Source organism: Balaenoptera acutorostrata, chromosome 20, assembly GCF_949987535.1.
Source record: "Balaenoptera acutorostrata chromosome 20, mBalAcu1.1, whole genome shotgun sequence".
NCBI lineage: Eukaryota > Metazoa > Chordata > Mammalia > Artiodactyla > Balaenopteridae > Balaenoptera > Balaenoptera acutorostrata.
The window spans coordinates 44,034,099-44,153,959 of record NC_080083.1 but is presented as its reverse complement, the minus strand read 5'-3'; the positions used below and the strand labels follow the sequence as shown (position 1 = coordinate 44,153,959).

Genomic DNA, 119,861 nt, shown 5'->3' with positions numbered 1-119,861 from the left:
CTGGCACAGGTTACAGATGATGACTTCAGGGAGACAGTCTGCAAAGTCTGCACCGAGGGACCGCGAGGCAGGGGATGCCACAGGACTGAGTTCTCACTTTGTCGTTTGTGGACAATATCAGAAGACTCTCCAACCCCCGCAATGCAAAAGCATTTCTGAGCAGTGACCCCTTGGAGAGGAGGCAGAGGCCTCTGACAGGCCTGGTCTCTATTCATTAGATTTGGGAGTAGTTTCTGCCCGTTCCCCATTCTCGCTGAACCCATCCCAGTCGGCTACAGCTGGGTGGAAAGATTTCCTTGGCCGTGATGTAGACCAACAAGTTCAGATTTCAGCTGATTTATTTCAGGAACATGGAGGGTGAGTAGAGGTAGTCAGATATGCAGAAATTCACTCCCAAGCTTTACTACAGAGAGACGTACTTCCTTAGACCCAAGGGTTCTGAGGAGGATCCAGAAGGAGCCCCGGGGCCAAATGACCATTTACAAAACCCTTACCTTCAGGACCCTGGCAGCTGAACCTCTCCTTCCAGCTACATGCCTTCTGGAACAGGGAAGGCAGGTTCTGTAATAGATTTTTTCCCCCTCTCTCACTATAAACCAGTGTTTAGGATGCCCACCGTCTCCATATTGTGGATGTTTTGCCCTGGCAAGGAAATCCTATTGTGGGGGTAGGAAATTAGGTGATGGTGACAGAGAATGATAGATGAGCCTTTTGCTTGGGGTGCGGGGTGGGGGGTGGAGAGAGAGAGGGAGGGAGAGAGAGACACGGAGAGAGCGCGCGAAAGCAGGCTATGCAGGATTGGGTGGCTCTCCTGTCCAAAGGGCTTCCCCTTGGCCAAGCCCCACCCCAAAGCCCAGGAAGTCCAGAGCTTGGCACCCAGCCAGGGTGAGAGCATTCCTCAGGACTCTGACAGGCTGTGGGGGATGGTGGTGGTGTTCCTACCACAAGGATGGGGGAGGGGAAGGAAACGCGCAGGGGAGGAAATGACCTCGGAGGGTAAGAGGTGGGGAACTAGTCCCAGTCCCACGAGAGAAGGGCTGAGGCTGGATGTCTTCCCAACGGCCATGCGAAGGGTCTGCAGCTTCAGAGCAAATGACCCCTAAGTCACCTCTCTGCTCAGGGTCACCACTGACGTCCCAAACTGTCCTCTGGAGGCTCTCTCTCTCCCCGCCCCCATCCCCCGCCCCCGTCCCCGTCCCCGTCCCCGTCCCCGTCCAACTCTGGGACTGTGGTTGAGCTCGGGAGCCCCCGAGTGGCGAGAATCTAGAACTGCAGCTGGGCTGGGGGAGGAGCCCATCGGGTCTCCCTCTGTCTCTCCACCAAGGCCCCTCCCTTTTCCTCCACTAGACCCAGGACTCTGGAAATAGCACCTGGTAATGGGAGCGCTGACAGACGCTGAGTTATAGGAGAGCAAGTGTCCCTAGTCCTTAACGTTCTAGCTTGATTGCTTTGGAGCTGTTTCCCTTGAAAATAGGTGCCTTAGGACTCCTCCCATTCCCTTTGACACATCTCTCTTTAACATGCCCCTGGGAAGTGTGCTTCTTGGCTACAATGGAAGTCCGCTTGTTTGTGCCCCAAGATTTGTAGTTCTTGGGCTATCTACTATTCATGACCTCTGTGACTTTGGAGGGGCAAATGGCACCCAACTATTCTGATTTTAAATTTACCCTTCCCTACCCTTCCTTCTCTGATGACTACCTGATGTACAACCCTTTCTCCTAGTCAGCCTCCAACTACGTAACTTCTGTCACCCCAATTCCCTACCCAATCTCTCAACACCACATCTCATGTGGGGAAAAGGAGTGGGGCGGAAAATGGACAAAGCCCCGGTCAGAATTTTTCCCAAGGAAAACAGTTCCTCTGTTTAGCTTCACTTAACCTATTTTCTAGCTTTTCCTCTTTAGTTCCCTTGCTCTGCATCAGGCCTTCCCACTGGACTAATTTTTGCTGTCCTGCCCTCTCCCCCTTCCTCCACCATTGATCTCCCAGGGTTCTTCCCATCCAGGACAAATGTTCCCGACGTTGAGAGAAGAGTATTCTCCATTCTAGAAGTAATTTTCAGCTTGAGGAAACTGAGCCCAGAGAGGAAGAACTGTTTCCAGTGTCGTTGGGGAAGGGGAGGTGAGGGAGGAGGCAAGAAGCAGAACGCTCACCCTAGGAGAGGCCACGTTCCCATTATCCCGCCCGTAATTAAAGAACTTGGGGGCTTCCCTGGTGGCGCAGTGGTTGAGAGTCTGCCTGCCAATGCAGGGGACACGGGTTCGAGCCCTGGTCTGGGAAGATCCCACATGCCGCGGAGCAACTGGGCCCGTGAGCCACAACTACTGAGCCTGAGCGTCTGGAGCCTCTGCTCCGCAACAAGAGAGGCCACGATAGTGAGAGGCCCGCGCACCGCGATGAAGAGTGGCCCCCACTCGCTGCAACTGGAGAAAGCCCTCACACAGAAACGAAGACCCAACACGGCCAAAAATAAAAATAATAAATAAATAATAAATTTTTAAAAAATTTAAAGAACTTGGGTGGTATTCGGGGATCTCAGAGAGTTCTGCCAGCATCATGAAGAACTCTAGGGGAAATGGAGTAGAGGGAGCCAACTTTGCAGCTCGGGATTAAAACTCTACCCAACTCCACCTCCAAAGCAGTTTTCTTTTTTTCCTAATTAATTAAATTAAATTAATTTATTTATTTATTTTGGGGTGTGTTGGGTCTTCATTGCTGTGCGGGGGCTTTCTCTAGTTGGGGTGAGCGGGGGCTACTCTTTGTTGCAGTGCACGGGCTTCTCACCGTGGTGGCTTCTCTTTTTGCAGAGCACGGGCTCTAGGCACACGGGCTTCAGTAGTTGTGGCACGCAGGCTCACACAGGCTCAGTGGTTGTGGCGCACGGGCTTAGTTGCTCTGCGGCATGTGGGATCTTCCTGGACCAGGGCTCGAACCCGTGTCCCCTGCATTGGCAGGCGGATTCTTAACCACTGAGCCACCAGGGAAACCCCCAAAGCAGTGTTTTTAATGATATCCTTCCTCTTGAATTTGCCTCATCTTTTTTTTTTTTTTTTTTTTTTTTGCAAAACAGCATGTTTATGAAAACTCATTTGATCCATTTTGTGATGACACTTGAAATAGATTTACTAATTAAGACAACCAACACTCTGCTTTTACTTTTATTTGCATTTATTTTTTGCAGCTTTATTCCCAGGCCATAAGTTTTTGTTTCTTCAGCTTCTTCTGGGATATCTTTTTCTTCTGGGCAACCTCCTCTTCTGGTTTAGGAGCAATCTGTTCTTTTTCAGTAAGGATCATCTCAATGTGGCAGGGAGAGCTCATGTATGGGTTGATCCGACCATGAGCTCTGTAAGTCCTGCGCCGCATCTTGGGGGCTTTGTTCACCTGGATATGCTCAATGACCAGGGAATCTACATCTAAGCCCTTAAGTTCAGCATTACTCTCTGCATTTTTGAGCATGTGCAGTAAAAATTCAGCACTCTTTTTGGGCCACCGACCCCGCGTCCAGCCCCACTGTTTGGCCTGGGCACACCTACCAACTCCACCATTGTAAGGACGGAATGGCACACATTGCTTCTTTAAAGTGACATCCTTCAGATACTTGGTGGCTTTTCGGATATGCATACCCTTAATGGCCTGGGCAGTTTCACGAGTGTTCTTAAAGTGAACACCAAGATTTGAACCTCTTGACTTGCATGATTTTGTGGGGTTTTCTGGGTCAAGTGAATAGCGAACCATTTTTAGAGGTCACCTCAGGCCGCTTACCGCAAAAGCTGCCTCCTCTTTTAATTGTATTATCCTTAAAGTTATTAACCAGGGAGTTACGGTTTTGAAATCATTTTAAGCAGAGGCAGTCACGTTCCCCTATTGTACTCCAGTCCTCAGTCAACTTTCCTCTCCTCCCCAGGCTGCGGCTCCACATTCACCCTGAAGGGGGCACTTTTGTTCAGTCGTTAGTTGGTGCCAGCGAAAAAGGACCCCAAGAAGGAAATATAACAATTGGTCACGTGTTGGGGGTGGGGTCCTCGCAGAGGTTGCTGGGCCAGGGAAGGGAGGTCCACGTGGAGTGGGCGGAACTCGCTGAAAGTTTTGGCGGGGCTGGCAAAACGAGAAAAATAGCCGAATTTGAGTTGTGATTTTATTTAAAAAAAAAAAAAAAAGAAAGGCAGCAGGGAGGGTGTGTCCTGCGGAGAGGCCCCCGCGGAGGGGAGAAGGGGAGCGGCACACGAGCATCCTGCTCGCGGAGGCCTGGAACGCAGAACAGGGTTTTTGCCAGAAAGCTCTGAGCCGGGGCAGGGCTTCAGAGCCGGAAACCTTTGTGGCTCCACGCTGGTTCCCCATCCCCCATCCTCCCAAAAAAGGGAAAGGTGGCCTCTCCACCCGTGGTCTCATTTTGGTGCCATGTGGAGCTGGGTTAATGGCCAGCCACGCAACCCGTCTTTATTTACCTTTCCAAGAGCCTCAGGAAGCCGCCCAGATGAGTACTCTGTCTCCGGGAAGAAGCCAAAACAAGTCTCTTTTTACTATACCTAGTTCGGCCCCACTCTTAGTAGGAAAACACAGCTTCATACGGTCTTAAAGATGATCTATTTCTATTTTCTTTTTGGTCTGGGGAAACCAAGACCCAGACTGTTAAAAGGGCTTGCTACATGCTCTTTCCACACTATAGGCATTCCCTTCAAAGAATGTAGGTCATAGAAACAGAATTCTGTCATTCCAAAAAGTCTTAGAGGAATGGTGAAAGTGTTGGCTTCAACTACATCCATACACTTAGCCAGAGGGCAAATGGGAATGGTCATTATCCCATTAGGGATGAAACAGAGATTTGATTAGGGACTTGATTTATGGGTCCTATGGTTTTCCTAAGGCTCCTTCTCAGCCAGTAGGTCCACTTTCTCCCTCTTGTCCTTTACTCTTTGATATCTCACGTCCTTAGATATGTCCTAGTTCAGGGATTATCACAGTTTAGAACCTAATGGTTTGGAAGCAAAAATTCTCTTCCCTTTTTAGAGAGTTTCTCTTCCCAGGTTTCAGTTTTCTGGTGGTCTATCCACCTCATCCTGTGAATTGAGATCAAGAAGATCAGACCTCAAATCCAAAATTCCAGCCTTTTCGCTTTGGGGGAGAAAAGCATGTTTACTTAGCCTGGAGCAGTGAAATCCTAGACTCTGGATTTCAGAACTGTAAAGTTTTCAGGAAAAAAAATTGTGGGGGACTGATGTAAGCTTTTTATTTTGCCAAGTAAGGACATTAAAAAACTACCCACCACCGATTGCTGGGTACTATCACTATCATTTCACGAAAGTACATTTTAACATACACAAAATAGGAAGTATGTGATCTCTGAGTAAATGACAGTATTAAGCCACCCTGCATTAATTTACATGGGTGCATTTATTTGTAGACTTTTAAATGATGGCCATTCTTGGACTTCCCTGGTGGCGCAGTGGTTGAGAATCCGCCTGCCAATGCAGGGGACACGGGTTTGAGCCCTGGTCCGGGAAGATCCCACATACTGCGGAGCAACTAAGCCCGTGAGCTACAGCTACTGAGCCTGCGTGACACAACTACTGAAGCCCGTGCGCCTAGAGCCCGAGCTCTGCAACAAGAGAAGCCACCACAATGAGAAGCCTGCGCGCCGCAACGAAGAGTAGCCCCCGCTCGCAGCAACTAGAGAAAGCCCGCGTGCAGCAACGAAGACCCAGCAACGAAGACCCAATGCAGCCAAAAAAAAAAAAAGAGAAAAATGATGGCCATTCTGACTGGTGTGAGGTGGTACCTCATTGTAGTTTTGATTTGCATTTCTGTATTAAGCTAAGCTAAGTTTGTGTGTGTGTGTGTGTGTGTGTGTGTGTGTGTGTGTTGTTTTTTTATTTATTTATTTATTTTTGGCCACGCCCAGAGGCATGAGGGATCTCAGTTCCCTGACCAGGGATTGAATCCTTCCCCCCTGCATTGGAAGCGCGGAGTCTTAACCATTGGACCGCCAGGGAAGTCCCACTAAGTATTTTTAAGTAGTTGAAAATCTAAAATAATATTTCATGAAACATGAGAACATATGAAATTTAAACTTCAGTGTTCCTAAATAAAATTTTATAAAATGGTGGGAATGTGATCGCTGGTTGCAGCCTCACCCCAGAGCCTTTGCTTTCAAACAATGAGTCTGCCACCTGTCATTCCCTCTAAATCCCCGTACCACTGGTACCTTAGATTAACCACTCATCATCAGCCACCACTCATTCATTTACACATTGTCTTTTGTGCTACGGTGGCAGAGTTGAATAGTGCAAGAGACTCCACGGCTGTCAAAGCCTAAAATACTTACTATGTGGCTCTTGAAGAATAGGTCCTGGTATAGACTCCAGAGCAGTGTTTTTCAAATTTGAGGTGCATCAGAATCATCTGGAGGGCTTGTTAAAACACAGACTGCTTGAGTCCCACTGCAGAGTTTCTGATTCATTAGGTCTAGAGTGGGGCCTGAGAATGTGCATTTCTAACAAGTTCCCAGCTGATGCCGGTGATGCCAGTCCAGGACCACACTTTGTCTAGTGAGGAAGAAAACATATGCAATTTGTTCATGGAATTGCCATCTGCCTGACCTTAGAACTATCTTGACCACAAAGTCCTCCTTCTCCCTCACTCTCTCCTCACACTTTCTGTCGATCAAGAAATTCTGCAAATTACTAATAATGTGATAACTACACTCTCAAGCCTTAGATTAACCATTCATCATCTCTCACCTGGACTAACAGCCTGCAAGCTGGCCTCCTGCCTTCGGTGCAAAGATATACTGAAGTTAGCTTTCAAAAACACAAATCTGGGGGCTTCCCTGGTGGCGCAGTGGTTGAGAATCTGCCTGCTAATGCAGGGGACACGGGTTCGAGCCCTGGTCTGGGAAGATCCCACATGCCACGGAGCAGCTGGGCCCGTGAGCCACAACTACTGAGCCTGCGCTTCTGGAGCCTGTGCCCCGCAGCGGGAGGGGCCGCGATGGTGAAAGGCCCGCGCACCGCGATGAAGAGCGGTCCCCGCACCGCGATGAAGAGTGGCCCCCACTTGCCGCAACTAGAGAAAGCCCTCGCACGAACCGAAGACCCAACACAGCCAAAAATAAATAAATAAATAAATAAATAAAGTAGCTATACAATTAAAAAAAAAAAAAACACACAAATCTGATCATTCCACACTTTGGTGGAAATCCTTCGATGTTTCACCTTGGCTGATAAATTAGTTGTCCCTCAGTATCCGAGGGGGATTGGTTCCAAGACCCTGCTCAGGATACCAAAATCCTCAAATGCTCAAGTCCCTTATATAAAATGGCGTATATTTGCATATAGCTGACGCACATCCTCTAAATCATCTCTAGTTTACTTATAGTAACTAACACAATGTAAATGCTATGTAAATCATTGTCGGGCTTGCGGCAAATTCAAGTTTTCCTTCTTGGAACTTTCTGGAATTTTTTTTCCTGAATATTTTCTTTTTTTTTTTAATGGTCAGCTTTTTTTTTTTTTTTTTTTTTTAATTTATTTTTGGCTGTGTTGGGTCTTCGTTTCTGTGCGAGGGCTTTCTCTAGTTGCGGCAAGCAGGGGCCACTCTTCATCGCGGTGTGCGGGCCTCTCACTATTGCAGCCTCTCTTGTTGCAGAGCACAGGCTCCAGAACGCAGGCTCAGTAGTTGTGGCTCACGGGTCTAGTTGCTCCGCGGCATGTGGGATCTTCCCGGAACAGGGCTCGAACCCATGTCCCCTGCATTGGCAGGCAGATTCTCAACCACTGCACCACCAGGGAAGCCCCAATGGTCAGCTTTTTAAATTAAATTTATTTATTTATTTATTTATTTTTGGCTGCGTTGGGTCTTCGTTGCTGCGCGCAGGCTTTCTCTAGTTGCGGCGAGCGGGGGCTACTCTTTGTTGCGGTGCGCAGTCTTCTCATTGCGGTGGCTTCTCTTGTGGCAGAGCATGGGCTCTAGGCGCACGGGCTTCAGTAGTTGTGGCACGCGGGCTCAGTAGTTGTGGCTCGTGGGCTTAGTTGCTCCGCGGCGTGTGGGATCTTCCCGGACCAGGGCTCGAACCTGTGTCCCCTGCATTGGCAGGTGGATTCTTAACCACTGCGCCACCAGGGAAGTCCCTTCCTGAATATTTTCAATTTGCAGTTGGTTGAATCTGCAGATGTGGAACCTGCGCATATGGAGGGTCGACTGTATCCATGTCTTAACTGGGCCTTCAGACCTTAACAATCTGGTCTCAACACACCTTGCTTGCTTTATCCCCTGTACTTCCCAGTATCCAAGCTAAAGTCCAGCCAACTTCTCCTATTTACTCCAACACATCCTTTTATCCCATGCCTAGGCAATGTTCTCACCTCTGTCTGAAATGTCCTCCTATGGCCTCAAACTTTAAGACCCACTTCAGTTGTCACTTCCTCAATTCCCTCCAGATAGTATGTTCTATCTTCTCTGTGCTTCTAGACAACTTTATTTTCCCCTAGGTTTCACTAATTTTTACACTCTGTTAATGTTATAAGACTGTCACTCTCAACCAAGCTAAAGGTCAAGGGTACATGCTTTCTCTTAATATAAACAGCTCATTTACTCATTCAATGAATATTTATTAACTGCTACTCTGTGCCAGGTATGGTTCTAGGGGCTAAGGATACAGCAGTGAACAAAACACAAAGCTCACATTCTAGTGTGAGAGGACAATAAACAAGGTCAATTACATCTTAGATGGTAATAAGTATACGAAAAATATAAAGCAGGAAAGGCAAGGGAGGGTATTTGGAAGAGGTTGTGCGTTTACACAGGGTAGCCAGAGAAGAAGGCATGATGAAAAGATGATATTTAGTAAAGAGCTGAAGGAAATGAGAGAGGAAGGTACGTGACTATCTGAAGAGTGACCCAGGTGGAGGGAACAGCAAGTGAAAGGACCTGAGCAGACACATGTTGGGTGTGTTTGAAGGACAGCAAAGAGGCAAGTGTGGCAGGAGGGGAGTGAGTAAGGGGGAGAGTAGTAGGAGCCAAAGTCAGAGAGCAGTCCCGGGGGCCAGATCCTACAAGCCACAATGACGATTTTGCTTTTACTCCAAGTAAGATGGGAAGTCATGAGAGGGTTCTGAGCAGAGAAAGAACATGTTCTGCCTCATATCTTATCAGAATCACTATGGCTGCTGTGTTGAGAACAGACTTAAGTGGGGGAAGGTAAAGCTTGAAACTGAGGGACTAATTACAAGGTTACTGCAATAAAAAAGTGAGATACGATTATGGCACAGATTATGACTCAAGGTGCAAGTTGTGGAGATGCTGCAAAGGTGTGTGATTTTGTATATATATATATTGAAGGGCAATGGGATTGAAGACTGATTGGATGTGGAGTGAGAGAGAAAGAGAGGAAGGCTGTAGAAGAAGCAGGATTTGGGTGAGGGAAATTCAGGAGTGTGATTTTAGAGGTACGCTTGAAATGCCTGTTACACATCCAAGTGGATATGTCTCCTAGGCAGCTGAATATATGATTTTGGAGTGAGGGGATGATCCCAGAAGATATAAATTTAGGAGTTGCCAGTGTAGAGATGGTATTGAAAGTCTCGACACTGAAAAAGATCACCACTATTCTATATGCCTCCTGCCACACACCTCCTTCACTGGTATCCCTAACTCCAGTACTCCCCTTGCAGATCTGAGGCCATACAGTCTGGCAGAAGAGGGTTGGGGCTCCCTTGGTTTCTTAGCATATTCGCACCCATTTATTTAAAATTTCCAGTGCTCTGTGTTTTGGGGAGGTTTTCACATTAGGCCAAAGAATGTTAGTCATCTCCATCTCCACACAGACTAGAAAAAAAAAAAAAATCCCACCTCAACACAAAAGAAAAACAATCAATTAAAACTATTTAAAAGTTTTTCCAGGAGAAATTCTGTGAGGACTTGTTAGCTAAAGTTGCCTGTAAGTTAAGACAGACAGACACACAAGATGAACACTGAAGAGAGAGGACAAAGTGCTCAGCATAGGAGAATACCCTAAAGTATTCCTATTCCCGGTAAAGGTAAAGGTCCCTTCCGAGACTTCCTTTGCCTCAATCCTTCATGAACCCCCAGAAGATGCTAGAAGCGACTTAAGAAGGCTGGGGAGATGGCCGTTGGGAAAGAACTGTCGGTAGTAGGCAATACTTCATTCCAGGGAGGTGGTGGCAACCACTCCCTAGGCAGCAGACATCATGGATTTTCCTCCCTCGGGGAACCAGAGGTCCCCTCCGTTTCTGGCCTGGATCCCTTAGAGACAAAGAACTGCATTCTCTCCCATACCAGTGTGGGGCTGCTGGGGAGTGCTGGGGGTGGAGGGTTAGAATTCTATGCCCAGGAAACACCCATAGGCTCAAACAGGAGCCTGCATCCTGACTGGTCCAGGAGGCGTGCGGGGCCGCTGGGCCCCTCCGGCGAGGGCCAGGCTGGTTGCCAAGGTGCCCGGGGAAGGGGTAGTCCAGCGCAGGCAGGGTACGCGGACCGCTCGGTACACTTCCACGGAGGGCGCCTCTGCCTCCCGAAGACCCCTTCCTTTCTTTCAACTCCATTCTCTCACGCTCCTCTCTCCCGAGGAGCCTCCGCATTCGCCTTCTACCCGTCATGGCCCCAGCCCTTTCTTCACTCCTCCTGACCCTCCCCCGGCTCGCCCCTCCTCCGGCAGCCCACCTTCACCCCGCCGCTCCGCGGGCTCCTCGGTCCTCGCCCCTCATCCCCGGCCTCCCCTCGCCGGCCCCCCGCGCCCGGGGCCCCCGCGGCCCCTTACCCGCCCTCCTAGAGGCGGCGGCGGCCCCTTTCACAATAGCGCGGCCCGCCTCCCTCCTCTCAGCTCCCGGTTCGCTCCCGCTCGCTTCCCTCCCGGCGCATGCGCCCTCCGGTCGGCGGCGGCTGCGGCTGTGGCGGCTCCGAGCGGCTCCGTTTTTTTTAAAGGGAAATGCTGAGGCGCTGGGGGTGACTGTGGGGGAGGGGGACCCCGAGCCCGGAGACCCCCGGGGGAGGCGACAGACCCCCTCCCGGAGTAGGAGGGCTTTGGGCGGACCCATCCCTCCCACCCCCTCCTGAGGAGGAGGGGGGGGAAAATGGAGGCTCGGGGCGGCTGAGGAGAGCTCCGGGGCGGGGGGCCGGGGCGGGGAAGGGGGGGTGTGGGGTGGGGAGACGAGGCGGGCCCGGCCGGGCCAGGGGGGGCCGAAGCGAGCTCCGGGGATGAGCTCGGGGGCGGCTGGGTGCGAACTCCTGCCTCTGAGGCGAAGGCGGCGGCGGCGGCAGCAGAGGCGGCGGCGAGGCCCCCATGGGCCGGCGGCGGGCCTCAGCCGCGGCCTCCACTTCTCCGCACGCCGGCGGGATGGCGCCCGGGCCCCGGAGGAGCCGCGCTAGCCAAGGCCTGCTGCCGCGCTGCTGAGGCGAGCCCGCCAAACTCCCCTCCCCCTCCTCCGTCCTCGACCCCCCGCACCTCACCCCTTCCCCACCCCCTCCTCCGTTTCGGTCCCCGGCGCTGCTCCGGACCACTATGACCATGAGATCCGCAGTGTTCAAGGCGGCCGCGGCCCCTGCCGGCGGCAACCCTGAGCAGCGACTGGACTACGAGCGAGCTGCGGCGCTGGGCGGGCCCGAGGACGAGCCCGGGGCGGCCGAAGCCCACTTCCTCCCCCGGCACCGTAAGCTCAAGGAGCCGGGGCCTCCGCTGGCCTCCTCCCAGGGCGGGAGCCCTGCGCCCTCCCCGGCCGGCTGCGGCGGCAAGGGCCGGGGCTTGTTACTCCCGGCCGGGGCGGCCCCCGGGCAGCAGGAAGAGAGCTGGGGCGGCTCGGTGCCCTTGCCCTGTCCGCCCCCGGCCACCAAACAAGCTGGCATTGGGGGGGAGCCAGCGGCAGCCGGAGCCGGCTGCAGTCCCCGACCCAAGTATCAGGCGGTGCTGCCCATTCAGACGGGCTCTCTCGTGGCGGCGGCCAAAGAGCCTACGCCCTGGGCTGGGGACAAGGGTGGGGCGGCTCCCCCAGGTGCCACCGCCTCGGACCCGGCGGGACCCCCACCACTACCTCTGCCCGGGCCGCCACCCCTCGCGCCCACCGCCGCCGCCGGGACCCTGGCGGCCAGCGAGGGCCGATGGAAGAGTACGAGGAAGAGCCCTCTCGGGGGTGGCGGCGGCTCGGGAGCCTCCAGTCAGGCCGCCTGCCTCAAACAGATCCTTCTGCTGCAATTGGACCTCATCGAACAGCAGCAGCAGCAGCTGCAGGCCAAGGAGAAGGAGATCGAGGAGCTGAAGTCAGAGAGAGACACGGTACGGGAGGGGTTAATCTGCGTTCGGGACGAGGAGCGAGTTGTGCGCATGCTCGGGGGAAGGGGGCTGTAGGAGGTTAAGGTATCCCTGGGTTAGGGGTAAGGAGGTTGGCCACCGGCGAAGGAGTCTTCTCAGTTGCCGGGTCCTTGGGAGCCAGGCCCACAGACACGTTGGGTTGGAGGGAGGGGTTAAAGGGCAACCTCCCAGGGGGAGGGGGAGGGGAGGTTTCAGGTGCCAAAGGGTTAATTTAAAATGACAGCCCCAGACGTGTGGGAAAGACGTTTAGAGTGGGAAAAGACCTGATTTGTGAGGGGTTGAAAAATGAAAAGGTGGGATACATATGTGGTGGCTTTATGGAAGGGGTTAACTTGAAGAGCTTTGCGTTAGAAATGCATTCTGGAGGAGAGGGCCATAGCAGCTGTTGCTCTAAGCACTGCTGTAGCATCTTTAGACAGAGTAGTAGGTCTTTTAATGGGCAGAGGGGTCGAGGTGATTCACAGTGGAACCCTATTACAGCTTTTTAAAATGATATTAAGAGAATCATCACCTTTGATTTCAGACAGTTTTTAATACGAATCTGAGTTATAAAACATGACCTGCTAACCAGCTCCCTTGTATAAGCATGGTGTTTAGAGGCTGGAAGGTTTTTAAGGCATCAGGGGAAATTAAGCTTATTAAATGTATTAAGTAGACCAAAATTTTTTCCCCTGTATTAGAATCTTAAGGTAGTAGGGAAGTCATTTATTATTTCTTTGTACTTCTGAGGAGCACGACTATATAGGGTTGTTTTTACTGCAGCAGTAGCTAAGGGCACCTTATGTGTTAAAACATATTCCTCCAGATATCAGGAAAGCTGTGGTGGTGGGATATTACTGTGCTAGCATACCTTACAGCTGCCTAAAAATAAACATGGTTTCTACAATTGTTGTGTTCAGGCTGCAGCAGTCTCTCTCTCTCTTCCTCTCTCTCTCTTCCTCCCTCTCTCTCTCTCTCTCCCCCTCTCCCTCTCTCTCTCCCCCTCTCCCTCTCCCTCTCCCTCTCTGGCGTTGTGTGCGCCAAGGGCTGAGCAGGAGAGCAGAGGGCTGTTCATTTTGTTTGCTTTCCAAATGAATCTCTCCAGGCAGCGACTGTTTTATTGGAGAATGCATTCTGCAAGGTGGAATGGGAGCTGGGGCCGGTCTCATTAAATTATCTCATGGTGTTGATTTGTGGAAGTTACTCAACATGGAGGTGGCACTGCTCAGCTACTGTACTGCAGTCTAGGGGTGTGATGGTACTGTAATTACAACACATCGTGTCCTTATTTGGGGGCGGGGGGAGGCGGGAAGAGAACGACCAGTGAAGGAGAAGAAGTCAAGGAAATGTCACCCACAAACCGTGTTTAAGTAATGTTAAGGCTGTGAATCAAAACAGGAGATGAAATGAGAATGTGGCTGACAGGGGGGCTCTCTGCTGATTGTGGAGGTTTCTGTTCAGTTCCTGAGGTAATGGCCCCTTTGCAGACTTTCCTAGGCAGGAAAAGCGGGGTGAGTTAAGGATAGAGTGTCAGTCTGAACTTGGCATTCATTGCCTCTGTTGTGTATTGCAGTTTTAGCGATGCTTAAGCTTGTTTCTCTTATTCCAGTTGTTGTTTGGCCTCTCATGAAATCTATGCAGCTAAGTGGATGTAATGAAGTCAACATTAATATCACTGTCTAACCCAAATAAAATTGTTATTATAGGGTATAAGTAGCACATTTGGCATCTTTTCTCAGAACATTTTAAAGTGAACTTTTCAATGATAATAGACTTACATTTTCTGTTTGATTATGTGGTCCTCCCTTTAACTAGAATTAAAAGACTTTGTTTTCAATATTCAGACAAATAGGTATAATTTTTTTGTTATCTCAAATGCAAAGCAATATGTATATTTGATGATTGATGGGATTTATGGGTACTTGTTCTTTTATAATTCTTCCAAATTGAGTGTTCATTGTTTAGGTGGCACCTCCCCACCCCCACCCCACCCGCCTTCAAATAACACTGCAATCCCTAGTGGCACTGTGATTGTGTGAGCTTTTAATTCCTTCTCAATGTACTGTGTGGACTTTGTCCTTGTGTATAGTGTTTTGGAGTGGAAGTAGAGAGGATAGTGTTTGGAGAACCTTAGGGCCTCCTAAAAGAACATTAAGGTTAATTCTGGAAACTCCCAAACTGACTTGGAGCCACATGGTTAGCAGTAGCAGAGACCATGCCATTTAAAAGGCATGTTGTGGCCCCTCCCAGTGAAGAGGATTTTCTTTCAGAAGAATGAACTACAAATTCCCCCATGCCCCTCCCCAACTAGGTTAGCCCCTAAAATTAAGCAGTGTACCTTGTCTTCTCTATTGTGTTTAAGAAAATCTATTCAGATTAATGTCTGCCTGTTAAAAATAAGTTGAATTGCTATGGTTCATGGAAAGAGGCAGAAGACCATACTGATTCGCAAATGGGGCTAAGCACCTGTGTTTAATTTTTTTGTTTTTTAAGTCTGCATTTTGCCACTGTCTCTTTTAGCTCCTTGCTCGGATTGAACGTATGGAAAGGCGGATGCAGCTGGTAAAGAAGGATAACGAGAAGGAAAGGCACAAGCTGTTTCAGGGCTATGAAACTGAAGAGAGAGAGGAAACGGAGCTATCTGAGAAAATTAAACTGGAGTGCCAGCCGGAGCTTTCCGAGACATCCCAGACTCTGCCTCCCAAGCCTTTCTCCTGTGGGCGGAGTGGAAAGGGACACAAAAGGTGTGCTGATAACTTTATTACACTGTCTGGACATGAGGTTACTTGTTTCCGGTGACTGAGAGTAAGGGATTAGGACTTATGAATTTGTTTTGATAGAACTATGTCTTGAATCATGAGGTCTTCTGTGCTGAGAAACTGTCTTGAAACATTCTTGCGCAGACTATGTAAGTCTGTTAGGAACATTTTGGTCACAGTAGTAACTACAGAATGCAGAGTACATCATAAAGAGAGTGGGCAACAAATGTGACAGCTGAGTTTCTTAAAGAAAACTATAGCCCTTCACTTCAAGTTAGGAAGTGTTAAATTCCTTCATTGCATCAGGCACTGGTAGACATTAAAATGTAAGCTCTAAGTGTCCTTGGACTCAAAGAGATTAGTCTAGCTATAAGGATGGCATAAGTTTTGAAAACTCAGAATTCAACTGCAATAAAATATGCAGATAGACAACAGTGATACAAACTATTCAGAGATTAAAGATTATTGTGCGTTAGAATAGTGAAACTTTAAGGAGGAGATGGATCTTGAAAAAGAAGTATAGAATTTAGATTGGTAAAAAGGAGAGGAGTTGGCATTCTAGAATGTGTGTGTGTGTGTGTGTGTGTGTGTGTGTGTGTGTAGACTGGTGGGAGAAAGAGAGTCAGAAGATGGCAAAAAAAAAAGAAATAGAGATTGTAATTAACATGGTATAGGATTGGGGGGGTAGGAATAAGAGACTGGTCTCTGGTTGACAGGAATGAAACAGGCCACAAAGTAGAGGCCTCTAATGTTAGCTAAAGGATCTTGAATAAAATAGGAACCTTTTTAGATTTAGTAGGCAGTAGGATACTAGTAGAGGTTTTAAGCATGGAAACTCACTTGTTCAACAAACATTTACTAAGGGCCTATTATATATACTGTTAAGCGTGAGGCTGTTCCTGCTCATGACAGCCAAATGAACCCAGATATTTAGATACTTGAATACTGATTATTTTGAAGCAAGCTAGTTCTCTTGCCCCAAAATGTAATCAAATCAGATTTTATTCAAGAGTCAATAAATTCTATAATGTTTTCTTCCCTATCTAATAGGAAATCCCCATTTGGAAGTACAGAAAGAAAGATTCCTGTTAAAAAGCTGGCTCCTGAATTTTCAAAAGTCAAAACAAAAACTCCTAAGCACTCTCCTGTTAAAGAGGAACCCTGTGGTTCCTTATCTGAAACTGTTTGTAAACGTGAATTGAGGAGCCAAGAAACTCCAGAAAAGCCCCGGTCTTCAGTGGACACCCCGCCAAGACTCTCGACTCCCCAGAAGGGACCCAGCACCCATCCCAAGGAGAAAGCCTTCTCAAGTGAGATAGAAGATTTGCCGTACCTTTCCACCACAGAAATGTATTTGTGTCGTTGGCACCAGCCTCCCCCATCACCGTTACCATTACGGGAATCCTCTCCAAAGAAGGAGGAGACTGTAGCAAGTAAGGCATAGAGAACACTTGCTCTTATACCCTAGTGGTGGCGGTCAAGCTAACAAGTGTGAAAATGCCTTTGGCATTTTTAAAAAAGTGCAATCAATAAAGCAGAGTTCTGTCAAGAATGAGTAAGTTAACAGCCAGAGACAGACACTGTGCAGGCATTGCAAATAGATGGAATTACAGCAAAATGTGCTCAATGTATTTGCCTGCTTACAACACTGGGAGATGTGTTTGCCAGTAAGTTGCTCATCACAAGAGCACCAGACTTGGGGGTGTAATCTCCGGCAACTTGCATGCCCTCTGAAAGAAGGGTTTTCTGTGCTGTGAAGTGCATAGAACTTATACTTTGCCATGCACGACTGTTCCTGCAATTGATATTGTGTGAAACCTGGGAGGGTGGTCTTTGGGTGTTCTCAGGGGCCAATGGTAATTTTTGGGTTGGGGAGCCAGCTTGGGGTGGGGAATTTCACCTGGGCCTCCGCTCTTTAACTATATAAACATTTATCTGTATCTCTATGTCCCGGTCTGGGGGGCAGGAGGAATCTGCCAAAGACCAACAGTCTTACTTTATCTTACGATACTTCACAAAGGTTCTAAATGTGAAGAGTTTACTTGGATTGCAGTAGCCCATTGGTTGTTCATATATTTAAATAAAATGGTCTACAAACTATTTTTCAAACAATAAGGACTATCTTGGGATATCTGAGCTGCTTGGGATGGGTGTGGGGTATGGGACCTTGGTCTTCATTCCCTTTTTTTTCTTCATGGCTTCCACACAGAGATGCTCCCCTATCTCCTACATCAACCAGTAACTGGAATGTGCCTTCAATCGTGTAATGTTAGTCTGTGACAGTCACAGCGGGTGCTCCGGGGTGATGGTGGGGAAGCCTTGGATAGAGTCACAGCCCTGAGTTTCTAACGCTGTGTCTTGCCCTAGTAGGGATGGGGATGGGAATCCATTCCAGTAAGACAAGAGCATTCTCCAGGCTTTGTTTGGCTGTTCTGGTGACAAAATTAAGTGGGGAAGATAGATTACTCTTCTTAATTATCTAAAATTCATTAGGCCTTACACTTGAGTACATGAGATAGACCAGGACCCTGATCTAGGTTCAGGTTTTTTGTTGGTTCAGTCAGTTGAACAGGTTCATCCTTAATGGTTAACCTTCTTGCTGCCATGGCAATGCTGTGTAACAAGAGAAACCGTGAAGCAATTTCCCATCCGGGATTGGGAAATGGCTTAGTCCGGAGCTGTTCTGTGTGACTGGCTGTTTTTGAAAACCCTTTCTGCCCTAGTACAGAAAATTCCGAACACCTCTAATATTGTGGGCCTAGCAGTACAGAAAGAGTCTGATGGGGGGAATCCCAGTCCTTTGAGGACCCTGAGTTGTGAATAAACGTGTGAATCCTTATTCTTGACGCCCCTATCTCAAGAGGAAGTCTCAATGGCTTGTTTTAAGGAAGCCAAAGTCTTTGTGCATGTTGTTCAGGCTGGACCAGCAAGGTAGTTTGTTTGGAGGGAGGAGGGAGCTGTTTAAGAAGACTACATATGTAAGTTTTGAGAACACTGATCTTTTATTTGAAAACTAGGGTCAACTTTTACTCACCTGCCATGTTCTGAGTTTAAGGTTTGATATCCTTGGCCATCAACTGTTGCAGGGAAACCACCCTAAATAATGAAGAAAAGAAGTCGTCTCAGTGTAAAAAAAAAAGTGGTGGGCTTATTTTCTTTTCTTTTGTCTGTTGTTCCCTCTTCCCCTCCCCCAGAGAGAAATTCTCAAAAGAACAACTCAAAAAACCAAAATGGCTTCCTAGTGAGAACTTCAGTGATGGTCCTTTCCTCCATTTTGGGTATGGGCTTTTTTTCTTTTTACACTGAGGTGATTCTTCTTTCCTGCATTATTTAGGGTGTCTGATGCCATCAAGTGTTGCAGGAGAAACTTCAGTCTTGGCTGGTGAGTAGAATAGGAATTGTGCTGGCTGGGCCTGGGGTGGGGGTTGGTGGGATGGTGGATGGTTGGGAGCTGCATTCCCCATCAGTTGGATGGGGGAGAGTGAGATTCCTTGGTGTATGATTACACTATAGACTTCAAAATGACTACCAATTTCAGTTGTTTTTCAGGAACTGCAATAGCATCCATTATGTGAATTGTCAGGTATTGGTTTAGGGTTTTTTGTGATCCTGTGTTTGGCAGACTGCAATGGCATTTTAGGTTCTTTTAATACCATAGCAAGGACACTGAATATGGCTTCAGGTGAGGCCATAGAATGGATTCCTATCACTTGGTAACTTTGTCTTATCTGGGAGAGATCTCTTGTCCTAGTGAATAGTAGGTTGTGTGACCTTGGATTTAAGGGTGGTTCCACCCCTCCTCCCTTTCTTTTTCTTTTTCTTTTTTCTTTCCAGTTCCTTCTTGGAGGGACCACTCAGTAGAGCCTCTAAGGGACCCAAATCCTTCAGACCTTTTGGAGGTAGGTACCTAAGACCTGTCAGTAGAAGGGAGTGAGAGACAGATAGAAATGGGGCTGTTACTTGAATATGTCATCGTAACTGTATGGATGGGTTAAATAGAACTTTGAAGCAAGAAGGTAACTTGAGAGATTATCTAGTCCAACTCCTTTGTTGTATAGATGAGAAAACTGAGGTCCAGAGTGGCTAAGTGATTTATTAAAAAATAAATAACTAGGGAATGTTCAAAACAAAGCTCGATTTCATGCTAAGTAGAAAAGTTAGCGTGTACCACTCAGCAACAGAATTATATGTTCCAACCTCATTTGACTCTTAAAAGTTTGATACTTACTTTAAACTCAGACTCTTATAAAGTATAGAGGTAGGGAGGGTTTGTGGCAGTCTCAAGGGTTGTTTCAGTTTGATGTGACTTTCACCTTGGAAAATTATAGCAATGATTTTGGAATATGGAGATTCTACAGGGTAGGGGTGGGGAAAGGAGTATGTGTTTTGTTGATTTTGTTACCAGGAGGTTCCTATGATATCCATAGAACTCACAGACTCAGGTGGGACCTGAAGGTGAAAGATTTTACATTCCTGGAAGCTGGAAATGAGTATACACGTGTCACACGGTGATAAGTAGCTTATCAGCTGCTATTCTTTACACAGAACCTGGATGACAGTGTGTTTTCGAAGCGGCATGCAAAACTGGAGCTGGATGAGAAGAGAAGGAAAAGGTGAGGCTAGAGATGTCCATTCTGCGGACAACTGAGCCCTTATAGGACCCTGACCTCTCTTATCTATGCTGATGGGAGCTCTGGAGCTCTTAATACTTTTAAATTACTAGCTTCCCAATTGGTTGAGTATCAGAGTTTGAAGTGGTGGTTGTTATACACGTTTGGCCTCTTTTTCTTCTGGGGAACACCAACGCATGATCTAGACTGCCAGACCTACACAGCTCTTCCCTAACCAAGCAGGCAGTTCTCTTTACCCCCCTACCCCGCCCCAACCCCCACCCCCCCATCTAGAAGACTCAGCAAAGATCTCCCTAGCATCTGGATTGTGTGAGTTGCCTTTATAGAGCTGGTTTTCAGTAATGTTGGGTTTGTTTGTTTTGTTTGTCTGGTTTGTTTTTCCCAGATGGGATATTCAGAGGATCAGGGAACAAAGAATTTTACAGCGACTGCAGCTCAGAATGTATAAAAAGAAAGGAATTCAGGAATCTGAGCCCGAGGTTACCTCATTTTTCCCTGAGCCAGATGATGGTAAGTTTTGTTTATCTAAAAGAGTACAAGGCTCCAGGATACAACTTGCTCTGAATGAATGCAGTATTTTGGAACAGGTATAGTTGCTAGACATTTTCCATCTGTGTCACTAACAAGGTTCCATTTGGCTTTCTTCCGTAGTTGAAAGTTTGATGATTACCCCCTTCTTGCCTGTTGTAGCATTTGGACGACCATTACCAAAACTAACTCCACAGTAAGTATAAAGTTTTTTTCCCCTCATCTCTCAGGTAGTCTGCGCTTCACCTCCCTTCCAGACTTCATGAAAGCCTAGATATAAGGTGGAATAGCTGGCTTAGGGATAGCCATGGCTCTTTGACAGAAGTGAGGCTGCCTGGGCCACTAGTTTTTGCAGTGATAAGATTCCCAAGCCAGGAATTAGGAGGATTGCTTTTTGAATTAGAAATAGATTATTCAATCACTTTAATAGCACACCGTTGCTCTGGCTTTGAGGCAGGAAAGACACTCTAAACTTGGGACTTGGGAGTCAGGGCTAGGAGTGGTAAAGGGCATAGTGTCTTTTTTTGAGTTAGTCTCATGTCCATACTGAGTTTCTTCTAGTCTTGCAGGTTGATTTCCGTATCCTTTTTTGCCAGGAATTTTGAGCTGCCCTGGTTGGATGAGCGTAGCCGATGCAGGTTGGAGATCCAGAAGAAGCAAACACCTCATCGGACATGTAGGAAATAGCTGTGCTGGCAAGAACCTTCTGTCTTCAGATAGTTGTAGCATGCCATTCCCAGAGAGTGGCAGAGACCTGTATATGTGACCGATGTCCTCATGTATGTTATCATTCGCTGGTAATGCCCTTCCATACTCCCCTGATCTTGGTTTTGTTTTCATCACTCTGATTTCACAAATACTCTTTCACTGGGCTAATTGTGAATTATGGAGGGTGATTGGGATTTCTTTTCCCTTTTTGGGGAAATGAACTCTCAAGCTAAATCTATAGGATGGCAGATTTGGAAGCTTCAGGGGTCTGCTTCTCTACATTTGCCTATGTTAAAAGGGTAAAAGGGCTCTCTTCATTAGACTTTTGGAAGATGAAGCAACCCCTGCCTTTCGAGCTGTGCCTGCATGGCACTCGTCTTGCCCTGGTATACCCTTCCTTATAGTGTGAGTATAATGGTTTTTACCCCAAAACAAAACAAAACAAAAAACCTCACCATGAGCTTAAGGACCGGATGAGGAATAACAAGTGACGTGATGAAGCAAGTCATCTTCACAGGGTAGAAAAGAGATTGGAGAGTTGGTAGATAAATATCTGAAAAGACAGTTCTCTTAAAACTATCCTGTGATATAGCCATGTGGGAAGGGATGTTTGGCTGTGATTATTTTCTTAGTTAATGGGTAACTGAATTTCTTCTCCCACCCCTCAAAGAATAAAATCTTCTGAAAAGAGAATGAGGATGGTAAGTTTGGGACCAGTTATGGCTCTAAACAAAAGCCGTTGGTGTTTGGGGATGGCATGCCAGATCCTGTATAGATGTCTTTGTGTCACATCACTTCTCCAGTATTCCTTAGTTGGGTTTTATCCTTTTAGCTGAGCTCTTGGTGGTGGGATAGAGATTTAGGGAGGGTGGGGGTGTGTGTGGAAATATGTGCTTCCTTTGGCTGGCAAATGTCTACATCTTGAAACAAACAGATGTACCTAATGAGCTTCTCCGTTCATTTTGTAAAAATAGATTTGTATGTGTACCATCTTAGTTCCCCCCTCCCCCCAACCCCCCACCCCACCCCCATTTTGTTAAAAGAATTTCAGGACAGCGCTCCAGGCCACTTTGGTCTCAGTGTAAGATCCCTGTAACTATCTGGAAGGAAAATAGAGCCAAGACCTCTGGTCTTAAATATATAGGAATTGCCTTTCTTTAGTCTTCAGGACTATTGTATGAAAACAAGTAGGGGTCTAATCTCCTAGAAGGTAGGGGCTTTTATCCTTGAAGACAATATGTCCCCAGATTATTAGCACTTTTAGAGGAGAAGCCAAGGTATGTAGGGTGTGTGGCCGGCCCATCAGTGGAGCATGAGAGAATGGGATACCACTGTGGGAAGGGAAGAAAAAAGTTCCTCAGGGGCCTCCCACTGCTAAAGCTTTTTGTGAGATGTTGATCTGTGCTCCCCGAGTTTGACTTTTAAAGGAATTACTCCGGCAGCACATGTAGTATTCTTGGATGATCTTGCTGCTCTTATTTCTCCTTTGTGTGTGTGTGTGTGTGTGTGTGTGTGTGTGTGTGTGTGACTATGGGTTTTCATTTGTAACTCCATCTGCTTAGGAGAGTGGGCTCTCCACAAGGGAACCTGCTGTGAACTTCATTGCAGCAAGAATGTAGAGAGAAATAGGACTTATTTCACTAGGGGCTCTCATCTCACACCTTAAGGAGAGGAAGGAGATTTCTAGAAAAACTGGGCCAGATTTTCTTCGTTCTCCATCATTTTAATATGGCAAGCTGTTTGGCTTTCCTACTCTGACCTATGTTATGTTCCTTTATAATGTGCCCAAGAAGAAAAAGACCAGTCAGTGTCTCTTTTATTCCTTGATTCCTCTCAGTTTCTTCTTGATTTTCAGCATTTGTCAGATTCCTAATTTGGATATGCATTAGCAAATTTAGCCTTTATGTTTGTGCCTATCCAGCAGACTCCCCAGATTTTGAACTTGAGTTAGACTAAGAGGAATCCATGGGTGCTATCTGGCCAGACTTAAGTGGATTCTATTTCCTTGGTTCTCCCTCTACCTAGGACCTCTTATTTTATTGTCCCCTCTTCTAGATCAGTTCTCCTTTGATTTGGATATGTTGAAGTTTTGTTGAGAAGGAGGTTGGAGAGTAGATTAGCAAAGTTCCAAGAGCAAAATTACAGTGTGTTGAAGTGTGGGGGGAAAATTAGTCTTATTTTTTCCCTACATGGGATACAACACTGTGAAATTCAATCTTCAACTGAAGGACCTGCAATTCTCCTAAAACACAGTTCTTTGTTTCTTTCCTTAACAAAGTTTAAGCTAGTGTTAATAAATTAAAAAGAGAAATTGCTTGTCTGTCCACTTCAGCTTTGTTTTATGCCCATTTCATATTGTTGTCTGTGTTGTAATTCATACTTTTGATACCATTTCTGATGTGTAAAATTGGTTGTCTTGTAAATATCTTATAAAGCGTTCAATTGTAAATAAACTATTGTGGCTGTTAATTTTGAACTTCTGCTTCAATTTATTAGATTTATTGGGAAGCATTAAACAATTCTGCTTGTATATTTTAAAAGACTAGGAAAAGATATCCATTTTCACAAAATAGAAAAACACCATTTTCCCTTTTATATGAGATATCAACTTCCATTTGTGTATGAACACAATGTATGTTTCATCCCTCTTTGTCCTGTGTTCTTCCTTACACATAATTGGCAACTTTAAAAACAAGAGATGATAGGATACTTGGTGCCTGGTGTCTAAATTAGTAAAACCTCAGTTGGAAAGACCTTAGAGGTCTTCTAGTCTGACTCCAATACATGATTTCCCTTTGACAACATTCCAGACAAATGAAGTCCAGCTTCTCCTTTTTTTTTTTTTTTTAAATTTTATTTATTTATTTATTTATTTATTTATTTATGGCTGTGTTGGGTCTTCGTTTCTGTGTGAGGGCTTTCTCTAGTTGCGGCAAGTGGGGGCCACTCTTCATCGTGGTGCGCGGGCCTCTCACTATCGTGGCCTCTCCCGTTGCGGAGCACAGGCTCCAGACGCGCAGGCTCAGTAGTTGTGGCTCATGGGTCTAGTTGCTCCGCGGCATGTGGGATCTTCCCAGAACAGGGCTCGAACCCGTGTCCCCTGCATTGGCAGGCAGATTCTCAACCACTGCGCCACCAGGGAAGCCCCAGCTTCTCCTTTAACACTTTGTTTTCTCCTATACATTTTTTTCTAAATGTTAGAAAATTCTTCCTCGTTGACAAAATCTAACTTCTTGTAACTCGAGCCCACTGGTTCTTACTTTGCCTTCCAGGGTTATGAAAAAATATCAATTCCTCCTTTCCTCATAGTCCCTCAAATAGTTAAAGTTTGCTGTGGCAATCCCAATCTTCATGGTTAACATTCAGAGATTTTACAATTGTTCCTCAAAAGAAAGGATCTTGAATGTTTCAGTTCTCTGGATGAGTGAACAATTTGCTCATGTCCATTTAAAAATTGAATCCAGGGCTTCCCTGGTGGCGCAGCGGTTGAGAATCTGCCTGCCAATGCAGGGGACACGGGTTCGAGCCCTGGTCTGGGAAGATCCCACATGCCGCGGAGCAAGTGGGCCCGTGAGCCACAACCACTGAGCCTGCGCGTCTGGAGCTTGTGCTCCGCAACAAAGAGAGGCCGCGACAGTGAGAGGCCCGCGCACCGCGATGAGGAGTGGCCCCCGCTTGCCGCAACTATAGAAAGCCCTCACACAGAAACGAAGACCCAACACAGCCAAAAATATATATATAAATTAAAAAAAAAAAAAAATTGAATCCAGGGGCTTCCCTGGTGGTGCAGTGGTTAAGAATCTGCCTGCCAACGCAGGGGACGCGGGTTCGAGCCCTGGTCCGGGAAGATCCCACATGCCACGGAGCAACTAAGCCCGTGCGCCACAAATACTGAGCCCGCGCACCTAGAGCCCATGCTCCACAACAAGAGAAGCCACCGCAATGAGAAGCCCGCAAACCGCAATGAAGAGTAGACCCCGCTCGCCGCAACTAGAGAAAGCCCACGCACAGCAACAAAGACCCAACGCAGCCAAAAATAAATAAATTTATAAAAAAAAAAAAAAAATTGAATCCAGATCAAACAACTGAAAGGCAAAGTGGCAGACTATCACTTTCCTTATTTAGACACTACACTTGGCAGCTTTACTATATCAATTTACTTTGAGATAGGATCCTCTGGGTCTTTTTTTTCTTTCTGTTAACTTATTAAATCACACGTCCTCCATTTTGAACTCGGGCAGTTGGTTTCTGGAGCTGTATTTACAAGTTGTCACATTTGACCACTTTTTTAACCAGCTGAGATCTGTTTGGATCCTGATTATATCTCTGAAGGCATTCAGAATACCTTCTAGTTTCATATTGTCTATAAATTTGATAAACATCAGTATCAAACAGAGCATTTGTAAAAGCATTACACAGGACAGAATCCTGTGCTATGATAGTGACCTTTCTCTGGTGTGTATTATTAAAATGTGTACTCCCGTAGGTGCACTAATAGCTTACGCTTCTTATATGTTTTTATTATGGTACAAAACAAACATACCGATTTTTTTCATTGCTGAAAAATGTGTTGCCAAAATCTCAGCATTCCCTCATTTACCCGTCTGGCATGCCCTTAACAAGAAGGAAATCATGTCAGGTTATTGAACCAAATGCCCGTTCCTATGATTATCTTTTTTTAAATCGGTTCTAAATCTTGGTAAGATTACCATCATACCAGCCTGCACTTTGGGAGAGGTGATGGCTGGGGTGGGAAGACACGTGAAGGGGGAAGAGGAAATGAGAATACAGGGAAAACACTGTAGTGCTGCAACACTAAATCCTCGGGCTTCACTACGAACAACTGGTTCCTCCTCCGCCCTTTAGCTTAAAATGGGCAGGTGTTAACAAATCTGATACAGCACAACGGCTTCAGAGGTTTCCCTTGATTCGTGATTTTACCAAGCAAACGAATTCAGTCAAACGATCTGCTTCAAACATAGGTAGAAACAAAAATCATGAAACAACTCCAATGCCGCAGTGAAGCTGCGACAGGTCAACGGTATCCACTCGGAAAGCCCAAGATGGCCGAGCGTGGAGCCGAAGGAGGCTGCCCGAATGCAACTCCCCTCGCCCGGTGCCCTACCGGGGGAAGTCAGGGGCCGCGCCACGCCCCCTACGTCACCGCTTTACGCAATCCCGCTCGCCCGCAAACTTGCCGCAGCGCGCCAGCCCCGCCCCCAGCGCCTCCCCCTGAAGAGCAGGGCAACCAGCGCCGCAAGTGAAGCATGCTGGGACCAGGTCTCGAGCCTCCCGGCAGCCCCTGCGACGGGCGGGGTACGTCAGGAGGCGGCCGGCGGCGGCCGTTCTCCGTAAGATGGCGGATCGGCGGCGGCAGCGCGCTTCGCAGGACACCGAGGACGAAGAATCTGGTGCTTCCGGCTCAGACAGCGGCGGTTCCCCGGCGCGGGGCGGCGGGAGCTGCAGCGGTAGCGCTGGAGGCGGCGGCAGTGGCTCTGTGCTTTCCCAGCGCGGAGGCCGAGCCGGGGCCCTTCATCTGCGGCGGGTGGAGAGCGGGGGCGCCAAGAGCGCTGAGGAGTCGGAGTGTGTGAGTGCGCGCGGGTGGGGCGGGCCGGGGGGCGGGCGGGGTGTAGGTGAAGATGGGAGGCTGGGAGTTATCGGTAGATGCTGAGGCGTAACGTGTTCGAGGAGAGAGCTATCCCAGTGCGGTTTGCCTCCGGAGCCCCAAGCGAGGAGGAGCGGTTTGTGGGGGGAGGGCAGAGCTGCTGCGGATGGGAAGTGGATGTTTATTCAGAAATTGGGACTGGAGGTGAATAGACGGGACCTCCCTCGGATGCTACTTGTTAAAGATGTACCTTTCCTCGACTCCCTTTCCAACCATTTTGTGTTCAGTTTTCAGCTCTCACCCTCTGGAAGTCACAGAACTAACCCATGTCTTTTCCTTTCCTTCAGGAGAGTGAAGATGGCATCGAGGGCGATGGTGAGTAGCATCCTGACAGAGTTGTTTGCCCATAAACTCAGGTCAGCCGTTTCCAGCAATTGACATCCTCTCAGACTGTTAAGGATTTGGGGGAGGGTGCCGCAAAGTGGCTCTTTGTAGCATAGAGCTTAAAAGCATACGTTTTAGCAGTATGATCTTGGGAAAGTCAAAGTCACTCTTTGAACCTGTTTTCAATCTGTATATGGGGACTGTAATTTTATCTTCCTCATAGGTTGAAGTCAGAATTAAATGAGAGCTTTTGCTTGATCCGCAACAGGCAGTCAGGAGATGTAATTATAATAATTTGTGTTGAATTTTTTTTCTTTACATGTTTCTGTTTTCTTTCAGCTGTTCTCTCGGATTATGAAAGTGCAGAAGACTCAGAAGTGAGTGTGATAGTTTCTTTTTCCTATGGTGTAGGTTGGAAAATGTATTTTAAAAACTGTACACACCTGTGGTTCAAAAGTACCATCACCTACTTGTTACTCCTCTTGTGCATTCTTCATTTGTGCTTCTGAAAAACTATTATAAAGGGTCTTGTTCAGTTATAGGGAGGGAAGCTTGGTGTAAGCCTCTTCAGGCCACATGTGTGAATGTGTTAATAGCTGGCTTTTCACCCTGTCTAAAGGAAATAAGGTTCTAAATAAGAGAATGAGAACATTCTGAAGCCCTTTACAGGTTGTTTGACACTCCATGATGCCTAGGTAGTGAAGCCAGCCAGTTGGATATTTTTTCTGAGTATATCTGAAGACCTTAAAAGGGTAGGATTCTGAGTGGTTTGTGTCAGAAACATTTCTCAGTTTATGGATAAGGTTTTCTGTCTTTAGCAGAAAGTTTCCCTAAGCCAAACGTTTGTGAACTTACTTGTTTTGATTGAATAAACTACTAGAGACGCTATCAGAATGGCTATTTGTTTCCTGGAGTTGTTGAGCAGAGCCCTGAGATATAAGGAGGAATTGGATTGTGGATCAAAGGTTCATTCTAGGGCTTCCCTGGTGGCGCAGTGGTTGAGAATCTGCCTGCTAATGCAGGGGACACGGGTTCGAGCCCTGTTCTGGGAAGATCCCACATGCCACGGAGCAGCTGGGCCCGTGAGCCACAACTACTGAGCCTGCGCGTCTGGAGCCTGTGCCCCGCAACGGGAGGGGCCGCGATAGTGAAAGGCCCGCGCACCGCGATGAAGAGCGGTCCCCACTTGCCGCAACTAGAGAAAGCCCTCGCACAAACCGAAGACCCAACACAGCCAAAAATAAATAAATAAATAAATAAAGTAGCTATAAAATTAAAAAAAAAAAAAAAAGAGCCTAAAGCCTACAACATTAGGAATTTGAGGCTATCAATATAAGGGCAGGAAATCTCTGGTTCATGACCCTTAGGCTAATTTCAAAAAAAAAAAAAAAGGTTCATTCTATAAATTTTATAGAACTGTTGCTACATATTAGACTTTCCATTAAGCCCTGGAGATGCAACAGTGAACACTGTAACAAAGTTCCTATCTTTAGGAATCTTACAACTTAGTAAGGAAGTCAGACAAACATTGAGGCAATCATAGGACTTGGTGACAACTGCTAGGGGATAGGGTTAAGTAGGGTGTTAATGGCCCGGTACTGAGTCCATCTTAGGCAGTCAGAGGAGAATGAATTGGAGTTAGCCAGGCAAACCATGTTCTAGGCAGAGGGAACAACCGCTACAAAAGCCCAGAGACAGGAGAGAAGGTTAAATATTTGGAAACTTGAAAGTAGTTTGGTGTGGCTGGAACATTGTTGGGACAGGATGGATACAAGAAATAAGGGCATATTAGTGAGTAGGGGCCAGATCATGCGGGGATTACTTGTTCCTTCTCTTTATTAAGTGCCTGCTCAGTGCCAGGAGCTGTACTAGGCACTGGAATAAAAGACAGGCATGGTTCTGCCCTCATGGAATTTAGCAGTACATTCCAGGTCAGAGGGGGAAAATATAGACAGTTAACTAAGTAATTACAATAATGTTTGGTAAATGCCATGGTATTGGAAGCATAGGGTGCTTTGGGAGCACATAGCAGGGGCAACTAACTGGGTTTAGGGTGTTTGGAAATGTTTACAGGAGCGAATGTTCAAATAGAGACCTGAAGGGTGAATAGGAGTTAGCCAGGTAGAATTTTCTAAGCAGAGGGAACAGTGTGGAAAGAAGGTCTAGAAGGGATGGACTGCATGGTGAGTTGGAGGATATGAAGAGTTTAGTACGACTGGTGGTAAGGATGAATCTCAGTCCAAATTTTAAAGTACTTTATAAGCCAGGCTGAAAACTATTTGGATTTTATTCTAAGGAAGTAAAAAAGTGTACCAGGGTTTTAAACAAGAGTGTGATACAGGTTATGAATAAGACTTAAATTTTAAAGCAGTGTTTGTCAGATCCAGGGAACACCTACATGAAAAAATCCTACTGAAACAATCTTGCAGAGGGAGTGAAGATTCAGACATATCTATGTTAACAAGATCCCAGGTTGAGTCACAGTAATATTTTAGAATTATTATTTTTATAACCATCATTTTGTGTGCAGTGGGGAGAGTTGATCTGAAGGGAGCAAGATTAGAGACAGAAAAGCTAGTTAAGAAAGCTACTGTGGAAGTCTAGGAAAGTAGTAAGTGTGGCATGGAGTGGAGTGGTGGCAGTGAAAATAGAAGTGGACAGCACTGACAGTTATTTAGGCTATGGAATTGACAGAATGTGGTGATTGATGAGATGATTTATTTTCTTTGAAGTCAATGGTAAAGTTATCTGCAAAGAGTAAAAAGGAGATAAGAGGTTTTGGAGTGAGGAATGTTTGCTGTAGTCACTAGAGAACAGAAACATCAGAAAGACTGCCAGGCAGTATGGAGTGTTCAGTGAGGTTTGGTGATTGTGACTTTATAGGAGTGTACCATTCTGTGTATAAATGAGTTTGGATGTTACTCTAACAGCAAAGAAAGAAAGGCTGTTGGAGGCTTAAGTGTGGAGGATGAATTGTGGATGAGGCAAGACTGGAGACAGAGCTGTTAAAAGGTTATTAGAAAAAAAAAAAAGGCCATGAAGAACCTAGTGGCAAGACGGAATAAAGACACAGACCTACTAGAGAATGGACTTGAGGATATGGGGAGGGGGTGGGGTGAGATGAGACAGGGTAAGAGAGTGTCATGGACATATATACACTACCAAATGTAAAATAGATAGCTAGTGGGAAGCAGCCACATAGCACAGGGAGATCAGCTCGGTGCTTTGTGACCACCTAGAGGGGTGGGATGGGGAGGGTGGGAGGGAGGGAGATGCAAGAGGGAAGAGATATGGGAACATATTGTATGTGTATAACTGATTCACTTTGTTATAAAGCAGAAGCTAACACACCATTGTAAGGCAATTATACTTCAATAAAGATGTTTAAAAAAAAAAAAAAAAAAGGTTATTAGGCTAGTCCAAGGAGCGTGATGGTGCCCTAAAGAAAGGACATGGCAGTGGCACTGGCAAGACATAGATTTGAGAGATATTTCGGTGATACTAATAGAACTTCTTGATTGATTGAATGTGGAGCCTGAATTAAGGAGGCGTCAAAGGGATGCCCAGGTTGATGAATGGTGTTATTCACTAAGAAACGGACCACAGGGGGAGGAGATTTTAGGAAGGACAGTGTTTGGGTTAAGTTTTGGATGTTTTGAGATTGAGGAACATGTGGGACTTTGATGTGGCAATATCTAGTATATATTGTCTGAAATTTAAGAGAGAGGTGTAGTTCTGTTCTGTCAGATAGGGTAGTCACCAGCCAAATGTGGCTATTTAAATTAATTAAACTTAAAGTTTCAGCTCCTCAGTTGCAGTAACTACATTTTAAGTACTCAGTAGCCACATGTGCATAGATAAAAACATTTCCATCATCCCAGAAAGATCTGTTGGACAGCACTTGTCTAGATTAGAGAAGTAGACTTGACATCTTGCCTTTCATTGTAATCTGTTACTTGCTTGAATTTCTTGTTGATTACTAACTGTATGTACCTAGATGCTACACTTTAGTCTTGCCTATTTCTTAAATTTTGATCTGTCTCTTAGTCTACAGTTTAGTTTTTCATCCCTTTGTTTTCTTTACAGTGTATCCATTGAAAAGATTTTGATGGTCACTCATTCATAGTACAATTTAGCATGCTCTCTCTGTCCTTTGTATTTCTTGCAAATTGTCTTTCCATGATATCCTTGGAAAAATACCAGTGTGACCCAAAGCTTTTATCTTGCACGGAACTGACTAATGAACACCTGATTTTCTTTCCCTTATAAGTCACTTGCTATTTTTGTCTAGGTATTCCCAGTATATTTTCTTTAGGGTCCAGTAAATTTATTAGAATTTGTCCTGGAGTTGGTCATTCTGGATCAGTGTTCATAGGTATGAGATGTGCTCTACAGTATGTCATGGAACTTCTATCCCAATATTCTTTTCCTGTCTTCAGTGTTTGACCCTTTCTCTGTAATCCTTTATATCTGTTTCTTCATTTTCTGTTGATTTTTAAATATTTTCTTCCTTTTCACTTCTAATTTCTCATAAGGCATTATTGTTGTGTTTATCCACGCTTGTTTGTGTTCCTTCTAGTTTTAGACTTTGTATTTGAAATGAATTTTTTTTTTTAATTTCTGATATCTTCCTTTGAATGAATGAGTTCTTTCATTTCATTTTTGGATTTTTCTAATTCTGACTGATGTTCTTTCATGCCTTATATAATATTAATGTCTTTTTTGCTCATTTTGAAATAGAAGTTACAATTTTGATATGATATGCATGTCTTTTTGGCATGCTTTCATTGTAGGAATGCTATTCTACTTATTTTTTTTTCTCATAGCAAGTTTATGTGGGATTTGATCTCTGTATTTTTCCTTTGTTGATTTTAAAAATTAGTTTTCCTGATCTTTTCGAAGGAAGTGCGGCTCAGAGTAACTTTTTCTAACTTCATAGAGCTCCCTCTTCAGTTGTTTTTCTGTAGTGTTAAAAAAAATATATGGTGGCTTGCCTTCTGAGATTTCCTGCTTTTGTTCCCTTCTCTGATGTGTTTTGGACCTTCTCTTTCCTTCATTCCTTTTATCCCTCTTCTGCTGAATTTGATTCTCTTCTCAACAGTTTTATCTTCAGTGTGTTACTCTCCTAGAGGGGGCCCTGGCAGCCAGATTGGTTTTAAGATTTCAAAAGGGTTACACTGCTCTAACCCTTTCAGACCTTCTTACTGCAGGACCCTTAAACTCACATTCTATTGGAGACAGTAAAACCCCTTCTGGTTTCAACTGTTATTCTCAGTTTTGCTTTCTTTTGACTACCTATTGACTAGTTCAGGGTTCTCCTGTTTTCAGGTCCATTTAGTGCTCTCTGCTTTTTCCAACACTGATACCAATCTGATGCAGGTCTTGTGGCTGTTGATGCTTTGCTCTTATGTGCTTATATTTTGCGTCCTGGGGGATAGCTTGCAACCTAGTTTTGTTGTAAATGTTATCCAGAGGGTTTTGATCTTGCTCCCATTTCATGTGGAGATTTGAAGAGATCAAAAACTATGCTGCTGCCATTTTCCCAGAATCCTCCAAGAAAATTTTTTAAAGAAATTAGCCTATGAAGGGGAGGCTAGAGAGCTGGTAGCTGGAAAGAAGGCTCTAACGTCAAGAGAGGGTTTGGTGTTATTTTTTAAGTTGGAGAATAAAGTATGGCTAAAGGTTGAAGAAATCAGTAGAAAGGGAGAGAACAGGGAGGGGATAGGTAATGCGTGTATTGGTGTCCTTGACTGAGTACATGAGAAGAAATAGGAAACAGACAAGAAAAACGTCTTCCATTGTAATTATAGAGAAGTGGGAAGGAAAGGTATATGGGGAGGAAGCTGGTGTGCCCTTCGTTTTGTTTTCCTTGTGAAATAGAAGGAAAAACGTAAAGAATGGTTGTTGGTGGAAGGGCAGTGTAGGAATTGTGAGACTAAAGGAAGTTTGAGTAGTTGAGGTTGGAGGTGGCACTGATGGGTGAAGTTGTATGATTTTTTTTTTTTTTTTTAAACTCCCTTTAGTGATGATCAGAAGTCTGGTTGTAAGCTTAGAAAAAGCAGACAGTTAGTTGATCCAGTCTTGGGCACATGGGAGTAGGGGACTTGAGGGAATTACTAGCAGTGATTGAAATGAAGGGGTCACAGAGTTGAGAGGAAAGTGAATGTGGGAAAGGACTGATCTGTAGGGAAAAGGTAGAAATGTCAAGGGAGTGGATGTCTTAAGAAATTGGAGACTAGAGAGTAAAGGAGTAACTGAGAAAGAATAGGAATAACAGGGTTTTTTGTTTTTGTTTTTGTTTTTAACAGCTTTATTGAGATATAATTTATGTGCCATTCAACTTACTCCTTTAAAGTGTATAGTTCTATAGTTTTTAGTATATACAGGTATATGTGACCATTACCACAGTCAGTTTCAGAACATTTTCATCACTTCAAAAGGAAATTCTGGGGACTTCCCTGGTGGTGCAGTGGTTAAGAATCCGTCTACCAATGCAGGGGACATGGGTTCGATCCCTGGTCCGGGAAGATCCCACGTGCCACGGAGCAGCTAAGCCCGTGTGCCACAACTGCTGAGGCTGCGCGCCTCAACTGCTGAAGCCCGTGCACCTAGAGCCTGTGCTGACCAAGAGAAGCCACCACAATGAGAAGCAATGAAGAGTAGCCCCTGCTCGCCGCAAACAGAGAAAGCCCGCATGAAGCAACAAAGACCCAACACAGCCAAAAAATAAATAAACAAAATTAAAAAAAAAAAAAAATGGTCCACATCAAAAAAATCTTAAAAAAAAAAAAAAAAAAGAAATTCTGTACCCTTTAGCTGTCACTTGCCCCCCACAGTTCCTCCATCCTCATTTGCTCCAGCCCTAAGCAACCACAAATCTACTTTCTGTGTCTAGAGATTTCCCTATTCTGGCCTTCTATATGAATGGAATCATATATTATATGGGAACATAATATAATATGACTGGCTTCTTTCACTTAGCATAATGTTTCCAAGGTTTTCATCCAAGTTGTAGCATGTATCAGTACTTCATTCCTTTTTTTTTTTTTTTTTTTTTTTGGCTGCTAGTTGCGTCATGTGGGGTCTCCGTTGAGGCATGTGGGATTTTTCTTTGCGGTGTGCGGGCTTCTCTCTAGTTGTGGTGTGCGGATTTTCTCTCTAGTTGTGGCATGTGGGCTCCGTAGTTGTGGCACGCAGGCGCTCTTGTTGAGGTGCATGAGCTCAGTAGTTGTGGCATGCCGGCTTAGTTGCCCTGTGGTATGTGGGATCTTAGTTCCCTGACCAGGGATCAAACCCATGTCCCCTGCATTGGAAGTCAGATTCTTTACCACTGGACCACCAGGGAAGTCCCCTGTACTTCATTCCTTTTTATGACTGAATAATACTACATTGTATGGATATACCACATTTTGTTTATCCATTCATCCATTGATGGACCCTTGAGTTTCTGTTTTTTATGAATAATGCTGCTGTAAACATTAGTGTACAAGTTTTTGTGTGGTTGTATGTTTTCATTTCTCTTGGTTATGTACCTAGGAATGGAGTTGCTGAGTCATGTGGTAACTGTTTATTTGTTTGAGGAATTGTCAAACTGTTTTCCAAAGCAGCTGCACCATTTTACATTCTCAGCAGCAATGTATGGGAATTCCAGTTTCTCCACATTCTCAACAGCACTTATTATTGTCTTGATTTTTTGATTCCAGCCATCCTAGTAGGTATGAAATGGTATCTCATTTTGATTTGTATTTCCCTGATGAGTAATGATGTTGAGCATTATTTCTTGTGTTTATTGGCTATTCGTGTATCTTCCTAGAAGAAGTGGCTATTCAGATACCTTGTCCTTTTTTTAATTGGGTTTTTTTTTTATCATTGAGTTGTAAGAGTTCTGTATATATTCTAGGTATAAGTTTCTTATCAGATATATGATTTACAAATACTTTTTCCCATTCTGTGTGTTGTCTTTCCACTTTCTTGATGGTGTAAGGTTTCAGTGTTGATGAAGTCCAATATATCTGTTTTTTCTCTTGTTGCTGTGTGTTTGGTGTCATATCAAAGAAGCTTTTGCTGAATCCATGCCAAATGCAAAGTCATGTTTTCTTCTAAGAATTTTATAGTTTTGGCTCTTATATTTTAGGTCTTTGATCCATTTTGAGTTAATTTTTTATAAGGGGTGAGGTGAGGGTGAGGAGTCTAACTTCATCCTTTTCCATGTGGCTTTTTTTTTTTTTTAATAAATTTATTTATTTATATATATATTTTTGGCTGCGTTGGGTGTTTGTTGTTGCCTGCGGGCTTTCTCTAGTTGCGGCGAGCGGGGGCTACTCTTCATTGCGGTGCAGTGCTTCTCATTGTGGTGGCTTCTCTTGTTGCGGAGCACGGGCTCTAGGCGCACGGGCTTCAGTAGTTGTGGCTTGTGGGCTCAGTGGTTGTGGCTTGCGGGCTCTAGAGTGCAGGCTCAGTAGTTGTGGCGCACGGGCTTAGTTGCTCCAGGGCATGTGGGATCTTCCCAGACCAGGGCTCGAACCCATGCCCCCTGCATTGGCAGGCAGATGCTTAACCACTGCGCCGCCAAGGAAGTCCCCCATGTGGCAGTTTTGATCAAAGTCTGGGGTGTTTAAATTTAAGATTTTTAAAAGATCAGGTTTACTTAAAATAAAAAAAATGTATATAGCAGTTCCAGGTAAGACTGGTATGAAGTGTGTACATGGAAGTGGATGACTAAAATGGAGGTGAAAACTGTGAGCTCCTTGCCATAGTCTTCAAATTAACGACAAGGTGGACCCAGGCAGAGGCATAGAGGTACAGGTTTCCCCCTTGGTCTGATAGAGCGTCCCTGTGAAACCTTTCGTAAGCTGAAATGGCTTAAAGCAAAGAAGCAATTACCTTAGGACACATCTTGCCAAGGGATGCAGAAAATAAATAGACATAAAGTGCGGATGCTCACAGACACAGTTCAAAGCTGTGGCAGCTTGATGCTGAGAGGCCGAGTGTAGTTCCCAGGGCAGGAGCTTGGTGGTGCCACTCTTTCTGCTTGGGGTGTGGAGCTGCCAATATGACAGCTCACTGCAAAACAAAACACTGACTACAATTTTCACTTTTGCCTTTTTTCTTAAAACAAAAATTCTCTTGAAGCTTCTTTCAGTTTGTGAAAACAAGTGCTACTGTAGGTCTTTCATAAAAGTGAAGTGATGTAATCTGAACTTTCGAGAAGCAGGATATAGCTAGGTGATAGGAGCCTCAGAGAAGCAGCAGTTTAAAATGAGGTGGAGTTGGGATTAGCAGATACAAACTGGTATATATAGAATGGATTAACGAGATCTTACTGTATAGCACAGGGAACTGTATTCAGTATCCTGTGATAAACCATAATGGAAAAGAATAGGAAAAAGAATGTTTATATATGTATAACTGAGTCAATTCGCTGTACAGCAGTAATTAGCACATTATAATTCAACTATTCTTCAATAAGTAATAAAAACAATAAAAATTAAAAATTTTTTAAAATGAGGCAGAGGAGTTAGATCTGGAAGAGACATTGAGAATGAGGAAGATACCAGCTCGACCTCTTCCTCTGAAATATGTGGGGAATGGAAAAATGAGCTAAAACGTTTGCATGAGAATTCTGCCAGGGATGCAGTTGCTTCAGTGGAGAGCTAGGCTTTAGGGTTTGGAAGGGTGTTCACTGAATGGGAGAGTCAGCACTAGGGGAAAGGGTTTTGATGTCAGCCCATAGCTGAAGAAGCTTGACTCTAGGGTAGCACCTTGGCTTCCATTATACCAGACTTTGATGCTAATTTGGAGTCTCCTCAGCACTGTGCTATTTGTATCTTTCTGTCCTGCCCTGGAAACAAAATTAGTTTCTCATTTGGAATAAAAGAGTTGCCTCATTTGACATTCCACCACGGACTAAGAGGGGATAGAGCATAAAACAAAGTTCTCTCATTAATCATGCTGATACTATTTTAAGGTGTTTGAATTCAGTCATTGTTGGGGTGGAGGGGAGTAGTGAATTAAGGTCACATACACACCAAGCAAGACTTTTTTTTTTAAAGATGAAATCTTTATTATTATTATTATTTTTGAATATTTATTTATTTGCTGCGCCAGGTCTTAGTTGTGGCATGTGGCATCTAGTTCCCTGACCAGGACTCGAACCTGGGCCCCCTGCATTGGGAATGTGGAGTCTTAGCCACTGGACCACCAGGGAGGTCCCCCAAGCAAGATTCTTGCAATTTCTGCTACAGAACCTGAAAGGAACATAGGACCAAGGAAAGAACTGAATGATTACCACCCACCTATTCCCAACTCAAGAGGAGAGAAAACTTCTTGTGATTGAGGGGAAATGGGAAGAATCAAGGGTACTTGGTTGTTAAAAAGCTGTAGGTAAAGGCGTGGTTCTCATAGTGTGGGTGTGGTCAAGCAGTCTCCCTGAACTCTGTGTTTTCATAGCAGTGTCACCTTTCTGGGACTCCTAACCCAAAACACTTAGAGGCTGAAATACCCTGATGCTGAGCAGGGAATAAAGGGGAAAGGGAATTAATTGACTTGTCTGGGCCAGTCAGGCAATCGCAGCCCTATCTGAAAAAAGATCAGAGACTTAGAGCTTGAGAGCTTCTTGTTTCGTCAGGAATCTCAGTGAGTATCTTTGATCAGATTCCTGAGGCCATCCTGGACCTGGAGTCAGGAGAGGGTCTGGTACAGACTGAGTGTCAGACCCAGTAGGAGAATAAGAGACCAGTGTACACGAATCTACCAGGGGGGCAGAGGTATATTGGTACCCTTACATGTTAACCCAGCAGTGGGGACTAAACCACCTTCCCTTGAATCCATTTCTTTGTGTCCTCATAGGTCTCTAAACCTACCTCCCCTGACCTATAGCCCTGCCTCCTTAGGTCCAAATCTTGGAAGGACAAGGATATGAGAGTAACTTTAGTCTAAAGCCAGCCCCTTTAGCAGGAGCCTTAGCTGCTCCCTTTCCCTACCTAGAACTAGCTACACCTCTATTGCCTAACCCTTTCTAGTGGCCCCTATTTAAAGGATGGCCTAAGGGACCCTTCTTTGTATGGACAGACCTAACACTTTCTATGTCACAAGCAGGATTATCCGGTTGTTTTTTGTTTGTTTGTTTGTTTGTTTTAATTGAAGTATAATTGATTGGATTATCCAATCTTGCTGTGCTAAGAGAGGGAAGAAAGTGGAGAGGAGAGAGAGCATTTGGGCTTTAATTTTTTTCATTTCTCAGGTGCAGTGATTGTACAAGTTCTTCTAAAGTTTTCCAAGTCAAAAGTTTATAATTTTATCATTCTGGACAGAGTTGTTGGCTAAGGGGCTCTCATGCTACAGAAAATTTAGTATTTATATCATAGACATAAAAAATGTAAGCCACTGTTTCCCAACTTGAGAGTAATAGTGCCTTGGGAAATCATGGAGTTATTATAAAGGGCTGCAAATTCACTAGCTGTGTTCTCATTATCTGTACACCAAATCAACATCTCCCACCTTTATGTACTACTATTATTAAATATATATATGAATTAATAAAATATTAATGTATTTAAAAGTATTATTGAATGTATAGCAGTTGTTTGTCATTACATGTTTTCTCAATTTGTGGATACTATACTGAGCTATTGTCTCATGGGGACCCATGAAAATTTTAGATCCTAAAAAGGGGTTCACATAATCTAAAAGGTTGGGAATCTCTGTTCTAAGCCATTTTGAGATGAGAGAATTAACAACTTGAGTTAGAGTGTAGTTATTAGGCACTGCATGTTTAAGAGACAGTTCATTGAGAGGGAGAGAAATTATCAACAAAGATAAAGCTCCTTCTGTGTGCTAGACACTTAGAGCCTCCCATCCGTATCCCCTGGGCTTCTTCCCCAGAGGCTGCCACTGTTTTTGGTTTTTGTTTTTTTTTTCTCCCAGTTTTATTAAGGTATAATTGACATATAGCACTGTGTAAGTTTAAGGTGTACAGCATAATGGTTTGACATACATCATGAAATGATTATCATAATAAGCTTAGTGAATGAAAGAGGCTGCTGCTGTTAACAGTTCCTTCCATTTCTTCCTGGAAAACTTACAGGAATCTATATAAACATATATATATATTTTGGCCACGCTGCACCGCTTGTGGGATCTCAGTTCCCTGACCAGGGATTGAACCCAGGCCCTTGGCAGTGAAAGCATGAGCATGGAGTCCTAACCACTGGACCGCCGGGGAATTCCCTGTATATATATTTTTTTAATGTGCTTTTAATTTGTTTAACAATGTTTCTGTTCTCTAGAAATTTTAGTAAGAATATTGATGTGTTTGCTTTTAATTCTTACATTACAGTAAAATTTGTTAGAAAATGTTTTCCTAAAGAATGGAAAATTTAAAAAAAAAAATAGAAAATTTTAAAATACACCATTCAGATCTTATCTCCACAGCTGACAGGGAAACTTTTTTCAGGGTGATGAAGGGGAGTACAGTGAAGAGGAAAACTCCAAAGTGGAGCTGAAATCAGAAGCCAATGATGCTGCTAATTCTTCAGCAAAAGACGAGAAGGGAGAAGAAAAGCCTGACACCAAAGGCACTGTGACTGGAGAGAGGCAAAGTGGGGATGGACAGGTTAGTACCCACCAAAGGCCTCCGTTTGGGTTCTGGAATAGGAGCTCTTAACCTTGGAGTGAGTAAGGAGTCCTTTATCTGTCCGATAGGAGAGCACAGAGCCTGTGGAGAACAAAGTTGGTAAAAAAGGCCCTAAGCATTTGGATGATGATGAAGATCGGAAGAACCCAGCATACATACCCCGGAAAGGGCTCTTTTTTGAGCATGATCTTCGAGGGCAGACTCAGGAGGAGGAAGTCAGGTAACAGCCACTTGCTACTGCTCTGTAGGATGTTAGTATGTATTTAGTGCTTACTACTGAAATATATGCCAGGCACTTTGCTAAGTGTTTTACTTGTATTATCTCATTTACTATTCACAACATTTTAAGGTAAGTACTGTGATTATCCCTCTTGTACAAATGAGGAAAGTAAGGCTTAGAATATTTAGTAACTCTTGGTGGAAGAGCTGGGATCCAGACCCACACTTCCACTGCCTTCTTTAATCTGAGGCTCAGAACCTCTGGGATTTGAAATACTTGCATAGGTGGCCTTATAAGAGAGAGATGTTTCCAGAGTGCTGAGTAGTTTGAAGTGAAGTCTCTCCTCATTTCTATTCCTGTTACATTTGAGCCCAGCAGGCCCTGAGGTGCTGTGATTCACTCTTGCCTTTGGAAGGCCTGTTTTGTATAGCCTGTCAGGGAAGATGGAGAGAATACCTGAGTTCCTACTGTTTCCCTGCCCAACCCTGTTTATTTCATGAACATCTTTACTTGGCAGAATCTGCCAACCTAAGACACTTTTCCCTGGTTTCAACCAGACCCAAGGGACGTCAGCGAAAGCTGTGGAAGGATGAGGGTCGCTGGGAGCATGACAAGTTTCGGGAAGATGAACAGGCTCCAAAGTCCCGACAGGAGCTCATTGCTCTTTATGGCTATGACATCCGCTCAGCTCACAATCCTGATGACATCAAACCCCGAAGAATCCGGAAACCCAGGTGAGGAAATTTTGGAGCCTACACTATTGATATTTACAGGAGAAAAACTCTGCTTTTTAAAATGCTATTCTGGCCCGTAATTGGGTGAGGAATATGGGAAGTCTCCCTGACCCTCAGTTTATGTCTCTAGTGGTCCCTTTTGTTATTTCTCTGTTCCGTTTGTTCAGGTTTGGGAGTCCTCCACAAAGAGATCCAAACTGGATTGGTGAGCGGCCAAATAAGTCCCATCGCCACCAGGGTCCTGGGGGCACCTTACCACCAAGGACATTTATCAACAGGAATGCTGCAGGTACTGGCCGCATGTCTGCTGCCAGGAATTACCCTCGATCTGGAGGCTTCAAGGAAGGTTGTGCTGGTTTTAGGCCTGTAGAAGCTGGTGGGCAGCATGCTGGCCGGTCTGGTGAGACTGTTAAACATGAGACTAGTTACCGGTCACGGCGCCTGGAGCAGACTCCAGTAAGGGATCCATCTCCAGAAGCAGATGCTCAAGTGCTTGGCAGTCCTGAGAAGGAGGAGGCGGCCTCAGAGATACCAAATCCTGCTCCTGACACTGCACCACCAGCTCCTGACAGGCCTATTGAGAAGAAATCCTATTCCCGGGCAAGAAGAACCAGGGTCAAAGCTGGAGATGCAGTCAAGGTTGCAGAGGAGGTGCCCCCTCCACCTGAAGGGCTGACCCCAGCACCTCCAGTCCCAGAAACTACGCCTCCTCCGCCTGCTAAGACTGGGAACTGGGAGGCTCCAGTGGATTCTACTACAGGTGGACTTGAACAAGATGTGGCACAACTAAATATAACAGAACAGAATTGGAGCCCAGGGCAGCCTTCATTCCTGCAATCACGTGAGCTTCGGGGTAGGTACCTTAGGGATAGTGACTCGCTTTTTCCCCTTTATATCATTGGACTTAGGGGCATGGGACTTATGTCTCTCAGGGATGTGGTGTCTGACAGTATCTTCATTAACTGCAAGGAACAGATGGATTCATAGGTATATTCATCCAAAAACCTCAGAGCAGTTTTATTTATTGCACAGGACTACCCCACTACTTTGCTTACTATTAACTGATCAGTCATCAATACTGAGCTCCTGAGTACAGAATCCGTTACCAGTCGCTGTAGAAAAAGTGGAAGAAGGCAGTGTTCTTATTATTTGAGCTAATGGTTAAATGTTTCAAGGCAGAAACTGCATTTGAATTTGGATGAGTATCTCCTAATCTTCTTGAAAGGAAAGCCTCTCTAATTTCCTCAGTCTTCTAGAGCCAGGCTGCCCAGTAGAACTTTCTGTACTGATGGTGCTTTTGAATACTTGTAATATGGCCAGAGTGACTGAGAAACTGAAGTTTTAATTTTAATTAATTGAAATTTAAATAACTACATGTGGCTAGTGGATATCCTGTTGGACAGCATAGTGCTAGTGACTAGGACCTGTCTACCACCCCTCTCCCCCATCCTTTTTTTCTTCCTCCAGTCAGATAGATAAGAGGATCTTTTCCTTAGTTTCTGAAATCTAATTCGAGCTCAAAGATTGGAAATCCTCATTTGGACTGGCAATTTCTGCATTCTTATCTGGTGTGCGTAATTATTGAACACCGAAAACCAGGGTAGCCTAAACTGGACCTGGAGTTGATCTTTGGTTAGAGGAGTACACTCTCCTACCAATGCCTTATTACCATTGGAAGACAGTCTCTAGAACATTCCCTTTTGTCCTGAGTCATCTTCAGCCAGAGGGGAATCTCTTCCCATACTTCTAGTCCAGACCTCTGTGGCCAGGAATAATCAGGTAGATTTAGAACATCCTCCCCTCTCTAGTTGTTGCTCAGAGACTTCAGGGCTGAGATTTTTCAATATGTTTGATAATGTAATATGCTAATTATAACCTCCCAGGGATTCTGTGCAGGGAAATACTTGATTGGAAGATTTTGAACTTGGCATTTTCTGAATTGCATTACTGAAGTTTTTTTTTTTTTTTTTTTCATGTTCAAAGGTTTTATTGCTATATTAAGGTGGCAGGCAGTGGGGGCAAATTTCCAAATGCTGGAGTTGACAGGAAGCAGAGATAGTTTAAAAGGAATTTTGTTAGTTTAAAGGAAGAAAGCCATTCCCCATGTTGGGATTCTTCAGCCTGTCACTTTCTTGATGGTATCTTGAGTCCCATTCACATCTGTCTGCTCTGCAGCAGTGACTTTTTTGGTGTATTACAGGTATGCCCAACCACATACACATGGGAGCAGGACCTCCACCTCAGTTTAACCGGATGGAAGAAATGGTACAGAAGGGGGAAAGGGGCACATGTTGGGGGTTGCATGTCACAGCTTGTTCACTGTTTAAACTAAGTCAGTTTTCGCATGTTTCCCTTTTAATTTGGGTCTCCCGAAATGTAGGGTACAGGGTTTGGGTTTAGATCTTGTTGCTTTTCATTGGTTTTTCAATTCTTTTTGCAAATACTTTTTTTAACACTGCCATGTACCAGGTAAGTGTTTTGCAGTACCTAAAGGAGGGTGGGACATGATACGAGAGTCAGCCTTTTGGAAGTCTTCTTGCTCAGACCTCTTTCTTTATTTCAGGGTGTCCAGGGTGGGCGAGCCAAACGCTATTCATCTCAACGGCAAAGACCTGTGCCGGAGCCCCCTGCCCCTCCTGTGCACATCAGTATCATGGAGGGACATTACTATGATCCATGTGAGTTTATTTTTATTGTTGGAGTATCTTTCTTGGCAGGGTGAAGTGAACTAAGAGACCAGCCTCCTGCCTCCTGAATTTCCCTTCTGACCTCTCCTTGTGGTTAACAAACATTCTCTGGTTGCTGTTTTCTTCACGTGGAAATGAGAACATCTTTTCAAAGGGCTTGGGGGACAAGGAGACTTGTCCGTGTGATGTGAAGAGTGAGGGTTTATGAGAGTCCCAATGTGATATCTTACAGTGCAGTTCCAGGGACCAATCTATACCCATGGTGACAGCCCTGCCCCACTGCCTCCTCAGGGCATGATTGTGCAGCCAGAAATGCACCTTCCCCACCCAGGTAAGCTTTGTGCCTCTGCTTGTATGCTTCCAGTACGTGAGGATATGTGTTGGGGGCTTCACAAACCCCATCCTCCTGAGCTCTGTGCTGCTTGCTAATGAAGCTGGCCACTTTGGCTGCTTGGGCAACAAACTCCTCTTGGGTCCATCCTGAGGACTTCCACCCTGAGCAGTTTGTGGTGAGCAGTCCAGCCAGGCCATCCCATGGAAATGGTGTTACCTTTTATTTCAGTTTTTGTTTTCTTCTTGTCCAGGTTTACATCCCCACCAGACACCGGCGCCTCTGCCCAATCCAGGCCTCTATCCCCCACCAGTGTCCATGTCTCCAGGACAGCCACCGCCTCAGCAGTTGCTTGCTCCTACCTACTTTTCTGCTCCAGGCGTCATGAACTTTGGTAATCCCAGTTACCCTTATGCGCCAGGGGCACTGCCTCCCCCCCCACCGCCTCATCTATATCCTAACACGCAGGTGAGATGGCTAATGAGATTTTCCTAAGTACACATCCTTTAAATCAGACAGGAATATAGTATGAGGAGAATGCTCAAAGAATTGGAGACAACATTTCAATGCCACTGATTTGCATGTGGTGTCAGGACGCCTCTTGGTGGTCAGGAGCTAGAAATGCAGCTTATGTGATGCCCATCATCTGTTTATTCTCTTCCATTTCTTTAATGATGTTTTTCATTCAAGTGTTTTAGTATGTCTTAGGTTGGCATGTCTGCTATTTATTCAACTGCATAATGAAGCTGTATTCTACTTACCAGCCCTACCCCTCCCTGTACTGTTTAACTCCCAGAAGGTTGACACCGTGTGGTATCTGGAGTGTCACCACTGAGCTCAGTCTCTTCCATTTGTCAGCTGATGGTAGGAATTAGAGAAAGCTGGGTAGTACTTTGAAGAAGTAAGAACCATATTAGGACATATTAAGGCAGAAATGAATAATTATTTTAAAGGGGGGCAGCTTAGAGATTTATAAATTCCCCGATACTCTTATTTTTGTGCCTGAATAATGTTTCCTGTTTATCATAGTTTGGATGAATTAATTCCTTTTTCTTCTCCTTGTTTATTGGGGTCCCAGGCCCCATCGCAGGTATATGGAGGGGTGACCTACTATAACCCCGCCCAGCAGCAGGTGCAGCCAAAGCCCTCCCCACCCCGGAGGACTCCCCAGCCAGTCACCATCAAGCCCCCACCACCTGAGGTATGAGAGCTCCTAGGGGAGGAGCTCTAAACAAGGGATGTTTAGGGCACATCCGACCTCAGTGGGCTTTCCTTTTCTTCAGATTCCCCTCCTTTTCTGGGTGTGTTTCTATGGAAAATGGTCTTTTTTTTTTTTTTTTTTAATAATAATGACCTGATAACAAATTCCAACTTTATTTCAGGTTGTAAGCAGGGGTTCCAGTTAATATGAATTTCTGAATATTTTAAATCTAACATCGTATAAAAGTAAGTGTACAACTTAATATGACTCAGAACATTCTTAAAACTAATGCTTATGCTTACTTGCTTAACAGTCACCTAATTAATGCTCTAAGTTGTAATCATGGGATATCTCAGGGGGAGGCTTAGAGGAGTCCCAAAATTTGCCAGTTTCTTTGTTTTATGAATGCACTGAGCAGGGTTGAGTAGAAACCACTGTTAATTTGGTAGCATTTTATTTGGGAAGCTGGAAGGAAAAAATGCAGGAGGGCATTCCTTATTAAGGAAAGGGGAAATCTAAATTTGAGGTGTTACAGCAGAGCCAATTCTAAAGGTCGTGGAGGAGAAAGACCATGGGGGTTTTGTTGTTTTGTTTTGTTTTAGGGATATTACTTTAATATACATTATTTAGAAATGTGGTTTTCTGAAAATAGCTTCTAAATGCCCAAAAGGTCCACTAACGCTTTGGTGGTTCTTCCCTTTTTCTCACCCCTGTCAGGACAGCAGAGGTGAGAACCCAGGATAGAAAACAACCAGCTGTCTACTACCAGGAGGGCTTCGAAGATACAGGGTGGCTCCTACCAGCAAGCAGCTGAATGGGGGGACCCCTGCCTTCCTCAGAGGATAGGCTCTGTTGGAGAAAGGGAGAAACAAGTGGACTTCCTCCCGTTTTCAGTCTTTCTTTGAGTTGGCTGTGCTCAGAGGAGCAGAGATCCAGACAGCCCAGGCTTCTGAGTCTACATCTAGGAGCCCACATCTTTTGCTCTTCTTCACTTTCTCCTGGGAAATTCAAGCATCTGCTGCTCCCAGGGAAGCTCCATCCTGTTTTGTTTTCTAAGATGTTCGTTTTTAAAGCCTGGCTTGCTATTCTTAAATTAATATTCCTTTAAACCCCGCCCCCCCCCCCGCCCCTTTTCTCTCTCTCTGCCTTTAAATGAAACAAGTTCATTCTCTGGTTTGCTAGCTTCTCTGGGTTCCCTTTTGGCTCTTCCCTGCATCCCAGATAATTGAGACCTTACCAGCCAGTCTTCCCCCACCAAGTCTACAAAGAGCTGGCCTTTCATTTTTGGTTGGCCTTTGTTATTGTATACTTGGACTCTCTTAACTCTTCTAACCCTATGGAAACATAGCTGTCTGCACAGAGTGTCCCGTTGTGAAGATCTCAAAGTGTGTGGTAGGAGTCCTTCTTCTTGACTTCAGTTTTTAGAATTCTGGGCCTCCATCAGTCTCTCTACTCTGGTAGACTTCAGTTCTCTACTAAGGGCAAAGTCTCAACAGTGGGGAGAGATGGCAAACTAGATGCTTTAGTGAGAAAGGGAGGGTGGAGTGAGACTCTTTGCACCTTAGGGGTATGTCTTCACACAGTCCTCAAGGCTCAGTCTTTGAGGTAAGTGGAATTAGAGGGCTCTGCTTTTCTTTACATCCTTTCTACCACACCCCTTCCAGTTGCTATGGACCAATGCATCTCTCTAGAGGCAGATATTACCCAGCCAGCGGTCTTCCCTGTCCTTTGCAATTGCTCTTCTCCATGTCTTTCCTGCTACAAGTGTTTTAGATGTTACTACCTTGTTTTTCCTAAGTTTTACTCCTGTCCTTGCAGACAGAGGATACCACACCTGGGCCTAAAGCCTAAGGAAACCAGTCACTTTTCAGGGCAAGGGCTCCTCCCTCCTTTCCTTCTTATCTATGGCGCTGAACCACTCCCCTGCTGCCTCTTTGGAAGAGATTCCTGTTACTGCAGCACTTGTGACTGCCAGGGGTAACTTGGCCATTGTCCCTGTCCTTCTACAGAACCTGAGGGAGAAGGTGGCAGCTGTGTCTCTCCCCAAGTAATGTCACCAATTCTGTTCCTTCTCTTCAACAGCTGGCTTAACCACTCTGAGTCACAGGGGTGGGAGGGGAAAGAGGCACTCAAGCTGTAACCCCCAAGGAGGAAACAACTAAGAGATTCTTCCAGGGGTGGCTGATGGTTGTGCCTTTTGTAGGCTGTTCCCTTTGCCTTAAACCTGAAGATGTCTCCTCAAGCCAGTGGGCCACATGCCCAGATTCCCAGACCTTAAGACACTGTGACAGTTGTCTCTGTTGGTCCACTGTGTTTTGTTGCAAGAGTTTCTCCATGTGTATTGTTCTTGTTTGTTACTGTTTTAAAGGGTGCACATATGTGATTGGCATTGTGACTTGGAGAAAATAAAATTTAGACATGTAAACTTGGCTCATTTGCCAGTGTTTTGCATGAGTCTTGATTTGGGAGGGAGGGAGGGAAGGGGACCCCCTGATTCCCTAGAGTCACAGTCCCAGCTTGAGCCAACTCAGAATTGTGAAATGGAAGCCCAGAGAGGTGAGGACCCCCTATGAGGCCACAAATGACTGTACTCCCCATTAATTTTCTTAACCCCATTGCCACATAGACACCAGGATATGCAGTCTCTTAGATTGGAAGTGCAAGGGACAGAAAAACTAGTGAGATGTTGCTTACCCACATGAACAGCTAGTAACCCTCATGCCTGCCTTTGTGCTTGGCAAGTAAGTTTCCCAGGGTGACGCCCCACATGTCAATACAACTGTACCAGGTCTTGGATGAGGGGAAGGTGCAAATAGCTAGCTGTCCTCTTGAAAAGGAAAATTTGCACCGGCACTGAAGTATCAAGGACCACAGTCTAAGAGAGAGGCTCCTATCAGTCTTAGTACAAGTAAAGAAGAGGGGCAATTGAAAGACCAGCTCTGGCTCGTGGTCCCAGTTACCTAGGCCACTTGGTAGCTAGCTTTGAGTTGACTATTTCCTCCTCCAGATCCTCCAGATCCTCGGTGGTGTGGAAGTTTACTACAAAGGCTATCCCTGGTGTGGGGAAGCAGTTGAATTCAGTGTGGAGCTGGCAGCATCTGTCCTTGGGTCCCACAAGTCTTTGTACACTGGGGGCATGGGCATCATGGTGCATCTTAAAATGACAGTTGGGACTCCCTCCTTTGGTGCTGCTGCCACAGCCAGAGAAGCATTGACTCTTCTGACCCTCAGCCCTAATTCCTCTTTGATTAAAGTCAGTTTACTTACCTTCCCCCCTGCAGAGTGATGGGTAACTATGGGCCTGATCTCTTGGGGTCATCCAAAGAATGCCAGCCAGCCTTGGGGGTGCATTGCTGGCAGGAGGAATGAGCATGATATTTCCCCCTCACCCCTGCCTCTGGATTCTCCAGTCCTGCAGTTAGATCCCATTGCTCTCTCTGTTGCCCTGGTAACCAGCTCAGCAAGAAGAAACTCAAGCTCAGCAAAGCCCCCAGGTTCTCTGCCCTCCCAGCCTGCCTCTCAGTGGGCAGAAAGAAGGCGAGTGTTAAGGGGCAGGTGGATCAGCCTTAGGTAGCCCTGCCCTATCCCCTTCCGGAAGTCCATGGGCTGGGCTCTCACAGTTTTTTGCCTCCATTTCCTCACAGGTGTTAATCATACCACCCTCTCTCCCTCTATTTCTTCATGGAGTGTAGATGCCCTGCCAACAATCCTCCCCACAAGGTCGGCGCACAGGCTTTGTGGGAGACTCAGAAGAGCCAAGGACTTAGAATCCCCAAGTTGTCTCCCAACATCTGCAGCCCACTTAGGTTGGGTTGTCCCTCTAGGGCAGTGATTTTCAACCCTGGCTATATGAATCACTTGGGGATCTTTTAAAAAATACCGTAAACGTTGGCCCTACCTCAGTGATCTGATTTAATTGATTTGAGGTGTGGCCTAGGGAACAATATTTTTGAAAAGTTCCCTGGATTACAGTGTGCAATTGGGGTGAGAACCACTGCTGTTCTAGGAGGACCATAACTCGATGCTGGTTTTCCTCTCTGATTCAAGGTCTTGAACTTAGTCTATGCCTGACATCCTTGAGTAGTTGGAGGGTGCTGAGGTCTTGTTTCCCCACATTCCAGTTTCCAGAAGTCTCTTTGACCCTTTTATTTGCAGCCCCTACACCCTCCACACTGCCCAATTCTTCCCCCTTCCTAGCCGACAATCCCAAATCCTGCCCAGAGAGGACGTTACCAAGGCAACCAGTTTAATCTGGTAACTGTGGCATGTGCTGGGAGTGGAGCCCTCCCCTCTCCTTACTTGGTTCATAAAATGCCTGGGGAGCTCCAAGCCACTCCAGCCAGTTTCCCCTCTTAACCCCAGGGATATTAGGGTATCCAATAAAGTGGGTCCAGGAAACTGATACTTTGATCTTTATTCTAGCTTCTTAGCCAAAATTGTGCTCTCTCCTTTTTTATTACTGTTCCTTATTGCAAATCCACAAACAGATGGGTGTGCAAAGCTTTATTTCTGTAAACACATGCTCTTGTACACATAGGACCAGATAAGCACACACAGTAACACATGTGTAATACACACCCTATTCAGTTCTACCACCACTCCCAGCCTTTAGCATTCCTGTCCCTGCCTGGTCTGTGCACAGTAAACAGAGGTGGGGCACTGTCCAAGGAGCCTCGACCCATCTGTTGCCTGGTGCCACTCTCCCACCTTGTTACCTTAACCTTGATGTGCTTACACTGTGCGTGTCTCTATACACCCCTCCTCCTGGGACAGTGTACCCTTAGGGACAGAATGCTCTGGGCATAGGATCAGGAATAAGGATTATTTGGAGTGCAAATTCGGTACCACTTTCCCCACTCCACGGTTATGTCACCTCTGGAGGGGATCTCTATGCCTGATGGTGTTGGTTGGCAATTCTAGAGCTTGTCACCCATCTCCAGGGCTCTGCTTCCTCCTGCTGCCAGTAGGCTCAGGTGCCCTTGTGCCCCTGGTCTCCTCTTCCACCTGCCTACCGTCTCTTCTCTTCACCCTAATTAGACCTGCCACAACCTGCTGCTCCCTGCCTGGCTCCTACCTGCCTGCCAGTACCTGCCTCTCACAGGCCAGGCCCTCACCACCTATGGTGCCCTACCAGAAAGGTCAGATGGGTACCGCCCCCAGTTCCAATGCCAACCCACCCGAGGCCTTCCCATCCCTTCTTACAGAAGCAAGATAAAGACCACATATTCCAGTCAGTATGGGAACAGAGCACACAGTCGAGATCGAGAGTGATGGACACCCAATCAGCAATTTTCGTAGGCCTCACCTGAATACAGGTAGGTGAGTCAAGGTTCATCCCGGTTCTTTGCAATGATACCAAGAGTCCTCGTAAGCCTCGAGCCAGGAAGCCCCTCTCCACTGGTAAATTACTCCCTCACCCTTGTCCTTAATGTCTGCGTCTGCTCTGAACCCAATGCCGGTCAACCCTTACTGTTTCCCTCGCGGTCAGCCCCAAGTTGAAGCCTGGCGCGGCCCAGGGGGCGGGTCCATTTAGGGTAGGGGAGGGGACTGGGCGGGGACTGGAGGAGGGGGCGCGGTCTCAGTTCTGCCACCTTCCTCCGGGCCGGGAGCGCAGCCGCCGCCACCGCCGCCGCCGCCGCGTCCTCTCAGCCTTGCGCTCCGCCCGCTGCCTCTGCCGCCGCAGCCCGGCCCAGGAGCGCAGAGCCTTGGGCACCGGCCCCGCAGCCTAACCACCCTTCGGGCCGCGTGCGCTGCAGCCGGCATGGGGGGCCACTAAGAGCGGGCACTCCTTCCCTCTGGTACCTCCCCCGGTCCCTGGCCACTGGACTCCGGCCAGCGAACCTCGGGCACCTCTGGCCCCCAGTCCGGCGCCTGGCACGGCCCTCTGCTCTGACCCTCCGGCTCTGAGCACCGTGTCCCCACCCCCCCCCCCCGCCCGTGCCTGGGACACCTGGGTCCCCCGGCGGCCCCGAGCAGAGGGGCGGGGGGGGGCATGAAGCCGCTGGAGAAATTTCTGAAGAAGCAGACGTCGCAGCTGGCGGGGCGAACGGTGGCGGGAGGTCCCGGCGGGGGTCCGGGGAGCTGCGGCGGGCCTGGAGGGGGTGGGGGACCTGGCGGGGGCGGCGGTCTAGCCGGGGGACCGCGGCCGCTGCAGCGGCGTCAGAGCGTGTCTCGCCTGCTGCTCCCAGCTTTCCTCCGGGAGCCCCTCGCCGAGCCGGGTCTGGAGCCGCCCCCAGAGGAGGACGGAGGAGAGCCGGCGGGGGTCGCGGAGGATCTCGGCAGCGGGGGGCCCTGTTGGCTGCAGCTGGAGGAGGTGCCGGGTCCCGGGCCTCTCGGGGGAGGGGGGCCCCTGCGCTCCCCTTCCTCATACTCCTCAGACGAGCTGTCCCCGGGCGAGCCTCTGACTTCCCCACCCTGGGCCCCACTGGGCGCCCCCGAGCGGCCGGAGCATCTTCTGAACCGGGTTCTGGAGCGGCTGGCCGGAGGGGCCACCAGGGACAGCGCCGCCTCAGGTAAGGGGTGGCTGGCTCATCTATCCCGGAGTAGGGGGTTGCCACCTGGTTCCTCTTCCTTTGCCCTTGGACGGTGGGTGGGGGTTGCCCTATGCCGAGCCTCAGCGTGGGTGGGGGGGTGTTGAGTGGTCAGCTGGGGGCCTATGGGAGGAACAGACCTTTCTGCAGCAGAGAAGTGGCAGTGCCACCTTCCTCCCTGTAGCGGCCTCACCCACGGCTGCAGAAGAAGCTGAGCCCCTTTCTCTCCTTAAGCCACCCTTCCTCTCACCTGGACATTTCATCTAGACCCTCATGGGTCCCTGATGCTGACTACCTCCTTCTGTGGCCCAAAATTAGGGCCTGACACACTAAGATGGAAGCTGCCCAGACCAGTCAGTGCAGCCCCCTAGAGGTGGCCAAGCCCCAAAAGACCTTCCAGGAGTCCCCGATTCCGTTTAGAAGCCCCAGAGCAGAGGGCTGGCCCACTCAGTGGGGCAGTGCCAGACAGGCACACGGCCCAAGCTGCCTTTTGGGCTCTGGCAAAGGGATGCATTGTCCTTAGCAGCTTGGGGGGAGGGAGGTATTCTAGTTGGGGGCTGACTCAGAAGATATTTGTTGGGGGAGAGGCAGCTAGGCAGACATCAGGGCCCTGCAGCATCCCGGGGGGTCTGAACCTCTCCGACTCCCACCCTTCCGGTGGCAGGCCTCAGCACATGGCCTCTTTAAAAAATAACCACACCCTGAGAAGCTTATTCCCTGAATGATGATGCTATTTTGCCACTCCCCACCAGCACCCCTACTAAGGGGATTTTGAGGAAACTGAGGCCTCAGATTGCTGGTTAGTGGCTGAGGTAGAAGACCGGAGCGTCTTTAGGGCTAGCTCTGGGCATTTCACTAAGCCCAGCAGGGTCTGAGGATTGGGAGCCCTGGTTGAGGGCCTAAAGATGGGGTTTCATGCTTTGCTCCCAGACCTTTGCAGGGAGTCCTAATCCAGATGTGTGGAATGGGGCTCCACTCCCCTAGATTTTTCTCAGCACCCAGGTACTCTCCTTGGCTCAGGTTGTAGTTGCCCTGGGGAGCTGACACCTTTTGGATTTAATTAGAAAAATATCAGACACACACAGCTCTCTTAACCATAACTTCCCGCCTACACCACACACCCTATGTCTCTATGACACATTCCCTGGGGAGGCTGTACATTGGACCAGAGCCTGCCTTGGAAGAGACAGACGCCAAACTGTAGCCCCCATAGCAGCATCTCCCCCACTCTGCCCCCACGTTCCTCTTCCTTTGCTCTGTTTAGCTCTCCTGTGAGATAAAGTGTAGAGGAAAGATTTGGGGCATCCCTATTCCTCATCCCCATCCCTGGAGCTGAGGGTCAGGGCTGGGGGGCTCAGACTCACTTTAAAAACTGGGCAGAGAGGAAAAGGGAAAAACTGTCTTTCCCCTTCCGCAGGGGCCTGGTGCCACAGACGCTGCTCAGTCTCCCCTGGGGAAGGACTCTTGAGCTGATTGTCACCGTATTATCTGGACTGGCAGGCTGGATCCCCAGAGTAACTGCTTTGGGGAACCCCAAACCAGTCCCAGAGTGAATGAGAATCAGCTTAACCTGCCACTCTGATATTCTCCAATATAACCAACGTTCTTAAGCCATCTCGGTTCCCTCCCAGGGCGTGTGGGAGGAGGGGACTTAGAGAAGGTACCCGAAACTAGCCAAAGGCTCTCAAACGTCTAAGCAGCCCCACCTGCCCACTGTACTCTGACGCTCTGCTCGCCTCAGGCGTGGTGAGAAAAGAACACAGACTCAGGAGTCTGGGTTCTTACTCCAGCTCCAGGCAAGTCCCTCCCAGCTCTGGGCCTCAGTTTCTCATTTGTGAAAATGAAGTAGTTGAAGTAGAGGATCTTGTGTTGATTCTCCTGCTCCACCTTCATGGCTGGAATTGGAGGCCAGGGGGTGGTGACCCGGGGGCCATCAGAAGCCTTGGTTTTGCCCTGGGGCAGTACCTGGGGACCTGGCCCTAACCTGTCCTGGTGAGGACACCTGGGGCCCTCCCTGAACCCTGCCTGTCTGTGTGTGCCAGGCTGCCCTGCCCCACCCCAGGGCTGGCTGCAAGTCAGGGCGACCTTGTACCTGGCTGACTGGCTGAGCCAGGCCTAGATGGGGGTGTGGAGGGGGAAAGGGTGGTGTGAGGAACCACTCCCCTCCACCCTTCCATCATTAACTCTTCCATCCCTGGGCATCCGGAGGACACAGGCTTTCTATTTCAAGGCTTTGGGATCAAAGAGATGGCAGTCGCTCCCTCTCCCTTTGAATGGGGCTGGTTCTCACCTGCCTAGTTGGAACTCAAATCTGTTAGGTAGGGAGTGAGGAGGGGCGGAGGGACACACACACACACACACACACACACACACACACACGCACGCACGCACACACACACACACACACACACACACGCTGACCCTAACCTCTGTGCTTAAAAGTTCTCTTTGTCTAGAGACACTTCTGGGGGCTACCTCTTCCTCTTTTTTCCAGGCAGATCTCAAGCTTGGTGTATTAACTGACCAGCTTCCCACACACACTGGAGAGAAGTGGGCGTGGCCATGCAAGCGCGCCCCCTCCTTCTCTCCAGCCGCCTTGGCAGCTGCCAACCCCACCCCCGCAGCGGCTGCCCAGAACCTTCACATGTGTGTGTGTGCGCGCGTGTGTGTGCAGAGCGTGACTGGGCAGGTGGGTGGGGCTCCAGCCTGGCTAAAGAGAATTTGCCCTCAGAGGCAAGAGAGGGGGTGGTGAGTGTCAAACTGGGCCCTGGAAGTGCCCTCCCGACATCAGTGGTGGCAATTGCTCTCTACAGATATCCTGCTGGATGACATCGTCCTCACCCATTCTCTCTTCCTTCCCACGGAGAAGTTTCTGCAGGAGCTACACCAGTAATATCCTTTTGTGGAGCTTGCAAAAGGGGAGGTCAGGAGGGAGCCACCCCGCCTCACCCCACATGTGATGTGAGGGTCTAAGCTCTTCCCTAGGAAACACACCTGGGTTTCAATTCCAGGTTTTTCACTCACCAGCTGTGTGACCTTGGGCAGCTCACCTAACCTCCTGGGGCCTCAGTTTCCTCTTCTGTAAAATGGGGGTAAATAGCACCTGCCCTGCCTCTCTATGGGGCTGCTGTGGAGACCATTCTGACAGCAGATGTGGGAGTGCTCTGGAGACTGCAGAGCCCTGTATGGATGTAAGGTGTTATTACTCTATTAAGAGTGCCTCTCTCCCCACTGAATTATTGCTCCAAACATCTGGTTGCCCAGTGAGTTATTACAGGGTCTGATGTAAACATCAGGTCATGGCCGTGCTTTAGTAGGGTCTACTAGAGACAAGCCACTGGCTGGGCTATTCATAGGGCCTCTCACCAAGTTATTCTAGGACCTAATTGTCAATGTCAGGCCAGTGAGTAGAATATCATAGGCTCTCTTAGAAACACCAGGCCTTACACTGAAGTATGGTCAGGCTTGTGGTTAGCACTATTGGCCTTTATCAGCCTGCTGTAAGCTCCAGGCTGTGGGCTGATCAGGGGTCGGGTGGGTCCAGGCAGAGTAGCTTCTAGTGAGTTTTCTCAGGTGAAATTCAAACAGGCAGGAGCAGGAGCTGGATGTGGTCAAGTGGGTGCCATCCCTACCTACTCTGGCAAAAACCTGGGCTGGGGCATGAGGTGGTCTTGCTTCCAAGGGCCCTTGGAGCCCCTTTCTCCATGGCCCCAAGCCTAGAGAATTTTTAGGGGTAGCCTAGCCTCCCATTGCCTCCCATACCCCTTCCCAGTGTCCTCAGGTCTGCCTGCCCAGGGCTTTTTCTTAACTTAGGGGTCAGCTTTGTTTGGGCAGGAGGCATGGAGGGCCCCGAGGGGCTTGGCCGGAAGCAGGCCTGTCTAGCCATGCTCCTTCATTTCTTGGACACCTACCAGGGGCTGCTGCAGGAGGAAGAGGGGGCTGGCCGCATCATCAAGGTGGGCCTGGGATGAGAAGGTGGGTGAGCAGGCTGTGTGCTCTGGAAGGGGGCCCCTTTGAAGGAACCATGCTTCTCAAGCTGGGTACCTGGAAGGAAATGATGCCAGTGAGCCTTAGCATGTACGGTTCTTCTGTGCTCGAAGGCATGGAGACCCTGCCCTGCCCTTGCAGAGAGTGATGCTTGAGGCCCCTGCCCTCACCTTCTCTCTCCTCATCTCTGCAGGATCTGTACCTGCTGATTATGAAGGATGAGTCCCTTTACCAGGACCTCCGAGAGGACACACTGAGGCTGCACCAGCTTGTGGAAACAGTGGAGCTAAAGTGAGGGGAATAGGCCGGGGGAGGGGACAGGAAAGAAGTCCCCCTTGTTCCTCTAGTACAAGGCTGGGTGCCTCTAGTCTTTGGGCTCAAGATGCTTTTATTTCATTCCCTTTCTCTTACTGGAGAGTAGCACAAAGCACTGTCTCCAGTCATTTTTGGGGTCCATTCTCCCATCCATTTATTTGTCAATCCAATGGTGTACTGATAAATATTGAACAGCCAGCACTTCAGGAAAAAGAGCCCTGGTTTATAGCTTTTGCTGATTCCCATGGTGTAAATTCTCTCACTGTGGTTGATTCCAAGCTACCAGTATGACATCACTGAATGTGAAGTTGGGAAGAGATGTGCAGTAGCAGGCCATTAGGTACTATCTTCACCATATAAATCCAACAGATGTAACTAACCTGAAGAGCATAGATAAGAGTAAAAGGTAGTGAAACAATTAGGAAACTACTTTTTTGGTAATAATTTGGCTGTAAGTTTATAAAACATATATATATATATATATACATATATACACACATATATATGTTTATATATAATTATATATTTTATATATATGTAAGTTTACATATATATGTATAATTAATTTTTGAATGGCTATGTTTAAAACCAGTTGGCAAAACTCCCCAAAATTTAACAATCTGCTCTCATGAACCAATGTGAGCTGGCTTCAGGACACTACTGCATCCATCCCTCCATCTTTTCAGCCCTTTCAGTTTCTCTCTGCTCCATCCCACCATCGTAACCCTCATTTAGGCGTCATTATCTCTCACCTGGATTATCGCCACAGCCTCCCATCCAGGGCTTCACCTTATGGTTTTGTGTCTTTCTTATGCTGACCCCAGAGAGATCTTTCAAACTTGACAACATTGTGCTTCTGTTCCAAAAATATCCACGGCCCACCATTGCCTACAAGATGAAGTTGCAACATCCTAGACCCTCTTTCTGCCTTCTGGTCATCCTTCCCATCTCATCTCCCACATCCCCCTTCACCCGTGACACTCCCTATACACCCCACCATTCCATGAACACCTTTGTGTTCCCAGCTTCCTGCTGTCACTTATGTGGTTCACCCCAGCGTGCCCTCCTCCCATCCCCTTCTCTTCCTGTTGTCCTTCAAGGTTCAGGTCAAATGCCATCCTCTCAGTGAAGGCATCTTTTAGCAGTAGCTGTCCCTCCCCTATACCAACATAACTCTTCTCGTACCTTTATTATATCACCTAACACCTCCTGCCTCACGTTAGATGTAGCTGTATGCCCGTCTGTCTCCCTCCCAGACTGTGAAGTTCTTTTTTTTTTTTAATTTATTTTATTTTTGGCTGCGTTGGGTCTTTGTTGCTGCGCGCGGGCTTTCTCTAGTTGCAGCGAGCGGGGGCTGCTCTTCCTTGTGGTGCGTGGGCCTCTCATTGCAGTGGCTTCTCTTGTTGCAGAGCATAGGCTCTAGGCATGCGGGCTTCAGTAGTTGTGGCACACGGGCTCAGTAGTTGTGGCTCATAGGCACTAGAGCTCAGCCTCAGTAGTTGTGAAGCACGGGCTTAGTTGCTCTGTGGCATGTGAGATCTTCCTGGACCAGGGTTTGAACCGTGTCCCCTGCACTGGCAGGCGGATTCTTAACCACTGCACCACCAGGGAAGTCCCCCAGACTGTGAAGTTCTTGTTGGCAAAATTCAGCAAACAGCTGATGACCTACACCTACCATGTGCCAGGCAGTGTGCTAGACCTGTAGGATGAAAATAAAATTCAGTCAGCTCTCAATCTTGTAAAAGAGATAAGACATGAACATAAACAAATATTAGCCCAGTGTACTACAGCTATTAAGACAAAATGGTGACCTCTCCTGGTGGGTGGGATGGATAGAGAAGAATTCACGGAAGAGGTGGCATTTGATTTGGGTCATTCAGACAGTTGTCCCATGCTGGCTATTGTCCTATCTTCTTACCCCCTTCACCACTCTCTGAACCTGATGCCGGGGCATCCTTGACCAGTTCTGATATCCCTGATTGATGTTGCCTGCCTTGCATGCAGTATGCCTGGCAGGGCTTCCTGATGCCCAGCTGTGTCCACACCAGGATCCCGGACGAGAGCCAGCTGCCCAGCAAGCAGGTGAAGCCACTCTTCCGCCACTTCCGTCGGATAGACTCCTGTCTGCAGACCCGCGTGGCCTTCCGGGGTTCCGATGAGAGTGAGTGTGGACCGTAGGAAGGGTAGGGCTTCCTTAGTGGCTCCGGGGGCCCTGAGGGGTCTCGGATCTCGGGCACCCTCTGTGGAGTCTCCTTGTGTCATAGCGCCAGTCCTTTTCACAGCATCTTTTTCAGAGGCCAACCAATTTCAGGTTGGGGTGGGGTGGGGAACAGAGGTGCCCAGGAGGGAACTGTGCTGATGCTGCCGTTCTGCCCACTGGTGACAAGCCACCTCCCGGTCTCTATCCAGTCTTCTGCCGGGTCTACATGCCTGACCACTCCTACGTGACCATACGCAGCCGCCTCTCAGCGTCTGTGCAGGACATTCTGGGCTCTGTGACGGAGAAATTGCAGTATTCAGAGGAGCCTGCGGGGCGTGAGGATTCCCTCATCCTGGTAGCTGTGGCCTCCTCAGGAGGTGAGGGTCAGAAAGAGCTGGGCTGGTGGCGGGGCGGGGCGGGAGGGGGAGCACAAGAAAAGAAACTCACAAGCCCAGTGCCTTGGGGCAGGAGTAAAGGCTGAATTCTAGGCCCTGGCTGCTACTCCAAGTGTGGTCCTGGGACCAGACACATGAGCATCACCTGGGAGCTTGCTAAAAATGCAGTATCTCAGGCCCCACTCCAGACCTGCAGAATCAGAATGTGCGTTTTAACAAGATCCCCGGGTGATTCCTATGCACATTAAAGTTGGGGAAGCAGTGGTCCAGGACACTTGGATGCTGCTCTGGGGGCCTGCCTCTTACTCACATTGGGATCTTGTCCTTTAACTTCCACGAGCATCTAACGATGCTACGTTTATGAGGCCAAAGACACAGGGTGGGCCTCCAATCCTGGTAGGAAGGCAAAAACCCTGCAATGTAGTCATAGCCTTATTTTCCTCTAATTCAGAAAAAAAAATTCCTGCTTTCCCAGTGTCACAGGGATGATAGACTAAGAGAAGAGCTATAAAGAAGGTTGGGAGCCAAAGGAGGTTGTAAATGCAAGAGAACTCATTTTTTGAAAAATGTCAGATAAATATGGCATAAACTGGTGATGGTATGAGTCCTGTTAGTCTAGAACATATCTGTGCGGGATGAGGAGTTTCTGGAGGGGACGGCGGTGGTGGCTGGGGTGTGTGAGGGTGCAGGGGCCGGGGCTGAGGCAGGGCAGCTCGTTCTCCTGCAGAGAAGGTCCTTCTCCAGCCGACCGAAGACTGTGTCTTCACCACGCTGGGCATCAACAGCCACCTGTTTGCCTGTACCCGAGACAGCTATGAGGCCCTGGTAAGAACTCCTTCACAAGCCTTGGCTGAGAGGGAAGGCTGAGAGGGACCGGGAGCAGAAATTGAGAAGCCCAGCCCATGTCCCTGCCTGCCACCAGGTGCCCCTCCCCGAGGAGATCCAGGTCTCCCCTGGAGACACAGAGATCCACCGAGGGGAGCCTGAGGACGTCGCCAACAACCTTACTGCCTTCCACTGGGAGCTGTTCCGCTGTGTGCACGAGGTGGGGATTGAGGCTGGAGCTGGGCTGGGGGTCTGGAGGGAGGCAGCGTCTGGGCTGAAAGTTCTGGTGAGGACGCTCCCTTGCAGCATGCCCTGGGGCAGTGTGCCGCCAGAACCTCTCTAAGCCTTTGTTCCCTTTATCTTAAAAAAAAAAAAAAAAAAAAAAAGCAAAGAGAGAGGAAACACCCCGCTCTACCCGCCCCCCTCCCGGGGTGGTTCAGGATCCACGTGCTGCTTACACAGAACCCGACCCACGGTTAGCATTTGTAAAATATTCACTATTAAAGAAAATAAGGCAAGGACAATAATGTCGATCAGATGGTTCAAGCGCCTGGCACCGGGTAAGTGTTCAGTAGATGGTAGAGCATTATTAATGTTGGTTGTCTTTTCTCCCCCCTCTCTGTTGCATCCTGTCCTGTCCCGGTTTTTTTCTATTTTCCACCCCCCCGCCCCCGCCCTCCTGCCTTACCCTGCTCACCGCCTTGCACTGCCCTCTTCCCACCCGCACTCCCCACGCCCTGGCGGCCCCTCCTGCCACCGCGGGTGCAGCTGGAGTTCGTGGACTACGTGTTCCACGGGGAGCGCGGCCGCCGGGAAACGGCCAACCTGGAGCTGCTGCTGCAGCGCTGCAGCGAGGTCACGCACTGGGTGGCCACCGAGGTGCTGCTCTGCGAGGCCCCGGGCAAGCGCGCTCAGCTGCTCAAGAAGTTCATCAAGATCGCGGCCATGTGAGTGCGGCGGCCGCGGAGCGGGGAGGCCACGGCCGCCCGCCCCCCCGCTGACCCCGCCTCCCGCCCCCGCAGCTGCAAGCAGAACCAGGACCTGCTGTCCTTCTTCGCTGTGGTCATGGGGCTGGACAACGCCGCGGTCAGCCGCCTGAGGCTCACCTGGGAGGTGATGAGACCTCTTCCCTTTCCTCTCCTCCCACCTGTGCTGGCCCACCTCGGGGGTCTTGGCCTCCACCCTCAGCCTTGACATCCCGGGCTCACCCCAAAGCGGCCTCCCGGGACCGCTGCTCGCCTCTAGGGAACTTTTGTGCCGATTGGAAGGAGGCGCCCTCTTCTGGCAAATACAGCCCCGGGGCACACAGCAGGGCTGAGGGACCCGGTCCCAGGGCAGATTAGCAGAGGCGGATACCCCGGGGGGTGGGGGTGGGGGTGGGGGTGGGGGTGGGGGTGGGGTGGGAGGGAGCAGTCCCGGCCAGGTCGCGGCCTTGGCTCTTGGATTTCAGACAGCACCCAGTGAGGCCTTGTACGTGGCACGTGCATCTGCAGAGGCCTCCATTTCCCCAGAATAGCTCATTCCTCTGGGCTGCTTCAAGCTCCCCAGACCTAGCCCAGGGCTGGTTTTACTTTACCGCCGGCCAGCTTCCCAGCCTCCTGGGAGACACTCAGGCCCTTTCCCCCTCTAACACCTGGGGATTAGTCAGGAGAGCCCATGAAACCCAAGGAGCTCCAGACTCTGACATCTCTTCTTCCTTCAAACTGCAGAAGCTGCCAGGGAAATTCAAGAACTTGTTCCGCAAATTTGAGAACCTGACAGTGAGTGGGTTTGGCTCTTTTATCTGCCCCTGGACTGGCACCCCAGAGAATTTCTGTGCCCATAAACCTTCTACCTCAAACTTCCCTTTCAAGGTTTTTAGTGCCTGGGTCCCCCCACCCCTACCCGCCCTTGCCCACCACGCTGGGAGGGAAGATGGGAGGATTGCTGCTTTGTTATCCCTGGAGGAGAGGGGAGAGCAGTTGAGCCCCAAGCAAGACACCCAAACACGCCCCTATCTGATTGGAGATATTTCTAGGGTAAGGGCTGAGGGAGGGAGTGGGGCATGACTTTGGGGTACACTGGGCCTGTCTGTCCCTTTATCCCTCTTCTATGGAATGCTAGGACCCCTGCAGGAACCACAAAAGCTACCGAGAAGTGATCTCCAAGATGAAACCCCCTGTGATTCCTTTCGTGCCTCTGATCCTCAAAGGTGAGAGTCACTTCCAAGCTACGTTCTTCTCTCCACACTCTCCATGCCCCATTCTGACCCTCCATCCCCTCTGAACTCAGCTCTGTGTGTGCCCACCTAGAGAGGAGCGCCCCCAGATTGAGTGCGGTCGGGGCGAGGGGAGGGGCCCTTTGGACCTCCTCTCTTACCCATTTGCTTCTCTCCCCATCCTTAGACCTGACTTTCCTGCACGAGGGGAGTAAGACCCTTGTAGATGGTTTGGTGAACATTGAGAAGCTGGTGAGTGGCACTGCCAACCTCAGTCCCATGAGTGGGGGAGGGCTGGCATCCTCGCCCTCTCCTGGCATCCCCCCTAAAGGCGACAGCCTTCCTCATGGCGCCCAGCTTGCCTGAAAGACTCCTGACTGTCTCCCTGGGGGTGTCACTGTGACAACCTGCCCACGGGTGGCAAAACTGACAGGCAGCTCGCGGTGGGGGGGCAACTCTGCCTCCCCCTCCCCTGGCACCCTATTGTACCCCTTCTTTGGTCCTTTAGAGACCCTCCAGAGCTGGGGACTGGAGGGAGTTAAACCAAGAGAGTTGGAGATTGGAGGAGGGAGAGCATTAGAAGGGGGAGCATCTTTCTGTGCCCTTTTCAGGACTCATTCCTTGTCATCTCCCAGCATTCAGTGGCCGAAAAAGTGAGGACTGTCCGCAAATACCGGAGCCGGCCCCTTTGTGAGTAACCCGAGGCGTTTTGAGAGCGTTGCAGGTAGAGCTTTGACTGAGTCGGGAGGGTTCCTGGGAGAAGTCCCCACTTGAATGTTTATTTCATTAAATGTGTCATTTCTCCATTCTCTCCTTGGCCTGCCCGGGGGCCCTCCTGCCCAACATCTGTCCCAATCCACACCCTTCTCCTCTGGCTGGTATGTGTGTAGGGGGGAGAAGGGTGGCCAGCACCCTGACCGCCTCCCTGTCCTCACACCCCCAGGCCTTGATATGGAGGCCTCTCCGCATCACCTGCAGACCAAGGCCTATGTGCGCCAGTTCCAGGTCATTGACAACCAGAACCTCCTTTTCGAGCTCTCCTACAAGCTGGAGGCCAATAGTCAGTGAGAACGGAGGCTCTGGCTGGCCCTTCACCAGGGTCCTCGGGCATCTGGCACTCAAGCACTTTGCACGACGTCCCAACCCACATCTGACCTCTGTCCCTGGGAGCAGGAAAGAGTTGGGTGGACTTAGCCCTGGACTCATAAGCCTGTTCATCCTGCTGAAGTCCTCTCCACCTTGCTCCTTCAAGCCCAAACCACACTCTGCTGGTGCCTGCCCTCCCAGGGAAAGGGGGCGGAGAGCTCCTTCCCCAGTCCCTCCCATAGAGGTCTGTTCCGGAGATGGAGTTCCCAGCCTCCTCTTCCCAAGCAGACAGGAAAGCTGCCCCCCTTCCCATCTCGCAGAGCGGAGTTACGGGAGGGATTGGTGTCCTTCCTGTCCACCACCTGCCAGGCTTCTCCATGGTCAGGGCTGGGACCCCTAGATGAACCCCCGAATATTATATTTACCTTGTGTCTGTGCGGGTGTACGTGTGCGTGTGTGTGCGGGTGTGTGCGCCCCCTTTGAAGGAGCAGGAGTGCATCTGGTAGTTGAGGGAGGGTGTTGTGTGTGCCGGGGAGGGGGTCCTTCTGTTTGGTGCTACCCTTGTCTACTCTGCCCCTGGGACAGTGTGGGGTGCTTTCCCCGCCCCACCGCTCCCTGCCTAGCTCCTCTGCTGCCCTGCATGTCCAGGCCGTTGGGTAAAGCTGCTCGGGAGGGCAAGGCGCAGCAGCAGACGGGAGGGTTACCCATCAGCCCTTAGGATTTACCCCCCTCAGGCCTCCCAAAGGTCCCTGGGTGGGCTCCCATGAGAGGGTAGAAGATGCTCAGGGAAACACCGGCCTAAGCTGCCTATTGGACCCTCCGTCTGCATTGCAGGGGGGTGAGGTGTGGCACTGTCAGGGTTGGGGTGCCTGCTGTCCATACTCCTGCTGTTAGGGTGTCTCACTGCTGAGCAGGGAGTTGTCACCTCCCTTCTGGCTCTTCTGTGGGATACCAACACATGGTCTCACCCTCCTCCCTGTCTTGACTCCCCCTTGGTCCTTCCCATCCGAGCTGGGGTGGGGTGGACCCCTGTACCTGGGGCAGGCAGCCCCCCAACGTGGGGAAGGAAACGACAGAGACTGGAAAGGCAAAACTGGGCTCTGGCGATGCCGTTATTACCTCTCTGCCTCCCCTCCGTCTCCCATCACGGGCCTCCAGGGCTGAGGGGTGCAGGGCTCCCGGCAGCTACGGTGTGAGGTCTCCTGGTGCAGCCTCACCCTCCTTTCTGGCACCACCTCTTTCCCTTCCGAAGAGGCAGCAGCCAAAGCAGCCAAAGCAGCTGCCGTTCCTATTCTGAGAGTGTATATATTTTTTACCAAAAGCTCGGGAATTGTAAATTTATTTTTTAAAACTCAAAGAGGGAAAGAGCCTTGTATCATATGTAAACAGTGTATCATAGGTTATGTTGTACAGTCCCTTTTATACAGCGGTCTGTCTTGCTCCTGCCCCCAAAAAATGTCTACAGCCTCCCCACCCCCAGCACATTCACAGGTGCTGTGTCCCACCCCCTCCATCCCTTACAGACAAGGACCTCTGTCTATCTACTCCTCCCTGCTCCTGCTGATGTGCCCTCCTCCCCCTGCAGCCGCGCTTCCTCCCGACCCCTCTCAGCAGCCTTGTCAGTCCAGCTCTCACCATCCTCCCCAAACCCTGGGGCCCACTGGTCCAGTCTCGGCTGCTGCCCGCCCCTAGCCTTGACGCCTGCCCTGCTGCCGCCCAGGGGCCTCCCGGACGCCTTCCTGTGCCCCACAGCTTTACCAGAGTGAAATGTGTGTACTGTACAGGCTCGGTTGTCATTGCAGAAACCTCCCGGTGGAGTAAAAGCTGATAAAAGTCTATGAATCAACCCGCCTGCTGTTCTCCATTCTGTTTCTTTGAGCCTGGGGAAGGAAAGGCCGAGGGAGGAGAGAGGGAACCACCTTTCGGGGCTCTGGGCCACCTCAACCAGGCTGTTCTGGAGTGACTTTGAAAATGTGGGTGAGAGGAAAAGGTGCTAACCTTGGGAGAGATGCCACCTAGTGCCTGGGACTTGCAAGAGTGAATGTTTTCGTTCTTCCACGTTCCAGGTGCCATGGATATGTGATCTCGTTTAATTCTAACACCGTGAGGTGGAAGCTGGAAGCTGGGCAGTCCCAGCATAATGTCCAAGTTACAGGGCGAGCGAGGGGGCAGAACGGGGCCCCTAACCCAGATCTGTCTGCTATAGACAGCATGCACGTTTTCTAGCCCAGGGGTCCCCAAGCCCCAGGAGGCGGACCGGTAGTGGTCCGCAGCCTGTTAGGAACTGGGCCACACAGCAGGACGTGAGCAGCAGGCGAGCGAGCAAAGCTTCATCTGCCGCTCCCCATCACTTGCATTAGCACCTGAACCATACTGCCCCCCTTCTGTGGAAAAATTGTCATCCACGAAACCGGTCCTGGGTGCCAAATAGGTTGGGGACCGCTGCTCTAGGCGCTACCCAGACAGCATGCACTCTGCACACAACCAGTACCTACCAGTTATGCTAAGATGTGGAGAATCTAGAGCCTCGTGTTAGGCTCTAATGAGAGCCTGAGCTCCAGGAGACATCATATACTCAAACAGCTACACGTGAGCCCTTGACCGTCCCTCATCCTGCATCAGTTATTCCCTCAGTCTTCTGCATCTCAGAAAATGGTCCTCTCATCCACCCAAGTTTTCCAGGCAAGAATCTAAGACTCACCCTCGATGCCTCTTTCCCTCATCCCTCACTTATCTCATCGGCCCGGCCCGGCGGCTACAACTCCAGAACACAACCTGATCAGTCCACTTCTCTACGATTTCTCTATTACCACCCAGTCCAGACACTTTCATGTCTTCCCTGGACGACTGCACTAGCCTCCTACCTGGGCTCTCGGCTTCCTCTGTCCAACCTGCTCTTAACCTCACCAGTTGGGTCTCCACACTGCAGCCAGGGAGCTCTTTTACAAACCTAAATCAGATAATGTATGGCTCAGCTTAAAGGGCAGCGATACCAGGTGTCAGTGAGGATGCGGAGTAACCGGCACTTTTATACATTGCTGGCAGGAGTCTAAATTGGTACAACCAGTTTGGAAAACTCTTTGGTCGTATCTACTAAAACTAAATGTACACTGTACCTGTGACCTAGCATTTCCATTCCTAGGTGTATACCCAAGAGAAATTAGTGCTTATGTCACCAAAAGACATGTACAATGGTGATCATAGCAGTTTTATTCATGATAAAGAAGTTGGAAAAAAACCAAGTATCCTTCAACAGGTGCATGGACAAATCAATTGTAGTATATTCTTATAATGGAATATTACATAGCAATGAAAAGGAACAAATGACTACTACCTGTGTAAATGAATCTCATAGACATAATATTGAGTAAACAAAGCCAGACATATGGACTACACACTGTATAATTCTGTTTAGAGAAGTTAAAAAACAGGCAAAATTATGGGGATTGGAGTGAAAATAGTGGTTACTCATGGGGTGGGAGAGAGTACTGAAGGGGTGTGAAGAAGCCCTCTGTGGTGATAATAATGTTCTGTATCAGGGACTTCCCGGTGGTCCAGTGATTAAGAATCCACCTTCCAATGCAGGGGATGAAGGTTTGATCCCTGGTCAGGGAACTAAGAGCCCACATATGCCACGGAGCAACTAAGCCCTCGTGCCACAACTAGAGAGCCCGCACGCCACAACTAAGACCCGACGCAGCCAAATAAATAAATTAATTAATTTAAAAAAATATGCCCTGGGGAATTCCCTGGTTTAAAAAAAAAGTTCTGTATCTTTTTTTTTTTTATTGAAGTATACTTGATTTACAATGTTGTGTTTAGTTTCAGGTGTACAGCAAAGTGATTCAGTTATATATATACACATATACATATATACATATGTATATGTACATATACATATATGTATATATGTATATGTGTAATATATTCTTTTCCATTATAGGTTATTAAAGATATTGAATATAGTTCCTTGTGCTATACCATAGGTCCTTGTTGTTTATCTATTTTATATATAGTAGTGTATATCTGTTAATCCCAAACTCCTACTTTATTCCTCCCCCACTTTCCCCCTTGGTAGCCATAAGTTTGTTTTCTATGTCTGTGAGTCTATTTTTGTTTTGTAAATAAGTTGCTTTGTATCATTTTTTTAGATTCCACATATAAGTGATATCATATGATATTTGTCTTTCTCTGTCTAACTTACTTCACTTAGTATGATAATCTCAGGTCCATCCATGTTGCTGCAAATGGCAATATTTCATTCTTTTTTATGGCTGAGTAATATTCCATTGTATATATGTACCACATCTTCTTTATCCATTCATCCGTTGATGGACATTTAGGTTGCTTCTATGTCTTTGCTATTGCAAATAGTGCTGCTATGAACATAATGTTCTGTATCTTGACCTGGATGTGGTTACGTGTGTGTGTGTGTGTGTGTGTGTGTGTGTGTGTGTGTGTGTGTCCATTGAGATTTATATATTTCACTGTAATGCTACAGTTCAACTAAAACAATTCCGATTATTATAACGCTCCTCTGTTTTTGTTAACACTTAGATGAAAAATCAAAATTCTCTCTCTCTGACCTCACCTCCTCTCCCTTCTCTCACTCATCCCACTCCAGCCACGCTGACTGTCTTACTGTTCCTAAAACACATAACACTCATTCTTCTCTCAGGGATTTTACCTTTGCGCTTCCCTGAGCCTTTCCTGACTACTCTGATCCCACCCCCGCACACCCCCGACTCTCTCTCCCCTAATCCTCCTGTGTTTTCTTCAAGGCTCTCATCACTACCTGACATCATCTACTCTTCTTTGTGTATTTGCTCCTCCAGCCCCCAGAATGTTAGCTCCATGAGTCTCTCTTGTTCACTCTTCAGAACCTAGAACAGTACTTGGCACCAAGAAGACCCTCGATACATATTTGCTGAATGAGTAAATTAGGTTGTTTGAAATAGGAGCCGTAAGAGGGGGACAAGACACAGGATGATAAATGCTCTAGGAGTTAAACCAAGGAGATTTCACTACTCGTCTGGGGATAGGGGGGTGGGGGACAATAAGAGAAAACTCCTTGGGGGACTTCCCTGGCGGTCCAGTGGTTAAGACTCCGTGCTTCCAGGGACTTCCCTGGTGGCGCAGTGGTTAAGAATCCGCCAGCCAATTCAGGGGACACGGGTTCGAGCCCTGGTCCGGGAAGATCCCACATGCCGCAGAGCAACTAAGCCCGTGAGCCACAGCTACTGAGCCTGCGCTCTAGAGCCCGTGAGCCACAATTACTGAAGCCTGCGTGCCTAGAGCTCGTGCTCCACAACAAGAGAAGCCACCGCGATGAGAAGCCCGCGCACCGCAACGAAGAGTAGCCCCCGCTCACCACAACTAGAGAAAGCCCGCGCACAGCAACAAAGACCCAATGCAACCAAAATAAAAAAAAGACTCCGGGGGCTTCCCTGGTGGCGCAGTGGTTGAGAATCTGCCTGCTAATGCAGGGGACACGGGTTCGAGCCCTGGTCTGGGAAGATCCCACATGCCGCGGAGCGGCTGGGCCCGTGAGCCACAATTGCTGAGCCTGCGTGTCTGGAGCCTGCGCTCCGCAACAGGAGGGGCCGCGATGGTGAGAGGCCCGCGCACCGTGATGAAGAGTGGCCCCCACTTGCCACAACTAGAGAAAGCCCTAGCACAGAAACGAAGACCCAACATAGCAATCAATCAATCAATCAATTAATCAATAAAAAAAAAAATCTTTAAAAAAAAAAAAAAAAAAAAAAAAAGACTCCGTGCTTCCAATGCAGGGGGTGCAGGTTCAATCCCTGGTCTGGGCACTAAGATCCCACATGCTGTGGGGTGTGGCCAAAAAGTACACACACACACACACACACACACACACACACACCAACAGAGAGAGAAAACTTCTTGGAAGAGATGACCCAGTCCTTGAAGCAGGCAAAGGGTTTGATGGGCAAAGTGTGGACATGGGAGCATTGCTCAGCACTGAAAGCTGCCCCTCAGGACACGAGGTGGTCAGAGAGCCCTGTGGGCTGTATGGGGAGAGGATGAGCTTACTTAATAATGTTTCACCTCCTAGGCTGGCTTAGCAGTGAAAAAAAGGTGGAAATAATTTGGTGTTTAATAAATAAAATGTAATAAGATGCTCTCTGGATCTGGTGTACAGTGAAGAATTTAAGCAGTGCCCTTTGAATCCACTAGGTGTCGCCACCAAGATTACTTCTCACCACACTTGGGAATAGGGAGGAGGCCTGGGATGGGGAGAGCGGGGTAGAATCTTGAATCTCTCAGAGGGTGTATCTCCAGGCATGAGAAATTTGACCGGAATAACCCATATCTTTCATTCTCTGCCTTTCTACTGGCTCTTTCCCATTAAGCGTTTAAACCCCTCTCAACTCTCCATTTTTACAAACTTTTTTTTGTGTGTGTGTAATCTCAGTTCCCTGACCAGGGATTGGACTCAGGCCACGGCAGTGAAAGTCCGGAATCCTAACCACTAGGCCACCAGGGAACTCCCTATAAACGCTTTCCTTCACCCGACATACCCGCTCTAGCTTCTGTACTCCCTCACTTCCAGTTCTAGGCCAAACTTCCTGAAAGGGTTGTCTCTACCTCCTCATGTCCCATTCATTCCTTTTTTACTTTGCCTTGTTTCCCCAACTTTTCATCATGAAAGATTTCAAACACAGAAAAGTTGAAAGATTAGTACAATGAATACTTAGATCTTTTTAGACTCTATAATTAACATTTTGCTAAATTTGCTTTTGTTCTCTCTGTCCACACACACACACACACTTTTTCTTTTGCCAAGCTACTTGAAAGTAAGTTGCAAACGTTAATATCATTTCATTCCTAAAAGCCTCAGCAGAAATCTCCTAAGAATAAGGACGTTCCCTTACATGTCTACCACAACATTATCACACCTAAGAAAATCAACAGTTGTTCCATGATATCAGCTAATATTCAGTCTATATTTAATTTTCCCAGGTTGTCTCAAAAATATCTTTAAGAAAACTTAAAAAAAATCCGGATCTAATCAAGGTCCATGTGTTGCATTCGGCTGTTATATCTCTTTAGCCTCTTAATCGAGAACAGCTTCTTTTCTTTTCAATGGCATTGACTTTTCAAAGTCTAGGACAGATGTCTTGTAAATTCTTGACTTGTCTGATTGTTTCCCCATGCTCTTGTTTACTTGCATCTCCGTCCCCTCTATAGAGTATAAGCTATTAGTTCTGTCTAGAGAGGAGTGTCCAATACAAATATAATGTGAGCCATATCTGTAATTAAAATTTTTCTAGTAGTCACATTAAAGAAGTAAGAAGAAACAAGTTAATTTAATACTTTATTTAACTCAATATATCCAAAATAATATCATTTCAACATGTAATCAATATAAAAATATTGAGACATTTTACATTCTTTTTTTTGTATTAAGTCATTGAAATCTGGTATGCATGTTATACCCACAGCATATGTCAATTCAGACTAATCACTTTTTTAAAATTTATTTTTTGGGCTTCCCTGTTGGCGCAGTGGTTGAGAGTCTGCCTGCCAATGCAGGGGACACGGGTTCGAGCCCTGGTCTGGGAAGATCCCACATGCCGCGGAGCAACTAGGCCCGTGAGCTACAACTACTGAGCCTGCGCATCTGGAGCCTGTGCTCCGCAACAAGAGAGGCCGCGATAGTGAGAGGCCCGCCCACCGCGATGAAGAGTGGCGCCCACTTGCCGCAACTAAAGAAAGCCCTCGCACAGAAACGACGACCCAACACAGCCAAAAATAAATAAAATAAACTAATTTAAAAAAAGAAAAAAATTATTAAAAAAGAAATTTTATTTTTTATTGACATATAGTTGATTTACAATGTTGTGTTAATTTCTGCTGTGCAGCAAAGTAACTCAGTTATACACATATATACGTTCTTTTTAAAATAAATTTATATATTTATTTATTTTCTTTTTTGGTTGCATTGGGTCTTCGTTGCTGCGCGGGCTCTCTCCAGTTTCGGCGAGCGGGGGCTACTCTTCGTTGCGGTGCGCGGGCTTCTCATTGAGGTGGCTTCTCTTGTTGCAGAGCACGGGCTCTAGGCGCGTGGGCTTCAGTAGTTGTGGCTCTCAGGCTCAGTAGTTGTGGCACATGGGCTTACTTGCTCCGCAGCATGTGGGATCTTCCTGGACCAGGGCTCGAACCCGTGTTTGCCTAACTAGATGAATTTGAGCTTTTTCCAGGTCTTGTGGGAAAAGAAAACACCCCAGGACCTCCTCAACAGGGGAGTTTAACAGGACATTCTCCTTCATAAAGATGGGACCCCAAAGGACTACATCCTCATGGTTAGGGTGAACCAGAAATAAACCTGTCCCCTCCTCCCTTGGATGTAGGGTTAATGGAGATAGATTCTAGGCTCAGATGATAATAGATTTTTCACACAGAATGTTCAGTAAGACAGTGAAAGTCATGTGGATAATTCTTGGTTGTGCAGAATGGTCCCTTCCATTGCCAAAATCTAGCATCCCTAACTCCTGCCTACCAAACGCCAGTAGCACGAACTTATCATTGTGATAAACAAAAAAACCACCACAGGGAATTCCCTGGCGGTCCGATGGTTAGGACTCCATGCTCTCACTGCTGAGGGCCCAGGTTCAATCCCTGGTCAGGGAACTAAGATCCCACAAGCCTTACAGTGGAGAAAAAAAAAAAAAAAAAGCCACCACGAATTTCTAACATGCCCCCATGGAGAACCACTGCCCCATGCTACACTGTCAAGTTGCCAGGGGCCAATTTGTGAAGGACTTTATTATCTCTCATGAAAAGTTAGATTTTATCTCTAGGGAAAGAGGGAAACCAAGTTAGGCAAGTGTCCTCAGAGCAAAAGCCTGCTTCAGTGTTCCACTCATCTCTCTTTATGTCCCCTGCCTTCACTTACTTTGTTTGCCCTGAAAATTCCTCAATTTTCCATCAAAGCATTTAAGAGTTAAAAAAAAAAAAATAGGGACTTGCCTGGTGGTCCAGTGGCTAAGACGCCGTGCTCCCAATGCAGGGGGCCCAGCTTCAATCCCTGGTCAGGGAACTAGATCCCACATGCCACAACTAAGAGTTTGCATGCCACAACTAAACATCCCACATGCTGCCACAAAGATCCTGCGTGCTGCAACTAAAAAAAAAAAAAAAGATCCTGCATACCGCAAGGTAGATCCCACACGTGGCAACGAGGATCCCACATGCAACAACTAAAACCCGGTGTAGCCAAATAAATAAATAAATATTTTTTAAAAATTTTATCTAGGATTTTTAGTTGTTAGGGAGAAGGTCGCCAAGGTACTTAGTCTGTCATATGGTCAGAATAGGAAAATAGAAATATACAATATTTTTGCACATATTTAATATAATCCGCCTTTTCTAAGAATACAACTACTCTGTTGTTCTGTGTTGTTCAGAACTCTAACAAGAGCTGTTCACCATTTGGGAAAATCGAATCACAAATGACAACATTGCCCAACATAATACCCTTAGGTCAGTCTGCATTTGTCCCTGTCACATTCTCAGTGATTCTAGGTATGAGTGCTAGTGAAACCGCGCACCTCAGACTGGGACTTGAACCCCCGTGCCAGGACTCGAACCCAGCCTAAACCCAGATTGGGACTTGAACCCACGTGGCTAGGACTCGAACCCGGCCAAAACCCACAGTCTGCCAACTGAGATCACACACCTAGTTTCAGGATTTAATGAAGCTCAGGTTCTTGATGTCTCATGGCAGAAAGAATTCGGTGAGAGACAAAGTGATAGGTAGGAAGGATTTATTTAGAGAGAAGCATACGCCATAGACAAGTGTGTGGGCCATCTCAGAAGGCGAGAAAGGTCCCAGGGTATGGGGTTGTCAGTTTTTATAGGGATGGGTAATTTCACAGGCTAATGAGTGGGAGGAATATTTCAGGTATCTCAGGAAGGGGCGGGGATTTCCAGGAACTGGGCCACTGCCCACTTCTTGATCCTTGTGGTTGGTCTTGAAACTGTCATTGCACCTGTGGGTGTGTCATTTAGCTTGCTGATGTGTTACAGTGAGCGTATACTGAGGCTCAAGGCCTAATGGAAGTCGACTTGTCTGCCATCTTGGACCCATTTGGTTCTAATCAGCTTATGTCATGTCCTTGGGCTATGTCATTCCTTCAAAGGTTGTGCCCTGGGGCTTCCCTGGTGGCGCAGTGGTTGAGAATCTGCCTGCTAATGCAGGAGACACGGGTTCGAGCCCTGGTCTGGGAAGATCCCACATGCCACGGAGCAGCTGGGCCCGTGAGCCACAATTGCTGAGCCTGCGCGTCTGGAGCCTGTGCCCCGCGACGGGAGGGGCCGCGATAGAGAAAGGCCCGCGCACCGCGATGAAGAGCGGTCCCCGCACCGCGATGAAGAGTGGCCCCCGCTTGCCGCAACTGGAGAAAGCCCTCGCACGAACCGAAGACCCAACACAGCCAAAAATAAATAAATAAATAAATAAGAAAATCCTTTAAAAAAAAAAAAAAAAAAAAAAAAAAAAGGTTGTGCCCTGTCCCCTTCCCTCCTGTTTCACAAGCATCTGAATACTTCACTATACATCTTCCAGTGTAGTGATACCTGAGCATTGACATATTGAAATGCCTTCCTCTTATTTTTCTTTTTTATAGTGAGAGCATTACATTGATATATTTTTTGAAATCATGTTTTTTAAAAAAAATTCAGATAGGTTAAATTAGGTTAATTTCACTTGGGGATAGTAAAGTTGAGTTATATTTGTTATAATAAAGGGATGCTGGGGTCTGGTAGGGTGCAGGGTCATTTGGTATGCACAGGCTCTGCAGATAGTTCTGCTACTTTGTAGGTACGTGTCTTTTTTTCTTTAAACTACGCTATTATATTTATTTTATTTTATTTTATTATTTTTATTTTGGTTGCCCTGGGTCTTTGTTGTGGCACGTGGGCTTCTCTAGTTGTGGTGCACGGGCTCAGTAGTTGTGGCGCGTGGGCTTAGTTGCCCCGCGGCATGTGGGATCTTAGTTCCCTGACCAGGGATCAAACCCGTGTTCCCTGCATTGGAAGGTGGATTCTTAACCACTGGACCACAAGGGAAGTCCCTGTATGTATGTGCCTTTGGACAAGATGGTTAACTTTCCTGTGTCTCAGTTTCTTTATCTGTAAAATGGAGGTAACAATACCTACCTCAGAAAGTTATCGTGAGGATAAATGAGTTATGACATGTGAAGTTATGACAGTGCCTGGCACATGGCAGGTATTTTTTAAATTAATTAATTAATTATTTATTTATTTTTGGCTGCGTTGGGTCTTTGCTGCTGTGTGTGGGCTTTCTCTAGTTGAGGCGAGCGGGGGCTACTCTTCGATGCGGTGCACGGGCTTCTCATTGCAGTGGCTTCTCTTGCTGCGGAGCATGGGCTCAAGGCGCGGGCTTCAGTAGTTGTGGCACACGGGCTCAGTAGTTGTGGCTTGCAGGCTCTAGAGCACAGGCTCAGTAGTTGTGGCGCACTGGCTTAGTTGCTCCACGGCCTGTGGGATCTTCCCAGACCAGGGCTCGAACCTGTGACCTCTGCATTGGCAGGCGGATTCTTAACCACTGAGCCACCAGGGAAGTCCCTGTATGTATGTGTCTTTGGACAAGATGGTTAACTTTCCTGTGTCTCAGTTTCTTTATCTGTAAAATGGAGGTAACAATACCTAACTCAGAAAGTTATCGTGAGGATAAGTGAGTTATGACATGTGAAGTTACGACAGTGCCTGGCACATGGCAAGTATTGATAAATGTCAGATGTTATGATTACTTCTTCGATCAAATTTCTTGCCTCTCCCATTAAGTTCCTGCTCTAACTACATCAAAATGCTTTCAGTTTTTGGAATGGGGCATGATTCTTCTTGTTTTGTTTGTATTCTCCCTCTGCCCTGGAATGCTTTTCCTTACCCTCTGTGCCTGGCCAATTCCTATTTACCCATCAGGTCTCACTTAGATACTACTTTCTTTATGAAGCCTACACCTATTTCTCCCAGTCTAGGTGAGATGTCCCTGTATTGCACCCTAGTGGCTGCTCTTATCATGGAGTCATGTGATAAAAAATGGAGGGCTTACATTAGCTATGGTGGGCAAGGAATGCCCTCTGAGGAGGGGACATTTGAGCTAAAGCCTGAAAAATGAGGAAGAGGCAGAGCGCAACCAATACAAAGGCCTTGAGGAACCACTTGGTGCATTGCAGCACTAGAAAGCGGGTCTGGGGACTTCTCTGTTGGTGCAATGGATAAGAATCCACCTGCCAATGCAGGGGACACGGGTTTGAGCCCTGGTCCGGGAAAATTCCACATGTCGCGGAGCAACTGGGCCTGTGAGCCACAGCTACTGAGCCGGCGCTCTAGAGCCTGTGAGCCACAACTACTGAACCTGCGTGCCACAACTACTGAAGCCCTCGCGCCTAGAGCTTGTGCTCCCCAACAAGAGAAGCCCCCGCTCGCCGCAACTAGAGAAAGCCCGCGTGCAGCAACAAAGATCCAACACAGCCAAAAATAAATAAATTAATTAATTAAAAAGAAAAAAGATGTGGGTCTGCACAGTGTATAGTGAGCGAGGAGGGGACAGAATGGTGATGAGGTTGAAGAGCTGGGAGTTTAAATCTACCGTGTCCCTGGTCCAATCACCCCACCTTCAGGCATATAGGACTACATACCTGAAAATCTTTATCTTTGCACCTACTGATCCCTATTCCTGGAATATGTTCCCCGCCTTCTCTGATTAGCAATAAAATTCTACTGCTCTTTCAAGGCTGAGTTCAAACCGTTTACCAAATCTTCTCCCATTCTTTAGCAGAAAATAATCACTCCCTTGTCTGAGGTCCCACAGCCCATATGTCCCCATGGCACTAATCACATGCTGACTTGTATCTCGGCCAGATGTTTACATGCCAGTTTGCCCACCACCCAGTGAGTTCCTAGGGCAGAGGCTCTGTCTTCGTCACCTCTGTAGCCATCTTCTGATGCCTAGCCCAGTGCCTGGCCCACAGCAGGTACTCAGTGAATGTTGTGACATTTACTTGACTAGTGGGTGGTGCAGAACAGAAGGAAAACAAAAATAATAATGACGTATGGTTTATCACGTGCTTTCCTATTCATTACCTCATTTGAGCCTTCCAACAACCCTATGAAACAGTTGGGACAGGCACTATTGTGTAGACCCATTTTACAGATAGGGTAGCAGAGGCCCAAGGGCACGCAGTAAGTAGTGAGAACTAAGTCCCAATTTTGTCCCCTTACTTCGGATTCAGCGTAAATAAGGATGATGGAGAGACCCAAAGGACATTGTGAAGATATAAGACAATGGGGTTGACTGCAACGGAAAAGCATTTTTGTGGGTGGACTAGGGAGGGATCCTTAGTCAGCTGGGACCGAGTTAACAGCAGCCCCACCAGGGAGGGCACAGGATTCCTTTCCCTGACCCAAGCAGCTGGAAGTCCGCAGCACCAACCCCCAGCTCTGGAAACTGAGGAAGCCCGGGCCCGGCAAAGAGGAGACGGATGTTCACAGGTGTTCGAGTCAGGCAGCTAAGATGACGTTAAGGATAACTTGTTAACAAGGCCTGCCTCTGTTGCCGTGACAACCGGAGCTTGACTACTGAGCCCTTGCAAGGTTGACTGGGGCGGGTTCTTCGTTAACTCGAAATTAGGAAAGGACATTTATGGTGTGTGTGTGTGTGTGTGTGTGTGTGTGTGTGTGTGTGTGTGTGTGTGTGTGTGTGTGTGTGTGTGTGTGTGTGTGTGTGTGTGTGTGTGTGTGTGTGTGTGTGTGTGTGTGTGTGTCCGCGCGCGCGCGCCAAAAAGATGAAAAAGGTATTCAAAAAGATGTTCAGCTCAGTGATTCTCCACCTCCGCAACATGTTAGAATCACTTTCGCAACTTTAAAAGTTCCGATGCCTAGCCATACACAAGACCAATTAAATCAGAATCTCTGGGGATGGAACTCAGGTATCACTATTTATTCAAGTCTTCCCAGGTGATTCTAATCGCAGCCAAAGTTGCGATCCCTGCTTTTAGCTGCTAAACCAAATTCCTGTGACCTTCTCCAGATGGCGGCCACCCGCCCACTTCCGCCTTTACGTGCGCCGGCAGGGGGAGGGCTTTCCAGGGGCGCATGCGTGTAGCAACTCTTCGCGCTCTGCTCCCTCCTCCTTTTTCCCCCTCCTCCATTTTGTTCGCGGACGCTGGGGACGGTGGGAGCAGATCCATTTCCGGGTTGGCAAAAGGGGCGGCGGCGGCGAGAAAGGGAGCTTGCCGGTGGGGGGGCGAGCAGGACGGGACGGAGCCGGAGCGGAGGTGGCGGAGGATTCGCTCCCGGAGCCGCTGTGCCTAGGTCGGGAAGAGGCCGGGGAGGGTGGGTCCGTCGCTGAAATGACCTGAGGACCTGAATGGGAGGGAGAGCCGGGGGAGGGGCGATTGGGGCGGAGCTTGAGGAGAGAGGGGGACTTTGGAGGAGGGGCCTGTGGGAGAGAGGGGTCCTGGGGGCGGGACCTGAGGGGAGGGGGAGTGGGGGCTGGGTCTGAATAACCTGGAGAAGAGGGGCCATGGGGAATCTAAGTAGGGAGGAGTGGTCGGGAATTGGTGTGGGGCGAGCGCTGACTGTGAAATGAGGAGGAAGGTTATTGAGAGACGGGAAATAAGGGATCCTGAAGGGTTGGGTGAGTAAGACGGCAACTCAGGGTGAGGAACGAGGTAACCGTGCGCAGAAAGGGAGATGGGGAGGGAGGACCTGTTGGGAACAGGTAATTAACAGGATGCTCCGGGTGAGGAGGCCGCCGTGACATTTTGGGAGTTGATGAGTGAAAACCAATGGTTGAAGGGATAACTGAGGAAATTGCTTACACTAGAGGGAATCTGGAGAACATTGGTTGAGAAGGAATCAGATTTGAGTCAAAGGTTGGATTGAGAAACGTTGGGGTTCGCATGGGAGCGACCTGCAGTTGAGGGTTCAGGTTGGAGTGATGTGAAGTCTTAGTTCTGGGCACCTCCAGGATCCACCTCCCTTTTCACGGTGTTATTTTTGCCCTGTGTTTGTTTCTGAGTGACTTATGGCATGTTTTGGGTGACTTTTTTCTCCTTTTACAAACCAGAACAGAATCTCAGGGAACAAGGACTCTTAAGGATTTACTAAGCAACTTTGAGGCAAATCATTAAAGTGTCTCATTTTTTTCACTTGGAAATGTAGGTTTGATCCCTCTCTGCTTCTAAAAGATTGTGTTAACCAAGTAGGATCTTTAAAGTGGTTGCAAAGAAGTGATCCCCGAAAATTGGATTGAGCTATTGATATTTAGAAGACGTGTCTTTCCCAGTTTCTTCCTCTCAGCCTTGCACATTTTGTGTGTGTGTGTGTGTGTGTGTGTGTGTGCCAGGGAGGAGTTGGTTTTGATTTGAAACATGCCCAATTTTTAAACTTTTCTCAGTGTCAACTTTTAGTAGCCAAAAATTTCATATTGTTGTGTTACATTGTATTGGCTGCCATCAAGACCGAGATGGGGAAGTTAGAATTGGGAATAAATAAGGTTGGTTGATGGAGAATGTGGAAGAATGCAGTATTTTATTTTCTATTTTATTGTCTTTGAGAATTCACTGAAAAATAGTGTTGTAGACAGTTGAGCCTTTTGCTTTGGTCCAGTCACTTTGGCCCTTTTTGCCAGTTGTTGGGGAACCAGTGTGCTCGTGGACAATTTTAGCTTCTTTATTCTTAATCCTTTAACATCTTGACTGTTCTAGCTTTTTCTTTGGGCATAATACTCTATAAACACTTTGCCCTTAGGTGAATTTGTTTAGCTTGGAAGTGTTCCTGAAGGTCTTGGCATTTCTGAAGTCTGATGTGGATTTGTTTAAGAAGGGGCAGATTCTAACTCACACTTGATATCAGAGTAGTGTTTACCTTAGTTGGTACTGATTAGTTAGGTGATGTCAGCACAAAGGTGAAATGCAGAGGAAAGTGGAAGGTGTTGAGAGCTGTGCAGTTTTCTGGTTTTACTGATGGCTTTTAAGAAGGGAAGGGACGAGTCCTATTTCTTTTGAAGAGAAAATTGTCGGATGTTCTTTCTTGACTTCTTGGGCTCTTTGATTGGGAGAGTAACCTGGTGGACTTGAATCTGTGTTCCTGTTGTTCTGAAGTAATTCTGAAAACCGGGGGCTGCTGGTTCAGCCTGTTTCAGCAACCCAACCCCAGGAAGAACTGCAGGTATGAAGTGTATACAGGTGGTCCCTGACTTACCGTGGTTCGATTAAAGATTTTCCAACTTCACAATGGTGTGTGAGTGATATGCATTCAGTGGAAGCTGTACTTCGAATTTTTGATTTTGATCGTTCCCTGATTTGGCACCGTACTCTCTTGTGATGCTGAGCAGAGGCAGACAGCCTCAGCTCCCAGTCAGCCGCACCAGCTGATACACTTACAACCGTTCTGTGCCCATACAACCATTCTGTCTTTCACTTTCAGTACAGTATTCAGTAAATGACGTGCGATATTCAACACTTTATTATAAAATAGGCTTTGCGTTAGATGATTTTGCCCAACTGTAGGCTATTGTAAGTGTTCTGAGCACATTTAAGGTAGGCTAGGCTAAGCTATGATGTTCCGTAGGTCAGGTGTATTAAATGTCTTTTTGACTTAACAGTATTTTCAATTTACAATAGGTTTATCAGGATGTAACCCATCTGTACACTAATTTGGGGGTAAAAACTTGCTTAATATTTTGCTGTCATTTCAACCTACAATGTGTCTTTTTGGTTTGTTTTTAAGGTATTGAAATAAGTTGTGGAGGCTCAGAGCTCTGGGCAGACTTTGGGTATAGCCTGCTTCTTTCACATAATGGTTTAACATTTTTCCTATCCTGTCATGTGTTTCCATTGCTCTACTGGAGCCAGTCCCAAGTGGGAAACAGCAAATTGCACATTTTTTTCCTCCTTTTCAGTTTCTGGTGGACATCTTGTCTGTGTCACAGTTTGATACCACCAAATTGAAAGGATTTTTGACTGCTTCAAATGGGCAGGGTGGACAGAAGCTGAGCTGGGTTTGCTGGGCCAGAGAATGGACTCTGTCAAAGCAAAGAATAGTTGCAGAAACACAAACCAGGACCTTGAAGCTGTGACTAACATTTTGGCAACATGCTTCCCTTTGCCAAATAACTTCTTTTCTTCTTGAGTGTGATTGTTGATCTCCTTCTCAAAGTAGGCTCTTGTTGCTGGTGTTCTTTACACAGCTCCCGAGCAGAAGTTGGCAGAGTTCCGGTTGACTGTCTCTTGAGGGATGTGGCCCGGATTAGAGTGGATGGGGTGTTTCATGTCAAAGTGAGGTTCATTGGCAGATCTGAGAGCTGCTCTGCAAGGAAATGGAGGCGGTACTCTTTACTGAATGTTCTTACACGCCTTTATGTTTCTCCTAAATTCAAATCTGTTACTTATTCATCTAGTGATTAAATGCAGAATCATTGCCTTTGCCTAGCTTTGAAAGTCCAAGGCATTGAGGAACAGAGAAAGAGTGTTTCCAACTTTTTTTTCCTCCTCACTCTCAGTCCCAAGCCTTTGAGCCTGGGGAGCCACGGGCTAAACTCACGAGCACTTTTTGGTATTATTATCGAGGGGTATTTTAAAATGCTGAATAGAACTTTATGGAGAAAAACAACGTTAGTAGGGAACGAAGGTGATACATTTGCTAATGTCTGTGTCAGTCTTAGATCTCTTAATATTTTGACTTACCATGCCTGTGGAGGCAAATAGGTTATCAAATAGGGGAGCCAGGAATTGGCTTCTAACTTGCCATTTAGGCTTGGCAAAGTTATAACAATTTAGTATGGCTATACTAAATACTTAATGCTACTTAGTAAATGCCCTTTTCAGTGTGTTCTACTTAGTGAATACCCCCTTTTTAAAAAAAATATTTATTTATTTATTTGGTTGTTCCGGGTCTTAGTTGCTGCATGTGGGCTCCTTAGTTGTGGCATGCGAACTGTTAGTTGCTCCACGGCATGTGGGATCTAGTTCCCTGGCCAGGGATCGAACCCGGGCCCCCTGCATTGGGAGCGCGGAGTCTTAGCCGCTGCGCCACCAGGGAAGTCCCTACCCTTTTGTTTTTCAGGGGATAATTATTTGAAGATAACTGTGTCTCCATTAGGTCTTGGAATGGATTATGAAGATCATTTCTTGCAGTGTGTGACAGTGGCCCTTGTAACATTGGAGATAACCCCAAAACAAATCCTCTTCTTGGTGGCCCTGGATTCACCTTTCTCTTGCCATCGTTAGTCCAGAGTATTCTGTTCCTGATATGCAGGTTCAGATCCAAAGGTTTTGCCTCTGGTCCAGGGCTTTGACTGTGGTAACAAATACGATTATTGGAGTTGTGTTCAGCCTAGTCTCAGGTCTTTGTTTCCTGAAGAGTGTCTTGAAGTTTGGCACATCTGTATATCCAAGGAACGTGTGTAGATGTCCTCCCCATTTTAATAATTGGTTTTCAGAAAATTTTTAGTTTCTTAAACTTCATGGATTCATATTAAGCTCCATTTAGATTGAGGCCCCTGAGTGAAAGTAATTTGATTTTAGTTGGTATTTATGATAATTCCTCAGTACAAATTCATCAACCGGCTTTCTGTGCTTATAGAAATGCTGAATCCAATAATCCCTTTTTTTCCTCCCAATAGTCCCTCTGACTGTGAAACATTCTCCATAAGTCCAGATTGGAACAACTGGTTGTTTAAAAAAGAAAAAAAGACATTTTCTAAAGTGGTACAGTCTACTATGGGACAAGCTGTCTGAGATTTGTGGATAGTGAGTTTTCCTTCTTTCCACTTCTCCCTTCCCTGTGCTCAGATGTAGGCAGGGTGTTTGTCATCAAAGATCCAGGTATGAGATTAATTTAAACTCTTGCTATCACTGTCTTATAAGGACAGGACTGTCTTTAACAAATTTTTTTTTTTAATATTTTATTTATTTATTTATTTGGCTGCACCAGGTCTTCATTGCAGCACACTGGATCTTCGTTGCTGCGTGCGGGCTCTTTAGTTGTGGCATTCGAACTGTTCGTTGCGGCATGCATGTTGGATCTAGTTCCCTGACCAGGGATTGAACCTGGGTCCCCTGCATTGGGAGCGTGGAGTCTTAGCCACTGGACCACCAGGGAAGTCCTGACAAATATTATTCTTTTAAATAGATAATACACTCACGTGGCCCAAAATTTGAAAGGTAAAAAAATGGTATACAGTGAATAGTCTGCCCTCCACCCTTGTCTACTTTTCATTGCAGTTCGTCTTCCCAGAGCCAGCTAATATTATCAGTTTCTTGAGATCCTTTCCAGAGATACTGTGTACATGTAAAGCAAATACATACATTTCTTGCATTTTTTTAAACAAGTGTAGCACACTGCTAATTCTATCTGCAGTTTTTAAGAAACTTATTTTGACCATCATTCTGCATGAGCAGTAAAGAGAGTTGGCACCTGCCCTATACTGGTAGATATTTAATGTTTCCAGTCTTTTGCTGTTACAAACAATGCTCCAGCGAATAACTATATATATTTGGCCCTTTGCATGTGTGACTGTGTCTGTAGGGTAAATTATAAGTAGAATTGCTGAAACTGCTTTTTTTGGGCCCTGTCATTCACTTATGTGACAATTTTTGAGCTCCTGCTGTGTGCCAGGCACTGTGGTAGGTGCTGGAGATACAGCAGTGAACAAAACTGACTCAGACCTTGCACTCATGCGGTTATGGTCTAGTGGGGAAAACATCCATTAAACAAATAATTAATTACTCTTGCTATAAGTGCTGTGGAGAGAGCTAATGTGAAGCCTAACCCTGGTTCATTGGGAAGGTGGGCAGTCAGGTAAGGTCCCTGAGGAATTGACTTCTAAGGCTGAAACCTAAAGGATGAGGGGAGGAAATGGCATAGATGAAGGTCCTGAGGAGGGAAAGAACTTGGCTATTTTGAAGAATTGAAGGAAGTTCTGGAGTGTGTCTGGAGCTTAGGGAGTGAGAAGCAGAGAGATAGGAGGCAAGGCTTCAGAGTGTGAGCTCTCCAAAGATACAGATAAATGGCATAGTGAATTTTGAGCTCAACCTTTACAATAGACATTTTTTCCTGCCACTTCTTTCCACATGTAGTAGTTTACCAGTGTTGATGCTGAAACCATCAGTATCATAAAGGAGTATGATGCCTGTACAGTGGAACATGTTTTCTAAAAACTTTCCTGGTTAAAGCCTATTCTTTTGGGGCTTCCCCGGTGGCGCAGTGGTTGAGAATCTGCCTGCCAATGCAGGGGACACGGATTCGAGCCCTGGTCTGGGAGGATCCCACATGCCGCGGAGCAACTGGGCCCGTGAGCCACAATTACTGAGCCTGCGCATCTGGAGCCTGTGCTCCGCAACAACAGAGGCCGCGACAGTGAGAGGCCCGCGCACCGCGATGAAGAGTGGCCCCTGCTTGCCACAACTAGAGAAAGCCCTCGCACAGAAAAGAAGACCCAACACAGCCATAAATAAATAAATAAATAAATAAGTTAAAAAACAAAAAACAAAAAACGTGAATTTCTTTAAAAAAAAAAAGCCTATTGTTTTAATCTTGATTTCTTTTAGGTCCTGCAAATTAAACTTGAGTGGCTGGATTAGGACTTAAAATTTTGGGCTCTCGAGAACTGGTTTGGAGATGGTTGGGGAGCAGTTCTTATATGGGGGATGATGGGATTGTTAGTTTGCCAGACCTGCGTATTTAGGAAACAGAAAACCTCTTCACTTCTGGGCACTATTGACTGTTTTTTTTGTAAGCCTCATGGGGCTGGAGAGAGAACACAGATGTTCTTATTGTGAACTACTGAATATAATTTGTCATACCCATCATCTAGGACATATGTCTTAACATGATGCCTACGACTTATTGGACATGCAAATGAATCAGTAGCTCAAGGGCCATTATAACTCTGAATATATGAAAACATTTTTATCTGCAGTATATATTTTTAATTAATTAATTAATTAATTTATGGCTGTGTTGGGTCTTCGTTTCTGTGCGAGGGCTTTCTCTAGTTGTGGCAAGCGGGGGCCACTCTTCATCACGGTGCGCGGGCCTCTCACTGTCGCGGCCTCTGTTGTTGCGGAGCACAGGCTCCAGACGCGCAGGCTCAGTAATTGTGGCTCACGGGCTTAGCTGCTCCGCGGCATGTGGGATCTTCCCAGACCAGGGCTCGAACCCGTGTCCCCTGCATTGGCAGGCAGATTCTCAACCACTGCGCCACCAGGGAAGCCCTATCTGCTGTATATTTTATATTGACGTTTGTTCAGGAATCACAGTACTCTTCCCCAAAGCCCAGATGGTCCTGTTTGATTTAGTACCTTTCTTGTGTAATTGGATCAGCTTGCCCTATTTTCATAGCTCAAAGTAGACTCTTGGTTTAGCAGACCATCACTAGTGATCAAGGAATGAAAATGTGCAGATTTTTCTAGCATTTCAGCAAGGAGCATATGTGTATCTGATGGCTTAAGGGTGTCAGAGTGAGAGAAGAGACTCTTCAATGAAAGTCATAGCTTTGTTATAAGATTATCTGTGGTGAGTTGGGACTTAATATATTATCTTTGAAATGAGGCATGACACTGCTCTCCATGTGGAGTCTGGATCAACATTTTATGGAGCATCTGCTTAAATTTTCTTTCAGGTCTTTTTTAAAAAAATTTATTTTTGGCTGCGTTGGGTCTTCGTTGCTGCATGCGGGCTTTCTCTAGTTGTGGCAAGTTGGGGCTACTCTGTCGTGTGCAGGCTTCTCATTATGGTGGCTTCTCTTGTTGCGGAGCACAGCCTCTAGGCACGCGGGCTTCAGTAGTTGCGGCACGTGGGCTCAGTAGTTGTGGCTCACGAGCTTTAGAGCACAGGCTCAGTAGTTGTGGTGCACAGGCTTAGTTGCTCCACGGCATGTGGGATCTTCCCGGACCAGGGCTCGAACCCGTGTCGCCTGCATTGGCAGGCGGATTCTTAACCACTGCGCCACCAGGGAAGCCCAGACCTTTTCTTAATGGAGACTGTCATCACTGATTTTCCTTACTTCTGACTGTTCTCTGTATAAGCTTTCTACTTTTATATTTGGGGTGTGCAAATGAAGGAAGGCACGTAGAAGCCGAGGGCTAGTACTGTGAGATGGCCAACCTAGAGTGAGAAGAGCTGCTTTTTGTCATCAGTGACTAGGTTTCAGCCTACCTGGTAACAGTCTTTTAATCTCATTAACAGTTTCTTAGAACTTCTAAAGATATTTTGACAACAGATGGTTATTTTTGCTTTTCAATTAGTTGCATTAAATTGAGGAGAAGACCTTTTAGAAAGGGGGCTAAGTTAATTGATTTTAAGATTTATCCCTCTATTTTTGTGCTTACCTTTGCAGTTAAATTTTGGTCACGATTTCTCATAGTGGCCTGGAAGTTCCTCCCATATTTGACCTGTGGTGGAGTGAGCTCTGGGGTGGTGAACACTGGTTGCACCCAGGCTGTGCCAGAGATTCGGGTTGCATTAGGCAGCCTGCTTCCATTACAGTTGAGTGAGACACGGGTTATTTTGGTTTGTTTGGGATTTTCTACTCTCTTTAACTGCATTGGTAGCAGATCCAGTACTGACCTCAATTTTTTGAAATTTTGGTCAGTCTGAAGCTTGGTTTTGCTTATACGGTGTTAGATTTTTTTGATTTTTAGTAATTAAATTAAAAAAATCAATATAGTAAGAATACATCGTTTAAAGAGTCAAATAGTACTATAAGTCTTACAATTTAAAAAGCTGCTCCATTTCTCCTTATTTGTCCTCAATCACTTTGAATACTTCTGGTATTTTTTCCTGATGTATATTACCTTCATGTTTCTACATAGTATACTCACACTATTATGTCTTGGTTTTTCCATTCTTAGATATCTATTGAATTTCTACTGTGGACACTGAATTTTGCATTCTTATGCTGCTTTTCACGCTCAACCCTTCCTGCTATCTGCCTAATAGAGATATATCACAATCTTGATTAAATCAATAATTTGTATGTTTTTGTGTTATATATCAGGATTTAAATAGAAAATCCAACCATTCTTGATATTTCACAGATTACCAAATCATTGGAAGACCAGGGGAGCATAGGTCAGGGAAAGCCACTTGCAGGGATTGTAAGAAATTGCAACCATTAATAATCTTGGCTGCCTTAAACACCAAAGCAGGCAATTTACAGAATATTGAAAACTGCTGCAAACCACATGTCTGTCATCTGTTGGAGGCCACACACCTGCTCATTGCTCCTGGAAGGTCAGTAATAGCATCTACGAGCCTTCCAACTTCCAGATCTTGAGTGAATGAGTTGTGTCGGTGGAATTTAAACCACAGCCCCATTGACAGGGGATTCTAGGAAAAGTAGTTCCCAGACCTCCAGCCTCCCTCCTCTCCCATGAGTCCAGAAGGGAGTAGAGGTGAGTGTTATCAAAAGAAGAAAAAAAAAAAAAAGCATCCAGTATATTGACTGTGTACTATGATTATATTTCCTTCTTTATACTTTTTTCCCCTAAGTATAATAATTGCCTTTTTTCTTTTGTTTTTTTTTTTTTACTTGATTTTCTGAGTGTCAATCATTAATTCATCCCTAAACTCGGATGAAAGTTTCTCTTTTCAGTACACTCGAACACATTAGTGGAGTCTCTTCCAGAGGCTTTATGAAAAAAGGTCTATAGGAGGGGGTGCATTTTTTGAGGTCTTGCATGTCGGAATCATCTCTTTTCTACCCTCACACTGGTTGGTAGTGTGATTAGATATAAAATATTATGTTGGGGATCATATTTCTTTGGAAATTTTAAGCCTTTGTGGTTTTCTAACTTTCAAAAATCAATATTGTGAAGTTTGATGCTATTCCAATTCTAGATTCTTTGTGTGGGATCTGTTTTTCCTCTGAGAGATTTTAGGGTCTTGTCTTTACCTGCACCCCTGGAAGACTCTGCAGTGGAAGCGCAGAGTCTTAATCACTGGGCTACCAGGGAAGTCCCATTTAGGGTCTTGTCTTTATCCCTGGTATTCTGAAATGCAATGATGTGCCTTGGGATGGTTATTAGAATTCATCATGCTTGGGAATCCCCTGGTGGTCCAGTGGTTAGGACTCCACGCTTCCACTGCTGGGGGCCCAGGTTTGATCCCTGGCCAGGGAACTAAGATCCCACAAGCCCGGTGGTGCGGCCAAAAAAAAAAAAAAAATCATCATGGTTGACCTTCAGTGGGCGTTTTCAGTCTGCAACTTATTTCCATCTGTCTTGGGAAGTTTTCTTGTATTAACATCTTTTATAATATATTCTCTCTCTGATAACTATTTCTCTCTTCTCTCTTTCTGGGAACCCCTTGCTGGGAATCCAGATGGTGAAACTCCTAGAATGGCCCCGTAATTTTTTTTCCCTTGTGAATTTATTTTTTTCTCATTCAATTTTGAGATAGCCTTAGCTTTTTCTTCCAACTCTTCTATTGTATTTTTAATATTTGCTATCAATTTAAAAAAAATAAATTATTTATTGGCTGCATTGGGTCTTTGTTGCTGCATGTGGGCTTTCTCTAGTTGGGGTGGCGAGCGGGGGCTACTCTTGGTTGCGGTGTGCGGGCTTCTCATTGTGGTGGCTTCTCTTGTTGTGAAGCACAGGCTCTAGGCGCACGGGCTTCAGTAGTTGTAGCACGTGGGCTCAGTAGTTGTGGCTCGCAGGCTCAGTAGTTGTGGCACGTGGGCTTAGTTGGTCCACAACATGTGGGATCTTCCTGGACCAGGGCTCAAACCCGTGTCCCCTGCATTGGCAGGTGGATTCTTAACCACTGCACCACCAGGGAAGTCCTTGCTATCAGTTTTTTTAATTTCCAGGAAATTTTTTTGGAATTTTTTTTTTTTTAAGTATTTGTTTATTTATTTATTAATGGCTGTGTTGGGTCTTCGTTTCTGTGCGAGGGCTTTCTCTAGTTGTGGCAAGCGGGGACCACTCTTCATCGCGGTGCGCTGGCCTCTCACTGTTGCGGCCTCTCTTGTTGCGGAGCACAGCCTCCAGACGCACAGACTCAGTAATTGTGGCTCACGGGCCCAGCTGCTCCGCGGCACGTGGGATCTTCCCAGACCAGGGCTCGAACCCGTGTCCCCTGCATTGGCAGGCAGACTCTCAACCACTGCGCCGCCAGGGAAGCCCTGGAATTTTATGTATAAATATTTTTGCATGTTGTCAGGAATTGTGTTTTGTTTGCTTTGATTCCTGTCTTTCATGTTAGAGGTTTTCTTGAAATGTCTGATAATTCTTGGCTATGTCTGTTCATTTTTAAGGATGAGGCACTAAAAAGCTGAGTGTGGAGCCCTGGCTCATCAAGTGGTGGGCACCATTTTAGGGTGAATTGGCACTGGTCACTTTCCTCAGAGAGGGCTGCTCCAGTCTTCTGCCTAGAGAGTATAAGCCCAGCAGCAGGTGTTTTGGAGCCAAGTGGGAGAAGAGAGCTGGGGATGGGGGAAGAGGTCTCATTGTTGAGTACAAGTTAGACTTTCACTTGATCCCTCTGTTTTCATTATGGCTCTGCTGCCCTTAGCTATGACTGGTCCCTTGGTTCAAGAGGCCCTCTGGTTGAACTTCTCTCATCTTCTGCCAGGCATCATGGGGGAGGGGACAGAGAGGATGGAAGAATCTTTATTTCTTATACAGATTTTCAGCCAATTCTGTTTTAGCCCCTCCTACACTCCTTTATCCAGAGGTATTAGGTGCCTCCAATTTCTGAGCCTTTTCTGAGAGTCTGTGGTAGGAACCTGCTTGCTTCTTACTGCTGCAAGCATTTAGCTTTTTCCTTTCTGTGAAGTTATTTATCACTAGTGCATCTGCTTTCCAGCTTCCAAAATTTTGTTGACGTCTCTCTTTATGTTGTTGTCTCCTTTCCCGTTTTTTTTTTCTTTTTTGAAGTTTATGCCTTAAAAAATCCCTTTGCTGTAATTTTTTTAAAAATTATTTATTTATTTATTTTTGGCTGTGTTGGGTCTTTGTTTCTGTGCGAGGGCTTTCTCTAGTTGTGGAGAGCGGGGGCCACTCTTCATCGCGGTGCGCAGGCCTTTCACTGTCGCGGCCTCTCTTATTGCGGAGCACAGGCTCCAGACGCGCAGGCTCAGTAGCTGTGGCTCACGGGCCTAGTTGCTCCGCGGCATGTGGGATCTTCCCTGATGAGGGCTCGAACCCGTGTCCCCTGCATTGGCAGGCAGATTCTCAACCACTGCGCCACCAGGGAAGCCCCCCTTTGCTGTAATTTTGATGGTGTTTATGTGTGATAAATGCACGGACATATCATGTTTAACCAACGTATTCATCACCTTTTCTTTACTGAAACCCATTCAGATAGCAGTTGATTGCTAATGCTCCTTTAGAACACTGTTTTCCAGACTTCCCTAACACCAAGAATACTTAAGGTGCTCATTGAAAATACAGATTCCCAGATCTCTCTCCTGCGAAATTTCTGATTTTAGTAGGTCTGGATTAGGGCCCAGCAATCTTTTTTGTGTTTGATTTTTAAACAAATGCCCTAGGATGTGTCTTATCTTCAGACAAGTTTGGAAGCTGTGTTTTAGATCTTCTAAACCATTTATTGCTATCCTAAGTTGCTTTTGTATTCCGACTGTGTTTTAGTCTGTCTAGCTTTGGTCTGGATTTCTAAATTAGAATGTGTCCTTCATCTGATTAACTCCTCTCTTCTGTAGTTAAATGCTGGCTAATGGTAATAACTTTGGCCTTGTTTGACTCCATTTTTTTAGCCAACATTTGTAAACCCACTGGTTCCTGGGATGTGTGGGTGGGGAGGAAATATTAGTTATGAATATTGAGCTACTCTGCATCATTTCACTGTCCAAATCTAGGAATCTGTTTTTTGTTTTTGAAATGGAAAATTGACTCAGGCTTTAAAAACAAATCTGCTAATTATCTGCCTTAGATTTATGCAGCATCATTTTTGGAGATGTTAAAGCACTGTGATTTGAAGTTTGTTTTTAACTTTGACAATATGAGAGGGCACATTCTCTTCTTTTTGTGTTGTAGATCCCTAGGCCTTGGAAGGAAAAACAGTTGTATCTTTTACTGTTGGTATGTAAAACACCTGGAAATGAGGTGTTTGCCGCTGCTCCTTGGTTGCTGTGAGTCACTTGGAGATCAGGAGCTAAATAGTACCTGTCTTAGCTGTGTTGTAGAGGCCAAGTGTAGTACCCTAGTACTCAGGTGTTGGAAGTCTTGCTGTTATTAGCTAAAATGCAGCCTGAGGAAGCCATGTCGGCTCTGACATAGATTTACATTCTAAGATGAACAGCTCTATCAAAACAGCTCTAGGGCTTCCCTGGTGGCGCAGTGGTTGAGAATCTGCCTGCTAATGCAGGGGACACGGGTTCGAGCCCTGGTCTGGGAAGATCCCACATGCCGCGGGGCAACTAGGCCCGTGAGCCACAACTACTGAGCCTGCGCGTCTGGAGCCTGTGCTCCGCAACAAGAGAGGCCGCAATAGTGAGAGGCCCGCGCACCGCGATGAAGAGTGGCCCCCGCTTGCCGCAACTAGAGAAAGCCCTCGCACAGAAACGAAGACCCAACACAGCCATAAATAAATAAATAAATAAATAAATAAATAAATAAATAAATAAATAAATAAATAAATTAAAAAAAAAAAAGAGAGGCCCACCTCTCATTTAAAAAAAAAAAAAAAAAACAGCTCTAGTAGAATTTTACAGGTTTCATTGAAACAGTTTTGCTGAATGAAGTCACAAAAACAGTGCTAAATCTAAAGTGTTAATTGTCTTGGGAGTTCCCTGCTGGCTTAGTGGTTAGGATTCCAGGCTTTCACTGCCATGGCCCGGGTTCAATCCCTGCTCGGGGAACTGAGATCTCGCAAGCCGCACGGCCAAAAAATAAAAATAAAGTGTTATTGTCTCATTGACTGTGAATCACTGGCTATGTTTTGAAGCACTACAACACTCTGAACTATTACTGATTTACTGCAGTTGACTATTTTCTATATATGTTCCCCCACCTTCCCAATACTTCGGTGCTTTCAGGATAGTAGGATTTTCTCTTTGCTTTGAGGGGTGTGGTAGGGGCTGGGGATGTTTGGTGAGGTCATTCCCTGATCTCTGTTTAGGACGATTTTCAGGTATTACGTTTACAGTTGCTCTTGCATTAGTTATCTCTAGCCGTCCTTTTAATGAAGCCATTTTTCACAGATGCGGTTATTTTATTGCACACAAGAGTAGACTTCTCATTGATTTGTGATCATTTTAGATGAGAGGACTTGGCTGCTGGGCTGCCCTGTAACTGGGAATCATAACCTGTGGTACCTAACATTTACCACATCAAGTTGTCTATGAATACGTAGGCTTCTGAGTTTATGTTTTTCGGGCTTTTGAAAAATAATCTGAGACAAGAGGAAAGAGTCATATTAGGGGGAAAAGCTGCATTTTGGGATGTATACTTATGCTTTTATTAGGAAAATTATATTTGAAAGGATTTCATCATATAGTTATATATCTTTCTTTTGCCTTTATCCTTTTCTAGGGTTGTGTTCTGCTTGTAACAGTGAAAAATCATTGAGGTAAAGAGTAAAACATCCAGGTTTAGTTGTAGAAGTCTAGGATTTTCAGTTTAAATTATCATGGTGTTCGTGTGATTTTTTAAAAAATTAGTTTACTTATTATTTATTTTTGGCTGTGTTGGGTCTTTGTTGCTGTGCGTGGGCTTTCTCTAGTTGCGGCGAGTGGAGGCCACTCTGCGTTGCGGTGTGCGGGCTTCTTATTGCGGTGGCTTCTCATTGTGGAGCATGGGCTCTAGGCGCGCAAGCTTCAGTAGTTGTGGCACGAGGGCTCAGTAGTTGTGACACGCGGGCTCTAGAGCGCAGGCTCAGTAGTTGTGGCTCACAGGTCCAGTTGCTCCGCAACATGTGGGATCTTCCCGGACCAGGGCTCGAACCCGTGTCCCCTGCATTGGCAGGCGGATTCTTAACCACTGTGCCACTAGGGCAGTCCCTTTGTGATTTTTTAAAAAATTACTTGTTGGATCAATCAGATTTGCTGCAGAGTTGAATTTCCATGATGGAATATGCGTGCAGTTGGAAAAGTGATTTTTTTCCCTTCATGGAGTAACCTTGGAATTTTAATTAATTCCATTTCTACATATGATAGAAATCTGTTTCACCAGAGGTTTGACTGAATTGAATTTCAAGGGGGAGGGAGCACCTTTTCCATTGAGAAACGAGGGCTGTAGATTATTTTCAGACTATATAAAGCTTTTTGCGGCGGGGGGGAGGGTGGTAAAATATGAATAACAAGAATGTTACTCTAGTCTGTTTCCTTGTATTTTAGAGAAACCAAAAATGCTTTAGTGGAAACTCTCTGCTGTATTCTGTCCTAGAACACATGGAGGCGTGTTCATAGTTCTATGTTGACATCAGTTCCTCCGTAATTATAGGAACCTGTTTGGCTCCTGCTGTTCGTTAGTCTCCTGCAGTGGCATGTGAATACTCTTAGGCAGTAGCTCCTGGCTGTTCTCCCATGTGGGGTTCTGTGGCTTAGGAACTGGATGCCATTGTGCCACTGTGGCAATGAGCTCCTGCTTCCCCATACTGTACTGCTTTTCAGGAGCAAGGCTGAAGGGCAGGTGGACAGGTGGGCAGACTGCCATCAGGGGACTTTTAACCCTGGAAGGCTTCCAGTTAGTACCTAGGTCCCTAGCTGTACTCAAGCCAACGAGAGATGTGGTGCAGTCTGTGGGATTAGTGAACGAGATAACTGATGGAACTTGTTTACTTTGGGTGTGAAGCTGTTGGTTTGTTTAGACTTCTTTGGTATAATAGGCATATTGGATGGAGAAGGATACTACTTTTGGATTTGGAGGATGGCCTACAGAGGCTCAGATTTCGTCTCCTCTCACTCTTCACCTCACCCTGTTCTAGTTACTCTGGCTTTTTCACTAGTTCTCTAACACATCAAGCGCATTACTCTCTCAGGGGGTTTTCCCTTTGATGTTTGTGAATTCTTTTTGGAATGCTCTTTCCCCAGATGTTTCTAGGGCATGGCTGTTCATGGAGAGACTTCTTTGGAGAGCCAGCCCCCAGCCCCCGCCCCTCTCCTCATCTAAAAGAACACTATACCCTACTCCTGCACTCTTCCTTTATGATTCTCTTTTTTTTCATTCTTTTTGTTAGTAATGGAAATGTTGAGATTATATTTGTTTCCTTGTTTATCTCTTCCTCTAGAATATAGGCCCCAAGATTGTAAAAAATTGTCTAGTTCAACTCTAGAACAGGGTTTATCAACCTCAGCATTATTGACATTGTTGGACGGGAGAATTCTTTGTTGTGGGAGGTTGCCCTGTGCACTATAGAGCGTTCAGCAGCATCCTTGTCTTCTATCTACTAGATGCCAGTAGCACCCCCTCGTCATGACAGTCAAAAATGTCTCCAGACATTGCCAACTGTCTCCTGGGGGACAAAATCACCCCGCTTGGGAACCATTGTTATAGAACAATGCTTTGGCACCTAGTGGGTGCTCAATAAATGTTTATTGTATGATAGATGAATTAATGAATGAATAAATTCAGCAAGTTAAGCAAGTTAAGGTTTTTTGGAACACTGAACTACACATGTGTATATAGCCTTGTGTTTCTTCCTTACCTCTTTTCTTGTCTTTTCCATTTCTGGCACATTGATCCATCCTTCACTGCTTTTTTCCCTCAACTCAGACTTGCTTGCTCTTTCAGACAATGCTACTTTTAAATTTGGTTCGGTTCAACAAGTGACAGTTGAGCCCCTACTCTGTGCTGTAAAATAATAGGAAAGAACTATATAGAAGGATATGGTGCTGTCTGTGCTTAAGAGCTCATTGGGTAAAATGGACACAGATACATGAAATGTTCCTCTAAAGTTTCTTAGTTCAGGGTAATGTCTAAACTGGTACCAGGGCCATTATAGGGTTATTTGAGGAATAGTTGTTAAATGAAATGCTTATCAGAATGGGGTGATTGCTGTTGAATTTGGAATCCAGTTTTAACAAAAACCTACCCATTCAGGGAATTCCTTGGTGGTCCAGTGGACTCTCACTTCCAAGGGCCCGACTTCGATCCCTCGTCGGGGAACTAAGATCCTGCATGCCGCACGGTGTGGCCAAAAAAAACCTACCCAATCATTTTCTACTTATTTTCATTGTTGCAGTTACCCTTGGTTTCTTGCTATTGAGTCTGTCAGTAACATGGTTGAGAAATATGCAAAGTGGGCTTGCTCATTTTGCACTTGTTTGATGGGAATGTTTCTAGGGTTGGTTATTTTATTGAACGGTCGTGAACAGCTGATTCATCAATGGTTCTTTTTTTTTTTAATATCTGTAAAACCTTTTTTTAAAAAAATTTATTTATTTACTTATTTATATTTATTTTGGCTGCGCCGGGTCTTAGTTGCAGCACATGGGATCTTCGTTGCGGCATGTGGACTTCTTTAGTTGCGGCATGCGGACTCCTAGTTGCGTCATGCATATGGGATCTAGTTCCCTGACCAGGGATTGAACCCAGGCCCCCTGCATTGGGAGCTTGGAGTCTTAAGCACTGGACCACCAGGGAAGTCCCATCAGTGAGTTTTTAACGTCCTTGCTTGGAAAATCTTGCCACCTCTATCCACCTGGTATGAAAATACACCAAACAAAAACCCCATTGTCTGTTATGTGACTTTTCTTTGTCCTAGAGCAACTGATTTTTCTCTTTCTGCTGAATATTTATGTTCCATCTGTCATACTGTTAGAGAGGTGTTTTCTTTTGTTTTTTTTGAACTATGGGATCAGAAGAATTCCATTGGGGGAACATTTGGAACCTTTTCCTCTTGAAGACACAACTGTCTTCTCTTTAGATTATCTGGAGACAGAGTAGACAGAGCTAAATGGTCTTTCAGTGAGAATCTTGAAATGTCTCTTTTAGCTGTCTCTCTGTTTCTTTATATTACGAAGTGGTTTAGTAGGATATTAAAGAATTGAACACGTATTTAACAAAGGAGAGATAATTTTCTTGTTGAAATCCCAAATTCCTATCCATATGACTGAGTCTTGTAAGGTAGAACTAAGGCCCTTGAGACTTTGCTGAGGGAGACAGCCTACGTAAAAATGTTCAAGGTCAGGTTTTTTTGTGTGTTTTTTTTCCCCTGTGGGATTTTGTTGGGTACTTTGGTACAAAAACTGTAATTTACTCTGTAATCAAAGCTGAGATCAAAGGAGAGTGCTGTTACCTAAGGTCGCTCAGCATGAAAGTGGATGTCATTAAGATTTAGATTTAAAATAAAAATTTTTCTCTTTGTAAAATAACTTGGTATTGAAACCTGAGTTTTATAACAGCAGAATACCATTTGAGTAAAGCCCTCAAATTGTAGTGGTAACTGGAATACCTCTTAGATCTTTTAAAATATATGATAAAAAGCAACAACTAAATTGGATTCTTCGTTTATCAAATGTAAAAGGAAGTAGTTTCTGTCTTTGTCCTCAGGAGGTTTCCTGCTCCTAAAGTGTATGAATATTTGAAAATTGAATAGAAAAATAGGTTTTGTCTTTTGAGAAATAGAAGAAAGCACTTTTTAAAAGTGCATTGCTTGAGTTTTATGGAGACTTATCTCTGAATTCTGTGATAAATTTGACATTAAGAAGACTTGAAATAATGCTCTCTGATCTTTATTTCAGAGAAACTGACTCCTGAGGATGTGAAAAGCTATCATGGTTTTTAAGTGGAAAGGCTTAAGAAGGGAATGAGAATTTTTCTGAAAATCAGGGACTCTGAAGAACACAGATGGTGAGGTTTGTAGTTCTAATTTAATAGATAAGAAAGGAAAGACTTAATTCTGTGATGAACCCTCTTTTTTCCTTTTTTTAGTTTAATCTCAGGTTTAACTTCAGGAATGTTAGATTCTTTTATTAAAAAATAAATTTATTTTATTTATTTTTATATTTTTATTTTTGGCTGTGTTGGGTCTTCGTTGCTGCGCATGGGCTTCTTCTAGTTGCGGCGATCGGGGGCTACTCTTCGTTGCGGTGCGCGGGCTTCTCGTTGTGGTGGCTTCTCTTGTTGCAGAGCATGGGCTCTAGGTGCGTGGGCTTCAGTAGTTGTGGCACGTGGGCTCAGTAGTTGTGACTCGCGGGCTCTAGAGCGCAGGCTCAGTAGTTGTGGCGCACGGGCTTAGTTGCTCTGCGACATGTGGGATCTTCCCGGACCAGGGCTTGAACCCATGTCCCCTGCATTGGCAGGTGGATTCTTAACTACTGCGCCACCAAGGAAACCCGCTTCATTTGTTCTTAACTGAAAGCAGTTCTCAAAGCAGACCCTCTGCATTGGGTTAGTGCTTGTAGTGTCAATCCTGAATTGGTTTGAATAAAGCTTCTTTAGGGAATCTTCAGGGCAAGGAAAGTTATGTTCATTTAAATTTATATAAATTGGTTTGCTCTTGGAAAATATAGAGATCTGTTTGTATTCCATCACTAAGATAGGAATTTGGAGTGGGTTAAGTTTTCATTTAGGAAAAATAGTAGAAAATTGCTAAACCCAACCAACTTGCAGTGGAGATTTTTTTCATTGGTGAAATAGAAAGGGATCAGGAGACCTGAGTTTGAGTTCTAACTCTGCAGTTTACTCCTGAGTGATCTGGGGGGTCGCGCTTAGCTCAGTCAGTCTGCCTCTCTCCCTAGTGTGCATACACGTAACCCCACTCCTCGAGCTTCAGGGTCCTTACCTGTAAAATGGGAGTGATAATACTCTACTACAGTGTATCATTGTTTGCTCAGTGTCCCTGGTAGGAGGGTGTCATGCCTGCAGTCTTTGTGGAGACAGAAGAAAAGTTGAGAGCCACTGCTTGTAGTCAACCATGGTGCTGGTAGTGATTTTTTTTTTTTTTTTTTGTCTGCGCTGCATGGCTTGCAGGATCTCAGTTCCCTGATCAGGGATTGAACCCGGGCCACAGCAGTGAAAGCCCAGAATATCCTAATCACTAGGACACCAGGGAACGCCCAAAAGTGATTTTTTTTTTTTTTTGATGGGTCTACTTTGAAATTGGAGTTTGAATTGAGCCTATTTTAAGAAGACATCTTTAACTGCGTAATGTATTAGTGGTCTTCTGCAGTGGGTGACTTTAAAAAAAGATTTGCCTTGCTAGAGAACTACTGCTTTGCCTAATAAATGACTCTCACTGTCAGACTTAAGTTTGCCCCTTTAGGTCATTTCTTACTCCATAGCATGTAGATTGGATCAACTGTGGATCTGGAAAGAACTAGGGACTTGTCTGAATCTCTTTTCCGGGTCATTCTAGGAGACGATTTCAACTGTGGCAATGGCCAAAGTAGGTAGAACTGGAAGCCCAGAAAAGGTGGGAACTGAGGTGACTGGAATTAGTTGAAAATGTTTGTTTCTGAATAAACTGCTATTTTCCTTATTCTTGGGCTGCTAGCTTTAAGACTGCTATGGGGACTTGAGTGGAATGGTCATAGTGAACCCAGAGAATTTTTTTTTTTTAAATAAATTTATTTATTTATTTTTGGCTGCATTGGGTCCCCGCCGTTGCGTGCGGGTCCTCACCAGTTGCAGCGAGCGGGGGCTGCTCCGTGCTGCAGTGCGCGGGCTTCTCACTGCAGCGGCCTCTCTTGTTGCGGAGCATGGGATCTAGGCGCACAGGCCTCAGCAGTTGCAGCACGCGGGCCCAGCAGTTGTGGCAGATGGGTTCCAGAGCGCAGGTTCAGTAGTTGTGGCACACAGGCCTAGCTGCTCCGCAGCACGTGGGATCTTCCCAGACCAGGGCTCGAACCCATGTCCCCTGCATTGGCAGGCAGACTCCCAACCACTGCGCCACCAGGGAAGTCCCCCAGAGAATTTAATAGAAGAAAGATTTTTTCTTCTTCTCCACGTGTTTCTTTCACTTTAACACCCCCCACGCCCCGAGATAGATGTTCTGCTTATGAGGATTTACTATTTTGATCAGTTTTTCAAGCCTAATATGTTAGATTCCTGGCAAAGAAAGACTAGACTTAATTTTGAAACCAGAAATGAGAAGGTATTTCCCTTAGAGGGGAGTCAGCTGCTCGTTCCTTGAAGTGAGATCAGATATCATTCCTTGTGGGAACCACCTAGCCAAAGTACTGTCCAGTTCTTTGTGATTGGAGGAAAAAGCTCTGTTGGGCAGCCAGCCTAGAGTGGCATTCCACTGGAAGGAGTTGGGATTTTGAAGATGTTCACGGTCATGTTTTTGATCAAATTTACTACCTACAAAGGTTCTTGGTTTTATAGAACCGTTAGAATATTTGCCCTTTTATCATTCTCAGGGCATTGAGAGAAGTGTTTAAGTGGTTACTTCTTTATTCACAGAGAGATTTTGATCACCCATGTAAAGAGTTTAGAACCAAACCTCTGCAATTATTTGGCTTTGACTTTTGAGGGTTCAAGAAGTGGGATTTCCTTGGGGTGACTTTTGGGGGGTATTGTTCTTGCGTTTTAGTTTTATCTTTGCCCCCTACTTCAATGTCTTACGAAGACTAAAGTTCCCTGGCTTTAGTCTCATTTGTGAAATGAGGATCACTTACAGACTGTAATAAGGAGACAACTGTATACTTTTTGAAGTCCCGGTTTTTACATTTTTAAAATATAAAAATCAAGGGAATGAGAACACAAGCCACAGAGTAAGAGAAAATATTTGCAAAAGATACATCTGATAAAGGACTGTTATCTAAAGTGTACAAAGAACTCTTAAAACTCAACAATAAGAAAACAAACGGGCTTCCCTGGTGGCGCAGTGGTTAAGAATCCACCTGCCAATGCAGGGGACACGGGTTCAAGCCCTGGTCCCGGAAGATCCCACATGCCGCGGAGCAGCTGGGCCCGTGAGCCACAATTACTGAGCCTGCGCGTCTGGAGCCTGTGCTCCGCAACAAGAGAGGCCGCGATACTGAGAGGCCCGCGCACTGCGATGAAGAGTGGCCCCCACTTGCCACAACTGGAGAAAGCCCTCGCACAGAAACAAAGACCCAAACACAGCCATAAATAAAAATAAATAAATTAAAAAAAAAAAAAGAAAACAACCCGATTAAAAAGTGGGCAAAAGACCTGAACACGAACCTCGCCAAAGAAGATATAGAGGGGCTTCCTTGGTGGTCCAGTGGTTAAGACTCTGCGCTCCCAATGCAGAGGGCTCGGGTTCGATCCCTGTTCGGGGAATTAAGATCCCACATGCTGCAACTAAGCCTGCATGCCTCAGTGCAGCCAAAATTAATTAATTAATTAATTAATTTCAGGGCTTCCCTGGTGGCTCAGTGGTTGAGAATCCGCCTGCCAATGCAGGGGACACGGGTTTGATCCCTGGTCCGGGAAGATCCCACGTGCCGCGGAGCAACTAAGCTTGTGTGCCACAACTACTGAGCCTGTGCTCTAGAGCCCGTGAGCCACAACTACTGAGCCCGCATGCCGCAACTACTGAAGCCCGCGCGCCTAGAGCCCGTGCTCCGCAATGAGAGAAACCACCGCAATGAGGAAGCCCGCGCACCGCAACGAAGAGTAGCCCCGCTCGCCGCAACTAGAGAAAGCCCGCGCGCAGCAACAAAGACCCAACACAGCCAAAAATAAATAAATAAATAAAATTAATTAATTAATTTCAAAAAAAGAAGATAGGGCTTCCCTGGTGGCGCAGTGGTTGAGAATCTGCCTGCCAATGCAGGGGACGTGGGTTCGAGCCCTGGTCTGGGAAGATCCCACATGCCGCGGAGCAACTGGGCCCGTGAGCCACAACTACTGAGCCTGCACGTCTGGAGCCTGTGCTCTGCAATAAGAGAGGCCCGCGCACTGCGATAAAGAGTGGCCCGCGCTCGCCGCAACTAGAGAAAGCCCTCGCACAGAAACGAAGACCCAACACAGACAAAAATAAATAAATAAATAAATAAAAATAAACAAATTTTTTTAAAAATCCTGGAAAAAAAAGAAGATATATAGATGGCAAGTCAGCATATGAAAATATTCCAACATCATATGTCATTTAGGAATTGCAAATTAAAACAACCGGATACTACTACACACCTATTAGAATGACCAATATCCAAAATGCTGGCAGGGATGTGGAGCAATAAGAACTCTCATTCATTGCTGGTGAGAATGCGAATTGGTACAGCCATTGCGGAAGGTATTTTGGTAGTTTATTACAGAACATACTCTTACCATATGATCCATCAGTCATGCTCCTTGATGTTTACCCAAATGAGTCAAAAACTTATGTCCTCACAAAAACCTGCACAAGGATGTTTATATCAGTGTTATTCGTAATTGCTAAAACTTGGAAGCATCCCAGATGTCCTTCAGGAGGTGAATGGATAAACAAACTGTGGTACATCCAGACAGTGGAATGTTATTCAGTGCTAAAAAGAAATGAGCTATCAAGCCATGAAAAGACATGGAGGAAACTTAAATGTATATTACCAAGTGAAAGAAGCCAATCAGAAAAGGGTACTGTATGATTCCAACTATACAACATTCTGGAAAAGGCAAAACTATGGAGACATTAAAAAGCTCAGTGGTTGCCAGGGGTTCAGGGGTGGGGGGCAGGGAGGGATGAATAGATACAGCATAAGAGATTTTTAGGACAGTGAAACGATTCTATACGATACAACATTGGTGGAGAGTTGTCATTATACATTTGTCCAAACCCATGGAACGTACAACACCAAGAGTGAACCCTAATGTAAACTACGGATTTCGGGTGATAACGAGGTGTCAGTGTAAGTTCATCAATTGTGACAAATGTATCACTGCAGGGTGTAGATAGTGGGGGACTCTGTGTGTGGGGGGGGGCACAGGGGCTTTAGGGGAACTCTGTACTTTCTGCTCAGTTTTGCTGTGCACCTAAAACTGCTCTAAGAAATAAAGTTTATTAATTTAAAAGGTTGCCAAAACAAAACAAAAGAATAATGTGTGACAGAGACCATATGTGGTTTACAAAGCCTAAAGTATTTTTGTATCTGGCGTTCTACAGAAGAGATTTACTGAGCCCTGGACTATATCACAGTGCGACTAGGAGATGAGTGCCTAGTTTCTCTCTGGTGTCATGCTCAGTCCTCTGGTTCTCCTGGTACTCAGTGTCTCTCATGGCAAAGTTGTTCTCATGAATTTATTTCTGTTTCACTTGCAGGTATATGAGTGACCTAAAGCTGCAGATTAAAAAGGAAAGAGAGCAGTGCCAACTGCAAACAGGGCAAGGATGCCAATTCCTCCTCCCCCTCCACCACCCCCCGGTCCTCCTCCACCTCCCACTTCTAATCAGGTAGGTAGTCCATCCACCTGGCTATCTCAAGACCTGAATGGATACTTAGGGCTTCCTGGTATAAGACATAGTGTACTCAAAGACATGTGGTGTAGGAAGATGGAGAATAAATAAGTAAAGTCTGTCTTCCTCAATTCGTTCTGATTCCTGAGAAGTCCTCTTAGGACCATAATGGCTTGTCTTGGTTTTTTTATCCTGGTTCAGCCTAAATGGAGATTTGGGCAGGTGGCATCAGAGTAGGAACTAGTGTGTCTTCCCTAAAACTATTGTAATATAAAGGTCAATGTGTCCTTTCCCTGCATCTTTGAGAAAAGGGATGGCAATTCCTAGTTGTTGTTTCTTGCTGCCATTTATTTCCTTCTCTTCTACTCCAAATCAGTTCACTTTAAAGTCAAGTCCATCAGGTCTGAATGCCCCCGCACCCCATATCAAGAAAGAAAGGAGTTAATGGAATTAGGAAGAAGACTAAAGGTTCAGTAATGGGAAGAAAAAAAAGCAATGTGGCTTCTGAACCAAGGAGACAGCCACTTTTACTATATCTGAGTTGTGATACCTGGAGTCACATGAGAAAGAAGGAAGGAACCTGGGTGCTTCATCTCGTGTGTGTGTGTGTGTTGGGTGTGTTGGGTGTTTAACAGATGAGAAATTGTGCCCTAAAAGAGGAAAGGTGACTTAACCTAGCTAATTTGTTTCAGAACTAGGACTAGAGTTCAGGTCTGCCAACTTCTGGTTTTTTTCCTGTAATTTTTGGGGTGTGGTGGGAGCTGAGGCTGGAGGTGTAGGTGGGGGGTTTGGAGTTTTCTCTTGGTCATGATGGGGAGATGCTGAAGTCTCTTCAGCAGCAGGAGGAAGCTGCTTGGGTTTATATTAGGAAAGTTACTCTTCACAGTGTGGACGGTAGGTTGGGAGTTGAGACTACAGACAGGGAGGTTGAGACTGGAGACAGAAGCCTGTGGCAGTTGAAAATGAGAGTCTGGACTAAAGCAGTGAGGATGGAGAGTGGAGACAAGAGACAATGACAAAGTAAAATCTTAAGAGTCTGATGACAGATGGAAGAGTGAAGAAGAGGAAGGAGATTTGAATGACTCTAGTTGGGGGATTGATTGAATGCTGGTGCTATTTACAAGAGAAACAGGTTTGTGGAGGAGGATATGAGCTCAATTTTGGACATGCTTAGTAATATTTTTCTCTTTACAAAAGTAATATGTTCCAAGAAATTTATGAACTGTGGTTAAGCAAAAAGGAGCAGTTACCCATAATCCAACCATTCATAACCGTTTTGTGTCTAGCCTTCCCCTCCCTCCTTCCTCCTTTTGTATCTGTCTACTTTTTTTAAAATAATTAATTTATTAATTAATTTATTAATTAATTTATTTTTGGCTGCATTGGGTCTTTGTTGCTGCACACAAGCTTTCTCTAGTTGCAGTGAGCGGGGGCTACTCTTCATTGCGGTGAGCAGGCTTCTCATTTTGGTGGCTTCTCTCGTTGTGGAGCATGGGCTCTAGGCACGTGGGCTTCAGTAGTTGTGGCTCATGAGCTCAGTAGTTGTGGTTCACGGGCTCTAGAGCGCAGGCTCAGTAGTGTGGCGCACGGGCTTAGTTGCTCCGCGGCATGTGGGATCTTCCCAGACCAGGGCTCAAACCCATGACCCCTGCATTGGCAGGCGGGTTCCTGACCACTGCGCCACCAGGGAAGCCCATCTACCTTTTTTTTTAAAAAAAGGCTGTGCTTTATATACATACTGATTTCTGATCAGCTCTTCATCCTCATTAATACATAATGAATGGCTTGTCATGTCATTAAATGTTTAGTGATATCATTAAAAAATTTTTTACTGTACTAAAAATCCAGAAAAAATTAGAGAACACCAATAAACATAGAAAATGTTAATGTATAATTAACCTTTGTTAACATTTTGTATGTTTATTGTAGGAAAACTAGAAAATACAGATAAACATAAATAATTATTACCCCAAATTAACTTTTGCTAGTATCAGTGTATATCCTTCTAGAAATTTTCTGTATGTGTGTACCTTTTTTGTCTTCACAATATAAGCTAGCTACTACTTATTGAACTCTTACTATACACCAGGCACTGTGCTAAGCTCTTAAAAAGTGTTATCATTTAATTCTCAAAACTACCCTATGAGATAGGTCCTGTTATTATTCCTGTAGAAAACTGGCATCATGCTATATGTATTGTTCTATAATATTTTTTGCTTGATTGTGTCAGATATTTATTTCCATGAAAAGATGCTTACTTCTACATCTTTAAGAGCTTAACTGGCATCCCACTGTATGATTATACCATCGTTGTTCTTTTCAGTTGAACTTTTAGATTACTTCAGCTTTATGCTGTTATAAACTGTTTTTTGCTATTATTATCGTCTTTGTGCACGTCTCCAATTATTTTCTTAAAGTTAATTTCTGGAAGTCGAATTCTTGTGCTAGACTTTTAAAAGGTGTTTGATACATAAATTACTTTCTAGAAAAATCATACCAATTTATCCTACCGCAGGTAGTAGGAAAGAGTACCTGTTTTCCTGGATCCTTATGATCACCGTAGGGCAGTGTTTTATTCTATACATTGTTTTGAACATCTTCAGTGTGCCAGGCACTGTACAGGCAGTGGTCCCTGCCTTCACAAAGCTAGCAGTCTCTTTGTAATTTTAACCTTTACCAGTATCATAGGTAGATAATGATAGTTTTACACTACATATTTTTAATTATAGTTGATTTTTTTCATATTTGTAGGCTCTTTTGACTTCTTTTATGCAGTGTTGTTCATATCTTTTGCTTATTTATCCTGCTGATTTCTAAGTCATCTTTATATGTTAATGCTCTATAGATTTAGGCCACTTCCTTTGTTTCTATCATATGTTACATTTGTCACCGACAATTTTTCTTCCAGTGTGTCATCTGCATATTTACTTATATTCCTAAGTAAATAATTTGTAATAAGCAAATCTGTCGATCTTTTCCTGTATTTTGGTTGTCTTGATTAGAAAGTCTTTCCCGTTACCTATTTTTTTCCATATAGTACTTCTGTGGTTTTATTTTTTTACACTTAAATTTTATAATTCAGCTAGAATTTATTTGAGAGTAAAGTGCTAAGGTAGGTATTTAACTTTATTATTTTTTTCTAAAAATTAACCACTTGTCGGACTTCCCTGGCAGTCCAGTGGTTAAGACTCCACGCTTCCACTGCAGGGGGTGTGTGTTCGATCCCTGGTTGGGGAACTAAGATCCTACATGCCGCCCGGCATGGGCAAAAAAATTAACCACTTGCTATTAACACCTTGTATTTAATAATCTATCCTTTCTGCACTGAAGAAATATACTTTTATTATTTCTATATAGACCTGGGCCTGCTTTATGGACTTTCTGTTCTGTTCCATTTATCTAGCTGTCTGTCCCTATGCTCCTGTTGTTGTTGGTCATAGGAATATTTCAGGATTTAAACAAGATGATGAAAGTAATGTGCTTATTATTAGCACAATGCCTGGGATATAGTGGGGGCTCAATAAACGTTTGCCTTGGTGGTGATGATACAAATAAAGTGTCCGACACACAAGCGTAGCACGTAGGTGCTCAGTAAGTATTGGTGCAGGCCTCCTGTCAGAAGCTTCTGAACAGGAGGAAGACCTATACCCTTCACAGAAGGTACAGCATGAGAGAAAGGTCTAAGGAGGAGGATAATTGACATTGATACTGTCGTTTGGCACATGTATCTTATTAGGTTAGACAGGCATCTCGTGGAATCCAGTTTGGCTTAAGGCATTTATCCCGAGCTTGTGATGAAGGGGATATTGAGGGTGAACTTGTTTCCCTCTTCCTTCAGGCCAACACTGAGCTGCCCAAGCTGAGTAGAGATGAGCAGCGGGGTCGAGGTGCTCTCTTACAGGACATCTGCAAAGGGACCAAGCTGAAGAAGGTGACCAACATGAATGATCGGAGTGCTCCCGTCCTCGAGAGTGAGTCTAAGCTTCATCTCCTGATGAACTACTGGGATCCCAGGATTGACTCGGAGACTAGGCTTGGCTGTCATTTTTATTGTTGGGTCGTGAGTGGGAGAGTTTTGTCTTGGGGTGTTCTTTGGCTGTCTTCTCATCTGTTCATTTGGATACCTTAGAAATTTCTTTTTGACCTTTGAGAAGCATTCTCGGGGTCTTAAGCCTCCCATCTCCTACTATAACTAGTGCTTGTTAGGGCATATCCTTGGCTCTTCTCTGAGAAGACCACCACAGTCCTAAAAACCTGTAAGCTGAAGCCAACGATGATTTTATAGTTGCTACAAGTGTTCATTCTGAAAGGCCTCTGGGGATTTTCTCACACCTGGGTCCCTGAGCCATTAAGCCCCCTCACCATCTGGGACTTGGAGAGGAAAGCCTAGAGAACTCTGTTGAACAGGTCTTCATCCTGGTTACCGCTCTGCCCCAAATGAAGGAAGACTGGCTCCTCGTTCCTTTTGTTTTCTCTCTTCCATCACAGCACAGAGTTTCATCCCCACACCTACATGAAGCTGTGGAGCAGAGAAGCCCAGCTTTCTGTTTCAGTGGAAAGGCAAAAGCAATATCGGTTTGTTTGCAAATTAAAGCCCAGGTAGAGGAGGGGTTTCTCCTCAGGATTGACTTGGTCACCAGCCTCAGAGCATATGAAATGAAAATCCTAATGGTGTGCTTTCCAGAACCCAAAGGAAGCAGTGGTGGTTATGGCTCTGGAGCAGCTGCCCTGCAGCCCAAGGGAGGTCTCTTCCAAGGAGGAGTGCCAAAGCTCCGCCCTGTGGGAGCCAAGGACGGTTCAGGTATGTGATAAGTACTTTCTTAGGATATTTCCCAAGCGCATTCATTTCTGACTGGTCCCAGGTGGGCCATCTGGGGTTGAGGAGTGTGGTAGAGATGGGAAGAAGGAGGGGTGGGAGCAGGGGAGGAGTTATAAAGTAGAATAAAGCAAAAGCTGAGGGTAAATAAGAATGCATTCAGCTTGCATCAGTAGTATTTGTTAATGGGCCCTGAGCCTGAAACCAGGTTAAAACCCAGAATCGTACAGCTATTTGCCCTGCTGCCATGCAAGTTGCACTAAGGAGGCGGGGTGACGTGGAGATACTCAGCAACATAGGTCCAGCTCTGTTGACCCAGTGCTGTCTGGTGTATTTGTAGAGAACCTAGCTGGTAAGCCAGCCCTACAAGTCGCCGGTTCTCGAGCTGCTGCCCCAAGGCCTCCAGGGTGTACAGCCAGTGGGCGCCCTCAGGATGATACAGACGGCAGCCGAGCCTCACTCCCAGACCTGCCCCGGACGCAGAGACCCTCGTTACCGGACCTCTCTCGGCCTAATACCGCCAGCAGTGCGGGCATGAAGCACAGCTCCTCCGCCCCTCCTCCGCCTCCCCCGGGGCGGCGTGCCAACGCGCCCCCTACACCTCTGCCTGTGCACAGCAGCAAAGCCGCAGCCTACAACAGAGAGAAGCCCCTGCCGCCCACACCTGGACAGAGGCTTCACCTTGGTCGAGAGGGACCTCCTGCTCCACCCCCAGTCAAGCCGCCTCCTTCCCCTGTGAATGCCAGAACAGGACCAAGTGGCCAGTCTCTAGCTCCTCCGCCGCCGCCTTACCGCCAGCCGCCTGGGGTCCCCAATGGGCCCTCCAGTCCCACTAACGAGTCAGCCCCTGAGCTGCCACAGAGACACAATTCTTTGCATAGGAAGACACCAGGGCCTGTCAGAGGCCTAGCGCCTCCTCCACCCACCTCAGCCTCCCCTTCTTTACAGAGTAATAGGCCACCTCCCCCAGCCCGAGACCCTCCCAGTCGGGGAGCAGGTAAGTGCCTGGAAGCACCTTATTTTGCCTACTGTACTGAGATGGAGTTCATCCTTCCTCTTCACCCTTTTCCCCAAAGCTCTCCTTCAGTGATTGAAGTGAATACTCATTCAACAGGTTCATTGAGTGCCTTTTTACGTGTCAGACTCTGTTGTTAGGAAAACAGCAGTAAATAAAAAAGACAAAAAATCCTGTTCTCCTGGACAGTTAACAAATAAATTAGTAAAAAAAAAATATATATATATATATATGTAAATACATAGTATATAGATGCTTTAGAGAAATACAAAGCAGAGAAAGGGAATGGGATATACTGGAGTGGGGATGAGGTAATATTTTAAATTACAGGGGTGAGGGTAGGGGTGGGGTCAGGGAAGGCCTTACTGATAAAGTGACAGTTTGGCAAATACCTGAAGAAAGTGAGGGAATACTCTACGCAGGCATTGAGGGCAGCAAATGCAGAGACCCTGAGACTGGGGACAGCAAGGAGACCATTGTGGCAAGACCAGGATGCGTGAGGGGAAGAGTGGCAGGACGTGGAGGTCAGAAAGCCAGATGCCGCGGGAGAACATTGGAGGACTTGTGAAGACTTTGGGTTTTACTCTGTGTGAGATGGGGAGCCACTGGCGGGGGGCGGGGGGTTGGAACACAGAAGTAGCTTTGATTTACCTTTTGAAAAGGCAACTGGCTCTGTTGTTGAGAACCCACCGCAGGAGGACAAAGGGGCCAAAGGAGACCACGTAGGGGGCTAGTGCAATAATCTGAGTAGATGGATAGGATCACAGCAGGTTTGGGGGAAGGTGGGTGTTCAGTTTTGGATGTCAAGTTTGAGGTGCCTGTTAGACATCCAAGAGGAAATAACCAATTGTCGATTGACTCTCAGACTCTGAAGTTCAGGGGAGTGGTCTGGGCTAGAGAGAGAAATTTGAAGGATATTGAGAACCACATGCTGGGGTGAGATCACCTGGGGAGTGAGTATAGAGAAGAGGAGAGGTCCGCAGCCTGAGGCCTTCCTACATGACAGGTGAGAGTGGTAAGAGTACTGAGCAGAGGAAACTGAGAAAGGGCCTCTAGTGAGGAAGAAAGGAGGAATGCCAAGAGAGTAATGGAGAAAGTCCAGGATAGAGTGAGTGAGCAGCTGTGGCCTGTGCTGCAGGTGGGTCAGGGAAGTTGAAGACTGAGAATGACATTGGTCTCAGCAATGTGGGAGTCATTTTGGGGACCCCAAACTACCCTTCTAAGTAGTTTCAGTGGAGTGCTGGAGGGAGCGTGAGGGTGAAAGTCTAATTGGGGTGGGTTCAAGCATGCAGGAATAGGAGAGGACTTGATGAAGATAGCAATAGAGAAACTCTAGGGAGTTTGCTGTAAAGGGGAGTGGGGGGTACAGGTATGTGGAATGGTTGCTGGAGGAGGATGAGAGATTGAGGGTTGGTTCCCCCCGCCCCACCCCACCCAAGACGGGAGATATTTCAGCATCTGTTTGTACGCTGATGGAATGATCCAGTAGAGAGGAGGAAATTGCCTGGATAGTGTCCTTGGGGAGGCAAGAAGGAATGGAACCTGATCCACAGGTCAAGGGTTGGCCTTAGATAAGAACACAGTTCTTTGTGGTAACAGGAGTGAAGGCAGAGCAGATAGGCAAAGAAGCAAGTAGGTAGGTGGGTGTAGTGGTAGGAGCATGTGGGAAGTTTCTTCTAAATTTTTTTTTAAATAAATAAATTAATTAATTAATTTATTTATTTATGGCTGTGTTGGGTTTTCGTTGCTGCGCGTGGGCTTTCTCTAGTTGCATGGAGCGGGGTCTACTCTTCCTTGCGGCGCGTGGGCTTCTCATTGCGGTGGCTTCTCTTGTTGAGGAGCACAGGCTCTAGGCACGTGGGCTTCAATAGTTGTGGCACACAGGCTCAGTAGTTGTGGCTCACGGGCTCTAGAGCGCAGGCTCAGTAGTTGTGGCGCATGGGCTTAGTTGCTCCGCAGCATGTGGAATCTTCCCGGCCCAGGGCTCGAACTCGTGTCCCCTGCATTGGCAGGCAGATTCTTAACCACTGCGCCACTAGGGAAGCCCTATTTTTTTTTTTTTTTGCTTCTATATTCTGGGTGAAATTGAAAGCAAGGACATATGCTGTGAATGAGGGTCAGGAAATAGAGGGAGATTTGAGGAGAGAGGAAAGAGGGCACAAAATGGACATCTGGGCATGCAGGAGAATGCGTGGAGGAGAGAAGTGTGCTAGGATGACCAGCATCACGGAAGGCCCGCTCGAGCTTAGGGGCCACACATTTCAAGTGAGATTCATCAGCTCCGTGTGTGTTCAGCTGTGCCTCTGCAGGTACGGAGTTGGAGCAGAGTTGTATTTAACCAGTTTAGTGTGTTTTAGGCATGTGCGGCTGTAATGGAGAGCAGGGCAAGGGAGTTAAGGGTGTGTGTAAGGGAGTGCTTGTAACAAGGGACCATGGTCCTGAACTGGGTAAGGAGGGGATTAAGGCACCTTCAAAAAGGTGGGAGAGGTTGTGTCATCTTACAAAATAGCCTGACTGAAAGCGGAGAGTGAACGAGACCGTGCTGGGGCCTTCTCAGACCCAGGGATTTTGGCTCCTGTATTCTCTTGTTTCATTGGGCTTTGAGCCGCAGCCTTCACAGATGGCTTTTGAACTTTGATTTTAAACAGTCCCTGCAGGTATAGATGAGATCATCGGTTAAGCAGGTATGTCATCAGGAAGCATGTATTAAAGGCCCATTAACTGGTACCGCTGCTTGATTAGGTACAGAGACTTGTATTCTAGGAGCTGGCAGTAGCATCAGGCGGTCACACAGGAACCTGGTACGTGGCCGACCCTGTATCTCCCTGGCTTTACCCGTAAGGATATAGTCCTAACGTGACCTTTGACTCTACAAAGTTTAGGTTAAAAAAAAAAATTATTTTTTTTAACTTAGGGATTTTTTAAAAAATGACCCTTTATCTGAGCAGAGCCCATATCTTTCTGAAGCCAACCAGGAATAGAAGCGGAGAAAAATGTAATTTCTGTGGGTTGAACTGAGTTGTTTTAAATGTCTGCAGACTTCTTTTTTTTTTTTTTTTTTTAATTAATTTATTTATTTTTTGTCTGTATTGGGTCTTCGGTTCGTGCGAGGGCTTTCTCCAGTTGCGGCAAGCGGGGGCCACTCTTCATCGCGGTGCGCGGGCCTTTCTCCATCGCGGCCCCTCCCGTTGCGGGGCACAGGCTCCAGACGCGCAGGCTCAGCAATTGTGGCTCACGGGCCCAGCTGCTCCGTGGCATGTGGGATCTTCCCAGACCAGGGCTCGAACCCGTGTCCCCTGCATTAGCAGGCAGATTCTCAACCACTCTGCAGACTTCTTGCTTCCCACTTCTCAGTTCTTTTTTTGTGATTTCTTTAGAAAAATGTGAAGTTATGAGCCTTGTTCTTCTGTCTACTAGCCATCACCAACTTCGAGGCCTGACATAGGCCTCAGCCTGCTTTCTGTATCAGTAACCAGAGCAGCAGTTCTTAAGAGTGACACTCTGAAAAAAAATTGAGATATTTTAGTCAGAGATCTTTCGAGTATTGGCTCCACTTGTTTTGTGACATTGGGCAGATCACTCTGAGTTTGTTTTCTCATCCGTAAAATGGTGTTCACAGGACTTTTCAGAGGTGGTTATAAATAAAGGAATGTGTAAAAGTGCTTTATAAACTGTGGTGTGCTGATGAATTTAGTGGTTTTATGCAAAGGACTTCTAGGCAGTTTTCATGGACTTATCTCTATGAATAAATCATATGGTGTGATAACATGGGATAATTTACTTTTGTTTCTTTATGAATTATTTACATTTGAATGAGTATGTAGTCTTTTGCCTTCCCTGGGGTGCTCAGAGACCAAAAAGTCCCTTATTATTGGTCCATAGGGTTTGTTTTCTGAATTTTTCCTTTGCGGAGTAAAACACTATTTAAAAAAATATATATATATTTATTTATTTATTTTATTTTGGCTGTGCCGGGTCTTAGTTGCGGCATGAGGGATCTAGTTCCTTGACCAGAGATCAAACCCAGTCCCCCTGCATTGGGAGCACGGAGTCTTAACCACTGGACCACCAGGGAAGTCCCTAAAACACTATTTTTTTAAGGGAATTTTTTTCTTTTTAAAAGAATCGAGGATGGAGTGGGAGGTTGGGTTTAGCAGATGTAAGTGATTATATATAGAATGAATAAACAACAAGGTCCTACTGTATAGCACAGTGAACTATATTCAATATTCTATGATAAACCATAATGGAAAACAACATAAAAAAAGAATGTGTATAACTGAATCACTTTGCTGTACAGCAGAAAGTAACGCAACATTGTAAATCAACTATACTTCAATTAAAAAAAAATAACATCATGCTTTCTTTAATATGGGTTTATCTTGGATTACAAAAGTCAGTTTTCCTACCCCAAGGTTTCTTTTGCACACTGCTTGTTTCTTGGGGTCCTTGGGTTGTGGCTCTGTCACTTGAAAGTCTTAAAACTGGATGTGACAAAGAGCTCAGAAACTTCTTAGAGGTGGCAGAATCTGGTCCGGATGACCGGCCCTGAGGGAGGGCGCTGAGGGAGCCAAGCAGGTAGCTCTTGGTCCTGCTCCGTTTTGCCCATCCAGGTTGGCCCTCATCACTGCCTCCTGCTCAGAGTCTAGCTGGCGTCCTTTTGAGCTTGACCGACCCTCTACCTTACTCCCCCCGGCCCCGCCCTCGCAGTAGATGCAGACTCTCAGGGCCCTGAGAAATCTGAGTCTTAGGGAAATATTTTGAGGATGACCTGAAAGAGCTTCGGTTTGGGCAGATTTGGAATGGAAACAGGGTTCGGAGATCTGCTGGGAGGAGTTAAGGAGATTTCTCTTTAATTATGACCTCTAATGGCCCCGTCCATACTTACACAGACCTTGGAGAGTGAGGGAGAGTTGACATTCTGAGTGTGTTTTATGGGAAGCTAAAATTAACATTTACTGGGCCGACAGTGCCAGACTTCTTGTCTATAAGCATCATCCCAGGGACTTCCCTGGTAGTCCAGCGGTTAAGACTCCACGCTCCCAGTGCAGGGGGCTCAGATTCTATCCCTGGTCAGGGAACTAGATCCCGCATGCCACAACTATAAGATCCCACACGCCACAACGAAGATCCCTCGTGCCGCAACTAAAGACCCGGCGCGGCCAAATAAATATTTTAAAAAAACAAAAACAAAAACAAAATCATCCCATTACTGTTTCATTCTTAACTATGGTTACTCTATAGAAATTCTGACAGTAATTCAGGAGGATTGATATATACTCTTATTACTAAGACAGTGTTGTCTGTTAAGCCGAGTAGTCTCCATGTACTGTTTGGTAACATGGCCCAGGTACCAAAAGACACATTTCCATCTCACTGGGTTATACATTTGTTCGGGAGATATTTAATACTTGAGGTTGTTGTGAAAAGCATTGTGTAGCAGTTTTCTTACTATGGAAGAGCAGACGTATGCTGGGTCTATTAGATCTGTGACCTTAGACAAATAGCCTGAGTCCCAGTTTCCTCATTTGTGAAATGGGGATAATGCCTCATACTTGTGCAGTGGTGGCTACAAGAATTTTTAAAGATTTAATGCATAAAAGTGCCCAGGACAGTGCCTGGAACATGATGGATATCAAATAAATGGTAGCTGCTATTATTGTTAGTGCAAAGCATAGAAATAATCTAACTTAAACACATTCGAACCTATTCCAGTGATGTCCAACATGCTTTTTATTTATTTATTTATTTTTGGCTGCATTGGGTCTTCGTTGCTGCATGCGGGCTTTCTCTAGTTGCAGCGAGCGAGGGCTACTCTTCGTTGCGGTGCACGGGCTTCTCATCGCAGTGGCTTCTCTTGTTGTGGAGCACAGGCTCTAGGCGTGCAGACTTCAGTAGTTGTGGCACGTGTGCTCAGTAGTTGTGGCTCGCAGGCTCTAGAGCGCAGGCTCATAGCTGTGGCACCCGGGCTTAGTTGCTCCGCGGCATGTGGGATCTCTCCCCAGACCAGGGCTCGAACCCGTGTCCCCTGCATTGGCAGGCGGATTCTTAACCACTGCGCCACCAGAGAAGCCCCCCCAACATGCTTTTGACATTACCTTATGCTTGGTGGCATTTTGTCTTTTTTTTTTTTTTTTTTTGCTAATTTTGTCTTTTAAGAGTTAATTTGATTTTCGAAAATGGCCAAAAGTCAGAGTCAGATGTAGGTATGAATTTTTTTATTGGTGGTGCAACCTCAGAAATGAGAAGTGACCATCATATGACAATATTTATGGATCTGTCTGACAACCTGGGTTTGGAGGCAATTCCAAAAGAGGTGTTCCCAATTTTTTTTGAGCATGAGCCTATCATTGGAAATATATAACTTCTGCAGATGAAATTATTATACATAATTTGAAAATCACTCATTTTAGTCTGTACTACTAAGTGTTAGAATAAGTGACATAGCCTGTAAATGCTGTGGGAGAGCAAAGGAGGGAATCAGATAAGAGTGGATTGCTTTGGAAAAGCCTTGAGAAGATGGGACTTCAGTTGAACCTTAAAGAAAAGTAGGATTTGATAGTAAGGGATGAGGGGTGGTATTTCTGAGTATTGTGGGAGAGTCACAAGAGCAAAGCATATGTAATTTGGTTTATTTAGCACGTATTGATTGAAGACCTACCATGTGCTGAGCTTGGGAACTCAGATGAATGGACACTGCTCTGACTTTAAGAAATATACAGTACACTCGGGAAGAAGCACGTGTAATACAACATAGTAGTGGTAGAGAGAAACAGAGTCGACAGAGGCAGTACAGAAGAGTGGTACCTAATCCAGTGTAGGAATCAAGGAAGAAAAGAAGGTGCGATCAGGTTGACTGATGTGGTGGGTTACTGTGTAAGAGAGGAAAATGATTGGGTGAGACCCAGTCAGTGTGGAAGCTAAGGATTTGAAACTTTACGATATGGGAAACGCAAAGCCCTTGGAAAAGTTTGAGCTGGTGTTTTGGGGAGATTAGTGAGTTGGTGGTATGCAGAATGGATTGAAAGGCTAAGAGATTAGAAGCAAGGAAAACATTTGAGAGGCTTTTTGCAGTAGAACAAGATAAAAATGAGAAAGCCCCGACTTAGAATTGTGGAGGAAGGCATGCAAAAACAGAGAAAAAAATCATCAAGGATAAGTGGAATTCTTGACTGACTTGTCGTGGGAAATGAAAAAGGGTCATAAATTTATTCTGAACTTTGGTATCGAGAAGAATGGTGATGTTGTTAAAGAAATAGGGATGAGGGGAGGGTGAATATGATATTTAACATGCTGCCCAGTGGTTCACAGGGTCTGGTTCTTTGGGAGAGCACCGAGCACTCTTTTGGCCCATGTCTCTCAAATCCCTCCGCCCATCACCGTCTCTACATCCAAACCTAACTGCTTTGAACTTTAATTGCAGCTCCTCCACCCCCGCCACCCATGATCCGAAATGGTGCCAGGGATGCCCCGCCTCCCCCCCCACCGTACCGAATGCACGGGTCAGAGCCCCTGAGCCGAGGAAGGCCCCCACCTCCGCCCTCAAGGACGCCAGCTGGGCCCCCGCCGCCGCCTCCACCACCCCTGAGGAATGGCCACAGAGATTCTATTACCACTGTCCGATCTTTCTTGGGTGAGTAGCTAGCTGTTTTAGTCTCGTAGTTCCTGTGGTGACTTCACTAATTCCAGTTGCCGCTGCAGAGTGGGAGTGGTCGCTTGGTGTCCTCTGTTCACTGCAGTTCCTCTCCTGACCTTCCCTCAGACTTCTGGGTCCCATCCATGGACATCCCTTTCCTTAGGCAAATTCTAGGCACGATTCCTTTGGAATAGATGGAAGTAAAATCAGCAGGTGTTGTGCTAACTCTAAAGCCAATCTCTTGCTCCCCAAGGCTCATTATTTGTGGTTAGCTTTTAGGTCAGAGGCTGTATCCTCTTCAGTATTATTGAGACAGGAATTACATATCCTCCTAGGAAGAAGAGCTCCTTTCTGGACTTTTGAAAACAAAACAACACTGTGTACACAACTTTTATCTAGTAATCCAAAGCCACTGACTAGTTGTGTTACTTTGAAGAAGTCACTTCATTTTTTTGGACCTCACTTCCCTTATCTGTGAAACAAGGAGACTGACTAGCTCAAGAGTGTATCGGATTAACTTTTCCAAGGTTATAAATGAATCTTAGACCCCACCTAAGAGATTCTAATTCATTAGGTCTGGGATGGAGCACCAAGTAAAGATTGTCCAGCAGGTATTGTTAGACCCTCTGTTGAGGAAGTCTGGAAGGATCTGCACAGTCCCTTTTAGCCTGAACGCTGTAGATTATTTAATGGTTGACTCTTCTCTGGCCCTGCTCTAGTCTGTTCCTGTTAAGTGGACCAGTATTTTTGCTTGGAGGATATGCCCTTTGGAATGTGATCGAGCCACACCCGTAGACCATTCGAGCCTTCTTGTAGAGGGGTCATGGAAAGTGGGAGCGGGAGCCACGACATGGCCATCCCGACTGTGTTGCAGAGCTCAATGAGGGGAGCCCGGGCCAAGAGGGAATTTTCTGGTCAGATTGTTCACTAGCTGGTGGCATATAGTCCCATTTTAGATTAATTTCTACCAATTTGTGGATTCAGTTCAGTTGGTTTCCCATGGTGATAGTCTCTAACATGACTATGTTACCGAAACACAGAACTATATTTCCTTCTCCTGCCATGCAAACAGCTGGGCTCCTTTCCTGGTATGTGCCTGGTTTGGGGTGGAAACATTTAAAGAACCAGTTCAAAGACTCATTCCTTAACGTAAAGAGCCTTTGAACACACTCTGTGCATACGAGGCGCAGAGAGTAATGCTGTTGCTGCCCTCACGAACCTTGCTTTAGTGGGCAAGGCAGGCCCTCGTGGTACATCAGGAAGCCTGGGAGACTAGTATGGGGAGGGTCAGAAGTGGCAGAGGTGTGTGTGGGAGCACGAGGAAGGGTGATATGAATTAATATTCTGTTCCTTTTGCAGATGATTTTGAGTCAAAGTATTCTTTCCATCCAGTAGAAGACTTTCCTGCTCCAGAAGAATATAAACACTTTCAGAGAATATATCCCAGCAAAACAAACCGAGGTGAGAGAAGAGAATCATGGAAGGTCTTCCGTAATTGCATAGGCTGTAGAATTGGTGTGTGCTTTTCTTAGCTTAAAATTTGCTTCTCCTTGTCTGCATTTTCTTAAAAAGACAACGAAGCCTTGTCCCAAATTTTAAAGGTTAGCTTGAGGAGCCTGTCTGTCTCTCATTTTGGGAATGTTTGGGTTATTCAGGGTCTGGTGGGTGACCTTGCGTATGTGGCTTTTATTTATTTTTTTCAGCTGCCCGTGGAGCCCCACCTCTGCCACCCATTCTCAGGTGAAGCCTGGCTTGGTCCTGTTCCTCAGGAAAAGGATGGACCCTCTCCTCTTCTCAGATGGTCCCTTCCATTCTCCCTGAAACCTGCATGACAGCTCCTAACGTGTTTCTCCAGTGCAGCCAACCTCGAGACTCCAAGCGTCCTCCCAGCCACCTCCATCTATGCATCTCGTCTCTGGACTTGGTGACCGGACTCTTTATATTGACAGTAGGGTCTCAAACCCTGCATCCATCCCTCCTCTTGCAAGCCCTGCTGGCCAGATGAGGAAAAAGATTCCATGTCTCCTGCTTTCCTCTGGGGAAAGGTGCCTTGTTGTGATGAATGAACTCATTGTTGGGGCAGGGTGGAGAATGGTACTCCTACCTTCTCCTACCCACTGTGGGGGGAGCTTGGTGGGTATATTATAGTTCATCATTTTAGGAGGCTGGCATGGCCAGGACTTCTGGGGGTGGGCATTTTTAGTGAAATGGGAAAGGAGTTTGCAGAGAAGTGATCTGTTTTAAAGGTCAGGTTTAGAGCATGGGCAAGGAAGTGGGTCTGCTTTATTTTTAGGGGTATTTTGGTTTTGCCCTCACCCCACTCCACTCTCATACCCAGAAGTAGGTTGGATATAAATACTAAATACTAATCAGTTGAACTAAACATCTGATAAAAAGAGAGGGTGAAGTAAACTGGGGGTCCTTTTAGAGCTAGTCAGTTCCTCTGCGACACAGGGACCAGGAGCCATGTGAGCCCTCTGGGGCTCCCTGCTCCATTTCTTCAGGTGCTGAGGCTGAGGGATGTTTTTCCTCCTCTCACCACCTATCCCCTCAAGAGAAAAGTCCCTTTCATTCATTCATTATGGATTCAGAAACCCCCAAAACCTCTAGTGAGAGATAGGAAGACAGGACCTTGGACTTGGCCTTAACCTTGACCTTGAGGCTGCCTCAGTCTTCTCTGCTTGGCCCTGAAGGCCACTGGCCCTGTCAGTCCTGTTCAGAAACTTCAGCCCCTGATGGCTGCTCCAGGATGACGAAGAAGGGAAGGGTGAAGCACCTTGTGGAAGGGACCAGCTCTGCGGGCTGTGAATGACTTTAACTAAGGCCCACTCGTTGTGAAGTTCATAGACCATCTGAGTGAGCAGGCTCTTCCTGTTCCCTTCTGCACTGCTCAACCCCAAGACTGCAGGGGTTAACACAGCAGAGTGGAGAAGGGTGAGTAAGCTTATGGGGGTAGTCAAAGATTCCTCTTCCAAAAGCACAAGGACTTTGGTGCGGTGTGCCTCAGTCCAGTTGATCTTCCCTGGCAGCCAGCAGTATGTTGTTTCGTCTTCCAGGTCCTAGTTAAAGAGCACAGAGAAAATGAAGGTTCCCAATCTAGGTAGGAACTGAGCTTGGATCATGGTACAGGGACTTCCCCTTCTCCAACAGCACGATGGAGCTCCTGGGCTCCACATCCAGCTGGTTTGGTTTGCTAAAGCTCTTGTCAAGTGCAGAGGCTGCTCAAAGCTTGAAGTGAGAGCAAAGGAGCTTTCATCAGATACATCACAGGCTTAAACTGCCCTAGGGACCTTTCCTATCTGTTGGATCACAGACGAAGGATCTGTACATGGTGCCCAGTGAAACCCAAGTCTTCCCAGTCCTAGATGAGAGAGCTCTCAACTTGGGTTATTTATCTGGGGTCTGCGATCCTTTGCCATCCCCTGGACCATATTGACTGTTGGGGCAAACCATGATTAAGTCTGTGACCACGCTTTTTCTAATCATTCTTTATTTATCATTCTTGTTTTCAAATCTGTTAGCAGTTACCTCCCAGCAGTATCCCCCCAGCATCCTGAAGCCAGTGGAGCTTAGAGGATGCTAGTGGAGGGAAAAGGAGAAAGTACAAGACTTGATACTGCAACAGAGTTCCAGGGTAGATGCTGACCCCAGTTACTGAACTTGGACTGTGAAGTCTTCCCATTTATTTTTGAAATGGGAGTTGATGCCTTTTGTACGATGTTATCAAAGCGTATCTCTTTTCCCCTCACTACTCAAACATAGAGCATCGAAATGAGCATCACACCTAAAAGCCAAACCCCAGCTTTTCATTGGGGCTACTATCTTCCTCCTGTATGACCTGATGCCCCTCATATTCCCCAGCATTTGGACTGTGTCACGTGGGTATCGACTGTACTTTCATTTTCTTGGCCTCATGGAAAGAGGCCTGGGACTAGATCTAGTCCGATGGATTTTCTTCTTCAGAGCATGTTGATGACACAGTACCTATTTAAATGTCTTTGCCTTATACCTTATTTGGTCCCTGTGTTAATAACAGATTTATTATCATGTATATTTACTATTGATGAATGGGAATGTGAGCCTCATAGTTATTGATCTATTTTGTATGCTGTAAAAAGCTTGTAATATAGGTTTGAGGTGGGCTGGCTACAAGAGCACTAAAACTTCTCACCTTTTAAACTGCTCTTTTTATCTGCTTGTGGGAATGTCATCTCTTCAGTGGAAGATTGGGTGGTCTCACGTTGAGGCTGTTGCCCAGTCCCATTAACCCCCTTATCCCTTCCCAGAAGGAAGAGACATTGCCCAACTAGGCATCAGGAAGCTGTGTTAAAAGCCCTTGTGTGGGTTTGGTTTTATGATGTTTTTCTCGGGTGGGAAAAACTTCATAGTTGTTTCTTACCGGCCTTTCTGGGAAGCAGGCCAGTGGTCTGCAGGTTTTTAAATGAGCTAGATGCCCCTCTCCCCCTCTCCTCTGGTCCCCAGACCTGGATCGTAGCGCTGTGGTGCTCCAGGTGTGGTTTGCTCTATCGGAGGGGGGTTTCCTCCAGCTGCAGAGGCCCAGCGTTTTCCCAGCTGGGCCCGCAGAGTGAGAGCACCTAGGGCTATCCCACCCAACGGACATGAGGCTTCTGTCTCCAGAGTTCATCCCAGCCCTCCGAACTGGCAAAGGCAAGGAGACTAGCCACTGGCCATTGCCCTGGGGGCATCCCCTCACCCCATAGCTTCCCCTCTTGAAACCTAAATTTACCTCCAGGGAGAGGTGAGATAAAATTGTAAATAGACTTGCTACAGAGCAACTCAGGGTTGGGGTGTGTTTTAATTCTCCTGATCACTTGAAATAATCTGTAGGCTGAGTGCTTATGGGAGTGGGGGTGAAGTGTGACTCCAGGGTCCTTCCCGTCTGCAAAGCTCTGGGGGTGGAGTAGAGGGCATCTGAGGCCCTTTGATGGCACTACACTGAGCTGTCTGTTCTTCTGGAAACCCAACCTACAATCAACTGCAAATCAGATTCCTCACATTCCAGCTGTAGTCTTTCTTTCCCTGTTGGATCTCAGTCCCTGGCTGTACGTGGTCAAGGTGGCTTTCTGTGAGCCACCCTAATTTAGGGAATGGGAGGCATTACAACTCTGCCTTCAAGACTCGTCTCTTAAAAGCAAAATGAAGCAAAACTACAACCACCTTCAAAACACATACAAAAAAAAAAAGGATAATTTTAACCGAAGGAAGGGTTTGGTTCCATTCAACTCCACATTCATTGTGCCTTTACTTGTGTTAGATTTCTGTGCTTTCTTCCTCTCTCCCTCTTTGAAGCAATTAAAATCTTCCTTGATAACTGCTGTTTCCTTCTTTCTACTCTTGTCTGACAACTTAGTGGGTTCCCTCTCTAATTGTCTTAGATCTCATTCCACTGGTGGCAGAGGGGCCGAGCCTTCTTTTCTCACGTCTAACCCTTGTCCTTTTCCACGGCGACCAGCATGGGATCCATCGTCAACACTGAATAAAAGACGAGAGTGACGTGTGTGAAGAGTGTATGTATGTATGTGTGCGTCCATCTTTGTCTGCATGTGGATTGGTTTCTTTTCTTCTAAAAAATAATTTATTGTATGATTTATTTTGGAGTTGTTTCTGATTACAGTACTCCCTCTCCCAATTAGCATTGATTTCTTTACCCCCTTCTACAATGTATAATCCGGTCTCAGGTTGGATTCTTTGGTACATTTCTTTCTTCTGGATGCCGTGCAGTTTAATTAAACCTTGCTTAAAAACAAAAGCAAAAAACCTGAAAACTGTGTAGTCTTGTCTGGAATACCACCACAAGTG

At 46.3% G+C, this 119,861-nt stretch overlaps 5 protein-coding genes across 14 annotated transcripts; 4 read left to right on the top strand and 1 right to left on the bottom strand.

The window, feature by feature from the left end:
• Window positions 1–3,166: 3,166 nt before the first annotated feature.
• LOC103006968 (60S ribosomal protein L17-like) lies at window positions 3,167–10,850 on the bottom strand. Of its 4 annotated transcripts, XM_057536047.1 has the most exons (4): window positions 10,681–10,805; window positions 6,326–6,545; window positions 4,449–4,486; window positions 3,167–4,098 (listed from the first exon to the last, which is right to left on the bottom strand). In XM_057536047.1, exon 4 carries the CDS (start codon window positions 3,736–3,738, stop codon window positions 3,184–3,186), a length of 555 nt encoding a protein of 184 aa, XP_057392030.1. In that variant the 5' UTR covers window positions 3,739–4,098; window positions 4,449–4,486; window positions 6,326–6,545; window positions 10,681–10,805; the 3' UTR covers window positions 3,167–3,183. The 4 variants fall into 4 exon arrangements, 3 of the variants coding, with proteins under 3 accessions (XP_057392030.1, XP_057392028.1, XP_057392027.1); XM_057536045.1 differs by lacking the exon at window positions 4,449–4,486 and having other exon boundaries at window positions 10,778–10,850; XM_057536044.1 differs by lacking the exon at window positions 4,449–4,486.
• Window positions 10,851–11,147: 297 nt separating this feature from the next.
• MSL1 (MSL complex subunit 1) lies at window positions 11,148–23,396 on the top strand. Of its 2 annotated transcripts, XM_007177585.2 has the most exons (9): window positions 11,148–12,286; window positions 14,822–15,045; window positions 16,111–16,493; window positions 18,395–18,442; window positions 18,895–18,959; window positions 19,606–19,673; window positions 20,077–20,201; window positions 20,343–20,415; window positions 20,816–23,396. In XM_007177585.2, exons 1-9 carry the CDS (start codon window positions 11,519–11,521, stop codon window positions 20,904–20,906), a joined length of 1,845 nt encoding a protein of 614 aa, XP_007177647.1. In that variant the 5' UTR covers window positions 11,148–11,518; the 3' UTR covers window positions 20,907–23,396. The 2 variants fall into 2 exon arrangements, with proteins under 2 accessions (XP_007177647.1, XP_007177648.1); XM_007177586.2 differs by lacking the exon at window positions 18,395–18,442.
• A 2,823-nt stretch (window positions 23,397–26,219) lies between these two features.
• On the top strand, window positions 26,220–47,152 carry CASC3 (CASC3 exon junction complex subunit). The gene is made up of 14 exons (XM_057536377.1): window positions 26,220–26,514; window positions 26,880–26,907; window positions 27,256–27,293; window positions 39,371–39,529; window positions 39,619–39,770; window positions 40,328–40,504; window positions 40,672–41,357; window positions 42,705–42,769; window positions 43,068–43,182; window positions 43,424–43,522; window positions 43,776–43,990; window positions 44,601–44,723; window positions 44,905–44,968; window positions 45,441–47,152. Exons 1-13 carry the CDS (start codon window positions 26,284–26,286, stop codon window positions 44,926–44,928), a joined length of 2,112 nt encoding a protein of 703 aa, XP_057392360.1. The 5' UTR covers window positions 26,220–26,283; the 3' UTR covers window positions 44,929–44,968; window positions 45,441–47,152.
• Window positions 47,153–50,342: 3,190 nt separating this feature from the next.
• RAPGEFL1 (Rap guanine nucleotide exchange factor like 1) lies at window positions 50,343–63,970 on the top strand. Its single transcript, XM_057535265.1, has 15 exons — window positions 50,343–51,235; window positions 54,067–54,142; window positions 55,068–55,209; window positions 55,434–55,531; window positions 57,604–57,716; window positions 57,965–58,132; window positions 58,878–58,975; window positions 59,073–59,195; window positions 59,744–59,922; window positions 59,998–60,088; window positions 60,685–60,735; window positions 61,079–61,166; window positions 61,360–61,424; window positions 61,808–61,862; window positions 62,116–63,970. Exons 1-15 carry the CDS (start codon window positions 50,716–50,718, stop codon window positions 62,238–62,240), a joined length of 1,992 nt encoding a protein of 663 aa, XP_057391248.1. The 5' UTR covers window positions 50,343–50,715; the 3' UTR covers window positions 62,241–63,970.
• Window positions 63,971–76,479: 12,509 nt separating this feature from the next.
• Window positions 76,480–119,373, top strand: WIPF2 (WAS/WASL interacting protein family member 2). Of its 6 annotated transcripts, none has more exons than XM_057535960.1 (9): window positions 76,480–76,628; window positions 94,972–95,080; window positions 100,440–100,571; window positions 104,413–104,545; window positions 105,259–105,375; window positions 105,731–106,387; window positions 113,829–114,038; window positions 115,401–115,502; window positions 115,745–119,373. In XM_057535960.1, exons 3-9 carry the CDS (start codon window positions 100,509–100,511, stop codon window positions 115,783–115,785), a joined length of 1,323 nt encoding a protein of 440 aa, XP_057391943.1. In that variant the 5' UTR covers window positions 76,480–76,628; window positions 94,972–95,080; window positions 100,440–100,508; the 3' UTR covers window positions 115,786–119,373. The 6 variants fall into 6 exon arrangements, with proteins under 6 accessions (XP_057391943.1, XP_007177651.2, XP_007177650.2 ...); XM_007177589.2 differs by having other exon boundaries at window positions 94,972–95,085; XM_007177588.2 differs by lacking the exon at window positions 94,972–95,080.
• Window positions 119,374–119,861: the final 488 nt, after the last annotated feature.

Excerpts from the sequence above, each read along its gene's own strand:
- LOC103006968 (XM_057536045.1), bottom strand. The coding sequence starts at position 3,738 with ATGGTTCGCTATTCACTTGACCCAGAAAACCCCACAAAATCATGCAAG.
- MSL1 (XM_007177585.2), top strand. The coding sequence starts at position 11,519 with ATGACCATGAGATCCGCAGTGTTCAAGGCGGCCGCGGCCCCTGCCGGC. Across the intron at positions 12,287-14,821 it reads TGAAGTCAGAGAGAGACACG|CTCCTTGCTCGGATTGAACG; the intron begins GTACGGGAGGGG and ends TGTCTCTTTTAG. Across the intron at positions 15,046-16,110 it reads AGTGGAAAGGGACACAAAAG|GAAATCCCCATTTGGAAGTA; the intron begins GTGTGCTGATAA and ends CCTATCTAATAG.
- CASC3 (XM_057536377.1), top strand. The coding sequence starts at position 26,284 with ATGGCGGATCGGCGGCGGCAGCGCGCTTCGCAGGACACCGAGGACGAA. Across the intron at positions 27,294-39,370 it reads AAAGTGCAGAAGACTCAGAA|GGTGATGAAGGGGAGTACAG; the intron begins GTGAGTGTGATA and ends AACTTTTTTCAG. Across the intron at positions 39,771-40,327 it reads ACTCAGGAGGAGGAAGTCAG|ACCCAAGGGACGTCAGCGAA; the intron begins GTAACAGCCACT and ends GGTTTCAACCAG.
- RAPGEFL1 (XM_057535265.1), top strand. The coding sequence starts at position 50,716 with ATGAAGCCGCTGGAGAAATTTCTGAAGAAGCAGACGTCGCAGCTGGCG. Across the intron at positions 58,976-59,072 it reads GAGACAGCTATGAGGCCCTG|GTGCCCCTCCCCGAGGAGAT; the intron begins GTAAGAACTCCT and ends GCCTGCCACCAG. Across the intron at positions 60,736-61,078 it reads GCAAATTTGAGAACCTGACA|GACCCCTGCAGGAACCACAA; the intron begins GTGAGTGGGTTT and ends ATGGAATGCTAG.
- WIPF2 (XM_007177588.2), top strand. The coding sequence starts at position 100,509 with ATGCCAATTCCTCCTCCCCCTCCACCACCCCCCGGTCCTCCTCCACCT. Across the intron at positions 105,376-105,730 it reads GGGAGCCAAGGACGGTTCAG|AGAACCTAGCTGGTAAGCCA; the intron begins GTATGTGATAAG and ends GTGTATTTGTAG. Across the intron at positions 106,388-113,828 it reads CCCTCCCAGTCGGGGAGCAG|CTCCTCCACCCCCGCCACCC; the intron begins GTAAGTGCCTGG and ends CTTTAATTGCAG.